Source organism: Nyctereutes procyonoides, unplaced genomic scaffold, assembly GCF_905146905.1.
Source record: "Nyctereutes procyonoides isolate TBG_1078 unplaced genomic scaffold, NYPRO_anot_genome, whole genome shotgun sequence".
Lineage (NCBI taxonomy): Eukaryota > Metazoa > Chordata > Mammalia > Carnivora > Canidae > Nyctereutes > Nyctereutes procyonoides.
Window position 1 is genome coordinate 64,981,917 of NW_026575051.1, and position 121,896 is coordinate 65,103,812.

General features: G+C 39.8%; 1 protein-coding gene across 1 annotated transcript; it reads right to left on the reverse strand.

Moving 5' to 3' along the window:
* Positions 1–45,991: 45,991 nt before the first annotated feature.
* SEC63 (SEC63 homolog, protein translocation regulator) lies at positions 45,992–119,731 on the reverse strand. The gene is made up of 21 exons (XM_055330323.1): positions 119,572–119,731; positions 103,343–103,442; positions 98,872–98,986; positions 97,152–97,264; positions 90,277–90,338; positions 89,190–89,248; positions 87,715–87,765; positions 86,349–86,457; positions 83,925–84,019; positions 83,699–83,831; positions 82,117–82,209; positions 80,552–80,706; positions 78,592–78,739; positions 75,629–75,711; positions 72,789–72,848; positions 72,424–72,597; positions 67,715–67,873; positions 63,598–63,699; positions 59,930–60,028; positions 48,507–48,611; positions 45,992–47,069 (listed from the first exon to the last, which is right to left on the reverse strand). Exons 1-21 carry the CDS (start codon positions 119,693–119,695, stop codon positions 46,926–46,928), a joined length of 2,283 nt encoding a protein of 760 aa, XP_055186298.1. The 5' UTR covers positions 119,696–119,731; the 3' UTR covers positions 45,992–46,925.
* Between the last annotated feature and the right edge of the window lie 2,165 nt (positions 119,732–121,896).

Here is a 121,896-nt window from a genome sequence, read left to right on the forward strand (position 1 = left end):
AAATGTTTGCTGAGCCCTCTAGTACTCCATCGGCTCCCTGAAGACTAGGACCATGTCTTACTCTTTTGTCTATTACAGGAAAGTGCCTAAATGCAGGGATATCAATAAATATTAAGAAAACATCAGCACCTTTTTCAACAGTCTGCTCTTCACTCATTGTGAGGAAGATTGGGATTGTGGCCTTTTTAAAGCAGTATGCTCTGCCATTTTGATACCCTCATTTAAAAAAAAAAGGATGAGGGATGAAGGCACTGCAGGAATATTTAGTATAGCACCTTGAAACTCTGACAGTGGACTGATTTTATGGGCCTTGATGTTTCTGTTAGATGCAAGCTGCCAAACTACACCTGAAAACCCCAATTATGCCCAGATCCAGCGAAAGCCACATTTTCAACTTGATTCTGTTCTTCTAAACTATAAATTTTCCAACTCAGCTCAGTGAAGAGTGACATAAAGTTGCACATATGTGGTGAGCTATTTTATAGGCCCTCAGATCTAAGAGCACATGGCAGCTATAATGTTGGGAATGAGACCCAATGAGAAATTGGCCTGGTTCTGAAATATCATATTCCTAATTAGAATAAGGACAATAGCATTGAACTGGACAGACACGATCTCCGGGGAGAACCAGGCCTGGTGGGGGGGAGGGGGATCAGAGAGCATGAGAGCCCAGGGATGCATATGGAGAAGGCCACGGTTATTTGATAGATAATCATGTGTATTCCCATCAGCCTCAAAGGAATGGCTAAGGATGGGCTCCTTTTCTGTCTTTTCCTCCTGGAATAAAATAGGGTTTATCACAGGACCAAGTGACACAACCGAGGGTCCTATGCCTACCACCTTCTCTACTTTTCCCAGACAGCTTTTAACTTGGAGGGCCCCTTCTCAACTCAAGAAGGAAAGACAGTCGAATAAGATCTGTTCCTATTAGACAATGAAGAGAGACTCAGTTGACCATCCACGTGCTAAATGACACAGTCATATTAGCTTCAATTGATTGTGTATTCCCTGTGAGCCAGGCAATATACAAAGTGTTGGAAACAGCTCATTTGCTCCTCATGGCAACCTGTGATCAGGTGCTAATGTCTGCATTTTCACAGTGGGAGGGTTGAAACTCAGGTGAAAAGAGGCAACGTAACCACTGAGGCAGTGACAGGGCTGGGAGGCAAGGACTAGGCTGCCTGAACACCAGTGGTATACCACAGAGTCTCATGTGCAAGGTAGTAGCTGTCCTCGGGGTTTGCCCTAATTGAGAAGAAAACACAACTACACACACACACACACACACACACACACACACACACACACACACCAGTGAAAATCCAACCTAAGGACGCTGGGGACTGAGGTACAGACCTGAATGGCCCTCCAATAGTAAATACAGGAACCAGAGGAAGGCTAGGAGGCTCTCTGGAAGAGCTGATCCTTGGAGGACCGCAGACCCACTCCTGGCTCTGGTGGACACTTGCTGCCTTTGCCTGCTTGGCCAGAGGGGCTCAATGATTATTTGTCAAGTTGACTAATAAATGGAAGTAATGCCACTAATCAGTGCCTACTTCTCCATGAACACAGTGAGACTCAGTACCTACCATCCAGGGCATAACTGGGTGGCTCTGTCCCCTCAGGCTGGCCTCTGGTGGGCCCACTGCTCTGCACCTTGCCTGCCTGGCCTTAGCACTGGCACTCACTTCCCTGAGCCGTCACAGAAGAGGCTGGCTTCACTGTTAAGTCCCCATCCCGGCCTGGCCGTGGGCCCTTTACCTACTCTTAGGCCCACTGTCTCCCACTGAAGCTCCCCTGCTCCAGCCGCAGGGCTAAAGGTGAAAGAAATGGGAAGGAAGGCAGCACAGAGAGACCCTGCCATTTCGAAGGCTGCACAACCGACCGGAGGGCATTGGCTATGGCTTTCTTGTGCTTCTTGGCTCTTTGCCCATGTGGCCTGGTGCCCGGGCTGCGCTTTGCACTCAACCTCGTAAAAATCAACCAGCCTGTCTGATGGCAAAGAGGGGGCTCCTTCCACCCTGGGGCTCAGATGCTCCTGTGCAGTAAATGTGCATCAGCAACAGGGGATGGAGACGAGGGAAATTTAAACGAGGCTTAGGGGATTGGAACATTATTTGGTGAAATGTTCCTAAGCTTTCTCTGCTTAATACCCATAAATTTCAGGGGTCATGTATGCTAACAGCTTTTGATTTATGATGTGCTTATTCTCGCCTCGTGTCTCAGCCAAATCATGAAAGAGGAGCAAGAGTAAAAGGAGCCTTTTAAAAATGCTTCGGGATCCATCATGGGGTCAAGCCATTTCTGCCCATCTTTGCCCACCACTTTGTTCAAACAAGGGTTGTGGGTGCTGACAGCCCAGGAGCTAATTGGTGTTGGACGCCAGCCCACCAGGAGCCCTCCTCCTCTTAGAAACTTCTCCTCGCCCCTCCCAGGCCCCTGCTACCGGTGAGGCCTTTGCCTGGCTGCTGAGGGCAAGGAAGCAAAGCAGGCCCTGGGTAGACTCTGTGCGGCCGCATTCCACACGGATATTCCCAAGGCCTCTAATTAAAACGCCTGCAAGCCCACCGGCGCACTCCTGTTTCAGGGCCCAGGGGCTGCAAAGCTCCCTGCTAATGCAGAACACAAATTAGCAAAGCGCCACATCAGCCTTTCTTGTCGCAGTAGGGCGTCATTGTCATATTTATCAGCACAGTTCCCTGTAGGATGCTGGCGGGGTATCTACAGAGCCAGGGGAGCAGGCCCGGGGCCACAGGGGGAGGGCACGCCCACTGCCCACCTGCCTCGGCACCTGCGCTCCGGGGACCCACCTGTGCCCCCACTCCGACTGCAAGCTAATGCCTCCCGCTCTGCTCCTGCACCATGACCAGGGCCTTCGTGCTAGTTTTCAAGGTCTTTTTTGCCTTCTTAATGGAAATTCAGGGTTTGTTTTTGGTTTTGTTTTGTTTTCTCATTAAAAAAGAAAAAAGGTATACCTTTTATTTTATTTTTTATAAAAATATATTTCGAAGAACGGTTATTCTTTTATTTCAAAGAACAGTTAGTTCCTTATTCGTTGACCAAAATGCAACAGCAGGGGACACAGCCACGAACTAATTACAGACGGAGGGGAACACAAGCACCCTTGGTCCCCAGTACCTTAGCCTCGTGCTTCCCGTGCAGAATTGAGGTTACTTTGGCACATCTCCCTCCACTCCTCTCCTTCTGCTCTGGGTCTGTCTGGCTTCTGCCCTCGGGGCCCTGGGAGGCTTATTTTACCCCCCACTCAGCCACTGAGCCACCCAGGTGCCCTCTATCTGAGATTTCTAAGCAATTGAGTGGCTAGAGCGTATGGGTGTCCTACAAAGATAACCTCATGTGATGCTTGGGGTGGGAGGTGGGGTGCTGCAGGCAGAGAGGTGGATCTGGTAGCCATGGCTCTGGTCCAGATGGAAGGTGCTAGTGAGAATCTGAGCAAGGGCAACGGAGGGGGGAAGTGGGGAAAGTACAGGCAACTCTTTTGGAAAAGCAGCATCAATTAGGATTTCCAACTGGAAGGCACGGGTAAGGCAAGTTTGGGATTCTGAAACTGTTATCTTGGAGAAGTTGTAGTGATAGCTTCTGTGGAGACAGAATAAAGGAGAAGATGTGGGGAAGGAGACAAATGAGACGTCCAGCTTTGGAAATGTTGAGTTTAGGGCGCCTGTGGAACATGTGGGTAGAGATGGCCATTAAAATAGTTGAGATTCCAACCTGGAAGCCGTGGAGCTAGCCGAGCAAGCCTTCAGGTACATAACCCCCTCACGTAGGGACCCATCTCCTTTTCTGTCCATATATCTTCAGTCCATCTAGAAAACACGCAAGGAGTGCTCTCTATGCGAGGCCCATGCTCAGGTGGTCAGCAGGCAAGGGCAGTTCACAAGCAGAGGCTATTTCTGGGCTGATAGGGCTGAGCCCTGCCACTAGCTACTTGGCCATTGGCCTCCACGCTGGAGGCTCTCACAGCAATCTTGATGCCATCACTACTATCAGGTGAGGAACCCAAAGCCAAGGGCAATCGGTTAATCATCCAACTCTTGGTTTCAGCTCAGGTTATGATCTTGGGGTCATGAGGTCGAGCCCTCATCGAGCCCTGTGTCGAGTTCTGTGTTCAGTGCAGAGTCTGCTTAGGTTTCTGTCTCCCTCTGCCTGTCCACCCCCGCCCCCTTGCCCACCTCCTTGCTCATGCTTGCGCTCTGTCTCTCTGTCTCAAATAAATAAATCTTAAAAAGGTAATGAAGTCATAAGGGTGGGGTCCCAATCCAACAGAACTGGTGTCCTTATAAGGAGAGACACCAGGGGTGCAAGCACACAAAGGAAAGACCATGTAAAGACACAGCAAGTAGGTAAGCATTTACAAGCCAAGGAGAGAGGCCTCAAGAAAAACCAAATGGCTAGCACCTTGAACTTGTACTTCTAGACTCCAGAATGATGAGAAAATAAATCTCTGTTGTTTAAGCCACCCAGCATCTGGTATTTTATTATGGCAGCCCTACCAAACTAATACAGACACTATGAATACCTTCTCCTCTTTAGCATGGGAAACAGATCACCTGTTTTCATCCTACAAATACATAATCCAAATAAATACAACTTGTTTTTATAAACTTTTTGTTTTTATTGTATTTTGTGCTGCTTCTTCTTCATATTACTTCTGAATCAGTCTACCCTACTCCTCTCTCTAGTCCTACCATGGCTCATCATTATGGCATGGAAGCTTCCACCCCTCTCTCAGACAGCTAAAGATAGCTGAGGGCAAGAACTGGTTGCACTGATTTGTAGCCCTTTGTGTAAGCTGAGGGCTGCCCAGAATGTTCTAATCAAAAGGCACCCACTTAAAGAAAAACATGTGTCGTCTTCCATTCCACTGAGGTGCCGACACTTGAAGCCAAAGAAGCCAGAGATAAAACTGTTGACCTCAAGATTTTTTATCCTGCTTCTTGAGGGCAGTTTGGACACAAATTCACTGAGAGTGGAGAGTGGGTAAGTGAAACTAATGGTGCCACATAGTATCATCTACACGAGCATGGCCCAGAGGGGGACATGAAAATGTCTAGCTGCCTTCGTGGCCGTGAGACATGGACCTATCATAGCTCCTATGATGTCATATCATATACATCACATCTGAGCTCCTTGTCACCACTGAGCCAGACTTAACATTAACTAGGGAGACAGGATCCCAGTGACCCTGACTTTCAGGGCAGACATTCTCTCACTAGAGGACTGGGCCTGCTGTGACATATGATCCTGCATGGGAGCCAGCAGGCAGCCTGAACTGCAGCTATAGAACTGACAATAAACATGGTGGCCAGCTGTGGGATGCTGGGAGATGGCCACTCCGGAGAGGGCAGCCAGAAGTCTAAAGGATAGCATAGCTTCCTCAGAATTAGCTTCACCAACAGGGCCATTCTCAAAGGCTGCTCTGCCAACCAAAGGATAACTTCAAGAGACACTATGGGAAGGACTCAGAGGATCATGTCTCTATGGATGAACGAGGAATGCCACCTGGGATTTTAGCTCCAAACCCTTGGATTAGAGACGTGGACAGCCTAGGGCTCAAAACAGCACTTACCAAACTTCAGATCCCTTAGGTACAACCTTTGCAAAATTCGTAATGTCTGAATACCTCCTATGATGACTGATTTTATGTGTCAACTTGACTAGACCATGAGGTGCTCAGATTTTTGGTCCAACATTATTCTGAGTGTATCTGTGAAGGTGTTTTTGGATGACACTAACACTTGTGGACTAAGTAAAGCAGTAAAGTACCCTAATGTGGGTGGGCCTCATCCAATGAATTGAAAACCTATGAGTAGGATTAAAAAAAAAAAAGCTGAGTAAGAGGGAACTCCTCCTGCCTGATGGCCTTTGAGCTAGACATCCACTTTTTTCCTGCCTTTGGAGTCAAACTGAAACATTAGCTTCTCTTGGGTCTCAAGCCTGTGACTGGAACTACACCACTGGTTCTCCTGGGTTTCCAGCTTGCTGACTACACATTAGGTCTTTTAAGCTTCCATAATCATATGAGCCAATTCCTTACAATAAATTTCTATCTATCTGTCTATCCATCCATCTAACCCATTGGTCCTGGTTCTCTGATACACCTAATAACCTTAAAACACCTCCTATACTGCATTTACTCAATACTTACTTTTTAAATGGCTTATTGAAATAAATACATTTTGAATCCAACTTCATGTCATATTCATAAATCCAAATCAAGTATTTGTTGTTAACAACATAAATATATAAACTAACTGTAAAATTAAATGTGCACTTATTAAAAAAAATAGTCGTCCTGAAAACACATACTTCTGACGGTAACTGTATATGGAACGAAACTGTCTCTCATTTCAATTCCTAGCAAATGGAGATCAACTGTATATCTTTTTAAAAATTTATTTATTCATTAGAGAGAGTGTGGGGGGGAGGGGCAGAGGGAGAGAGTGAATCTCAAGCAGACTCCCCTGCTGAGCATGGAGCCAGATGTGGAGCTGGATCCCAGGATCCTGAGATCATGACCTGAGCCGAAATCAAGAGTCAGGCGCTAAACCTCCCAAGCCACCCAGGTGCCCAGAGATCAACTATATTTTATAGTGAATCTCACCTCCTTTTAAAGTAGAAAATCCGGGATCCCTGGGTGGCGCAGCGGTTTGGCGCCTGCCTTTGGCCCAGGGCGCGATCCTGGAGACCCGGGATCAAATCCCGCATCGGGCTCCTGGTGCATGGAGCCTGCTTCTCCCTCTGCCTGTGTCTCTGCCTCTCTCTCTCTCTGTATGACTATCGTAAATAAATAAAAAAAAATAAAGTAGAAAATACTCTCTTAGGCATCAAAAATAATACACAATACACAATACAAGGGAAAGAGTGCCATTAATGTGTGTTTTGGTTATCAGTTGCTGCTACACTCAGGACTATTCCAAAATGTGTGGCTTGTTACGTCTCACCATTTTGTGTGTCAGGAATTCAGGGAAGGTTGGACTGAAGTTTTTCTCTGATCTGTGTAGCATCAGCTGGGGAGGCTGGGATGGGAGGATCCCCTTCCAAGGTGGATTCTGCACCCACAAATCTAGCAGCCCCATGTTTCCTGTTTCTTTGTCTCCCCACCCCATCCCTACTCTGTCTTTTTGTCCAGGGGCTTCCACAGAGCTTTGGCTCTCAGCAGCATGGGGCAGCCCTGGGGCAATCTATGTCTTACGTGGTGGCTCCAGGGCTCCAAGAGTGAGCATTCGGAGTCCCAAATGGAACTGGAAGACTCCTGATGTCAGTCCTGGAACATTCCTTTGGCCACATCCTAGAAGCCAAGCAAGTCACTTAGAACAGCCCAGAATCAAGGAGAAGGGAATCAGACCCCACAGCCTCGTAGAAGGGATGCCAAAGAATCTGTGGCCATGTTTATTCCTCTACTCCATTTTTATGTGCTCAACAAGAAAAAAAGTTCTTAGACGTGAGATTTCCGCATCACGGATAAAAGTGCATACCATATATCCAGAACTGTCACAGGGGACAGGCACACTGGAGTGAAGGCATGGGTTTGACTTCGAGATCAGTTGTAGAACTTACTGGATGACCTTGAGCCACTGAAACTCTCTGCTTAAATTGACCGAATCTTGAGGTTTTTGCCTGTGAAGTAGAATAATGATACAGTCCAGGACTACTGTGTGGATAACTAGTACAAAGCCTACATCATCATGGTCCCTTGGTAACCGGTAATGCTTTGAAGCAAACCCAGAGAACAGTGGGGATTTTACAAAAGTGTTTTTAAAATACTATAGTTAGGATAAAAACCTAAGCCTAATCCAAAGGAGAATGAAACACGATAGGAAAGGTCTTCTCAGGCTCAAAGCCACCGTTTTTAGAGGAAACCCACCACCGGCATCTTTAGAGAATGTGAAGGTTACCCCCAGGAATTGCTGCCACAATATATTTGAAATGCCTCTACTTAGCAATCATGGCAAAATAGCACCATTTTAAAAAAAACTCTAATTAATCAGGTGTTTGGGGAGGTAGGAGAAAGTGAAATTCGTGGCGGGTTGGCACGCTCTGATCCGCAGGTGCGCAGCGGCGGTGGCGGCCCTGCCTACAGAGGAGCATTCTGGAAACGGGCCCATATGGTCTCACCTGGCGCGATGCTGGGGGCAGGGTGAGCGTTCCCGTAATTCCCTCTACCGAGGGCAGAGACCAAGGATGCTGGGCCCACGGGCTACCCCGCATAATGAAGCGCTGTCTCACCAGATGGTCACAGGAGTGAAAACCTTGTTTTTGTGAAACCTAGACCTAACTCCATTTGAACTACATAGTGCTGCTCAGCTATAATATCTGCTTTATTTTCCAAGAATGCAAATAATACAGAAATCGAAGGCAGACTGTTTTGCTCGGAATACTCCGAGTGGTTTTACCATTTTGGGAAAATCATGTCACTGGCAACAGGACCTGCTTGTGTCATCCGAGCCACCAGACAGCACTGGGGGAGGCCGCACTTCGGGTAGCGGATGTCAAGCACCTGACCCCTCATTCTGGCATCCAGAGCAGGGGGCCTGCACCCGAAGTAATTATAAGTTACTTTGCCTTTATTCCTCTTTTCATTTCAACTGTGACATTACATTGGTTTTTCTTAGATTGTGGGTGCGGGTGGGATGTATTATCTGGGACTGTAAACAGGGCATCAGAAATGCTGGTTATAAAAATGAGGGTTGAGTCTGATGGGACTGAAAACCCACTGCTTTAAAAGAAGTTTGCTGTGGATTAAAAAAAAAATGCCTTTCCAAGTGGAAACACCGGGGGAATCATTTCCTTTCTGGAACCTGCTGGACCTGGGAGCAGCCGGGCCGGGGCTGAGCAGAAGCAGCTGGCTCAGAGGCATGAAAGAGCTCTTTCTCTTCGGCCCTCACAGGTGAAAAGACAGGGACGCCCCACTGGCTTCTCAAAAGTGAAGGCAAGACTGCACATGGCCATGTGACCCTCCACAAGTTATCTAACGTAAGCCTCAATTTCCCTACCTGTGTAATGGAGATAAAAATAGTCCTCATTTTGACTTCCTGTGTGGTTTAAGTCAGATAAATAAGATAAAGCACAATTAGTGCTTCTCTCAGCTTCCCTGAGCATATGACACTCAAAAAATGGGAACATGTATTTCTTGCCACTTGTACAGCACTTTACAGTTTACAAAGCCCTTTTCCATATACCGTTTCCTTTGACCTTTATATACATTAACCCAAATAACCTTTGGGGTGTTATACAACTTATACAGTATTATATGCCGTGATCTAATAAAGTTGGGGTGACACCAAAGATTGGGCATATTCTTTCCACAACACTGCGCTGCCTCCGCCCATCCTGACATTATCATTCAGGCAATCGCTCATTCAGCAAATATTTATTGAGCACTTGCCCCATTCCGAGCACTGGAGCTCGGCAGTGGGGACTGACAGGGAAGAGCATCCTTGGGGAGGAAGGGAGGCCCAGGGCTGCCACCATAGACACCCTGGGTCACACTGGTGACCATTCAACTGGCTTTCCCCGCTCAGAATCCATGCTGCTCCATTTATATTTATTCCATACATCGCTGAGGTCAAAAGTAGCCCCCAGGAAGAAGTGGAGGAAGCTGGGGCAAGTTCTGGAGGGAAAAGTGCCCCTGCTAACTATTGAAGTCCTCAGCAATGCAAGAGGGGGAGCCTCTTGAGAATGGGGGCTGGGCTGTCGGCATCCTTTGCAGACACCAGGGAAGAAGAGGCTGAGGCTTGCCCTGGGAGGAAGACCTTTAGGATCCATTCAATCTAAAGAATCTAGGAATCACTCCAAGACCACTTCTCGGAGAACAGGTTTTTGTCAGATGTTTTTCCCTCAAGTTCATTATTCTGGTTATATCGTAACCTTGCAGCTTACACAGGAGGGGTGAACTGGCTTGAAAATGGTCTGGAACTTAAGAGATGCCACGGTCCCAATGGAAACTCCTCTTATCCTGTCCTAAATCTGTATTCTCGGGGAAAAGAAAGAACACTTCCTGGAAACTGATAATCTATCAAGTGCACAAGCAGAACATGGGAAATCTTGGCCAAAGGGGGCCTTGGGTTTGCTTGACTTTGTCCGAGAAGCAGTATAACCCACGCTCTCCGCTGTCAGAAACCTACAAGGACCAGCCAGGTCTTTGGTCCCACAGAATTTTTTTTCTTCAGGTATGAAAATGTTAAATACAGTCCATAAAAACAGTGACCTAATCTGTGCCCAGGAATATATATTTTTAAGTGATTATAGTTCCGGTTTATTCCACATTACTCTGATCTCAAACCAATTAGTAGAAACTCAGTACTTGACCTTAGCAGAGATCGGGGCTGATTTGGAAACATAAGTTTGTAAGACAAACTTTTCTGAGTGTCTTTTTTCCTGATTCTGCTAACAGAGAATTTTGGTCCCTTTATTTGTTCCTGGGTTCATGACAAATGACTCCTAACGGAAAGGACGGGCAAGAGAAAGAAAAGACCAGTCCTCTATACCATTACAGATCCCTGGCTTCCACACATTGTCACACACATCACACCCAACCTGGCTTTATAACTTCAGTTCCCTGGAGAGAGTTTATATTCACTTGGTCTCATTAAGGCATCACGCAATTGTTACAGGTCTCACTGTGGGACCAATTAACCATTTCCATATCAGGCACCCGTATAACCGCACCATACAGTTTGCCCTCATTATTTATGTCAAGTATTTAATATTAATCATGTTACAAACACTCAAAAACAAGCGCTATATTTTCATACTGTGGGTAGTATCCCCTTGAAGCATTTTTACAAACGAGCTCTTATGAGGGATACAATCAAATATGCTGGAGCATCTCACGGCATCTGAAAGGGATTATATTATGTTATGTTCACAACATGCGGGGAAGTGCACAGACAGTCACGAACTGTATTGACCTCCAAACCTCATGGCAAATTCCCCCAGTACAGGCAACAACGGCAAGATACAACTCTCAAGACTGAAAAATGACAGAAATCGTTTCCCAGGGTGGCGTTCTTTACTCATCAATAAGCCCCATGCCTCACATGACATTTTCGAGTTATTCTCTTTGGGATGAACAGCATATTTTAATACCTAATTGTTAGATTAAGTCCTGATTTCACCATAATTTCCCAATACCAAGGGAATTGGGAATCCCAAAGGATGGTGAGGAAAGGTAGTCAGGCTCTTTTTCAAAAGGCCATAAAGAAGGAAAATGAACCCTATCAGCTTGTAATAGTTCAGAAACAGGGTCAAAGGAATTCTTTGCATTACATGACCTCCAAATCCTGTTCTCCAAAACAAAAAGCATCAATGCCCCAACGCTGGCTTTCACTGTGTGGTGTCCTCTTCGGTTCTTCCTGTCCTTGTTCACAGTTGCCTGTCACACAGGATTAGAGTCCTGACACCAGCCGCAGGCCAGCTCGAAGGCTGCGTCCAGGGCACACCCTACACCCTCAGGTATGGCCTCTGCGGTGTTAACACTGCGGTCAGGCAGTGGGGCTCAGGCCCAGCTCCGGACACCAGGGAAAAACAGACCTCTTGGTGTTGGACCCTGGTTTTCTCATCAGAATGATGATGTCCCAGGATGACTTGTGGACAAATGTGAAAGAGGAAAGAGAAAACCTTTCCTTCCATCCAAAAGAAAACAACCCAGCAGGTCTATAAGCTGACAGCCATATGCTCCTGTTGGCCCTACAGTCCCTTCTGAAGGGCACCAGCAGATGTGGGAGGGAGAGAGATGGCCAAGCACTCATGGGAAGGGGCATGGAACAGGCTCTCTCCTGTGGGTTTTATCCCAGCACCTCTTTGTTTCGTGCCATTTTCCGACGGCTGGACTGCAACCCGGTGAGGGTAATCCTTTGCTCGGCCAGCCCCGCGTTTGTTCCCAAGGTTAGCACCCGGCCTCCTGAAAAGCTGCATGTTCCTTTGGGATTAATCTCCAGCCGTATGTTTCTGTTTTGAAACGATGACGGCTTTCTGCTCTATAATGATCAGCACAGAGACAGAAAAAAGGGCAAAGGCTTTTGTTACCAAATATTTAGCTCCCAAAAGTTGAGTCACTATCACGGGGCTAACCAGACAACGTCACCACCTTGCACAGCACAGCACTGACACTATTTTTCCCTGGCACATCAATTTTCTCGTAACGGCCAACTCCACTCTGTTTCTGTATCGTGCGCCTCATGGAGAAAGTAAAGCTGACACTCCTCAGCCAAGCCCCTTCCTCAAAGGGCTGGCACCGTGTGTGCAGGAGTCCACGATCATTCCCGAACATTAGCGACACCGGGAAACAAGGTCCACTTACGTGATCGACCAATGCGGCTGCTGAAAAAGGAATGCACACCTGCTTCCCCACGAATAAAAAGTCAGGTGGACCATGCCTGAGTTGGTGGGAGAGCAAAGAGGAGAGGGCGCAGGGTTCTGTGCCACCAGATTCTCTCTGAAACACAACTGGCCACGAGTAACAACAGCCACCGCAGGGAAGCCTATGGTGTGGATCCCAGAATATGCTCCCATTACTCCGGGGTGTCACACAGACTCAGTGGAGTGATTTTCAGCTTAACACAAAGTGAGAACTGCCGGTGGGTAATAAATTCCTTTCTGTTCTAAAATAGTCCACAAGGTAATCATTGCAAGAAGCAAGAGGTGTTTTATCTCCTTGGTGGTGGCAAAGTGCCTCTTTTGATTGCAAAGCGCTGATTTATCCCCAAACGCACAAATCCTGCTTGCTCGTCTCCTGTCTCACCCCTCGTCCCACCCTCCTGAAGGATGTTCTTGACTGTGTCAACACTGCCAGTGGAACCCAGCAGCAAAGTTTGTCACCAGCGTGCCATCCTGGCCAGGCTCTTGGCTGAAAGAAGCAGGAGCCCCACTAATGCTAACATTTGAAGGATGGGGGGGGGGAACTGGCCTCTGGAGGGGTGATTTGCACTCGACGCCACTTGCCTTCTGGCCACTGTGGCCAAACAGCAGCATCCCTCATCAGGCTGCCCCTGAATGTCGCCCACCAGTGCCTAGCAGCAGCGTGGTGGTGGGGGGGGGAGGGGGGGTCACTGTGGAGCCAGCTGCTCTGAAATCCCCAACGTGCATAAGTGTAGGTCAGAACAAGCCAAATTTCAATCAGCCGCGAGCATAACCGAAATGGCCCTTGTGCCTGCAGCTCCTCTTCTCTGAGTTTCAATCTAAATCTCAACATCTGACAAACCGCGGGGGAGGGTTTGCAGAAATATTAGGGAACAACCGTTGCCAGAACTGAAACCGAGATGAATACAACAACGAAAAACACTTAGAACCCCGTGGGCTTGCGGCCAGGACATCGGGACCCAGTGTTGCGCGAACCAACAAATGCAGGCGTCGTCGCCACAGCGGTTCACACAGAGGTGCCAGCAGAGGTTTACAGCCGAGACTGGAGTGTGGCGCTCGTGCAAATGCGGGGGGGGGGGGGGGGGGGGGACCATGAAGAAAGAGAAAGTGACAGATCCTCCCCCACCCCAAACCTTTCGAGCCACTCCTTCCATCTCGGAAATTTTTCCCCGGTTTGGGTGATCCTGAGGGTCTCTGAACCACACTGGAAAAACGTCACAGTGGATGTTTGAATTAAAATCCGGTAGATCTGCCAAAAGACGGATTGTTTAAAATTGGCAGCATTCCAGAGAACTTCCTAGGCTGCCTGCTGCCCCCGGGGGCTGAGAGAATTGCTAATTCCAGAGAAAGTTAATTATCACCTTATTGATAAAGGGGTAATTTTTTAAAGCTTATGGTGTGGCTTTTGTGACTCATTAATTAAAATTTAGAGTAATTTACTAGACACAGTGGCGGCTTCTGTTACGTTATATACGGCACCAAACCATTTGATTTTTCTCCCAGGGGCTGTTATTAATTCCCCTCCTCTCTCCTCACCTGTCTGCCTCGGGAGGCAATAAATAAATAAATAAATAAATAAATAAATAAATAAATAAATAAATAAATAAAATTAAAAACGTGTAAACCTCCCAGCAGCCTTGTGGGAGCCGGCTGAACGAAGACGTCCAGGGAGGCTCTCCAACAAAGCTCCCTCCCAGCCCTGTCAAGGTGCCCACCCAGACGGGGGAGCACGGATGCTCACGCCCAAAAAAAAAGGGTGTGTGTGTGGGGGGGCTGCTGCTTGCACAAACTTCAGCTGCAAACCGGTCGATGTCGCGCCCCTTGGGCAGGGAGCTGGGCAGGGAGCTGGGCAGAGGCTGCCCTCGTCCTCCCTCCTCTTCTCTCAGTCGCCCCCCCCCCTCCGGGAAGCAGAGGGCTGGGTGGAGGGTGGAGGGTGGAGGAGGAGCTAGAGCTCCGACCGCCTGGTGCTGGGACTCTGATGCCCCCTCCCCGGGGGCGGCGGATGGGGGGGGCGGGGGGGGAGCCGAAGCCTCCCTTCTGCGGGGACCCAGCGCAGCCCGAGGGCCCGAGAGTGTGCGTGCGCAGGTGCGGGTGTGCACGTGTGCATGTGTGTGCACGTGTGCATGTGCGTGCGCAGGTGCGGGTGTGCACGTGTGTGCGCGCGCGTGTGTGTGTGATGCATCCTCCGGGGCCGCGCCGCCCGGTCCCCACTTCTGCAGAACCCCGTGCACGGGAACTCCCCCCGCAAACGCCCCGAGGGCCAGGGCTCTCCGAGCATCCCGTCCCCGGGAGCCTCAGTGCCGCCGCCTTAAGCCTGTTGCAGCCTGTTGCAGCCCTGTTGGAAGTACTTGGGACCCAACAGTGAAGATTTGAAAATGCATCGCCCCACCACCCCGGGGAGAGCTGGGAGGCCATCTGCTCGCCACTGTCCCCTCATCTAAAGTTCCCACCAAAAAAAAAGAGACAAAATTTAAATTGGATCTTTGTGCGTTGAGGGCACCGCTTGCGTTTTTAGAAGCAGCAAATACTGCCTAACACTGAAGAAGTCGTTCCTGGCTTTGAGTTTGCCACATAGAAGTTCTCGCTGCCCCCCCCCCCCCCCCCCGTGAGTGTGACTCGTTTTCCAGCCTTGGTGGGCTGGCGTCACCTGCTGCTGGGACCCCGCGACCCCAGCCCCCAGGGGCCGAGGACCAGAAAGTGAAACTGCCTCTGCGGGTTTCACTTGCCTTGAAAACACACCACCAAAAGCAAACCAATGACCCCAAGCGATGCACTCCCCTCTCTTGCTGCTTTCTTTTCTATTATCATTCATTTACTTTTTTTCTTCCTTTTTTTTTTTTTTTTGCAGCAACATAAAAGTGATTTTGGTGACACAGAAATGTAAACATGTTACACACGGAAGAACTGGGGTTTTTTGTGGGATTTGCCCTTGTAATTCCACGAAGCAAGCAGACTGACCGATTCTCCAAAACGTTACAGAGGCTGTCCACACACACAATACAGAGAGCTAAAGAAAACCTATTCACATCTGAAAAAACATATATCCAAAAGGTCAAGATCTGGAGCCACCGACCAACTTCCCTAAAACTGAAGCGTCTATGTCAACGTTTTATTTGAGTTCAGATGATCACCAGCGGCTTTCTAGGTAATCTCCACCCGGGGGCTCCTGCCAGGGCCCCCCACATTTCTTCAGGCAGGTCCTACCCAGCAACACGAAAAACGCTCCACACAAATACCGTGCCCCTTGCTAGTTTACTTTACCACACTGTAAATTCCTTTGTAGTTATTTTTATGCTTTTGCTCCAAATATTCTATTTTATTTTTTTTTAAGTCTTGAGAAAAAAAAAAAACAAAAACCAAACAACTCTGCCTCTCACTCTTCAAAAATGGTTCCTCTGGTTGAAAAGAAAGAAAACCACAAGAGTGTACAACATCTCAATTTCGAAGCGCCTGGGTGGCTTTCTCAAGTGGGGCTCTGAGCCCAACCAAGGGCCACCGTCTCAGAAGGCTACTGGTGTCTAACCCTCTTGAGGACCATCACAGACTCTGAAGAGAGCCCCATGAGGCCTCTGCCCATTACTATGACAGGGAGCAGAGGAACTTGGACTCAGCCCCTCAGCAGCTGTGGGTCAGAGGACTTGGACACAGCTGACACCACCCTCATCCACTGTCCTGTTCCACTCCGCAAGCTCCTGGAGACCAAGCTTCATGCCACCGGGGTCCCCGGTCACACAACGCCCTACCCGGGAGGGAGGTGACTCTGTATTCGAACTTGGGAAAAGCTGCTCCTGACACTCCCACAGCCACCTGGGTATTTTTTTCCTCCCAAACCGACCAGTGCCAGCTCCTAGCGGTAAATAGAATTCTCATCTATCTTGGTGAATCAAGAAAAAGCAGCACAAAGGCATATAAAACATTCCAGCTGGGTTATAAATAATGCAATCCAGTTCTGAAAAGTCCTCTTGCGTGTTCACAACACGTCAATTTTGATAATTAGGGTTTAGTAAATATGCATAGCCCGGGACCTAGAACACTGTCTAAATTCACAGAACAAAACAAAAGCAAAGCAAAGTCATCATGCGAAAAAGCAAAAACAGTTATTCGACATCCCAGGTGGGGGGGGAGAAAACCCAACTTTCCACGTACTCCACCGCGGAGTTGAAGGGCAGGGAATGTGTCTGGGCCCCAAACCGAGAGACCCTGTCCTTCCAGACTATGGCCTCGTCTCTGAGATCCCGTTAAGAGACCAGGCGTCATGTCTGGAGCAGGAGGAAGGGAAGTTTACCTGCTGGTCCGGGACACTCGCGGTGGCACCGGGCCCAGGCGGCCGCAGCCAACGCGTCACCTGTCGTGGCGACAGCAGAAGGAGCAGGATCCCGAGTCAGTGGCACCCCCTCCGCCTGTGCATCTCCCTCACCTCCGGCTCGGGCTCTCCGCGGGGCCGGGAGGGCTGGCTCAGGAGGCCCGGGTGCTCTCGGTACCTGCGGCCACCGGCCACCGGCCACCGGCCACCGTTACAAAAGCTGCTCCTGCAGCCGCGCTAGGAGCTCACGGTCGGTCCCCAGCAGCCCCGCTCTCCGGCTGCAAACATCTCATTAGACTAATGCATTCAGCACGGGCAGAGAACTCGATTTACCATAGCTACAGCAATGAATTTCCATTACGATGACAGCTTCGACCACATCATGTCCGGAAAGCCAGCCAACCACTGGCTTTTAAAGAACACACACAATTTACATGCAGAAAACGAGGCGCGCCCGTGTGTGTGTGTGTGTGTGTGTGTGTGTGTGTGTGTGTGTGTGTGTTTCGTGTTTCCTTCCTCTTAGCAGCCCAACTAAGAGAAATGTGCAGTGGAGCTTTTTGCCGACATGAGCTGCAAGGTAATGACACCTCTGCGTCTTTGGTAGTTACGTCCTTGTAATAACCTGAATTATGTCACAATTGTCAGAATGGGTGTTTCCAACATTTCGGTTTTCATTACCCCTCCTCTGTTGCCATAGAAACCAGACTGTAACATCATCTCTTTGTCCCAGTCCTGTAGCAGTGGGGGCCAGCACCAGTCTTGTCGGATACCGGTGATCTGAAGGAGCGACTGTTGGACTTTGCACAAATAAAACAACCACAACAAAAAAAATCCTAGTAACACCAACTGTGCAGGAGAGACTGTGTGTTTTGGCAGAAGAAGAGGGCTGCCTACACAGGTGAACACACCATGATCGCACGTGTTGACCGTACAGCTGTGTATGACACACATGGTCAGCAGATGGAGCCTGGACTTGGGCTCCAGGTCTGTGTGTCAGGACAGAAGCATTTCTCCACTTGTGACCGTGACCAGGGCCTGCATGGGGCAGGATGGTCCCCACCCAGGAAAAAGACTACTATTCATCCTCCATACCCCATTGTGTTCTCTGTGGCAAATCAATTAATACCTGTAAAGGGACTTTTTCTCCTTTTTTTTTTTTATTTTTTTTTAGTAAAATGGAGCAAGACTCCTCATCACTCTTTTCACTCAGCCCATCCTGGAGTATTATTCCCAAGTATTTCCTATGAGATGAAACATCTACTCAACAAATATGTGGCCACCCGCAGGCTTACCTCTGGGGATGAGCAACAAGCAAATTTAGCAAATGTTTAGGACTTACCACGAACTAGGGCCGACTAAGGCTCAGGGCACAGCTTGCACAGTTACTGAGAGTGACAAAAAAGAAATTACAATCTGAGGTTTTTCTGACTGTATATGCAGAGTCACATCAAAAAGAAATAAGAAAACTGTCTCCCCGAATTGTGAACATAGGAAAGAATTAAATTTCTTTGAAGTCCAAGCATTGTACTTACTGAGCAAGAAATGAATGTGCTACTTGAGTTCATTCAATCATCTAATTTTGTTATTTTGCTTTGGGTGGGAGAAGGCAAGTGTGGAGTTCTTCATTTTGGTCATTTAATACAAGCTGATTTTAGTAAAGGAGGGGGAAGACGAGGTAGAGGGAAGGAGAGGAGGAGGAAAGAAAATAGGACCCACTGGGTGATTTTAATTGGCAGCATCTCTGTCGCAGGGGCGGCGTGTATTGTTCCCACAGCCTCCAGCACAACCCCGAGGTGTGCAGATCTGCAAAGTGCCTCGGTGTCTGGGGCGCTAGACCAGTGTTCGCTTTACAATGCTTCTTTGGATAAATAAGATAAATCCTTCTTAAATCATCAAAATATTTCTCAGATCTTGTAAAAGGAAGGAGGAAAGGAGAGAGGGAGAGAGGGAGGGAGGGAGGAGAGGAAGGAAGGAAGGAAGGAAGGAAGGAAGGAAGGAAGGAAGGAACGAACTTTGGCAGAATCTGCCCCAGAGAAAGGCGTTTCCAGTTTTCCTATCCAGCTCTGTGAGAATCTGCGATTCTGATCCTTGAACTCCGCACTGCCTCACCTCCTCCCAGAAGTGCTGTTGTGGCCTGTCCTTAAATCGAGTGTTTCTGGGATACAGGCATTGGCATCACACGTCAACTGCACAGTGAGGCTTAAAATGGAAGTTAACTAAGATGTCTTGCTTAAAAAATGATAGAGATAATTGATAGATGATAGATGATGATGATAGATAGATGATAGATAGATAGATATCTACTAGAATTTCTTTTTTAATGCACCAGGACTTTGGCCTTAAGAAATTAAATCCAGGGGTGTCTGAGTGGGGCAGTGGGTCAAGTATCCGACTCTTGGTTTCAGCCCAGCTCATGATCTCAGAGTCCTGGGATCGAGCCCTGGGGCAGGCTCCGTGCTCAGCATGGAGTCTGCTTGAGACTCTCTCCCTCTCCCTCTGCCCCTCCCACTCGTTCAGTCTTTCTCTCTCAAATAAATAAATAAAATCTTATAAAAAAATTAAAATCCATGTTTTTAAAAATCCTAAATTCCAAGAAAAAAAATAAGTTAAAAAACACGTAAGGGAAAAGCAATTTGGTAGTATGGCTGCATCCAAGCTAAGGGGTATGTTAAGCAGCAAAGGGACCCTTCCCAGCTAACGTACCTCTCAGTCTTATACACCCCTGGGCTGCAATCAGGATGCTTAGCTGTGCCACGTTGTTAATTTTCTTTGGCGCTGTGGTTACATTTCTGTCTCAGACCACAGCAGCATGTTCCACTCTTGCCTCACAAATGCTACTGGGTTGGTGGTTAAGGAGAGGCGGCCAGCGGGAGCAGGTTAATTTGGGAGCATCCCAAATGCAAACCTACTCAGAGTGGTATCCATTTGGAGAGTAATCCCTGTCAGCTGCTGGTAAAGAGTTGTGGCTCCAACACAAGCATCAGGTGGAGAGGGTTGTGTCCTGGACTGGGGGTCGGTGCTACTGCAAAAACCGCCCATATTATCATAATAACAGTTAACATTTGCCAGGGAAATACTACGCAGGAGCCCTATTCACATGCAGCCTTTTTTGGTAACAATCCTTTGAAGTAAGTATTATGACACCATCCCCATTTTATAGATAAGGAAACTGAGACAGGGATGCTAATAAGTTGCCCAAGGTCACATGGCTCAGAAGCGCTGGATAGAGGATTGACCCTCAGTCTGTCCCCAAAGACACATAATTAATCATTGGGCCACATGGCCTCCTGGCATTGCACCTGTTCCAGCTCTGTCATTAACCCAAAGACATTGGTCAAATCACTCCTTAAACAGCACAGGGGGACGGGGTGGGGGGGGGGGGAGAGGATAGGGATTAGATCATCTTTGTAGTCCCTTATGGTGCTGACGTTCTACAGTCCAAGGCTTTGGGTTGGAGGAGAGCTCAGTTGTTGTTGTGGCCTTGGCCGTGGCACCTAAGGGACAAAACGCACCCTCTCTCTCCATAGAATAAGACCTGGCAACCCAGAGCTTTGGAATGCCAATTTGGGAAGGAGGCAGGGGAAGAGGGCATGCGGAAAGAACAGGCTGAGATTCCATTTCTGAAGTAGCAATGGGGGACCAGTCTCCCACATTCATGTGGCCACAAGGCTTTGCTTCCCATCATTCATCTCCAACTTTTCCTTAAGTATTCAAGAGCTTGAGAGTTTCAGGATTATGGAAGTAACGAGACTTATGTCACCATTTTGCCAAAGTGGAAATCGAGGCAGCCAATGATTAACCTGATGGGTCAGATGAGAGAGGCAAAACAGAAAGGGGATGCCAGACTCCTTGGCTCCTCCAATCTGAGTCTTTTTTGGCCCAAAGCCCTGCCTGCCACAGGGTCAGATTTTTGTATAAACAATGCAAGCAGGGATCTTTTGAAATTAAAAACAAAACTATTTTCAGTAGTGAAGGTAAATGGGAAATAGCCTCAAAGTCCAATAAAAAGAGATTACTTATTGGGGGCGCTTGGCTGGGGGGCCTGGCTGGCTTAGTCGTAGAGCATGTGACTCCATCTCAGGATTGTGAGTTCAAGCCCCACGTTGGGTACAGAGATTACTTAAAAATAAAATCTTTTTTAAAAAAGAGAGATTACATAAGTAAGTGGATCATGGGTCCACACCATAGATTATACAATGTTAAACTACCAAAAAGGATGTCACAGAAGATCATTTAACGACATGAAAAAATGTTCTCAATAGAGAAAAATTGAAGGTTACAAAGTATATGCAGAAGAGAATCTTACTTAGAAAAAAATAATAATTTGCAAAATGCTGGAGTTATATTAACAGTCATGTTCTCTTGGTGATAGGACTATGAGTACTTTGTACCTTCTTAATCTTTCTTTTTAATATTTTCTACAAAGAAAGACCCACTTTTTGGTGATAATAAAAAGTTATCTGAATCAATTGATTGGTATCCAAAGTTTTCCTATCACATCTGCAAACATATTTGCTTATAATTCTCATAAATTTTAAGTCTCAAATTTCTTTTTTAATCAATGGAATCAAAATAAAATCCTTGCCTAGTGGCTGTAGGCCTCATTCGGCCATGGCCTTAGCCAGTGTTTCAAGCATGAAGGCTGCCCCCAACTCACTCAAGCTTGTCTTTGTTGCCCTTCACTCTGGGCTTTACCACCTCCTAATACCTTTAAGCCATACTAGGTACTCAGCACAGCCAATACAAAACCAGGGACAGACTCCCTACCCTTTCCCACACAAGGGCTCCCACAGTCTGTGGGGTCCTCTTCAAGCTAGTAATACTCAGTCTTGTCCGAGTAAAGCCATGTGCTAAAGACACCAGAGGTTGGAGAGAGGGGGATGGTGATGGAATAAAGTGAAAAATCACTCCTGTCCAAGGAAAGAGTGACTCATTCAAGTTCTCTTGGGCCTAAAACATGGTTCCTTTCAGGTGGGGCCTCCTTTCTTTGTGGCTCTGGGCCTGTGGCCTTGGCTGATATTCAGAGATTGACTTAGTGGAAATATTTGTCTCAAGGTCTGGCAGTTTGGGTAGTAGCAAGCCCAGAGACCCTCATCCCAGGGGCAGCGTCTGCTAACACAAGGCATGTGTTAACAGCTGGGAGAGCTGAGGGGGACGACAGCAGGGGCTTTCTCTTTGGTCACTAGGCCATAAATTCCAAGATGGCGGGGCACCGTCTTGTACTCTGCTGTATCTGTAGCGTGTAACACGTGCCTGTTCTATACCAAGTAGTCAACAACTGCTGCTGATGAATAAAAGAAACTAGAGGTTAAAGACAGTAACCTAAACTCAATATTAGTATAAGCTTTTAGACACTATTCCTTTTCTCTGAAAAAAGTGATTGACTTTGGATGTCTGTCATCAAAAAAAAAAAATACTAATTTATTAAAATTGAAAGGATGATTTCTACTTCCTACCTTCTTCCTCCTTTATACTTTTAAAATATTATCTTCTTCAGATCACTTCTGCTTTGAGCCATGTTTGTTTGAAACTAATTAACTTTTTAAAAAAGATTTATTTATCTTAGAGAGAGAGCAAGAGCGCGTCAGAGAGTGACTGTGCAGGGGAGGTAGAAGGGAGAGGTGGGCAGAGCCTTCATTTCACGACCCTGAGATCATGACCTAATCACAACCTGAGCCAAAATCAAGAGTCAGGCACCCAACTGACTAAACCGCCCAGGCACCCTTGACCCCAATTTCTACGGAAAGACACGTGTGCGTGTGTATGTGTGTGTGCGCACACATATGTAAAGGAGAAAGGACATGGCAGGGGGCACAGCCAAGAATGATTACTTTTTAAATAAATTTTCATTTAGATATATTCTGTTAAGGTTGCCTGTACTCTGTTTCTAGAATAAAATCATTAATCACCCGAGGCTCTGTCTCCCCTTATTTGGGGGAAGATCTCCAAGATGGGCCTCTTGGTTACTAAAACTTGAATCTCAATGCAGATGATACAGTCTGAAATTTTTCACTCTCTTTAACTGAAAAAAAAAAAAACCTTTGTGGGTGAATAAAAAGCAATTGGTTGATGAATTCCCCTTAAGAAGAACTAACTTTAGTGTGGACCATGTCTTTGATAAGCCCACCTAGGGTAGAAGTTAAACTCAAAAAAACTGGGTCTGGGCCAAGAGGAAGGAAGTGGAAGTAAAACAGCAAGTAACAGTAAAAACCACTCAAACTGCCTTAAAAATAAAGATCATGCATTGGCAGGGTGTCTAGTGAGCTATAGGTGATGCTGATCCAATAGCTCAGTAATGTCACCAAAGAAATGGTCTGAATCATCCTATGCCTGGCTCCCCACATGGTCACAATATGGCTGCCAGTTGCTCTCAGACTGCCATACTTTCCCACTGACATCCAACACAAGGGAGAGCCTCTCCTAGGACTTTTCCATGGAAGAGCTAGGAAGTTTCCCTCCTAGAGAAATGGATGCTAAACAACCAAAATCAGCAAGAAGCTACTGATTAGTAGGAGGTGGTGGTGGGGGGAGATGTGGAGAAGAGATGGTAGGCTGCTGTGCTTGGTGCCTGTGACCTTCACTGCTACAGCTCTCAGACACAGATCTTCAGGAAAGACCACAGAATCGTGAAGTGCTTGATGTGGTTGGATTTCTTGTAGAAACTGTTGAAGAGGCTGAGTTGCGCATCCTGGGGCGACGCAGGTGAAACCAAAGAGCTCATGAGAAGCCAGGGCCAAGACCAAAGGGATTTAGAAACTATCGAGCCTGGGGGAATGGGTAGCCATAACCAGGAGGACTCTGGACCTTTCCTGGGTTGTGAAAATCAGGAATTTGTAGGGTGGAAAAGCAGCCAGCTGACCAAGGGGCTAGAGTTATGGAAGTTGGGTGTGTATTTAGCTGTACTGTATCCTTTAATAAAGATGAGGGGTCTTCTGGAGAGGAGGGCTTGACTGGAATTGGTATTCTCCAGATGGGTTATTTGAGAGAATACTGTGATTGCCTTAATGGGGCTCTGCGGTCTGCCCCTTGGCTCATGTGAGTGTGTGTGCCATGCGTGGTATGGTATGGGGTAGGAGTTAAGAGCCAGGCTCTGCCTGAAGGGAATTGTGGGAGGGGCAGTTGTGCCCTCTAGGACCAAGTTGGGCCTAAAGGCAAGCCTTGGGAAAATGGCCAAAGGGGACCTGAAGGAGCTGGTGAGCGAGCATCACACAGCTTGGGGCTCAAGGGACATGGAGGGGCCTCAGGGCACAAGAGGACATAGCAGCAGCATCTAAAGATGGGCCCTTTACTGACCTTCCAAGGACTGAGCCCAGGAATGACCTCTTTGGACTAAGAACCAAACTCAGAGAGTTTGGGGGGACTGTCTGGAGAGACAGAACCCATTTTCCCAGATCGTTGGAAGGGGTACAGCCCATAGATGAACACTCAAGAGATAGAAATGGCAAAAATGAAAAGAAAATTTAACAAGAAATGTCCAAGTTTTATGTGAAGCTTAGTGGCTCAGAGCAGGGATATTGGCTCAACCATGTCCATGACAGTGGTCAAGAACCTCAAATAAATACCAGGGGTGGTAAGAGAAACATGAGGTCAGGTCTGGCTCGTCCTTAATTCTTCCCCAGTGTCCTCTAAGGCTTGGATCAGGAGTATTTGAAGATGGACAAATCATCACAGGGCAGTTGGTAGTCGTGCTTCATTCCAGAATAGGTGGTGAAGAGAAATTCCAGAATGACAGTTATGAATGGATGTAGTGAATTGTCCATCCTTGAGGAATGTCTCTAAAGGAAAAAAATAAAATGAGGAGGTAAGGTTAATGTTTGAGCATAACGAAAGTGTTTCAGTGCTGGTGGATAATTTGGGGATAAATTTATTAAAGGTACTTGGAAAACCAAGTGACAAATAAAAAAGAGAATTATTAACTCAGAGAAAGAGAAACATAACTGTAGTATACCATATAGCTGAATTCTAACTAACATACACATTTTCAAAGTAATATTATTACTAAGTATTGATTTCACTAAAAATTACACCATAACTTTTTTGGGAGCATGGAGAGAGGAAAAGGGGAGATGAGATTTTCAACCAAGCCCACACGTTCCAAAGTAAGGAATCACTATCTAAAACAAAAAATAAGCAAGAAAAAGCAATATATACAGGTTAATTAGGAATTCAGAGGCAAATACCAGAAGCAACAGCCAAAACCATGGTTGTCACTAGAGAGAAGGGATGCAGGAACAGGAGACAACTATTTTTGATATAAATCTTATGGAACTATTTCCCTTTTTAATCTTTCTCAATAGATACATACACACACAGATATATGCATACATAATTTTGATCATAAAAGGTATTAAATAAAACATTTTAAGCACTCTCTTTACAATAAAAAGCAATTATTGATCCCCTACCCCTGAGAGTGGAAGAGTTCACAAAAAGCATGAACATGATATTTTTTTCACCTAAGGAGAGTTGTCATTTTTTAAAAACATTTAGTAAAATCCGGTCATAAATTAAAATAAAAATTGTAAACAAAGTTCTAAAAAAAATGTAAACCTAATTTTATGGCTTTTTTGCTCGTAATAAAATGCCGGGCAGCCCGGGTGGCTCAGCGGTTTAACACTGCCTTCAGCCCAGGACATGATCCTAGAGACCCAGGGTCAAGTCCCACGTCAGGCTCCCTGCATGGAGCCTGCTTCTCCCTCTGCCTGTGTCTCTGCCTCTCTTTCTCTCTGTGTCTCTCATGAAAAAATAAATAAAATCTTTATAAAAATAGCAATGTTATTATAAAGTCTTTTTTTTAAAGATTTTATTTATTTATTTATTCATAAGGGACACAGAGAGAGAGGCAGAGACACAGGCAGAGGGAGAAGCAGGCTCCCCATGGAGAGCCTGATGTGGGACTCGATCCCTGGATCCCGGGATCACGCCCCGAGCTGAAAGCAGACGCTGAACCACTGAGCCACCCAGGTGTCCCTGTTATTATAGATTCTTTATGAAGATACTTAAGCCATTACTCTCTAGTCAAATTTTGGACTTTTTTCTTGGAGACATCCTGAAATAGTGCCTGCCATATGGTCGCACTCAATAAATGTTTGTTAATGATCATGAATGGATGAGAAATGCTAATTTGTTACACACTTGTGAACATCTAATATCCTAGCTTGAACTCTGAATGAGTGGGAGAGAGTTCCTTGGAAGCAGAGGCTGTCAGATTGATCGCTGGGTCCTGATCGGAGACAAATAACATGAGCCACTATGTGCCGAGCACACACACCTAATCATAAGCAGGGATTTTATAATAAATATGGCATTTTTGAGCCATCTAGATAGCATATCAGATGCTCACAGAATCTTGATTTCTGAACGCCCTTCTCCTAACTCATAGGTGAAATGACAGGGAATCTTGACTCCTCCGTTCATTCCACAAATAGTACTGAATGCCTTCTGAGTGTCAGGCACTATTCTAGGCTCAGCTTAAGAAATAGACCACAGGGGCCCCCGGGGGGCTCAGGGGGTTAGGCATCTGCCTTCGGTTCAGGTCATGATCCCAGGGTCCTGGGATGGAGCCCAGCATTGGGTTCCCATGTTGGGTTCCCTGCTCAGCAGAGAGTCTGCTTCTCTCTCCCTCTCTCTCTGCTTCTCCTCCCACTTGTGCTCTCTCTCTCTCTCTCTCTCTCTCTCTCAAATAAATAAAACCTGAAAGAAGAATGAAAGGAAGAGGGACGCCTGGGTGGCTCAGTGGTTGGGCGTCTGCCTTCGGCCCAGGGCGTGATCCTGGAGACCCAGGATCGAGTCCCACATTGGGCTTCCTGTATGGGGCCTGCTTCTCCCTTTGCCTCTGCCTATGTCTCTGCCTCTCTTTTTGTGGGTCTCTCATAAATAAATAAATAAATAAATAAAATATTTAAAAAAAAGAAAGAAAGAGACCAAAATGTCTACACTCAGGGAGCTTACTTTCTCTTGTAGGAAGACAGACAATAAGCAAGATAAATAAGTGAAATATTTAAAATATTTATCACGTTTAATAGGGATGAGTGCTAAGGAGAAACATCTGAGCAGGAAAGAGGGCTAGAGAGGGTCAGGGTCATGGTGCTGGGAGGAGGAGTGTTGTGATTAAAATGAGAGCAGCCAGAGGAGTCCGCTGGAGGTGAAGGTGTGCTGAGGCCTAAAAGCAGCGAGGGGCGCAGGGCCCAGTGAGAGTCAGCTCCCGCACCCCAAGGCCCAGGGAAAGAGGGTGAGCAGGGTGCCGTCCTGGGAGAGCCTCCCTCACCCGCTGCATATCGGCAGGAGAAGCACTGCCTGGGCCCCTCCGACTGGGCGCAGTGGAAGTCAGCCTGAAGAAAGGATGTGAAGATCTTCAAGACGGATTTATTTGCTCTCTTCTGGACTTCTGTGATGTTATCAGAGAAACTTCCCGCTCCATCTATCTGCTCAATCCCCAAACACGCCGTCTCCTTCCTGCTCCCCTTACATAGCATCACACAATGGAGTCAAGGGGCATCTGCGTTGATCAGTGTCAATACTTTTTTTAAATACAAATTTATTTTTTATTGGTGTTCAATTTGCCAACATATAGAATAACACCCAGTGCTCATCCCGTCAAGTGCCCACCAATACTTAATAGTTTAAAATGTAGAGTGGGGACGCCTGGGTGGATCAGTGGTTGAGCTTCTGCCTTTGGCTCAGGGCGTGATCCCAGGATCTGGGATTGAGTCCCACACTGGGCTCCCTGCATGGAGCCTGCTTCTCCCTCTGCCTGTGTCTCTGCCTCTCTCTGTGTCTCTCATGAATAAATAAATAAAATCATAAATAAAATCATAAATAAAATCAAATAAATAAATAAAATGTAGAGTGGTAGTCATCACCTTTTTTTGTTTGGAGATGCAATTGACTTATAACATTGTGTATTTTTTTAAAAAATTTAAAGATTTTATTTATTCATGAGAGACCCAGGCAGAGGGAGAAGCAGGCTCCATGCAGGGAGCCTAACATAGGACTCGATCCCGGGTCTCCAGGATCACACCCTCGGCTGAAGGTGGCGCTAAACCGCTGAGCCACCCGGGCTCCCCTTAAATTTGTGTAAATTTAAGGCACACAACATGTTGATCTGATACATTTATATATTTCCAAAATGATTACCACCAGAGCTTTAGCTAAAACCTCTATCACTTCAGATAGTTGTTATTTCTCCTCCTTCTTCTTTCTTTTCTTTTAAGATTTTATTTATTTATTCATGAGGGAGAGAGAGGCAGAGACACAAGCAGAGGGAGAAGCAGGCTCTAAGCAGGGAGCCTGATGTGGACTCGATCCCGGGACTCCAAGATCATGCCCTGGGCCAAAGGCAGGTGCTAAACCGCTGAGCCACCCAGGGATTCCTTCTTTCTTCTTTTCCTTCTCCTTCTTCTCCTTCTTTTCTTCTTTCTCCTCCTCCTCCTCCTCCTTCTTCTTTTGAGGTGAGAACATTTAAGACCTAGTCTCTTAGCAACTTTGAAGTTCCCTTTCTAAAAAGCCACTATTGTTTCCGTTTTTATTCTGCAGGGGGCTCAAGCTGTAAATCAGCCAACTAACACCAATCCAGAGCTGCTGTGTGTCAGACGGGGCTAGGCCAAACAAATAGATAAACACACCTTTCGTATCATGGACCGCACAGTCGCAGACACCAGCAAAAACACTTCTTTACATCTGTGCTCTCAGGCCGGATTGCTTGGATTCAGACCTTGACTCTGTGACTCATTAGGTGAGGAACCTTTGTCAGATTACTTGACTTCTGCGGGCTTCAGCTCCCACATTTGTAAAAAGGGAATAAAATAGGTTACTTGTTGGGTTAACATAAATGAATATTTAAAGTGTCCACGAGAGTACCTGGGATGTCATAAGCTCCCCATAGATGTTAGCTTTTAAAATTACATAAAGAGCTTATAATAATTTTTAAGACATTTATAACATCTAGTTTTCACAGAGGTCCTGGGACAGAGCTAACACAATCTGATCTGAGTAATTCGATAAATCCTTCCTCCTCCACACGTCTCTGTTTGCGTCCACTGATGTACACAGGGACATAGGACTCAGCCGGGGAGGGGGGGTGAGTGGGTGGTAGGAAGTTTTCCATTTTCTTCAATTTCATTAATTTAGGCTCTTAATTGCTTCCTTCCTTTCTTCTGCTCGTTTTGGGTTTAACTGCTCTTCTTTTCCTAGTTCCTCAGAGTAGAAGCTTAGATTATTGATTGGAGACATTGCTTCTTTTCTAATGTAAACATTTTAAAAGTGCCATGCTTTTTCCTCCTGGCATTACTTTAGCTGCAACCCACAAATTAGATATAATAAATTTTCCTTCTTATTTTGTATTCAGAGTATTTTTAAATTTTCTTGAGGTTTCTTTTTTCAGTCGATGGATTATATAAAAGTGTATTGTTTAATTTCTGATTATTTGGGGGATTTTCTAGGTATCTTACAGTTATTGATTTCTAGTTTAATTCCATTATGCTCCAAGAACATACTTTGTGAGAGCTTGCTTGTTTCCTTCCTTCCTTCCTTCCTCCCTCCCTCCCTCCCTCCCTCCCTCCCTCCCTCCCTCCTCTCTCTCTCTCTCTCTCTCTTTCTTTCTTTCTTTCTTTCTTTCTTTCTTTCTTTCTTTCTTTCTTCTTTCTTTCTTTCTTTCAACCATTTTGCCTGCCCTCTGCCCTGAGCCCAGCAGGAGTGCCCTGTACACTCTCTGAGCAGCACCACCACTCTTGTCCACAGGCTGCACCTCCAGAAGCCAAGAGAAGACAAATCATAAGAGACTCTTAATCACAGGAAACAAACTGAGGGTTGTTGGAGGGGAGAGGGATGGTTGGATGGGGTAACTAGGGGATGAGCATTAAGGAGGGCACGTGATATAATGAGCACTGGGTGTTATGTACTACTGATGAATCACCGACCTCTACCTCTGAAATTAAAAATACACTATATCTTAATCAATTGAACTTAAATTAAATAAAATAAATTAATAAATGTTTGTTATGATTTCCTTTATGGGCCAGCAAATGATCTATCTTGATGACTATCCTGTGTGCAATTGAAAAGAATGTGGGGACGCCTAGGTGGCTCAGTGGTTGAGCATCTACCTTCAGCTCAGGTGTGATCCTGGAATCTCAGGATAGAGTCCCACATCGGGCTCCCCGCAGGGAGCCTGCTTCTCCCTCTGCCTATGTCTCTGCCTCTCTGTGTCTCTCATGAATAAATAAATAAAATCTAAAAAAAAAAGAATATGTATTCTATTGTTGAGTACAGTATTCAGTAAATGTCACTTAGATCAAGTTGGTTAATGATTTTATTCGTATCTTCTATGTCTACTGATTTTGCCTCCTTTTTCCATGAATCATTGATGTCTCCATCTCTAATGAGATTTGTCTCTTTCTCCTTTCAGTTCTGGCAGTTTTTGCTTTATGGGTTTTTTTAGTACTGTTGTTAGGGATGTGTGCATTTAGGATTGTTAGGTCTTTTTGGAGGATTAATCTCTTTATCATTATACAATATCACTATCCTTGAAAATATTCCCTATTGTGAAGTCTACTTTTTCAAATATTAATATAATACAACTCCAGCTTTCTTTGATGTTTGCCTAGTATTTATTTTTCATTCTTTTTAGCCATAATCTATGTTTTTATATTTTAAGTGAGTCAATATCAAATGGTCTAATATATGCAATTGGAATACCAGAAGGAGAAGAGAGAAAGAATGAGGCAGAAGAAATATTAGAAGAACCAATGGCTGAGAATTTCCCAAAGTTCATGACAGACACCAAACCACAAATCCAAGAAGCTCAGAAACATCAAGCAGAAAACAAAACATGACACCCAGGTATATCACTTTTAAACTGCTGAAAACAAAATATTAAAAGGAAACCTGGAAGGCAGCCAAAGAAAAAAGGCATATTACATTCGCCGAGGGAGGCAGGAGACTCTCAGAGAGTCATCAGAAGCATCATTCTCATTTCCTTTAGAAATCATCAATCCAAAAATTAAAAAGAAAAAAGAAATCTAGAATTGCCTTCACCAAACTCAGAGCAGCCTATTTTGTAGCAATCTTAAAACTTTCAAGAGCATGCCCTTTGACCACCAGATATTCCAAAGTCCAGAGAAGTGCGTAATTCAAATTAGGCCAGGAAAACAACTCCCTCTACACACAGGATTGTTTCTGCCACTAACTTCTTCTTCAACCTGCCTCCTCCACCCACAGACCCTGCTAGTGATGTCTGTGCTGTTGTCCCCAGCACTGGGGACATTGCAAAGGGAGATTGTAGAAAAGCAGTACACTCCTAGGCACACTCAACTCCGGGGAAGAAGGAGACTGAACATATTGCCAGGTGGGGATGACCATCCAAACTTTCAGAAATGGCCTGGAGGCAGGGGTGTGAGGGGAGGGGGGGAACACAGGACTTTGTCACACCCTGCTTTCACAAGCATTAGAGAGACCATTAATACAGAGATTGGCAGATACGACACTGGTCTGCTGGCAATGTCCTCTTGACTGGCTTTGACACCTGTACTTTGGTTTCTCTGTGTGTGTGTGTGTGAGAGAGAGAGAGAGAGAGAGAGAGAGAGAGAGAGAGAGAAGTGACAGGGAAAAAAAGGAAAAGAAACCAACAATAATAGCAAACCAAGTAGGGGACACTGTCAGGACACGGTATCAGAATGAAATGAGTATGGGTTTGCTAAAGGAAAGCTAGATGTATGATGGTAAAACAGAGGAAAACTGGAAAATAAACTGTAAACCATGACAGAATAATTAAACGATGGGAAACAGATGTGATTGTGTGTCAGGAGGAGAAGAAGGAATGAACAGCAGAAAGAAAATACAAGTTGGCTATGGGAGGGCAAGCAGGTCCTGTGGCATGGGGTTGACTCACACCTGCATGATACATAGGTGTCACAGCCAGAGGGTGCCATGGATGGAAGGCAGAGGAAGGGACACATTGGTGCCCATGGACACAGGCGATCAGGTTAAATAGGCTTCTACTAGCAATCTCTTTTTCCCTTACACACACTGAGAAAAAATCATTAATGTGCTCACAGCGTAGCAAAAAGCTGATGATTAAAATGATTTGCAGGTACTGATTGAGTGGCCACAAGCCTCAAATGTCCTTAGAGCTGTGCAGGAGGGTGTTAAGCCCCCGGCTGCTCCTGCGGCTCTCAGCTGGATCAAGGCTCCCCCACTTTGCTAAATAACTTGATTTTTAAGGACAGAATCTAATCCATTTTCCAAACGTCTACCTCCAAGGCCCCAAAATGCCCGGGCAGCCAGGGCAGGGGCGACTCCCTCCCTGCAGCCAATTCTCCATCCCCTATGTTCACATGCCAAATTCCGCGCCTCCAACACACTCTATGGAGAGACTACGAAACCAGATCCCCAACACAGCGACTCGGAGGATCTCACTTTGGCAAAAGGGATCATCTGAAATTAGGCTTGGGGGAGGGGGTCAAAAAAATCTGTCCGAACACAGCAGGACATGATGACCCCGACTACCAAGTTAGTGTTGTTGAAGGCTGAACACTGTCCCACGGGCCGGACACGGTGGGAGACCACAGGTGCTAGTAGCTCAGCAGCTCTTGGTAAGGGGATGGTTCCCTGGAAATGACAGAATGATTGAGTCTTTCTTCTCCATGGAATCGATGGAGGGACTGAGATTTTCTCACTCGCTTACATGATTTCCTATTACTAAGCAGAATATTAAAATCTTATGAGAGGGGCCCTGGGTGGCTCAGTGGGTTAAGCGTCCGACTCTTGATTTCGGCTCAGGTCATGGTCTCAGGGTCAGGAGATGAAGCCCTGTGATGGGCTGCACACTGGATGTGGAGCCTGCTTAAGAATTTCTCTCTCCCTCTCCCTTTGCCTCTCTCCTCCTCCACTTGTGCTTGCTCTCTCTCCTTTTTTTTAAAAGACAGATCTACTATGATTGTGTGGGGTTTTTTTTTAAAGATTTATTTTTTGGGGGATCCCTGGGTGGCGCAGCAGTTTGGCGCCTGCCTTTGGCCCAGGGCGCGATCCTGGAGACCCGGGATCGTGTCCCACATCGGGCTCCCGGTGCATGGAGCCTGCTTCTCCCTCTGCCTGTGTCTCTGCCTCTCTCTCTCTCTCTGTATGACTATTGTAAATAAAAAAAAATTAAAAAAAAGAAAGATTTATTTATTTGACAAAGAATGAGAGAGAGAAAGAGAGAGAGAGAGGAGAGAGCACATAGGAGGAGCTGCAGAGGGAGAAGGAGAAGCAGACTCCCCGCTGTGCAGGGAGCCCGACGTGGGACTCGATCCCAGGACTCTGAGATCACGATCCAAGCCAAAGGCAGATGCCCAACCTACTGAGCCACCCAGATGCCCCATCTCTCTTTCTTTCTCTCTTAAAAAAAAACAAACTTATGAGAATGATAAGTTTGAAACTCTTCAGTGACTGTGCTCCCTTAGAGAGAAATAGGCAAGGTATTATTTTGAATCCTCAGCTTTCAATTGTCTGTGACAGAACATTAGAGTTTTATTGTCGGAGTAAGGGGATACGGTGCGGGAAGGCAGGGTTTTATGAGACCCAAATTACTACGAACATTTACCACACATGTTATTACATTTTTACCTCAAACCCTCCAAATGCCTGCCCTTGTTTTCGTTTCCTGGACCAATTCCCAGCTCCCCAGTGAACTCGGGTGCCACATGGGTTGGACAAGTCTGTGGAGAATGCTCTGCTCACAGGCCTGTTCCCACTTGCAGGGAGAGAAGGCAAGTGGCCCCCTGCCCTGGTGAAGAGAAAGGACCCCTCCCTGAGGCTCACTGTGGAGAGGAAAGTGTCTCTCCCTACCAGGAGCTCAGCTGGCCTCTCAGACAGCTTTAGGTGTCCAACAGGAACAGCGAGCTCTCCCATGAAGTCAGCACTTCCTGGTTCTAGAAGCTTCCTGACCAAAGCTCCAGCCTGACAGCCAAGCTCTAGTCTATGGAGGTGTTGATGGGAATCCCTCAAAGAGTCATCTCTCAGACACCAATGGATTGTGCCTTCCCTCATCAGGGTCCCCTTGGTGTATGGGTTGAATTGTGTCCCCCTCCCCCAACCACCACCAAAAAAGATACGTTGAAATCCTCAGCGCCCGGTACCTCAGAACAGGACCTTATTTGAAATAGGGTCTTTACAGAGGTCGTTAGGGTGGACTCTAATCCGATTCGACTGGTGTCCTTATTAAAAAGAGAAATTTGGACACAGAGACACACATATATGTAGAGAGAAAACAAAACGTGAAGAGACACATCTACAAGCCAGGAAGAGATGCTGGATCTCCTTCACAGCCCTCGGAAGGAAACAACCTGCTGACACCTTGATTCTGGAATCTAGCCTCCAGAACTCTGAGACGATACGCTTCTGTTGCCTAAGCCCTCCAGGTTGTGGTACTTCGCCACAGCCCGTCCCAGGAAACTGATGTTCTTGGCTCTGTGTCCTCCAAGACCCAGGAGGTCAGGCCCAAGGGACAGCATATGTACATCTGAGGCCGTCTGATTCTGGATGTCATTCCACAGTGGATTAAGGGAAATGAGCTCGACAAGGGCCAAGCAGTGTTACCAGGAATATTGTTAAGGGCTTTGGTCCCTTACAGGGTATGGAGTCTCTTGATCCAAAATCTAAAAATAATGGACACATAGACTGTGTGTGTATGTGTGTGTGGCCCGTAGGAGAGTGGGTGTGAGATGGTGACCCAGAAGGAAGGTCCCAGGAGATCCCTCAGGGCCTCGTTCCAGGTGGCGTACAGATGTTGTCATGATTTCCATAATCTGCCCCAGCGAATAGTTCCTCTTCAGCTTGGACTCCAGTCCAAAAGCAAACCTCTCTGCCCAAAGAGCAAAAATACAGATTTGCCCATAAAAATAAGTTAACATAAAAACACGAAGTTCCTTGAAAAGAAAGGCTCCATAGACATAAAGGGCAGCGGCTTTAGCTGAATGAATGCCGTGATGAAAAGGATAAGTGGCTTCTTTTTCAAATCTGCTAAGAAAGCTGATGGCTTGGGGGGGAGCAGGGGGGAATGTACTTGTGTTCCACTGAAACAAAAGAGAGAAGTCAGAATTTTTAAAACTATATATATTCATAAATGAATATGAATATTCACATATATGTATAAGTATTGCCCCAAATACATAAGAATGTGTCAAATATCGCACAGGACATGCACATATGAAATAATTTGCTGTTTATCCAAAATGCAAATGTACCTGGGTGTCCTTTCCGTGGGTGCGGCGCACCTGGCACCCCTGCTCCCGGTGCCCCAGCAAGTCCCAAACAGCTGAGCTGGGTGTGCAGCGGGGCCTAAGGAGGCCGAGGTGCACCCTTAGGTGAGGGTAGCTCCCCACTGGGCTCTGGCGGGGGGGCCGGCGGAGCGAGGTTCCCGAGTTGTCCCCTGGAGGCCGCAGCTGGCTCGCCCAATGACCCGAGCACCTGCACCGGGGCCTTGGTGGGGGCAGAGTCTTGGGGGAGCTAGTGAGTGCCTCCGTGGGGCGGGGAAGAAGGAAAAGTGACCCTTCCCCCCCAGCCCCCGAAGGCACCTCTTTCAGTGTCTTCACGGACTCGGACATCACAGCCAAGCCTCCCCCGAAGCTCCCACCTCGCTGGTCACCCAGTTCTGGGGCTGAACTAAGGCCGCACTTGGGTGTCCCCCAGGGAAGAGCCTCATTGCTCCCGAGCGCATCTCTGCAGCTGGTCTGCAGGTGTTGGGCAGCTTCGTGCCCCGCCTGCTGGGTCATCTGGGGCATCTGTGACAGGGGAGTCCCATCTTTTCAAACATAGGACTTGCCAAGCTTGCCCGACCACCCTGGAGATTTGGGACTCTCCAGCCTCTACAGTCATGTGAGCCTTAGAATCAACTATAAACCCCTCAAAATAAATCTATAGACAGGGAGCTAGGTACAGACACAGGTTTATCAATATATAGATACAGGCTTACGAAGAGGGTATAGGTGTAGGTGCATTCTCTGGGGTGTATCTCCAGAGGACTGTGACCCAGGCCGTATCCCCAGCTCAGGCCAGACCCATCACTCACCTACCTCACATGGTGCCAGCAATACCCCTCTTCTGTCTTAGTGGGGTTTCCTCTCCAGCAGATGATTTCCTTCAGCACAGAACACACTGTTGTTAAAGAACACAGTCTTGGTTTGGAAATCTTAGAAGTTCTCTTCCAGCTCCCATTCCATTTCTCTGATCCTCTCGGCAACAACATTCTTCTGGAGAGTTGTCTGTGTTCTCTGTTCCCAATTTCTCTCATCCCATCCTCTGTCTGCCTTTTCATTGTGAGATTGACACATATACAAAAAAGTGGAGTGTATATGTGTGTGGGGGGTTAAAAAAAAGCATAAAGCTTATTGATTTATCCACAACGAACACCCTTGCTATCACCATCCAGGTCAAGAAGCGGCACATTATTCACAAGCGCACAGAAGCCTTCCTTGTGCTCCCTCCCACTTCCTACCCCGTTCTGCCCCCAAAGGTAACCATCATCCTGACTTTTTTTTTTTAGATTTTATTTATTTATTCATGAGAGAGAGAGAGAGAGAGAGAGAGAGAGAGAGAGAGAGGAAGAGACACAAGCAGAGGGAGAAGCAGGCTCCATGCAGGGAGCCTGATGCAGGACTGGATCCCGGGACTCCAGGATCACGCCCTGCCCCGAAGGCAGGTGCTAAACCCCTGAGCCACCCAGGGATCCCAATTTTACCCATTTCTTGAGCTTTAAATAATGGGATAATTTTAAAAATGTCTTCTGTGATTGGTTTCTTTCACTCAGTATTGTGTTGGTAAAATTCACCCACGTTGACATACGTAACTGCATTTCATTTGTTTTCATTACTTTATACCATTTCGTTGCATTAGTTATCTATTGCTGTGTAACAAATTACCCCAAACTTTAGCAGTCGAAAACCAACATTTATTGTATCACCTACGTTCTGGGAGTCAGGAATCATTTGCGGTTTTGCGGGGTGTCCTGGCTCACAGTCTCTCAAGTCTTTGCAGTCGAGGTGTTGCCTGAGGCTATAATCTTGGAAGCCTTCACTAGGGCTGGAGGATCCACTTCCAAATTCACTCACACGTCTGTTGACTAGAGAGTAGATCCTTCCCGTGTTGGCCTCTCCATGGGGGCGCTCGTGTCGTAGATTGCCCAGAGCAAATAGTCCAAGAGAAAACATGGGAGTGAGAGCTCTCACAGTGGAAGCTGCAATGTTTTTTATAACCTGATCTCAGAAGTGATACACCATCACTGTTGCCGTTCGCTATTGATCACAGACCAAGCTGGTCCTGCGTGGGAGGGGACCAGGCCAGGACGGGAGCACCAGGAGGCAGGGATCATTGGGGACCATGTTGGAGGCTGCCCATCACAACCTTTGTATAAACACAGAAAAACGTATTTATCCATTCTTTTTTTTTTTTAAGATTTTTATTTATTTATTCATGATAGACACACACAGAGAGGCAGAGACACAGGCAGAGGGAGGAGCAGGCTCCACACAGGGAGTCCGACATGGGACTCAATCCTGGGACTCCAGGATCACGCCCTGGGCAGAAGGCAGGCGCTTAAACCGCTGAGCCACCCAGGCTGCCCTGTATTTATCCATTCTATGATCAGTCCACATCTGGGTTGTTTCTAGTTTGGGACTCTTAGGAATAGAGCTTCTATGGACATTCTTAATACGTGTCTATTGGTGCTGATCTGCATACGTTTCTGTCGGGTAAATACCTGAAAGTATAATGACTACATCCCTGCCCAGGCATAACTTCCACTTTAGTAACTAACGGCACACCGTTTCACAAAGTAGTCTACAAATTTACAGCTTTACCAGGAACAGATGAGATTTCAAGGTGCCATGTGTCCACCAGTGGGTGTTGCCAATCTCTTCAACTTCTGCGTTCTGGTGAACGTGTAGTGATACCTCACTGTGGTTTCAGTTTGCGATTCCTGGATGGATGAAGAACCTGAACCGCTGGCTTTTCATGTATTTGCTTCACCCTGATGATATGGTATCTTGCAAAGTATAGGAGACACGGAGACACGGCACTCAGGTCCTCCTTCAAGGAAGGTCGTGCTGCCCAGCGGCAGAGAGCGTGCGTGGTCTGCAGAGAGCCTCCAGCCAACATTTTCTTCAGGGTTGGCCTTGATACGGAGACGCCCGCCCCTTGTCAAGGTCATGCCCCTCCTGAGGAGCCCATGCTCCTCACTGAGCAGGCAGGACTCTGAAGACACAGCTTTTCAGCCTGACATGGGACGTACTAAGGAGCAATATTCCCTCTGGAGCACCCCCTAGCATGGCCCAGGCTTTGCTAGGCCTCCATCACGGCTCAGCTCCTTTCTCTGCCCCATCCTGCTCCCTCCCTCTTTGGTTCGCAATAAACATCTTGGTTCTTAATAAATATCTGGCACCACAAACCCCTTCTCAGTGTCTGTTTCGTAAAGACTCGATCCTCACAAAGTGTCACAATCGGTGACACAAAGTGTCTTTTTAAGCCTATTGCCAATTTTCCCATCGTCTCTTTTTTTCCCTACCAGTTTGTAGGAGTCTTTTGTTTAGATTGGATTGGATTGGAGTGCTTTGTCAGTTATGTGTGTGGTGAGTGTCTCGTCCCACTCGAGGGCTTCCGTTTTTCTTTCCTTATTGTGTCTTTGAAGAACAAAAGTCCTTCATTTGGATGTAATTTAATTTCTCCATTTTTTTTTCCTTTTTCGACATGCTCTTTGTATCCTACCCTAAGGTCATAAATATCTCCCATATTCTAAAAGCTTTTATTGTGTTGCTTTGCAAATTTAGACTTCCAAGCCACCTGGAATTAATTGCTGCATAAGGGATGAGACAGGGGCCACGCATCGGGTATTCCCTCCCCCACCCCACCCCATGGGTATCCTATGATCCCAGCGCTGTATTTTGAAAATGTCCTTCCTTTCTTCGCTGTCCTGCAACGCCACTTGTCACGCACACCAGGTGTGTGAGTCTGTCCACATGTGCGGGTCTGTCTCTGGATTTCCATTCTGTATCGCTGGCCTTCTGCTTTTGTCCTAATACCACACTGTCCTAATTCCCGTTCTCTCTCAAGCCCACCTGGAACAGGGCTTTGTCTCCGATTGTTCCACCAGGATTGCTCTAAGGGGATCAGCAACACCCTGCCCAGCCAACGCCAGTATTCACCTTACTTGCCCTCTCTGCAGCAGGTGACACCGTGGTCCTTCTCCTGGCACAGTGTCTTCCAGGTCACCACACTCTTGGTTTTCCTGCTGCCACACCTCATGCTCCTTCACCGCTTCCCTTGTCTTACCATTGCCTCTCCCTCCCCAGCCTGGTAATGCCAACCCCCCTCAGGGCCCAGACCTCTGCTTTTACTTCTTTGGGGATCTCATTCAGCATGCTAATGCCATTTAAACCCCAAATTTATATTCCTAACTAGACTTTGTTCAAACTCCAGACCCCTATACCCAGCTGCCTCCCCTAACTTCTCTCCATTTGAAGAATTTTAAACTAACATATCCAAGCAGGATGACTCATCTTTCCCCCCAGATCTGTTCCACATCTTGCCTTTACCTTCTCAGCTGACGGCACCTCCATCCTTCCACTTGCTCAGGCACATTCTTAGCAGCTTCCTTCCCCCTCTCTTTCTCTCATAACAGCACGTCCAGTTCATTAGGAAATCTTGCTGGGTTTACCTTCAAATGCGTACAGCCCAAATCCAAACTCTGCACCCTACCTCCACAGCTGTCCCCCCGTCAGACCCTCCGTAGGGACAAAGGCACAGCACCAATCGCCTTGAAACAAGGTAAAAATTCCAGGGAGATTTCTGCAATCACCTTTGCACTGGGTCTTCCCTTTCCAACCCCTCTCTCTGTAGTCTGGTTTTCGTTTTGGTTTTAAACAACAGCCAGAGGGATCCTTTGGAGACACAGGCAGATCTCATCACCCTCCTGCTCCAGAGCTGCGATGGCTCCCACTTCACCCGGAGTAGAGGCCGACGTGCTTACCGGGACCTGCAAGGCCCAGCCTGCTGTGACTCGCTGCGTCTCCCCTGGTGGACTCGGATGGGGCCGCGGGCCTCGCGGGTGCTCTGCACGCACTGCCAGGCCGGGGACACTGCCCCCGAGTACCTGCAAGGAGAACTTGTCACCCCTTCAAGGCCGGGCGTCGGCTTTGAGATGAAGCTCGTCTTGACCATGAAACCTGAACCTGCCTCCCTCTACCTTCTTTACTTTACTCCTTTTGTCCACTACACTGACCGCGCGCACACGTACTATTTACACCGCTTATCTGTTTACTGGTCACTCTTTTCCCCCCTAGAGTGTCTGGCAGGGATCTTTTCCCAATTTTTCTGTTCTCTCTGTGTCCCAAGCACAGGGCCGGTGACGTGTACTGCTGGCCCTGACCCCTGGCCCTCCTGCAGCCCCAGGGCCCTGGAGCCGGGGCCTGCAAGGAACTGGGTGGTGGAGCTTCTGCTGGTAGCTCCGCCCTAGGAGGCCTGCGGTGCAGGTGGACGCTGGGCTGGGGGACGTGCGGCACCCTGTGCGGAAGGGGGCCTGCATGCCTGCTCTCGTCTGTCACCCCTGTGACAGGTGACAAGTTAACTTCTCTTCTTTCCCTCCCTCCCTTTATTTATTTGTTTGTTTGTTTATTTATTTATTTATTTATTTATTTTAAGATTCCAGCCATTTATTTGAGAGAAAGAGAGAGAGCACAAGCAGGCAGAGAGGCAGGCAGAGGAAGAAGGAGCAGCAGACCCCCTCCCTCGGGGCAGAGAACCCCACATGGGGCTCGATCCCAGGACCCCAGGAGCATGACCCCAGCAGAAGGCAGATGCTTAACCGACTGAGCCCCCCAGACCCCGGCCCCTGGGTCTTCCTTTCTCTGTCTCCCTCTCACACCAACCCTCTGTGCGTGAAACTGCGAGTGCCATTTACTTCAGACTCCAGAGAGGGCATCTCATAAGTTTCCAGCACTTTCCGCACTTACCAGATTAAGCCTGATATCCCAGACTACAGCCCAGGGATTTCATTTCCAGTCCTCTATTCTAGCTCGCTTATGTGGGGCGTTGGCAGGCAGGTACTCTGTTCAATCAGGTTACGAGCACCCTAGGATCAAATGCAAAAAAAACTTTACAAATCATACGGAGTGGAATGAAGGAAGGCTTTTTTTTTTTAAGATTTTTTTTTCTCCAAAAATTTCCTTTTTAACACACATTCAAAATGCTACTCAAAACTCAATTTTTAATATTACCAAACCCAAGCTCCTATCTGAAATGTGCTGCTCCTGACATGTCACTCCTGACATTTAGTGAGATACCCTGTCATTAAGTCAGCAGACTTGAAAGATGTGGGGGCTTTCAGTGTATAAAGAAATAATGCTGTGAATCATAACACTACAGTTTCATCTCCAACTCTCAAAAGCATTTTGCTGAAAATCACATTAATCCTTATAATTTCCATGATAATAGGCCTAGAACAGTGTTTTGTGCATAGAGGGTAGGGTAAGTGGGGCAAGGGCTCCTTGAGACGGTGGGAAAAGGAGTAACTGCAGAGTTCTGAACCAGGAGGGGCTTGTGGGGCATTCCTACACTTGGGCAACCCCCAAGACACTTGGAAGGGGGCTGCCTCGCCTCCCTTCAGCTGGGGCGCCCCTCCTGGGGCTCCCCCTTCTATGTGTATGTTGTCACAGTAGGAGGAGAAATTTGGAAAGCGATGTACAGCACAGCCAGTGACTGAAAGTCCTAAGAATGTGGCAGAGAATCAAGAAATTAAAAAGCTGGAGAGAAATTAAGACAACACTATTAATTATACTGGAATATTATTTTAAAAGCTGGAGAAACTTTGGATGTGATGATAAAGTAAGTAGACTAATTTTGCAAAGATATAGATGCAGACTCATACATAGAAATGAAGGAGGCTATAGTTATCCCAGTAAGATTATTGGATGTCTCGAACGCAATTTGATCACAATTTTTAAAGTCTCTCATTGAATTTTAGTCACATGCCTAATTCTTGATCAAAATGTCTACCAGCAAATTTGATTACCCTCCCCATTCATCTGCATAATCTCTTGGGCAACTTTTCGTAGTCAAAACCAAAAATTAATCTTCCCTCCAGGGATGATCATAGGTGGCAGCACGATTGTTCAGAGTATCTCAGAGTTTCCCCAGTTTTAACCAGAGGTCCAAAGACTTTCTCTAAATACAGGTGTTATGTATTTTGAATTCCAACTTTGGAGAGACAATTTTCCACGGAGGGCTCATGTTTCTGCATACCTTGTGAGCAGAGGCACAGACCTTTTGTTCCAGGCTTTTTATGTTGATGTAGGAAACTCGCTTGGAAGACAGAGTATCTCCCTCTTGGACAGCTTTACTTGTACACCCTTTAGAGACTGGATCCAGAGCTAGAAATTCCTCAGCTGTGATGCAAGCCTATTCCATGTACAGCATCTGGGCTGTTCTGCGTAGCTCCCACAGAACTTGGGAGACAAGAGGAGCAGATGGGGAACATGAAGCTCACGCAGCCTGTGGTGCCTCTGACCCGGGACTCCCCTGTCTTTGGCTAACACCCACGACACGGTGGCAGGTTAACTTGTCAGCCTGCACACAGCCTAAGTCTCGGACCCTCCCTAGTTCTTGATACCAATCGCTCCGCAAATTTAAATTTTACAGAATAAAAGGATTTTTTTTGTCCTAACTTCCTACCTCAAGCAAACGATCTAATACAATTCCAGCACAACGAATAAATATGGACTGTCTTCTGGAGTTTGTTGCAAAGGGATCTAGTATTTCCAGCCAGAAAACTGAGAAGTAAATATAGTGTATTAAAGGATACGTGTAAGAAAGACAAAGGTTAGATAGGGCTAAAAAAAAAAAAAAAGGAGTAAAGGGGAAGAAAGTAATTCTAGAGGGTGGAAATAGAAATAAATTACAAAGCGTGTCTTGTTTCATCCCACAGGCTAAATCATTCGTTACTAATGAAAATTATAGCCCTGTCGCCCTCTACTGGAACCAGGCTGGAAACTGCAGGGAAATAGCTTTGAAGTTGATCTTTATGAAAACTGCTCACGTCTGTTATTTATTGTTACCGTTTTCCAGATTTTTATTTTTTATTTTTTTCGCTTTCCAGATTTTTAAAGCATAAACCTCAGGTGTTCAGAAAGATAAAACAACACAGCTTCCTTTGCATATGCAGCCTGACAGGTTAATGCTGAACAACCTAGTGCCGAAGAGTGGACAATCCTCCCCAAACTCACCTTTAATTTGTGGCAGCCAGATCACAGGGACCACTAACAGCGTAGCCTTCGCTGGACATCCCAGCAGGTAGTCCCCAGCACCTCTGCCTCTACCTACCCCACTTCCACTCCGTGGACGAGATCCGCTCAGAACTCGTCCCTCATCTATTAACCCCATTATGAAACAGACTCAGTTCCATCTTAGCAAGTATCACTGCTCCTGGGGCCTACAGTAGGGCTCTTCCAACAGAGTAACATCACACTATGAATTCAAATGGTGAGTGCCAAAGGTCAAAACCTTCATTTTTAAAGGTCACCCTATCTATACCTAAAAGCAACATATCCAAATGTTTCGATCATGCACTGAAATCAGAAAAAAAAGTTATAATGCACCAATAAATGTATTTATTTACGAATTATAGAAGTGTACAATTGTACAATATATTATGTACATTATAAAACACACAAAAATAGAAATTTAAAAGGATGAGAGTAAATACAAATAACCATTTTAACATTTTCCCAACGGACTGATTATCTGGATACCCCAGGGATTTAACACACCCCCTACCTGAAACCACAGTCCTAAAGCATGCCAATGATTGCTGTATTTGGATTTTTAGCTCAGGTTACAGAAAAATGTACCATATCACAGCTTTTTAAAGTTTTGCAAAATAGCCCTAGTATCTAGTTTAACTGTGTGAAGATGCTAGATGCTAACTTATGACATATTTGGCCTAATCACGACACAGCTAGTGTGAAATGTTACTTTATGGCTCACTAATAGCTGTTTCATTTTAAGGCAAACTAAGTAGGGAATTTCACAGTTAAGAATCTGGAGAGGAAAAAATGCTTTATAGAAATACTTAAGCGAAAGGATGAGGATTTGCCTATGAAAAAAATAAAGAGCCAATAGCTAGCATCTGAAAAAAAATAATTCCTCTGCCTACAGTAGAAAACTTAAAAAAAAAAAAAAGCATTGCAAACAATGGCCATTAGCTAACACAAATGGATTAGAATGGATTGCTGCACATCCGCCTGTCCTAATACCGGTGAGTCCTTAAGAACATGAATTCTTTTATTTCTATAGCCCCAGTATCCAATCATAAGCCCAGGCACACAGAAACTCAGTGAATATATGATGAATGATGAACAACTGCTCAAAAAGTATGTAGAGTACTGAATTACATTTGAAATAATTGTTGCTAAAGAACACTCCAGCATCTGGTTTTGATTTATTGAAGCAAGTAACTAGATGAACGTCATGGTCAATGACACACTCAGAGAGCTTCATTACATTCTTCAACATCCTCCCACTCCCTTTCCCATCATTCCTGTGGCATCCCCCAACTCCTACTGCTTGCACCCAAGGTCTGAGCTTCCCACCATGGAGTGGAGTGCAGTGGAGTCGTACAGCCGGACAGTCTTGTCCTTCTCCACCCCTTAGTGCAAGCGGGGAGAAATAAGAGTACTGTTCTATACAGAGAATTTTTCAAAGTGCTCCTTAATTAAAAAAAAAAATATTCATGAAAGCTTAAACATTTTTAGAAAGGACATGAAAATCTGACTTTTGAAATCGAGATACACACATGACAAAACACTGTGGGGCCTCCATCAAGTTTTATAACACTAAAATTTACAACTGCGAGACTTTCAGTTGTGGTCTCCTCATGACTTCTTTTAATAGGTACCTCACCAATTTAAAGAGATTAAAATATTACACAATTTAAGTAACTTAATTTCATAAATAACCAGTCTCATTTTGTGTACACATGCTGAATGTTTTCATCTATACGTTCATTTATTCTGCTGACAAAATGTCAAGATTCTTGATGAAAACAGAACTGAAATTACACTAAGAGTTTCCATTACATTAAATGCAAACCAGGGTTAGTTATCAAATCTTGATCAAGAGAAGGGATATGGAGGACAGAGATTTGCTGGAGATGGGAACCATATGAAAGCTTAGTTCTTTCACTATCGCAATATGGAAGGAGTTTTTTTTTTTACCTAAAGTACTTATTAAAGGATAATGTACTTAACGTGGTTGGGAAGTACATATGTATCACACAAAGGACAAAGGAAAACAGACTGGTGGGATTTTCTAAGGTCAAAGTGATGTTTTTTAAGCACTGTGGTGAGTTACTGAGTTGTAAAATCATCCTCTCTGGAGGCTTAAAACGCAGAAAGCCAGTTGTTTGGATGAATCAAGTCTCAGACAAAATAGCTACTAGAATAGAAATACTTTTCTTGAAAATTATCTATTAAGAAAACCAGGACATGTGCACATTAAACCTTGTTTGGTTTGCTCACATGTTTTCTCAAATCCCTCTTTTTGCTTGTGGCTACAGGCTGGGCTCACTCCCTTTTATCGCACTTCGGTGACCAGCAGCTGTCTCACCGGACGCTGGAGCTTCCCAGAAAAACCTGACTCAAAGTTGAACCCACCCACCTTCTACTTGTAAAATGAAAACAAATCTTCAGTGGCACTACTGCCTGCCAAGGAAGGGTCTCATTAACATCTTTAAAAAGAAAAACAGGTGATGGAATTTCCAATGAAATTGCTTTGAGTATACTGTTGAAATTAGATCCTAAATTTAGAACCAGAAAAACCATTCGAGTTTTTGGTAATTTTCAAATTTTATTTCCAACTACCACAGTAACAAAATACCAGTGATAATTCTGCATGGAAAGTGGCAACCTTTTAAATCAATAAGGTCACAAATTAGTATTCCAACAGTACTTTGGCCTATGGAGATTTTGATAGGAGAGGATTATTACAATCAGTCCTATTATATTATAGACATATGCTTCCTCAGTATATAGTAATAAAAATATTCATCTTACCTCAATGATTCATCATGTATACATTCCTACTCTTTATAAGCACTATCTTTCTGGGTTGCAATGTGTGAGGGGGAAATTCCTCCCACGCATGGGTTTTTCTATACCATACAGAAACAGCAGTCACTTCAGCAGTAATGTACATTATTAATTTTTTAGTTGAAAAATAAGAGTGAATTATCCTATTATATCCTTTCTCTGGAAGTAAAAAGACACACACCATTACAAACGTAAAATGAGTCAAACTTCTATTTTATTGACAGGAGTCCAAAATGAATACAAAAGAATGCCTCCTTTGCATGTTATGTATTTTTTTCCTTAAAAGGCTTCTGAGTCAGGTAGATTTTAAAAGCTAAGAATGTACTTCAGCTTTTATAGTGAACCTTTTAAAAAAGGTTTAATAACATGAGTCACCAACATCAGAGAACACATGGTCCCACAATCATTTTTAGACCTATAGCTTATAAAAAGAATTAGATCCTGCACTGATCTGCTAAATAGAGGCTTAAAAATGTTTTAAGCCATTAAAAGCCATTTTTATAATCTGTCTGATAACTCTGGGCAATTAAGAAAAGGAACATCCTCAAATGTAGCCCTCTATATTATGTGGAATGTGATAGAATGTCAACTTATGATCAAGACAGGTAAAAATAAAAATTTCAAAGCTATGAATGGAACTGTTATAAATAGTCTTGTATCACTGCAAAATGTCAATAAATGAATGGCAGAGCTTATCAAAAGATTAAAACTTGAGCAGATGTTACTTAAAACATGTGTGGTGTTTATCATACTTCAATGTTTGCTGAAAACTAAAGCTAAACAAAGAAAAATTGCTCATTTATAGATTGGTTTTTATGTACCTTTACTTTTACTGGGACCATAAACTGATCAGATAATACATAGCCCACACTTCTGGACAGTTATAACAAAGGGTTTATTATCATTTGCCCATGAAATAAATGCACCATCCCATACTTGAAAGGCTTTAACAAGCCTTAAGTGTTTTTCAGACTGTACCAAGGCATCAACACTGCCTAGTTATATTATGCACCCATTTCTAGTAAAGCACTAACACCTCCCTCAACATCAGTTCCGCACTGTTTCCGGTTTATTATACACTTCCAAAACAGCAAACATTTGCAAATACTGTGGTCCGTTCATAGTACTGCTTAGTCATCATCTTCCTCCTCTTCTTCCTCCTCCTCAAAGCTATCTTCAAAGCCTTCGCTGTCCTCCTGGTCTTCATCCCCCTCTATTGCTGTATCCCACTGTGGGTGATTTTCTGGTACAGGCTTAGCCTCATGAACTTCCAACTATAAAGAATTGAACGCAGACATCAGAAATTTTGGGAGGAAAAATGGAAGAAATATCTGATAAAGAAAAGGTTTTCTTTGACCAGAGCAATTATAAAGAAATAGATTTTATGGTTAACTTTAAATTTAACAAATTTATTATAATAGATATTTGTAATCTGTTAACAGACAAATATGGTTAAATTTCTAATACAGTTTGACATTTTAATTCTATAGAGGCTATACTATTTATCCTATACAATGAAAGATTAATCACTGTGATTCTTGAGCAAGAACACTGAATTATGTCTTCATAAGTCTTTTTTTTTTTTTTTTTTAAGATTTTATTTATTTATTCATGAGAGACAGAGAGAGGCAGAGATACAGGCAGAGGGAGAAACAGGCTTCATGCAGGGAGCCCGATGCGGGACCCAATCCCATGACTCGATCCTGGGACTCCAGGATTATGCCCCTGGGCAGGAGGCAGGCGCTAAACCACTGAGCCACCCAGGGATCCCCGTCTTCCTAAATCTTAATAAGAATTAAGAATTATGTCTTAACAAGTCTGCTGAGGGAAGAAAAACTCAACTATGACTTTCAAAACAGTATTTTGCAGGCTCCATACTCATCACGTAATATTCTATAGACGATGAAAAAAAAAATATGGCACTCTCATGGGAAAAAACAGGTATGCCTTTACCAGTTCCCTTTACTTTGGGACTCCAGGGCAGCCCCGGTGGCACAGCGGTTTAGCGCCGCCTGCAGCCCAGGGCGTGATCCTGGAGACCCTGGATTGAGTCCCACATCAAGCTCTCTGTATGGTGCCTGCTTCTCCCTCTGCCTGTGTCTCTGCCTCTCTCTCTCTGTCTCTATGAATTAATAAATAAAATCTTAAAAAAAAAAAAAAAACTTTGGGACTCCAGCACACAGTGGAACAATACTTCAGCACAACATTTACACAACAATGCCTTTTATAAAAACCACAAATGAAGCTGGTAAACACTGACAGGAATGTGCTTTAAGTGATACTTATACAAAGTGTGTATCTTGATAAAAACAAATTAATTTCAGAAATTAATCAACATTCCAACAGAATCTGTGGGAAAATACATCTGCTTTTCTATTAAAAAAACCCAAAATACAGAACTCAGCTGATGAGGTCTTAGAAAGTTAACAGTATATAACACATTAAGACTATCACTTAAGTAATTTATACTTAACAATCTAAATCATTTTAGTAATTTATATTCTAGTTTCTAAAGCATTATACTACTTTAACTCAACAAATTAAGTTTATTATTGAAAGAGCAGGCCATCAAGTATATCACATACAAAGTATGAGAAAACATCTTTTTCCCTCTCTTACTCTACATGTCAGAACTAGAAATGCTTTCATAGTATGTTAAATAAACACTTATTCAAATAGGCAACCATATTTATTGAAGTCACTAGTCTTACCTTCAAGGGTTTAATTTGATCCAAACCCATATAGGAGTCTGATCTCAGAAACACTGTATATTGATAATTCCCAGGCTTGCCTGGTGCAGGAAACTTCAGTTCTACCTAGAAGAAAAAAATAGCACTTAAAAATCCATATTTTTGAGAAATGGAAAAAACATCATCTATATCTTTTATTATATTCTTTAATAATAAACTAGTTAATATGTTTCCCTGAGTTCTATGAGCCATTTTATTAGCAAATTATCAGACCCAAGGAAGGGGTCATGGGAACCCCAATTCATACCCAGTTGGTGAGAAATACAGGTGACAACTTCAGACTTGCAACTGACATGTGAAGTACTTGGTGAGGAGGCAGTTTTGTGGAACTGAGCCCTTAACCTGGGGGATGTGATGCTAATTCCAGGTAAAGAGTGCCAGCATTAAGCTGGAGGACATTGCTGGTGTGACAAAGAATTGCTTGGTGTGGGGGAAAAACCCATACACCTCATCAGTCTCAAAAGTGTTTTGAGTATGATACTAGTGTAAATGAAAAACACACAGCAGAAGTGAGTTTTTCCTTTACAAATGCCCAATGTGGAAAATATTGAATGATTTCACTCATATGTGGAACCCAAAAAAGAAATAAATGAATAAACAAAAAACAGAATTTGACCTATAAGTACAGAGTAGAAACTGAGGGTTGCCAGAGAGAATGGTGAGGTGACGAGCAAAATGGGTGAAGAGGAATGGGAGATAGAGAGAATGGTGAGGTGACGAGCAAAATGGGTGAAGAGGAATGGGAGATACAGGCTTCCAGTTATGGAATTAATAAGTCATAAACAAGAAGCACAACATAGAAAATATAGTCGATAATATTATAATAGCATTGTATGGTGACAGACAGTAGCTATACTCATTGTGAACATAATTTAACATATAGAGAAGCTGAATCACTGTCATATACCTGAAACTAATGTAACATTGTATGTCAACTATACTCAAATAAAATAATTTTTTTAAAACATGCCCAGTGCTGGGGTCCCTATGTGGCTCAGTCGGTTAAGCATGTGCCTTTGGCTCAGGTCATGATCCCAGGATCCTATAATCGAGCCAGTCGGGACTCCCTGCTCAGTGAGGAGTCTGCTTCTCCTTCTCCCTCTGCCACTCCTCCTGGCTTGTGCTCTCCTGCTCTTGCTCCTGCTCTCTCTTAAATAAAGCCTTAAAAAAAAAGAAAAAAAAACCCATGCCCAGCGCCTTAAAAGGTCAAGAATATATTTATTACCTATTAAATCATAAACTTCATATACAGTTACAAACTCTTAAAAATTTCAATTTCAGGGAAAGGATGGCAGGGGAGTAGGAGGACTCTAGGCTCACATCATCCCATGAATACAACTAGGTAACTATCAAATCATCCTAAATACCCCAGAACTTGACCTGAAGACTGGTAGAAAAAAAAACTCCACAGCTAAGGGGAGGGAAGAGGCCATGCTGAAGAAGGTAGGAAGTATGGAGACACAGTTTGGGAGAAATGGATCATGGCACTGTGGTAGGGAGGGAGCCACAGCTGTGGAGAATGGCAAGAGACAAACTAATACACAGGGGAGTGCACATGGAAAAGGAAATCTCATAGTAAAGGCCTTAGAAAACAAGAGTGCCCAAATTTCATGAGTTCTTGCAACTAGCAGGGCTTAAAGCCTGGAGTTTTAAAGGTCAGCATGCTTGGCTCTGGGAGAGCTCAGAGGGTATTGGGGCTGCTCTTAGAGAAAAGGCAGGGCAAACAGTCCATGGACATACAGCACGGAAACAGTGACCTGAAAAATAATGGGGCACACAGTGGGGAGGGCATGCACTCACTTCAGAGGGCATCACAGAGAGATGGTGTTGACGGAGAGTCCTCTGGCTGGGGCCATTACCCTCCCCTACCCCTCACCTCAGACAGGAAGCAGCGAAGTACCAATACTCACTACCTAACTTGCTCACATGAAGCCCCCCCAACACCTATGTTCCAGCGGAACCACGCCTTCCAGTCATACTTGCCTCAGTCCCAGCACAATGGGCCCTAAGTCTGGCCAGGGCCTCAGTTCCCATGGACGTGGCAACAAGACTCGTTTTACAAGCAGAGCAAAACAGAACCTAGTTAAAACACGCCACATTCAGGGAACCAAACACTGCCTACCAACAAGCAAAGGGACCCTCTGTAGACTAATGGCCTGAAGGATAAAGCAGCCAAAACACAAAACCAAAGCCCACAAAGCACACACTGGAGACATTCTCTGAAGCACCAGGCCCTTGGAAACAGGGGACACTACACTACAGAATACTACAGGACCTCCTCTAAATAAAGCCATTACTCTCAAGAACAGAAGGCATAGCTGACTTTCCTACACAGAGAAAGAGGCACAGAGACTTAGACAAAATGAGAAATCTCTCCCAAATTAAAAGAACAAAGGCCACAGCAAGAGATCTAAGCAAAACAAATATAAGTAACATGCCTGATAGAGAACCTAAAGCAATAATCATAAGGATACTCACTGGGCTTGAGTAAAGAGTAGAGGACATCAATGAGACCATTAACACAGCGGAAAAGGAATAACAATAGTAGAGATAAAGAGCTCAATAAACAAAATAAGATACACCTGATGGAGTAAATGGCAGGCTGGAATGAATTAATGATCCGTAAGACAGAGTAACGGAAAGTAATCAAGCTGAACAAAGGAAAGAAAAAATTATGCAAAAAACAAGAATAAAAGTAAGGAACTCAGAGACTGCATGAAGCATAGTAACATTCATATGATAGGATCTCAGAAGAAGAGAGAGACAAGGGAACAGAGGCTTTATTTGAAGAAATAATAGGGGAAAACTTCCCTAATCTAGGAAAGGAAACAGATATCCAATACAGATCCAGGAAGTATAGAGAACCCTCAACAAAATCAACAAAAGCAGATCCACACCAAGATGGATTATTATTAAAATGGCAATATAAGGTGATAAAGAAAAAAATATTAAAAGCAACATGAAAAAGACAATTACATACAAAGGAAATCCCATAAGGTTATCAGCAAATGTTCCAGCAGAAACTTTCCAAGTCAACAGGAGTGGCATGATATCATGCTTGGAAAGTTATTTAAAATGCTTAATAAGGAAAAACCTGCAGCCAAGAATACTCTATCCAGCAAAGCTATCTATCATTCAGAATAGAAGGAGAGAGAGTTTCCTAGACAAAAATAAGGGGGTTCACGACCACTAAACCAGCCCTGCAAGAAATATTTACAGGGGACTCTCTAAGTGGAAAGGAAAGACCAAACATGACACTATGAAGGTAGAATATATAAAAGCAGCAAAACTAAATAGTTCTGTAAAAAAAAAAAAAAAAAAATCAGTCCAGAAACTCACAAAATTAAAAGGATATAAAATATATCCCTAAAACATGGGGAGGAGAGGAGTAAAGAATGGGTTCAAACTTAACCATCAACTTAATATAGGCTGCTATATACAGAGATTTATATACAAACCTAATGGTAACCACTAATCAAAAATCACTACTAAATATGCAAAGAATAAAGACAGACAAATCCAAACATACACTAAAGAAAACCAGCAAACCACAAAAAGACAAGGATCGGAGAAAATCTTCAGAAACCACCACAATACAAGTAATAAAATGGCAATAAATACGTATCTATCAATAATTACTCTGAATGTAAATTAACTAAATGACCCAATCAAAAGACACAGATGGATATGGATAAAAAAATAAGACTCATCTACATGCTGACTATAAGAGACTCATTTCAGATTGAAAGACACCTGCGGATTGAAAGTGAGGGGATGGAGAAGCATTTATCATGCAAATAGATGTCAAAAGAGAGCTACAGTAGAAATATTTATATAGGACAAAAAAGAGTTTAAAACAAAGACTATAACAGGAGACAAAAAGGACACTACATAATAGTAAAAGGGACAATCCAACAAGATGATGTAACAATTGTAAATATTTATGCTCCCACCATGGAAGTAACCAAATATATAAACCAGTTAATAACAAACATCAATGAATTAATAAAAAATTACACAATACCTATAGGGGACTTCAATACCCCACTATATATCAATAGATAGATAATCTAAACAGAAAATCAACAAGGAAATCAAGGCTTTAAATGACACACTGGACCAGATGGATTTAACAGATATATTCAGAACATTCCACCCTAAAAAGCAGAATGCATATTCTTTTCAAGTGCATGTGGAACATTCCCCAGAAAAGATTACATGTTAGGTCACAAAACAAGTCTCAACAAATTCATATCCTGCATCTTTTTTGACCATAACACTATGAAACTAGAAATAACCCACAAGAAAAAATCTGGAAAGACCACAACCACATGGAGGTTAAATAATCTGCTACTAAACAATCAATGTATCAACCAGGAAATAAAAGAAACAAATGAAAATGAAAACACAACAACTCAAAACCTTTGAGAGGCAGCAAAAGCAGTTCTAAGAGAGAAGTTTATAGCAATACAGGCCTACCTCAAGAAGCAAGAAAAATCTCAAACAAACGACCAGACTTTGCACCTAAAGGAGGCAGAAAAAGAGTGGCAAACAAAACCTAAAACCGGCAGAAGGAAGGAAACAATAAAGATTGGAGCAGAAATTAATGATCTAGAAACTAAAGAAAACAATACAACAGACCAATGAAGGCAAAAGTTGGTTCTTAAAAAAAAAAAAAAAAAAAAGGAAAGGAAAAAAAAAATCAATAAAACTGATAAATCTCTACCCAGAGTTATCAAGAAAAAGAAAAGACCCAAATAAAATCACAAATGAGAGAGGAAAAATCACCACCACCACAAAAATACAATTTTAAGAGATTATTATGGAAAACTATATGCCAACAAAACTGGACAACCTAGAAGAAATGGATACATTTCTAGAAACATATAACCTACCAAAACTAAAACAGGATAGAAAACTTGAAAAGACTGATAACCAGCAAAGAAATTTAATCAGTAATCAAAAAACTCCCGAAAAACAAAACTCTGGGACCAGATGGCTTCACAGGTGAATTCTACACCATCTAAAGAAGAGTTAATACCTTCTCCAACTATTCCAAAAAATAGAAAAAGGAAGGAAAACTTCCACATTCATTCTATGAGGCCAGCATTACCCTCATACCAAAACCAGATACATTACCAAAAAAAAAAAAAAAGAAAGAAAGAAAGAACGAAAAAGAAAACTACTGGCCATTATCTCTGATGAGAATAGATGCAAAAATCTTCAAGAAAATACTAGCAAAACAAATCCAACAATACATTAAAAGAATCATTCGCCATGATCAACTGGGATTTATTCTTGGGTTGCAAGATTGGTTCAATATATACAAATCAATGTGATACAGCACATCAATAAGAGAAAGGATAAGAACCTTATGATCATTCCAATAGACACAGAAAAAGCATCTGACAAAGTACAACACTCATTCGTGATTAAAAACCCTCAATAAGAGGCACTTGGGTGGCTCAGTTGGTTAAGCATCCAACTTTTGATCTCAGTTCAAGGTCATGAGTTCAAGCCCTACGTTGACCTCTGTGCTGGGTGTGAAGCCTACTTTAAAAAAAAAAATTAAAGAGCCCTCAATAAAGTAGGTGTAGAGGGAGCATACTTCAGTGTAATAAAGGCCATCCTCGTATGCAAAACCCCAGTGCTAGCATCATCCTTAATGGTGTAAAACTGAGAGCCCTTCCCCCAAGGTCAGGAACAAGACAAGGACGTCCACTCTCAATACTTTTATTCAACATAATACTGGAAGTCCTAGCTACAGCAACCAGACAACAGAAAGGTATCCAAGTCGGTAAGAAAGAAAGAAATCTTTCAGTATGTGCAGATGACATGATACTAGATATAGAAAACTTGAAAGGCTCCACCAAAAAACTGCTAGAACTGATAAAGTCACAGGCTACAAAATCAGTGTACAGAAATTTGTTGCATTTCTATACACCGAAAATGAAGCAGCAGAAAGAGAAATAAGAAATCAATCCCATTCACAGCTATACCAAAAATAGTAAGGTACCTAGGAATAAATCTAACCAAAGAGGTTTACTCCTCTACTCTGAAAACTATATACAATACTAATGAAAGAAACTGAAGAAGTCATAAAGAAATGGAAAGACATTCCAGGCTCAAGGGTTGGAAGAACATATATTGTTAAAATATCTCTACTACCCAAAGCAATCTATATTCAATGGAATCCCTACCAAAATACCAACAGTATTTTTCCAGAACCAGAACAAATAATTCTAAAATTTATATGGAACCACAAAAGACCCCGACTAGCCAAAATAATATTGAAAAAGGAAAGCAAAGCTGGAGGCATTACAATCCCAGAGTTCAAGTTATATTACAAAGTTGATCAAAACAACTTTATATTACAAAGTGATCAAAACAGTATGGTACTGGCACAAAAACAGACACACAGATTAATGGAACAGAATAGAAAATTTGGAAATAACCCCAAAATGATATGGTCAATTAATCTTCAACAAAGCAGGAAAGAATATCTAGTGGGAAAAAGTCTCTTCAACAAACGGTGCTGAGAAAAAAGGACAGCAACATGCAAAAGAAAGAATCTAGACCACCTTCTTATTCTTACATGATACATAAAAATAAATTCAAAATGGATTAAAGGCCTAAATGTGAGACTTGAAACCATAAATATCATAGAAGACAGGGAGTATCTTCTTTGACATTGCCCAGAGAAACTTTTTTTCTTGTCTCCTGAGGCAAGGGAAACAAAAACAAAAATAAACTACTGGGACTTCATCAAAATAAAAAACCTGTGCAATAAAGGAAACAATCAACAAAACTAAAAGGCAACCTATGGAATAGGAGAAGATATTGGCAAATAATATATCTGATAAAGGGTTAGCATCCAATGGGGCACATGGGTGGTTAGTCAGTTAAGTCCAAGTCTCGATTCTGGTTCAGGTCATGATCTCAGGGTCATGGGACTGAGCCCTGTGACAGGTTCCTCACTCAGCTGGGAGTTTGCTTCTCTCCCTCTTCCTCTGCCCCTCTCCTGCTTACACATGTGCACGCTCTCTCTCTCTCTCTCAAATAAATCTTAAAAAAAAAATGTGTTAGTATCCAGTATATGAAGAACTTAAAATTCTCAACACCCAAAACCCAAAAAAATCCAATTAAAAATGGGCGGAAGACAGGAACAGACATTTCTTCAAAGAAGACATATGGATGGCCAACAGACACATGAAAAGATGCTCAGCATGACTTATCAGGGACACAGAGATCAAAACTAAAATGAGATATCACCTCACACCTGTCAGAATGGCTAAAGCCAAAAACATAAACAACTGCTGTTGACAAGGATGTGAAGAAAACAGAACCCTCCTGCACTTTGGTAGGAATACAAACTGGTGCAGCCACTGTGAAAAACAGCACTGAGGTTCTTCAAAAAGTTAAAAATAGAAGTACCCTACGATTTAGCAATCGCAGTGCTAGGTATTTACCCCAAAACACAAAAACACTAATTCAGGGGCACCTGGGTGGTTCAGTTGGTTAAGCGTCTGACTCCTGGTTTCAGCTCAAATCGTGGTCGTAGGGTCATGAGATCAAGCCCCACGTTGGGCTCTGTGCTCAGCAGGAAGTCTGCTTGAGATTCTCTCTCCCACTCCTGTGCCCCTCCCCCTACTCTCTAAAATAAATAAATCTTAAGAAAAAAAAAAACACAAAACACTAACTCAAGGAGATACATGCATCCCTATATTTATAGCAGCCTTATTTACAATAGGCAAATTATGGAAGCAGATCAAACATCCACCAACTGATGGATGACCTTAGATGTGGTATATACAAACAATGGACTATTAGCCATAAAAAAAGAATGAAATCTTGCCATTTGCAATGAAAAGCTAGAGAGTATAATGCTAAGTGAACTAAGTCAAACACTGTAAGATTTCACTCATGTGAAATTTAAGGAACAAAACAAATGAGCAAAGGAGGTTTAAAAAAAAAAAAAGGAGAGAGAGAGAGAAACAAAGAAACAGACTCTCAACTATAGAGAACCAAGAGTTACCAGAGGGGAGGTGGGCAGGGAATGGGTGAAAATGGTGATGGGGATTAAGAAGTGCAATTGTGATGAGCACCAGATGATTAAAGAATAAGTTTCAATTCCACTTAAAGGAAGGATAAATTACTAAAATAGCATTTTGATATTCTGGTGATCTGCATCCAATCTCCAAAATCTAGATTTTTGTAGGGAAGATTACTAAAACAAACTAGAAAAAACAAACTAGAAAATTCATGGAAATATCATTTTTTAAAAATTAATCTCACAGTTTGACCTTTCTAAGTACACCACAAAACCCAGAAATTATAAAAGAAGAAATCAAATCACATTATCAAAAATACGCCAAGTAAATGAATAAATATTTGTATTTTTGCTTGGTAAAAACAACCATAATAGTAAAACAAATTGGGGAGAATATTTGCAAAAAATATCACAATGGGATATAATATGTAAAACAAGAATTCCTCCAAACAACTGAAACATCAATAACCCAACAAAAATGAAAAATAGTCACAGACACACAAAAAAGTACAATTCAAATACACTGAAAGATGTTCAGTTTCACTCTTAAGAGAGATACAAAATTGACATTACGAGAATAATTAGCATAGTAAAAAGTGATTCAGGCAAGAATCATCAATGTATAATAAAATGAATGGGTAAAAGACTATTAAAGAACAAGATATTAACATAGTGCCCAAGTATTACCCCAAAGATTAGAGGAAAAAAATATGTTCTAGAGTAGAGAGAAGCCTTAATTAAATGTTCAACCATGGCATGTGGGGCAAACTGATATAATGTGCCCCAATGCAACCAACTAAGATTATATCACTTATGTAGTATTTTTGCCAAAAATATTTAAGATGAATATAATCACGAGTAATCAATGAGACAAATTAAAACTGAGGGATATTCTACAAAATATTTTGCCTGGACTTTTCAAAAATGATGGCATGAAAAATTTAAAAACAAAAATGCCAAAAAGAGTTCTAGAATAAAGAGGAATGAGAACCAAATGCAATGTATGATCCTTGAGTTTAAAAGCAAAACAAGAAGCACCTGGGTGCTCAGTGGTTGAGTGTCTACCTTTGGCTCAGGTCATGATCCCAGGGTTCTGGGATTGAGTCCTACATCAGGCTCTCCATAGGGAGCCTGCTTCTCCCTCTGCATATGTCTCTGCCTCTCTCTCTCTCTGTGTGTCTTTCATGAATAAATAAAATATTTAAAAATAAATAAAAATTGTAACATACGTTAGTGAAATATTTAAGGAAATCTGAATATGGATTGCATTATTATATGAACACCATATCAATGCTAACTCTCCTAAATATAGTAATTTTATTGTGCTTATGCAGGAGATGGCCCTTGTTCTTATGAGATACATGTCAAATATTTAGGGTTATAATGTTATGATGTTATAGACATCATGTAAAGAAAAATATTAAACTATCTTAAATATAAGAGAAAATGTTAATTCATCAGTGTAGATGAAGGATGTTATGATGGAGCTCATGATCGTGTGCTTGCAACATTTCTATAGGCTTGAAACTTTTTAAAATAAAAGATCAGAAGGAAAAAATAACACTAAGATGCCATTTTCACCTTTCTGATCAGCAGTGACACTCAAAATGTCTGACACATTGAGAAATAAAGGGCATTCTTAAACATTCATTCTCCTTATGGAGAATAAATATCTAGCATACATCTAACAAAACTACAGTGTATACACAGCCTCTGATTCACTAATTCTACCTCAATGCATTAATCCTGTATGTTTATACAAGTGCAAAATGACATATGAACTTATTTACTGAAGCAAAAGAAGTAATTTTTAAGCCCATTAAATGGTAGAGTGCTACATAAAAAATAAACAACCACTCAAAAGAGTATTATGCAGCTGCAAAAACAAATGAGGAAGGTTTTTCAAAAATTTTTTTTAATTTTTATTTATTTATGATAGTCACAGAGAGAGAAAGAGAGAGAGGCAGAGACACAGGCAGAGGGAGAAGCAGGCTCCATGCACCGGGAGCCCGACGTGGGACTCGATCCCGGGTCTCCAGGATCGCACCCTGGACCAAAGGCAGGCGCCAAACCGCTGCGCCACCCAGGGATCCCCGAGGAAGGTTTTTCTATAGTTAACTTGGAACAAATTCCAAGTTATATCACTGAGAGAAAAAGGGAAGGTGTATGCTATTTATATGCAATACTGGAGAAAATATGCATATGTATTTGCTCATAATTTACATACAGTATCACATGAAGAATACATAAAAATTTGATAATATTGATGGCCTCTAGGAAAGGAAATGGGTGACTGAGAGACAGGGATGTTTCAGTGGGTGCGCTTTTGTATATCTTCTGAAATATTAACTAGAGGAATATATTATCTATTCAAAAATAAGTAAAACTTAAATTAAAAAAAAATAGAACTGCTCTATCCAAGAAATACCCTTAATTTAGCTCTAGGTGTCAAATAAACAAAAACAAACTACTTCATGTATTTACTACTCGCTTATAAAGTTGGAAAAATACTTTTTGGATTAAAAATCAACATCATAGAACTATCTTGATATTCAAAAAAAAACCTTGCTCTTGTCTACCAAGTCCAGGCAGAAAGAATCTTCTTTCTAGAAAAGTAGCATGAAGAAAACAAGAAAACAGAAAGGAGTTCCCAAGGACAAAATATGTTCATCGCAATGATGTATTAGTGATGTCATCAACAATGAATAATGCCACATATTTAAAAATTCCACTCTAAAAACCTAATTACCATTTTTTAAAAAAGATTTTTAAATTTATTTATTCATGAGAGACACAGAGAGGGAGGCAGAGACATAGGCAGAGGAAGAAGCAAACTCCCTGCTAGGAGCCCGATATGTGGGACTTGATCCCAGGACCCTGGGGTCACAACCTGAGCCAAAGGCAGACGCTCAACCACTGAGCCACCCAGGTGTCCCTAATTACCAGTTATTAACTTTGTTTTTAAGACCAAAGACATTTATCTTAGCACTAATCCAATGAAGGTAAAAATCATAAATTTCTGTAAAATATAATTAAATTCTGGACAAGAAAACAAAAAGCATATATTCTTAGACATTAACAGTGAAAACTCCCAAAAATAAGTTGAAAACAAGTTTTTAGGACTGATCAAGTGCCTGCCTTTAACAATACTGTATAAATTTCCAATCAGCTACCAGCCCAAAAAAAGACGCAAAGTTATAAAATGTGTCTTAACAAATAAAAACAATAAGCGAAATACAATAAACTGATTTCTAAAAAAGACTTTATGAGAAGCAGCATGATGGTGAGACACCATACATTTGTAAAAACGGAAATAATGATGTTGGATAATTACCTCTTCTGTATCTTTTAGTGTACACACATGATATGGCATAGATATTAATGTCTGTTCCTTCCTATCTGCAATATAAAGCCACCACCATTCTTGTTTTTCCTGCAAAGAAAAAAAAAAGAGTGTGTGTTATCAGAAGGAATTAGATAACTGTTTTGCCTTGTCTTCTTTTAGAGGTATTGTTCTGGTTTTATCATTAAAGTATTTCTAGTACAGGGATCCCTGGGTGGCGCAGCGGTTTGGCGCCTGCCTTTGGCCCAGGGCGTGATCCTGGAGACCCGGGATCGAATCCCACGTCGGGCTCCCGGTGCATGGAGCCTGCTTCTCCCTCTGCCTATGTCTCTGCCTCTCTCTCTCTCTCTCTCTCTCTCTCTGTGTGTGTGTGACTATCATAAATAAATAAAAATTAAAAAAAATAAAATCTTAAAAAAAAAGTATTTCTAGTACAGATACAGTGCCTGGTACAAAATATTCAATATTTACTGAATGAATAAATTGTTCTTAACCATTTGTAGATCAATTATCCAAAAGAATTCTGCATGTAATTTTGGGGTCTTAAATGGCCCCTTAAAGAAATCCTAATGATGGGCCTCTGTATTAAAAACCCCTGTACTAACCTTAAATAAAAGATAGTCTAAAAAATAAAACATTATAAGCTACTACAATAACATCTAACAAATAATCTTAGTAATCTTACCTAGTAATAAGCAAAAGTCATAAAGTAGGAGTGGAAGGGACTCAGGCAACCAAATCAGAAATCATTGAAACTTACTACTCATAAGAGAGCATCTCAGATTCCACTCCACATGATTTTAGTAAGTGTAGTATTTCTAGTTGTACCTCATAAAAGATTAGGAATAGAAAAAGAGCTCAGTAAAGAAATTGCCAAAATGCAGGAAGAACTGCAATGACAGCTGGAAGAACTGAAAGGAGATAGAAGAGCTTTTTTTATAAAGCCCCCAAAACAGAAGCCCAAGTAATCTGGAAGCACCAAATTTGAGTGTGATCAGTGAGCACGGCTGTACAGGACACATCGGTAACTATTAAGTCATCTCTTGGTATCCACTGCTTAAGAAATGATCAGGGAAGATAGCTTTCTAAAACGGCTTTTTTTGGGGCTAAAAAATAAATAAGCTGTAGGATATTCTAAATACTCAACCAAAACAACACTAGACTAAATTCTCAATTATCCAAAAGAAAGATTAAAAAAAAAAAAAAGACTTTTTACTGAAAACAGAATCGTAGGGAAAAGGTCTTTTTAAGCCAAATCACTTGCACTTTCTATTTTATTTTAACCACAAGACATTAAAATTTGATCATCTTTCTAAGAATGCTACACTAAGGTCAACTAAAAAAATAAAAACTCTTGTAAACTACAAAGAACTACAACAACATTAATAAGCAGAATAAATAAATCACAAGTACAAATAAATCACAATTTAAGTTAAGCAACTTCTGCTTAACCCAAGGTGGATTACCACATTAGGTGTATGTATGCATGTTTGTCTATATGTGTCTTGTACACACAAAGCAGGTAAAGACATAATGGACTCAAAGTGGGCCAGAGTCTGAGTCACAACTACTCAACTCTGCCAATGGTAACATGAAAAGAATGAGTGTGACTGTGCCCCAATAAAACTTCATTCAAAAAACAGGTAAGGAGGCAGACTTGTCTGCAGGCTGCGGTTTGCTGATGCCTGTTTTAAAGCCACACAGACTGTTTCATTTCTCTAAACCTCGCTTTTCTTCTCTGTTAAATGACTGAGTGTCTACCTCAGGCTGTGTTATAAAGATGAATGGAGATAATACAAGCAAAAGATATGTTGGAATGTCTAACATATTGAGTGTGATAAATGAAAATCATGATTATTAATGAAATAACGTAGACACATCGATCATTTAAGTGGTTCTGGCAGTTCACTGTCAAAAATCTCATTACCAGAACATATACATAATGTAAGCAGCACAGGGATATGCTCAAGAATGTGCAATTCTTCTTTATCTCTCCACCAAAAGAATGCCTTTCCCTCTTCTCTCCCAGATTATTTGATTAAAATGAGATTCATTCAAGAATATTTATTAAGAAACTGGTGAATATCAATCCATAGCATTGTACCTGTGCCTAGACTCTTTGATGCACATGGTGGAAGTGGAAAAGATGTTCTAGCATGAGCTATTTGCACCTTCAACACAACAGTTTTTCTGTTGTGTGAGAATCCTTCCATTCTTAACACATTAAGTATAATGAATGAGTTTCAGTAACATATAGGTCAATTACAATCATAAAACTTCAAGCAATTTAAGCGGGTAGTCTGGTTGTTAGGGTAGTTCGGTAGGTACACGGGAAGGTAGATAAATGTTAGGAAAATCCTAACTAAATTTATCTAATAAATGGTACATTGAGATGTTTACAGTGTAGTTGTAGTTTAAGTTAGAAAAACGCGTTTTCAAGGTTAACATGTTCTAAGGCAGTGAATGGATGTTTTGCTTATTAACTAAGCATAGACTAAAATGAACTATTATAAGGGTACAAATTATACAGCTTATAATATCCCATGGCACTTTTAAAACCAATCAATGAGTGGAATCTACTTGCTTGATTTCGGGAGCCCTGGGGCTGGCAAGCTACCACCGCAATGGGCAAAGTGCCTTTACCAGATGGGCTAAAGCTCAGGACATGCCAGGAGATCAGCGAGTGTATTAACATGGAATCCTAGGGCTGACTTCTTTCCAAGTCAAAACAACAGTCTGTGCAGAGCCATTCATTTATTATTAGGAAAGCCAAATTACTTGGGAATTTGCCTTCAGCAGCCCCCAGCAACTCTGGATTGACATTCTAAAGCAGAAAGCAGATTTATACATGAAATCACCTGCCAAACATGAGTGCTGAGCAGAAGGTTCAATGGTAAAGCTCAGAGGCAGTCTGTGGAGCAGCATCACTGAACTAAGAGGCAACCAGTTCTTGACCCCTGGCCATAGACAGAGTCATGGCAAAAGCAAAACGTCATGCAAATCCCAAATTCATTTGAAAGACAAAAAACTCAAGGAGATCGAAAGCTGAGCAGGCCACAGCCACAAACTAAACAAGGACAAGAGAACAAACATCACTGATCAATCTGTCCTGAACTTGGGGTTCAGTCACTCTCAACTCCTACTTGAACTTAGCTGGTCCCACAGCCATGGACTGGGGAAATTACTAAGGCCAGAGCAAGTGTAGTGGCTCCAGGTGGCCAGTATACGACCATCAGAGAAAACCCATGGGAAAAATTTAAGCACTTTTAAAATCCTTTTTAAAATTTGATAGAAGTGACAGATTCACAAAACCCATGTAGTCCTAGGATGAGGACAAAATACACATTTGTCTGAAAGACTGCCTGAACTGCTAAAGAGAAATTATTATTCAGCACAACCTTCAGTAATTCAGGCATGAAAAAGACAAAAACCCAGGAAACTATAGAAATACTTAAAAAGTTAACAATCCTCTCAATAAATACCACGTTCACTAAATCTAATTCATACTGAAATGTATCCTTCAAAATGTTGCCTATCAAGAACAGACCATCTTTAGCACATTTAAGCCAGTGTACACCAAAGAGGGATAAAGGGCATATGAAAAATCCCCAAAGACAAAGTAAATGGATAAGGAAAACATTGAGGCATGAATAACTCACCTCAGGAAAGTAAAGACTATAAACAGGATGTGTTATCTTTGATTTGGTTTCCAGTAGAGCTCTCTCCTTCCGCTGTATACTTTGTTGTAATTCTTGCCACTCCTAGTAAAGCAAAAATCAAACATTTGAAATCAAGTATGTTTTTAATGAAGTTTTCATCTTCCAACTATTATTCCTAACAATGCTAACTACCACAGAGTTCAGTTCCACAAACCTGATCATTTCCCTGCTCAAAACCTACAATGCAACATTTCATAAATCAAATCTAAGCCCTTTAGCATGAACTACACAGTCATGATCTACCTGGGCCAATCTTTCCAATCTCCTGCCACTGCCTATCTTTTTGCACTTTCTATTCTTGTCACTTCAAACTACCTTGACTTCTCTGAACTCACAAAGCTATCTCACTCCATGTCTGGATTTTTGTTTTCTCTTTCTTTCTCTAATCTGGCAAATTTCTATTACTATTCCTTCGGGAGCCACTAAAGCCTAAACCACGAACTCTTGAATACCAGAAATTTCCCTCAAGTGAGCTGACCACTCACTCCTTTGTGCTATCACTGTACCTTGCACAAAATGTGCATAATCCCTTTTGTACATTAATGTTTTATTTACAAGTCTGCCTTCCCCACTAGCCTACTGTATATCATGCAAGGGCAGAAACTGTTTTACATTTGGCTTGCATTCCTCTCATCTAACATAGTGCTTGCAATGTGACAGATAATGAATAACTGTTTGTATAATTATTTGACAACTGAATGAATGTATTTTTGGTATCTAAAGAAACTAGTCTGTCACCTCTATAATCCTAATACTATACTCAGAAAGTAATATGTCAACTCCTTCTCAAAGTGCGGCTGGGGAAATAATTTCCTTTAATAGGCTTTAATTTCTTGGCAATCAATTTAATTCCCAAAGTACAAAAACAGTCGAGGGCCAGCAACCGCTAAAAAGTCATCCTCATTTTTCCCCACCATTCTCAAGGGCAGGTACATTACAGGCATACCTCATTTAATTGCACTTTGCACATTCATGCTTTCCAAATATTGTGGCTTTCACAAATTGAAGGTTTGTGGCAACCCTGTGTCAAGCAAGTCTATTATTGCCATTTCTCCAACAGCATTTATTTGCTCACATCATGTCTCCGTGTTACATTTTGGTAATTCCTGCTATATTTTAAACTTCATTATATTTGTTATGGTAATCTGTGATCATTTATCTTTGACGTACTTTAATAGTTGTTTTGGGGCACCCCAAACCATGTCCACATAAGATGGCAAATTTAATCAATAAACGAGCATTCTGACCCATCAATGGGTTGTTCCTCTATCTCTTCCCCTCTCCTGGGGCTTCCCTGAGACACAATATTGAAATTAGGCCAATTAATAATCCTACAATGACCTCTAAAATGGTCTAGTGAAAGGAAGAGCTGCATGTCTCACTTTAAATCAAAAGCTAGAAATGTTTAAGCTTAATGAAGGAGATAAGTTGAAAGGCCAAATAGGCTGAAAGGTAGGCCTCTTGTGCCAAATAGCCGAGTTGTGAATGCACAGGAAAAATTCTTGAAGGAAATTGAAAGTGCTACTCCAGTGAACACACGAATTGTAAAAATGCAAAACAACCTTATTGCTCATATGGAGAAAGTTTTAGTGGTCTGGAGAGAAGATCAAACCAGCCACAATAATTCTTTAAGCCAAGTCTTAATCCAGAGCAAGGACCTGCCTCTTCAATTCTATCAAGGCTAAAAGAGGCAAGGAAGCTGCAGAAGAATAATTTGAAGCTAGCAATGGTTGGTTCATGAGGTTTAAGGAAAGAAGCTGTATCCATAACATAAAAGTGGAAGGTGAAGCAGCAAGTGCTGGTGAAGAAGCTGCAGCAAACTATCCACAAGACCCAGCTAGGATAATTAATGAAGATGGCTACACTAAATAACAGATTTTCAATGCTGACAAAACAGCCTTATACTGGAAGAAAATGCCATCTAAGTTTTTCACAGCTAGAGAGAAGTCAACGCCTGGCTTTGAAAGACGGGCGGACTCTCCTCTTAGGAGCTAATGCAGCTGGTAATATTCAGTTGAAGCCAATACTCACCATTCTGAAAATCCTAAGGCCCTTAAGAATTATGCTAAATCTACTCTGCATGTGCTCTCTAAATGGAACAACAAAGCCTGAATGACAACACATCTGTTTACAACATGGTTAACTGAATATTTTAAGCCCAGTGTTGAGACAGACTACTCAAAAAAAAAAAAAAATTCTTTCAAAATATTACTGCTCACTGACAATGCACCTGGTCACCCAAGAGCTCTGATGGAGATGCAGAATAAAATTAATGTTTTCATGCCTGCTACACAACATCCATTCTGCAGCAAATGGATCAAAGAGTAATTATCACTTTCAAGTCTTACTAGTTTAGAAATATAGTTTTTAAAGTGATAGCTGCCACAGATAGTGAGTGACTTCTCTGGTGGATCTGGGCAAAGTGTATTGAAAATCTTCTGATTCACCCTTTTATGTGCCATTAAGAATATATATATATTTAAACATTTATGAATCATGGGAAGAGGTCAAAATATCAGGATTCACAGAAGTTTGGAAGAAGCTGATTCCAACCCTCACAGATTACTTGGAGGGGTTCAAGACTCCACTGGGGGAAGTAACTGCAGATGTGGTAGAAACAGCAAGAGATCTAAAATTAGAAAGGTGCCTGAAGATACGACTGAATTGCTGCAACCTCATGAGAAAACTTGGGCATATAAGGAGCTGTTTCTGATGGATGAGCAAAGAAAGTCACTTCCTGAAATGGAATTCACTCCTGGTGAACATGCTGTCCAGATTGTTGAAATGACAACATAGGATTTAAAATATTGTAAAAACTTAACTGACAAACCAGTGGCAGGGTTTGAGAGGTCTGACTCCAATTATGAAAGAAGTTCTACTCTGGGTGAAATACTATCAAACAGCATCTAATGCTACAGAGAAATCATTTGTGAAAGGAACAATCAATGCAGTAAACTTTTTTGTCATCTCATTTTAAAAACCCTAAAGAATTAGCAGCCAACAACACTTAGGCAAGAGCTTCCACCAGCAAAAAGGTTATAACTCACTGAAAGCTCAGATGATGGTTAGCATTTTTTTAGCAATAAAGAACGTTCTAATTAAGGCATGTATATTATTTGAGACAATGCTATTGCACACTCTATAGACTACACTACAATATAGTGTAAACATAATTTACATTCACTAAGAAACAAAAAAATTTGTTTTATTTGCTTTATTGCAATGCTAGTTTCATTGTGTGTGTCTAAGCCTGTAATATCTCCAAGGTATGGCTGCCATTCCTTATACTTTTATCCTTTGCCCTTTACTTTTTTATTCTCTTTCTGGCCTCAACCTGTGTCTAACAGGTTATTCAGGGGGGTAACTTTTAAGGTCAATGGCCCAATCAGAAAGAACAGAACACCACAAACATAAAGGAATTGCTGATCAGCTTACAGTTCATTTGCAGTAAGCCTCTCAGGATCCATTATTTGTCCACCAAGTCCTCTTTTCTAGAACCCATCCATAAACCAGGTATAACTTAATGCCATACTATGAGATTTTTTTCAACTCTCTCTACCCTCACCATCTAGTAAGTTCCTTAGAGACTCCTCCTTTCCTTAATGTTTCACATACCTCTTGAAACAAGGTGGCATTCTGTAAATGTTATCTTCCCCTTAACCAACCTCTTGTCATTCAAGTCCACAGTAAGGTTTCTTTAAGTATTACCTGGAACTTCTGAAAGATTCTTCTAAGTAACTGGTTAGGCCATAATCCACCTTTCCTAATTCATTTGCATACTCAACTCTAATGCTAAAAACTACTGTAAGATACCAAACTGACTTTACCTCAAATCTACATCCTATACTAATAGCAATTTAATATTTAAGAAAATTAAGAGGTCTAATCCTTGTTGGAAACTATTTTTCTTTATAATTTTGGCCACCATCCCACATACTCTTACAAAATAAGATTATAAAATATATTGGTATTGTTTAAGACAAACAAGTAAATAAAAAAAAAACAAAAATCAAAACAGAGGTATATAATTACTATTATTTAAACCTATAATTCTTACTGCTTCATCATCTTTGTTCTGTTTTTCATCTTGCTCTCTATCAGAGTCTCTGTCACTACCATCATCTTTTTCACTTTGGGATTCTCTATTGGTTTCTTCTTCTTCAGAATCACTGCCTTTGTCAGAAACTTCTTCTTCATCTTCCTTTACCGCAGCTTCCTAAAAGAAAAAGCAAACACAAAAGTTCTGAATATCTCAGTGAATTCTAAGTCCCTGAAGCTAACTTATTGCCATTATAATTAAATTAGCTCAAGATTATAATTTTACTATTCACAGAGTATTTGAGAATTAAAAACGCACTTATTTGTACACATGTGGTACTCAGACTAAAGACTTTATTTAATGTTTAGCTTATTTGTCCATTGTTAATCATTTTTCACGTTTGCAAAACATTTTGATTTGCAAAGTATACTACACAATGGCAACATGGCACAACTTTCAAAACACCAATTATATTATATATGCACACACATATTATATACATACATTTATCTATTAAAGACAATTATTTATTTGAGTGTTGCATGGGGGTGGGAAGTGTAGAGGGAGAGAGAATCTCAAGCAGACTTCTTGCTATGCTCGGAGCCCAAGAACACAGGGCTCCATCTCACGACCCTGAAAGCTCTCCCTGAGTTAAAACCAAGAGTCAGACACTTAACTGACTGAGCCACTCAAGCATCCCAATTATATAAAATATTTAATTTAAGATAAAGAAATGGGAAGCTCATAGAAAAGTACTGCTTTGAGAAATTAATATGGTCTTCTATAGCTGACATAGTATAATGCAGTAAGGAAAGGCAACATCCCAAACAAAAATTATTTACTAATCCATTTCAAGAAGAAAAAAGAACAGCAAATTAAGTATTAAAAAAGTCAAAGTATGTAATACAGACCCAAAATCAAAGAGAAGGCAGATACACAAAGGGAAACTTAAAGCCATTAAGTTGGTTTGTTGAAAAGATTAATAAAGCTGAAAGACTTTTATTAGGCACAACTGATCAAAGGGAAAAGAGAATTTGTATTTTTTTTTGAGAATTTGTATTTGGTAATACAAATTACCAATATTAGGGAGAAAAGAGACATTACTATAGATTCAAAACATATTACAAATAAAAGATATTATGAATAACTTTGTCAATAACTTTGATAACTTAGAAGAAATGGACAAATTCCTTGAAAAATATAATTTACTAAAATTGATAGAAGGAAAAAAGGAGAATTTGTTAAAGAAATGGACTCTATAACTAAACCTTTTAAAAAATCCTACACCCAGATGGTTTCTCTAAATAGTTCTTCCAAATAAGAAACCCAATCTTATACAAACTCCTCCAGGAAAAAGAAAAAGAAAAGAATACTCCCCAACTTAATAAGGCCAGCATAAACCTGATATAAAACGTGGCAAAGGGGGCAGCCCAGGTGGCTCAACGGTTTAGCGCCGCCTTCAGCCCAGGGTGTGATCCTGGAGACCCGGGATCAAGTCCCACACCGGGCTCCCTGCATGGAGCCTGCTTCTCCCTCTGCCTATGTCTCTGCCTCTCTCTCTCTCTCTCTTTCTCTGTGTGTCTTTCATGAATAAATAAATAGAAATCTTAAAAAAAAAAAAAAAGTGGCAAAGGTACCACAAGAAAGGACAATGGCAAACCAATATTCTCTCATAAAAACAGATGTAGGAATCCTAAACAAAGTATTAGCAAATCCAGATAAACATGAAAAAGGATAATATGACAAAATGGATTTGTCCCAGGAATGCAAGGATAGTTTAAAATGTTTAAATACATCAACATAATTCACTACATTACAGAAAGGAGAAAATTTCATCATCACCTCAACAAATGGAGCAATGGCATTTAATAAAATTCTCAGCCACTGGGAACAGAAGAGAACACTTCCTTAACCTAGTAAGGAAGATCTACAAAAAAAATCCTAGAGCTAACATCACACTTAATAGTTTGTTCCCTTTCTCCTGGGGATAACAAGAAGACAAGGGTGACCACCATCCTCATTCCTAACCAACATTACACTTAAAGTTTCAGCCAATACAGAAAGACAGAAAGGAAGAAAAAGCAAAAAAGATTAAAAAGAAAAAAGTAAAACTGTCTTTATTCTCAGATGGCATGATCGCATACCCAGAAAATCTTTTAAAAACTACCTACAAATGGTTAGAATTATAGGCATACCCTGGAGATATTGCAGGTTCAGTTCCAGACCAATGCAGTAAAGCGATTATCACAATAAAGTCAAATGACTTTGTTTCCCATTACATAGAAGTTATATTTACACTATACTGTAGTATGTTAAGTGTGCAAACAGTATTCCGTCTAAAGTACATGCCTTAATTAAAAAATACTTTATTGCTAAAAGATGCTAATGACTGTATGAGCTTTCAGGGAGTTGTAATCTCTGATCACAGATCACCATAATGAATATAATAACACAAAGTTTACAATAATTGAGGGAATTACTAAAATGTGACAGAAACACAAACTGAGCAAATGCTGCTGGAAAAATGGTGCTAATAGATTTGCTCAACATAGGGTTGCCACGAACCTTCAATTTGTAAAAAAAAATGCAGTATCTGCCAAGCGCAAGAAACTAAAGTACAATAAAACAAGGTATGCCCATATTGTCAATTCAAGACTCCAGGTCAATATTTAGAAGGCAATTTTATGTCTATGCACCAGCAATAAACACTGAAGGATGTCTTTTTTTTAATGTTACATGCAACAGCTCCAGAAAGTATCAAATACATAACGGTATTTTCTAACTAAAAGTGTGCCATACTTCTGCCTCTGGGAAATTACAAAACACAGTTGAGAAAAAATTAAGGAAGATCCAAATTAATAAAGATAAACTATGATTATGAATAAAAATACTTAATATTGCGGGGCACCTGGGTGGCTCAGTTATTAAGTGTCTGCCTTAGGCTCAGGTCATGATCTCAGGGTCCTGGGATGGAGCCCTATGTCTGGCTCCCTGTTCAATGGGGAACCTGCTTCTCTCTTTCCCACACCCCCCCCCACTCGTGCTCTCTCTCTCAAATAAATAAAACTTTAAAAAAAAGACTCAATATTGTTAACATGTGAATTCTCCCCACACTGGACCACAGAATCAAGGCAATCCTCATCTAACCTCCAGCAGTTTTTGGTGGAAACGGTCAACCTTATTTTTAAAATGTCAAGGGAGGGGTGTCCAGGTGGCTCAGTTAGTTAAGCATCCATCTCTTGATTTCGGCTTCAGTAATGATCTCAGGGTCACAGGATCAAGCCCCGAGTCAGGCTCCACCCTCAGCTTGGGATTCTCTCTCCCTCTGCCCCTCCCCCATGCACTAAAATTAAAACACACACACACAATTAATAAATAAGTTGAGGGAAAGCAAAAAACCTAATACAGGCAAGATAATTTTAAAGAAGTAAAATAAGAGTTTGAGGACTTATACTAACATATTTCAAGACTTAATATAAACTCACGATAATTAAGACAATGTGTTTTGACCCAAGAATAAACAAATAATCAATAGAATGGACAAGCGAATCCATAAATCTAATCTGCACATATATAATTATGGTCACTTTTTTTTGTAACAAATCACTACTGCAATTCTGAGAAAACGATGATGTTGTCAATAAATGGTGCTAGAATAGGTGGTCCAAATCCCTATCTCACGCTATTTGCAATAATTAATTCAAGATGTTATCTAGAGCTAAATAGAACATGTAAAGTAGTAATAGCTTCTAGGAGAAAACAGAAAAACATTTCCATGTTCTTTGTACAGGCATAAGTGTCAACAAGACACAAAAGCACTAACCATAAAATGGATGAAAGACTTCCTTAAAATTAAGTACCATCAAAAGCTACCAGTAAGAGAGTAAAAAAAGACTCCTATCCAGAATATATAATGGAATCCTACAAATCCATAAGACAACTCAAAGAAAAAGGATATCCAAATGGCTAGTAAGTATATTAAAAGATGCTCAATATCATTAGTTATCAGGTAAATACAAATAAAAATCACACAAGAAGAGATACCACTACAGATCCACCACAGTGGTTAAAATAAAAAAGATGGTAAAACCAAGCATTAGTGAGGATATGGAACAACTGAACTCATGTTTTGCTTGTAGAAATATAGAATAGCACAACTTTGGAAAAACAGGCTCTTTCATGGAGTTAAATGTACACTTCTTTTATGACCCAACATTCCACTGCTAGGTACATACCAAGAAAAATGAATGTCCACAAAATCACATGTATATGAATAAGCACAGCATTTTAACTGAGTAACAGGCAAAACTAGAAAGAACCCAAATGTCCACCAACCACAGAACAGATAAATTGTAGTCTATTCATAAAATGGAGTATCACATACACAGAAAGAATGGGCAGCTGCTACACACAACACAGATAAATCTCAGAGACATAATGCTAAATGAAAGTAGACAAACATATTTCTACTAATGTGAAATTTAAGAACAGACAAAACTAATCTGTGGTAGTAACAGCCAGAAATGTAGGGTATGGAGGTAGATGGAAGGGTCACTGACTGAGAAGGGACACAAATGAGCTTTCTAGGATGCTAAGGTTTTCAATCTTAACCTGGATATCATGGGTGCATACATATGGAAAATTTTAGGAACCATAGGATTCACATAGGATTTGAAGATTTTAGTGTAAGTATACCTCAATAAGGATAATAACAGTAATAAACTTACACTCCCAACAATTCCATTTGCCTGCTTTTGTTTCTGCTGCTTTGACTGTGGTAAGGGCACAGGTGTAGGTTTTTTTTTTAAAGGCTTCTTTTTTTTTGATTTAGCAGTTTTCTTGGGTCCTTTGCTCTTCTGTTGCCATCCTCCTTTTGTTCTGTTCTTATTAGTATCACCCTGCTGTAAATCACAAACACACATATAAATTCTGAAGTTAGCAATAGTTTCATTTGGAAGTCAGAGTAATTTTGAGATGAAAATGGCTACACTAAATGTTTTCATAAACTGAATCACTCCCCTACAACACTATGAATCAGAAAACTAAATATTTCCTTCACCAGGAAAGATAGGTAAGAAAAATCAAGTTTTACCCCATCTTCTGCTGGCTGTTCCTCTGCAGCACAGATTGACTGTTCCTTTTCAAATACTTCCTAGAGGCAGAGAGAAGAAAAACATAAAGTATATCAACCTATATTTATCTTTCAAATAAAGCAATCTTCAAAATAAATGACTAATAAATTTTTTAACTGATGACAACTTGAAGGGGGGTGGCGGAGAACAAGAGACTTGTAGCAATTACTAAATGATGTGTGCAAAGTTAGCAATTACTAAATGACACTTTAGAAGATAACTTCTGAAATATCTCACGTCTGTCTTGAATACATTTTAAAAAGTACAGTCTACTTAAATTTACAAATGTCATGACTTAAGATTATATAAACTCATTATAAAGTCAAAAATATTTCTTAGTTTATTTTTTTTATTTTTTTATTTTTTTTTATTTCTTAGTTTAAAATAACTATGGAAGGGCACATGGCTGGCTCGGTAGAGTGCGCAACCCTTGATCTTGGGGCTGTGACTTCAAGCCCCATATTGAGGGTAGAGTTTACTTAATAAAAATTTTTTTTTAATTTTTAAAAATTAATTACATAAATAAATAAATAAAATAACTAATGGGTGGAACACCAAGAAAATCCATATAATCTAAAGATATAAAAAATAAAAATAAAGATATGTATCTACCATATAATCCACTTAGGATCAATATAGAAGGCATAAATTTAGGATTTAAATTCTAGTAAGATTTCAGTGAGAATCTATACTAAAAGATAATAAGTGATGTTGGCTGTGTTTAATAAACTCCCTGGAATTTAATTACTAAAGTTAACAAGTAAAAACAATAATTTAGGCTCTAAACTGTTAGCCTAATTCAGGAGTCCACAAACTATAGCCCATTGCCTGTTTTTTAAATAAAGTTTTATTGGAACTCAACATTGCCCATTTGTGAATTCAACAGTTGTTACAGAAACTATGTGGCCTATAAAACCTAAAACATTTACTAACTGGACCTTTATGGAAGTTTGCCAATCCCTAATCTAATTCTACCATCTGTTTCTTCTTTCTTTCTTCTTTCTTTCTTTCTTTCTTTCTTTCTTTCTTTCTTTTTCTTTTTTTTAAGATTTTATTTATTTATTCATGAGAGACAGAGAGAAAGAGGCAGAGACACAGGCAGAGGGAGAAGCAGGCTCCATGCAGGGAGCCTGACATGACTTGACCCCCGGTTTCCAGGATCACGCCCTGGGCTGAAGGCGGCACTAAACCTCTTGAGCCACCAGGGCTGCCCCATTTGTTTCATTTTTACATTTATTAGCTGGGTTCTAATACTGAGTTAATCTGAAGTTCAGTTCATACAAGAACTTGAAGATAAATGCTTGATTCTTTTCCTTGCTCCAGGGCAATTTTGTTTTTTTTCCTACCAATTATCCCATAAGTGTCAACAGCCCATTTTTGCTCATTTTTTCAGGCTGGAATTCCAAAACATGTAGGTAGTACAAATTTGGATTCTACACCCAATACTAGCCACTGGCTTTGAGTTTCCTCTTCTTCTAGGGAGGCGCTCCGAATCCAGAGTCCATGACACAAATGCTTTCTTACCACATGCTACTAATAAAACCAACATCTTTGATTTGATATATCCTACTACAAAGTATGCTTTTCTGACCAGAAGTTTTAGAGATGGACATTCAGAGTATGTTTCCTGCAGATGTTCACAGACCTCAGAGTAGAATAGACTAAAACCTACCACTAGTTGAATATGTGGACTTGAAAATAGAACAATTAAAAACAAGTTATAATGATAGTTCTAAATTAGGAGGTAATAGTTGACTTGGAGGTAACACATGTTATAGAAACTAAGAAAAACAAAATACAGGAAACATACACAATGTGACTGAATTTAATGAAAGAGAATGAGAAAAGTATCAGTGTATATATATATACATACACTATAAAGGCCCAGGCAGTAAATATGAGCATGGGGAGAAAGATATGCAAGGATACACACAAGACTAAATTCTGGTCAACTGGGACTGAGACAAGGGGTTTCCCTGAGGGAGATGAGTGAGAGAAGGAATCCATGATAGTAAAAACATCATTTAACCCCATGGGTATTCATCCATTAGGATAGCTAAAGTGATGAGCTTCAAAATCAATAATCTCAGAGTGGCAGGACTTTAGGTGATTTTAATTTCTTCCTATAGTTTTCTGCATTGCCTGAATTTTTTTCCCAGGTAGTATAAATTTTTCATATAATTAGAAAAAAAATATTTTCACTGCAATTTAAAAAAATTAAGAATAAATTCAGAATTAACCAAGAAGAAATAGGTAATGAAATTCTCAAAAATAATCAGTAATTAATCTTTGTATAGCACTTTGGAGTTTAAATACTATGCTCACATTACCTTGTTATTATAATGTTTTACAGGGAATTAACAAATCATCACATGAAGAATTAATCTATTTTCCAAGGGTTTTTGTATGTAAAAACTAATGTAAAAAATTATAAAAATCAATTTAAAGTATCAAAACAGCTAATAGGACTTGCAAAATTAGATTTTACCACTATAATAGTTTTGACTTAGAGAATATGTGACTTAAAGTGAGAAAATAAATATAAGAACTTCAGCACATAACTTTTTTTCTCTTTTTCTCCTTGAAGTATAGTTGACACACATTATGTTAGTCTTAGGTGTACAACACAGTGATTCGACAACTATACTCTATCACCTTTTAACACTACTCTAATATATATTCCCTATGCTATACCTTGAGTCTCATGACTTATTCCATAATTGAAAGTCTTCACCTCCTTTTCCCCTTCATCTCTTAACACATAACTCTTAAAGCATAAAAATAAAAAGAGATTACTTACTGCCATTGTTTGCCTTGTCAATTTAACCAACACTGTAACTAGGGATCCTACTGTGATGTTGTTGCTATCTTCATCATCCAATACTGTAAGATAAGAGTAAAAAAATCAGTAAAAAATAAAATTCAATTTGGTACTTCACTATTTCAAATATATTCTAACCTTAATAAAAAAAAAAAAAAACTTGACGATATAAAACGCTCCACTAGCTGCCTTCAATAACATACTCATTTAATCTTTAAAATACCTCTATGAAGCATTATTATTTCTACTTTAAAGAAGAAAGTGAGGTTCAAAACTAAAGTAAAATGCCTGAGGTCACATAATGGCTATATTGGCACTGCCAAGTTTCAAATTCAGGTCTTTTAAAACAAAGTACAACATGATGACTATTGTACCCCAACTTTTTTACATAGTGATATAAAAATCTATCACTCTATTAAATTGTGTAAACCTTGTATTCACAAGATTTTACCTTAATTATCAATGCCACCCTGCTTGTCAGAAATAAAATAATTAGAACTAGTATTCCAAGCCATATTAAACTTATTTTTTAAGGCAAGAACTTCAAAGTTTTGTTTATATTAAAAAGCACCTTAAAAAGTTTTCATAATGTTTTTGCAATTGTTTAACTAAGACTACATTTGCTACACATATTGCCAAAAACTAATAAACTTATCATTAAAATAAACATTAATGTTGGGCAGCCCGGGCGGCTCAGCGGTTTAGCGCCACCTTCAGCCCAGGACGTGATCCTGGAGACCCGGGATCGAGTCCCACACTGGGGTCCCTGCAGGGAGCCTGCTTCTCCCTCTGCCTGTATCTCTGCCTCTCTTTGTCTCTCATGAATAAATAACTTAAAAAAAAAAACCACACACACATTATGTTAAAATTAATAAATAAAATTACTGTAACTAATCAAACATATCTTTCCTACAAATTTTATCTTTAAGAGTTCTTTCACTGTGTATTTCTGCTTATTTTCTAAGTTTGTTATGTTTCTTTTATACAGATTTAGATTAGCAAACTCTGTTCTGGCCTACATTAATACACCACCAGATGGAAAAGAACAGCCTCCAATAAACTAGAACTGCTTTCACCTCCTTTACTGGCTGTGAGGTGCAACAGCTGGGCCTTGAGAAGGATACAATATTCTGGGGTTGCCTGGGTGGCTCAGTCAGTTAAGTATCCGACTCTTGATCTTAGCTCAAGTCATGATCTCAGTAAGGTCTGAAGATCGCATTGGACATGGAGTCTGCTTAAGATTCTCTCTCCCTCTCCCTTTGCCCCTCCACGCCTCTCTACCCCTCCCTAGACCACTGCTCACTCTCTAAAAAAAGAAAAAAATAATAATATTAATAAAAGAAGGATATAATATCCTTTCTTCAATCTGAAAGTGTCCATCATTTCCTATTAAATCTGGGCTACACATTCATCAACACTGCACAATTCTGTGTGTGTGAGTACTGCATGTGAATTAACAGCTATAACCATATCTACCTGTCATGTGATGCTTTCAAGTGGAGAAAAAGCCTAAAGGAGATTCTATACAGCCTGTAAGCAGTATGGGAAAGAGATCCATCATCTCTAGCACTGGATCATGCAGATGTCCCTTTCCTGCTTGTCAAATTCTTCTCTTCTCCCTCCATTAACTGTATTACTCATATTACACATTTGGATAGCACTGTGAGAATACAATAAATTGTCTACACAAGATGCTATGGAATGGGGGTGCCTGGGTGGCTCAATCAATTAAGCATCTGCCTCCTGGCTCAAGTCATGATCCCAGGGTCCTAGGATAGAGCTCCACATAGAGCTCCCTGCTCAGCGGGGAGCCTTCTTCTCTCTCTCCTCCCTGCTCATGTTCTCTCACCATCTCGCTCTCAAATAAATAAATAAAATCTTAAAAAAAAACCCTGCGATGGGATGAAAACGTCATGAAGTTTCCCAATGAGATCACAAGGAAATCCAAACTCCCCACCAAAGCAGTCCCGGTTTCATTCCATGCATCCTACACTCCAGCCAAACTGAAACCAGTTGCAGTTTACCTTACTTCCCAAATATCCTAGTCTTTGAGAGCCATTTCTCTCTTTTCAATTCCATTAGAATACAAACTCGATAAGGCAGAAGCTTTGTCTGCTTCCCCAACACCCCTCCTAAAAAAAATTGAGTGGCACTCAATAGCTGTTGAATGAACAAATGGCACAATGTCTGTTATTCACTTAACCTCTGCCTTGTTCCCTTATTTTTGATCCTATGTTTACATCCTATTTCCTCAACTAGACCATAAGCTCTTTATAGACAAATACCATTCCTAATGCATCCTTGTATTCTTGGTCTCACAAGAATGTTCTAACAGGAACTTACTAAATATCAAAACTGAGAATAAAGTTCCAGTGAAGAAATGGAGCAGATAATCTCTAATTCTGCCCCCACTATAAGATATTATACAGCTATTAAAATGGGCACTCACAGGGCAATTCTGTAGGTAGAAAAATCGATTTTTTCACCCCAGCAGAGACAGGTCAAGAAAAACACATGAAATCTGGCATAGAACATGGTCATTTCCAAGGCTTTTTAAAGTAAATTGGGTTTTTTAAAAATTAATTTTAGAGCTAAGCAGCTATTTCTTTAACACTAACAGTATATATTGCAATATCTTTCAGCACATCTAAATATTTCTTTCATTCTTTGAAAAGTTAAGATATTCCCAAAATCTGAACTACAGAACAGAGGGTTCTCAAGCGTAAGCCCATTCTGAGGATAATCAAAGTAAGATTCTGTGGGACTCTATCAGTGTTCTCCAAACTATTAAGCATACATTATAATAGTCCATTCACAGCCAATCTGACAGGTAAATTGTAGTTCTGCAAAGTCTAATTACACATTATGATATTAAATGTTCGAGAACCTTAAGCCACATAAACAAAAGGAAAAAATGTTCAATAGGGAAATCTCCCACTTACCCTGTGATTTTATATCCATAGTCACATATGGGAAACTCCCAAGGACAGCCATAACCTCTTCATATTTTTCATCTTCAAGGAAGTGCAGTAGACTGCGACGATCTGATTCTTTTAAACTCACCAAATCCTGAATAGTCTTAATTTTGTACTGAATTTTAAAGAGAGAGAGAAAGAAAATAAATCCCAAAGTCATAGAATTTTTCACAAAAACAAACTACCATGTTTCACTAAAACAAAATCCAACAACTTTTAGAAAAATGTTAAGATTACACTTGGTCCCAAACTTACAATGGTTCTACTTACAATTTTTCAACTTTACAATGCTGCAAAAGCAACACCTTCAATAGAAACCATACTCTGAACTTTGATCTTTTTCAGAACTAGTGATATTTCATACAATACTAGTATCATTATGCTGGGCAGCAGGTCAGAACCATAGCTCTCAGTCAGCTATGCAATCACAAGAGAAACAATCCATACACTTACAACCATTCTGTACCCATACAACCATTCTGTTTTTCACTTTCAGTATAGTATTCAATAAATTACATGAGACAGATATTCAACATTTTATTACAAAACAGGCTTTGTGTTAGATGACTTTGCCCAACTGTAGGTTAATGTAAGTGTTCTGAGCATGTTTAAGGTAGGCTAGGCTAAGCTATGATGTTTGGTAGGCTAGGGGTATTAAATACATTTTTGACTTAGGATTTTTTCAACTTACGATCGATGGCTTTATGAGGATGTACCCCACTGTAAGCTGAGGAAGATCTGCATACACATTTCAAAGCAAAAGATACAACTTTATAGCATTTCATGGCCTTTTATCCAAAGAAATTCAAATTTAGGATTTTTTTTTAATTACAAAGTTAATACAGGGTAATTTTTTTAATTTAGAAAAAAAGTCAGGAGAAAAAAAAACTTAGTAATATTCATAGAATCTTGACCCAACCAAAAACAACTGTCATTTGATATGCTCAGTTTGCTGATCCATATTTTCAATTTTAATGATAAAAACCTTTAGAGTATGGAATTTATTTCCATGTACAACTGCATCCTTAAGATTTATAACGATGCAATATTCTCATTTTTATTACTTTCTAAATATAGCAAGTGGTCTGTTATTGCAGTAATATCCATCTAGGCTAAAAGGATACTTAGGAGAGTGTTAATTTCCAGGCATCTGGTATTAGTTATTAATTTTTACTTTCACAGACAGGGATGAGATCATGAGACAGGTGAAATGCCCACTTTTTGATTGCACAGTTTTCAATTAAAAATGTGAACAAATTTATAAGGGCAATATAATTACCTGAAAGGACAGAGAACTCATATGCGAATTTCTAATACACACTACATCTACCTTAATATATTATCAAATCCAAAGTCTATTTTCTGCCCACTTTGTCTAATGTATACAAAGTAATGTTTAAAATCTAAAAATTATAATTTGCTTTTTCTTATATTTCCTCCAGTTTTTTCATTACACATATTTTTGCCACATCTTAAGATTCATCATCAGATCTTTACTATAGATTGCATTATCTAAATTAGAAGCATCTGTATTTGACCTACTATTTTCTGAAAGCTTAATTTTTTTGTTCCTATTCAACCAATACGCCACTGCCCAACCTTTAAGCCAGGCCTGAAATGACTGGAAAGCATACACTGCATTTTTACTTTGTACATTTATTTTTGGTAACATACTATAAAGAACAGTTCTAACTGCTAAAATGCACTGACCCTCAAAGTAGTAAAATCACTTATAGTAGATAAAATACAAAACATCTCCCTAACCAAGAAAATGCTAACTGAACCACATCAGGGATAGTTTCAGTGTTTAAGACATTCTAAACCTAAGAAATTCATAGTAAACACTTTTAGAATCCTTTTTATTCATGTTACCTTTAAGTAACATGACAAACTGCTTAAAGCTGATTTTAAAGTAGCAAAGAATTACCTTTTTATGATTAGAAACCCTCCTAAGATTGTCCTCTTCAATGTGAGGGAGCTGCAGAAGGGGAGACTTAAACTGCTGAAGGCCCTGCACAGCCATCTGGGAAAGCTTCATGCAGTTTTCTAGGGATGCCAAAGTTGGAGCACGAAACTCCCTTTCTTAGAAAGAACAGGAGCAAAAGAAAAAACAAGGCTGGACTTTTTATATGTTCAGGACTATACACTTCATCACAAAAACATGATTCACTGAATATCCTTAAGACCTCAAGTTTTAAGATCATAATGCTGATTTTCCTCCAAAAGTTGTAAGATTCAGTATGGAGATACCTCAACAAGTTAAAAATAGAACTACCCTATCACCCAGCAATCACACTACCAGGTATTTACCCCAAAGATACAAATGTAGTGATCTGAAGGGGCATCTGCACCCCAATGTTTATAGCAGTATTATCAACAATAGCCAAACCACAGAGAGAGCCCAAATGTCCACTGATTGATGAATGGAAAAAGATATGGCATATATACACAATGGACTATTACTCAACCATCAAAAAGAATGAACTCTTGCCATTTGCAATGACGTGGATAGAGATAGAATGTATTATACTAAGTGAAGTAAGTCAGAGAAATACAAATACCATATGATCTCACTCACATGTGGAATTTAAGAAACAAAACAGCTGAACATAGGGAAAGGGAAGAAAAAATAAAATAAGATAAAAACAGAGAGGGAGGAAAACCATAAAAGACTCTTAACAACAGAGAACAAACTGAGGGTAATTGCAGAGGAGGTGGGTAGAGGATGGACTAGAAAGGTGATGGGAGGAAAGCACTTGTTATGCTGATTGCTGGGTGTTAAATGTAAATGATGAATGGCTGAATTCTACTCCAGAAACCAGTACTGCATTGTATGTTAACGACGTAAAATTTAAATTAAAAAAAGTTGTAAGATACCAAAAATATACAAACATGTTCAAATGCAACAATCATTATCAAGCAACAAGCACCGATTTAACAGAAAATCTTTCCATCACCTCCCAAAACTTTATCAGTATCAATAACATACTGACATCATGCCAAGAACTGACATCAACAAGAAACCACAACCATTATCTCCTTTAAGGGTCTCCCTTTCCATTATTGACCACAAACTCCCTCATTCTTTTTTTCTTTCTCCTCATTCTTTTTTCCCTTCATGTGAAATACATGTCAGATGAATTATTATTACATCACTTAAGGAATTATTTCAAACTCATTGTTAAAATACAGAATAACCTAACTCTAAAAATATTCAAATGAAGGAAAAGGTATCTTAAATCTTTACAAACAGTAAGTGATGACAAACAATAAAACAATAAATTCAAAAACATGAGTTGTGATAAAGACTTTACATAATGGAAAACATAGGAAAGAAGTAAGAAAAACCATGAACAAAAGTGGGAAAGCTGATTCAACGTATATACAAGGCAGAATTACTGTAGATACTCATAAATCTTAAAAACTATGAAGTATAATCTGCATATGCCTGCAAGAAAAACTACAACATAATTAATTACATTTCCACCTCACCTTCACGGCTCCGAGCCATTATTATTAGTTGGCAGATTACATTAACCATTTCTTGAAGTAGGGCAGGGCACTTTTTCAACATAAATTGCTGATCTGCAAAACAAAGGAAAATCTCCAACAAATCATTCTACTCTTATAGTTAAAATACCTTGATCATCTGTGGTGTAAGACCAATACTAAATTTATATGACCTCAGAATTTTACAGGTTGAACGCAACAGTTTCTTCTAAGTAGCACTGTCAAAATCAGTCAGAAAACCTTCGGTTCAGATTAGATGTTTCAAAGGCAAATTTTTAATATAACGGTGGTGTGCTTCATAAATTAACTGTTTCAGAAGGAACAGTCTCAAAACTTAATCCTAATCTTATTATACTTAAAAACCTTAAGAATATTCTTTTGCACATAAATTTCTGTAACTATGAATAAAGGTTAACTCAATGTAAAAAGAGAAGGGGGGAGGAAGAAGAAAAGGGGGAGGAAGAGGGAGACAGATTCATTTTTACTGCATATAATGGCTATTAAGATCATCGACTGGAGCTGGTACCCAACCTAAAAAAAATTTGTTCCCTGTTTTTCTTAGATAATTGGTAAAAAATAGAGATGGCTTTATATCTGTACAGAGCTTTAGGAAAATCAGAATTACTAGTTAATTTGCAACTCCGATAACAATGCCTAAATAGTGATCCTTCATTCCATCACAAGTATCTTATCTTATCACCAATTACTGAGCATCAACTGGCCTTGTTTTCAACGGCATTTAGTTATATTATTGGCTTTAAAAACGGAGAGAAGAGGAGGAGCTTCATTCAGAAAGAACATTTATTCCCTAGGGATAATAATTTTCTTTTAAAACTTCAAATGAAATAATACAAGAAGAAATGATGACACTCAAATTCATGACATTCCTGGGAACACCACTGTCCCAAAACACTGCTTTTCTTTTACATATAGAGGGGGCTTCAAGCACTTAGGAAGCTTGCAATAAAGATTAAAGCCTTCATCAGCAACCCCTGCTGGAGGTAGTGGAGTTCACGGAGATAACTGTTGTGAAATCCATTTTTTCTTCCCCTGAAAAGTTTACAAAATCTTTTTAAAAGTCACTAGAAAGTATTGTATATCTGCAACTAGCTAAACATTTCTCAGAGTATTCTCTTACCTTGAAATACTAAATTTTAACATTTGTCAAAATATGATTACTTTTAGATCTTCAAAATATTTGTGAATTATGCAGCATAAAATTTCTTTTTAAAAGGTCCTTGAGCAATTATTTGAGCCAAAAAGAACAGTAAGAAAAAACACTATACCATGAGGTCTAATTAAACCCATTGCTTTTGTACCATTAAAACCCTGCAGAGGGGTGCCTGGGTGGTTCAGTTAGTCAAGCATATGACTCCTGGTTTCAGCTCAGGTCATGATCTCAGAGTCATGAGACACAGCCTCACCTCAGGCTTATGATCAGCTGAGTCTGCCTGAAATTCTTTCCCTCTCCTTCCCCTCAGCTCGCATGTGCTCTCTAAAATAAATAAATAAAATCTTAAAAAAAAACAAAAAACAAAAAACCCTGCAGATATTACAACCATACCTTCTTCAAGGGTCTCAGGAATCTTCATTCTAGCAAGATGAGACAGTAAAAGAACTCTGGCTTTCAGGCTATACGGACAGGTAAGTGGAGGCTCATTCTTCTTTAGATTAATGCTGCCAATTTCTCTGATTAGCTAGAGGAAATAAAATAATAAAAAATATGTACTTAAAGCATTAACTTTAGTACCTATATGCTTGTATCAAGGAATCTGGGAGATAGGTCTAACCTGAGGTATCAGAATATTATCTGTTGGTCTGCTTGTGGCATCTTTGTTATACTGAGGATCAAATTCAGAGGCTCCAGCCAAAACCATGATAAGACCTAAGAAAACAAAAAAATAATATGAAGGTAAATAAATTGTTAACCTATTAATTTCCTCTCCTATAATACTTCATTAATCCTAAACTGAGGCAATTTTCCACTTGCACACAAAGCTAAAAATCATCTGAACTCCACTAACAAGTATTCATTTCTCTCATAAAAAAAGAAACATTTTGCTTTTCTAAATATGTACAAAATTACCTATAAATAGACATATTCATCAAATTAAGGGTCCCAAAGCACTGGATGCATTAAAATCACTTCAAATAGCATCTGTTTCTGTACTTAAGCATGTGTTCCACAGAAACTTTCTATAGGTAATTATTAAGTATCCCATGTGATCTATATAGCTATTATGTGGAAAAAGCGGGATTCCATAGTTAAACAGGGCTGAAAAACAATGAGTTAAAAAGAGTTTTAGGGTTCCTCACTTCATGACATCTCAGCACCTTAAGTAAACTGAAATACTCTGTAGTTTAGACAAATTTTATTATGGAACCCCGGAGGGTTTGTGGGAAGTGCTCTTTGACAAACACATGATTCGCAGCCACATATATTTAGCATTACCCTCATTAGTCTATACAAACTCTTTAACAACTGCTACTATAGTTCATCAATCACACCTTCCAGAAGATACATGCAATGTACTCGCAAAAAGCAGGACAGTACAGAGATTAAAAGAGCTTAGACCCTAGAGTTTTCACTCCCTAATTAAATGACCTAGGACAATATCCTTCACCTCTCTGTGGACCTCAACTTTTTCACAGATGCGCATGACACACAGTAAGCACAGTTATTAATATGTGCAACTTACTACCATCATTATCCTCAAATATTTCATGAAACACCTATTCCTAAGACAACTATATAATAAATGATGCCAACACTAAAGTAACCAAGGATACATAAAACCAAGCCTACTAGAAGCTGAACAATGCTTTTCTAATAGAACTGTGTAAGGCTGTCACTCTCAGAAATAAATCAGAAATCAAGATCACTGATGCAAAAAACACATTAAAACACATCATAAACTTGAGACATTTTCATAAGAGGGTTTCTGTATTCATATTTCAGTTCAACATAAGAGTGATATGTGTGCATGAGGGAGAGTTAACAACCACTTGTTCCTCAGAAATAAAATATCTGCTCATTCCTCAAAAATAAAAGATTTGTTCACACAGTCGCATGATTCGGAGTCTCTTTCTCATTAACAACAAAAATTAATAAAACTGGCAAATCCAAATTATAGAAAAGTCCATTTTGGTTTTGGAACAAAAGTGTATTCGACAATGAGGCACAATTTAAAACTTTTTAAAACTTGTATCTTCTTTTTTTTTCCCCCAAGGAGGAGAAGCAGGGTTTGTCTAGGATATGTCTATAATTTCTGCAGAGCAGTGATTCTGAAAGGCATAAATGTTAGCTTTACGGAATCAAAGAAAGTACTTTAAATGGAGCTTCTTTTTCCATAAAGTAATTCTGAATTATGACTCTGGGAATGAAATATTCTGGCAGTTTTCTTTCAACACACAAAATCTCTACTTATTTTTACTAAGATTAATACAGTATAATGTACCGTTTTAGGGCTTGGGAGCCAGACTGCTTGAGTTCGATCCTAACTCTACCACTTACTGTATCCTTAAGCTCAGTTTCCCTATCTATAAAATGTGCTTAAAAACAATAACTTACTTATGAGAGCAAAATAAAGCTTAAATGAGTTAACACATACATAATACCTAGCAAGTCCTGGCACACTACACTCAAGAAATGTTAGCTAGTATTAGTACAAAATTAACTTATATGAAGCTTTGCCTTAAAATTTCTAGAGGGAGAAAAAAAAAATATATATATATATATATTTCTGTTATTCCCAATTACTCTATCTATAGATACTATACTCTATAGATAGAGTAATTGGGAATAACAGAAATACATGTGATAAAGGGTGTTAGCATTTTCCTCAGCTTTAGTTATATGAATGGAGTGTAACACTGAAATGAAATGTCTCCAGTTGAATATATATCGACCCCACATGAATGACTCAAAAAGGGTAGCCTAGGTGTCTCAGCAGTTTAGCGCCGCCTTTAGTCCAGGGCCTGATCCTGGAGACCCAGGATCCAGTCCCACGTTGGGCTCCCTGCATGGAGCCTGCTTCTCCCTCTGCCTGTGTCTCTGCCTCTCTGCCTCTCTCTCTCTCTCTCTCTCTCTGTGTTTGTGTCTCACGAATAAATAAAATTAAAAAAAAAAAAACACTAAGGGAGAAAAAATATATATTAAAAAAAAGAATGACTCAGAAAATAATCTAATATCATGCCTACTTAAATTTACTTACGTTTCATATCCATATTTCGGGTTTTATAAACAAAATATGTATAAATCTGTGTTGTGCGTATTAGAATCTGGTCTCCACTATAGCGTATTGAGCGATACCACCAAGAGCCCTAAAATGCAAATAAAATTAAACAATAAATAAAGTATCAAAACCACCATAAATATTAGGTTTGATGCAGAATATGTTTCTGGCCAAATTTTCTAAATGTTCATGAAACAAGTAACAATACCTGAACTTTAGAACAAATGTTTTGTTACATATTTCAAATTACTTAGCAAGTATTTATACTGCCCAAGACCTAAACAGCAACCTACACCTCACTATATATGTGTATATATATATATATATATATATATATTTAAAATATATATATATATATATTTTAAAACATTTATGTTTCAGCTAGAAACTGAAAACAAAACAGAAACCAAAACAACCCATTGCTTTAAAAGCAACAAGCTGGTTCCTGACACACACAGGTTGTATTCAATAAATATTTGTTATGTAAGGTCAGGAGCAATTGTACTGTTAATATACTACTTTCATTCATTTGATTCCATACAGCTGGATCCTCACACAACAAGCCTATGATGAAGGCAAGACAACTTAATTATTAGTTTACTAGGAGACTCAGGAACTATAAGACCTGAGAGAAAACCACCAGTCACAAATGAAAAGAAAGTCACAAAATCATAAACTTTGTTATGTCCATATTGAGGTATTATTGCATTTATTTTTAAAAATGAGGTTGCTCTAATATAGGAAGCAAAAGAAGTCACAGAACAATACATAAAGATGATTTTTTTTTAAGTGTGTATGTATATAAAATTCAAAGAAAAATATCTGAAAGGGGCACCTGGGTGGCTCAGTTGGTTAAGTGTCCAACTCTTGATTTCAGATCAGGTCGTGATCTCAGGGTCCAAGGGATTCAGCCCTGCACTGGACTCCGTGCTCAGCAGGGAGTCTGCTTGAGATTCTCTTACTCCCTCTCCCTCTGCACCCCCACTCAAAATAAACAAATAAATCTTTAAAAAAAAAATCTGAAAGGGAGAACACCAAATTTAGCTGTGATTATCTCTAACAAAGAAATGAAGTTGAGAGAGGTGATAAAGGAAGACATTCTTAATTCTAAATACATCTGTATATTTCAGTTGTGTTTAACTTTTATTGGGAGGAGCTATATATACTTTAACATACTCAGATATATCACCTTTAGAAGACCTTTAAAGTACAGCTGAATACAAGATTCTTAAAATTCAAGGATCAATGGATTATACTCTAATACAAATTACAATCTTATAGAGACTCCAAAGCATGCCACCAATTCCCTTTCCAAACATTGTTAATAAAAAGAATTAGAACTTACTACAACAACTGGAAGGATAACCATGAATGCCAATCCATATACAAGTAAAACCTAGAATTGAAAAGGAAATAATTATGGTTTTCACAGGTAAATTATAACATCTAAGAACACTTATTTTTAGGCTTACATGGGGGAGGCACTATCAAAAGCATTCCTCATGTATTATTTGATTTAATCCTTATTTTCAAACTTTAGGAGAAAGACATCATTATTATTTTCCTTTTGCAAATAGAGAACCTGCAGCACACACATAGGTAACATGACTTGTCCTAGGTCACAAAGCTAGTAAGTGGTAGAGCGAGGATTGGAATCCAGGCACTTCAAATCTAAAAACTTATACTCTTATCCACTATAATAAATTATCTTTTAATCTCCTCTGTAGATAACACCAGCAAAACAGCTTTATAAATTATATTTTCCTTCCAGTCAGGTACTTATAGATGCACACTTTAGCAAGTAGTTAGTGTCTTGGAAATAAATACTAGAACCTTGGTTCTTTATCAAGGAGCAATTTCCTAATGTTCTGTTTACAAGTAATTTCTGTCTATTGGTCTTAGATTTTTCTGCTACTACTTAATCCCAAATCTGATAGCTAACTATCTTTCTCTTCTCCAGTATTCCCAAAGTAATCTTAAGCATGACAAACATTCTTATATACAAAAACCATATATCCCTGAAAATAACAAATGGTCATCCACTAGAACATTAAAACCTCATTTTCAAAAATTTCAGATTATATGAATTTTGTTTTTTATTGCTTCAAAGACAGCTCCTATTCATTTTTAAGAAATGTGAAATAGGGAAACATCTATTCCTAAACAATAGGTTAAGATAATTTCTGATGTTTTAGAGTTGCAGCATCTATCACTGATTAAAAGTCTGATATCTTGGGGAGCCTCAATGGCTCAGTTGGTTGAGCCTCTGAGTCTTGGTTCTGACTCAGGTTGTGATCTCACAGTCATGGGATCAAGCCCCACACTAGGCTCCACACTCAGTGAGGAGTCTGTTTCAGATTCTTTCTCGCTCCCCCTGTGCCCCTCCCCATTCACTCACTTACTCTGTCAGGTAAACAAAATCTTAAAAAAAAAAAAAAAAAAAAGTCTAATAACCTACTGACTTCCTAAGTACCATATGGAATATATATATATCATTAAGCATATATTAACATTAATTGAGCTTGGATAAACGTGAAATGAAGATAATTTAAATTCTGAGTACTACTTAGGATACCATATAAAAACCGTAGTTCTCCAAACCAAGGATAAGACCCAACCTGAAACTGCCTCCAAAGAAATCACAACTTCAAAGTTTTAAAACTACATTTACTGCCCAAACAGCAATCTAATCACAAGAACCAATTATTTTCTCTATTATGTAAAAATAGTTTTGACAATACACAGTTACATTAAAAACAACATAGCAGTATTTTGTTACAGCTCTCTTTATTATAATGTGTCTTATTTACATGCACTCACCAAAATTGAGTTTTTCTGGTCAACTATCCAAGCTGGCAAGGCAATTCCAAAGCTTGTGGCTAAAATAGAAAGAGTATTTCTGAAGAATCTCCTCCACTTCCAGTTTTATTATTTAGTTATAGCCCCAAATTCTGCCTCCCAAACTATCCCCCTTCCCCAAAAAAAGCTTTGAGAAAGACTGTAATTTTTTTTTAAGATTTATTTGTTTATTTATGATAGAGAGAGAGAGAGAGAGAGGGAGAGAGAGGCAGAGACACAGGCAGAGGGAGAAGCAGGCTCCATGCCTGGAGCCTGATGTGGGACTCGATCCCGGGACTCCAGGATCGCGCCCTGGGCCAAAGGCAGGCGCCAAACCACTGAGCCACCCAGGGATCCCAAGAAAGACTATATTATGTGTGCTCCCAACACATAAAAGTTCATGGATTTTTCAGGAAGGGGGGGGAGCTCAACCAAAGTACATAAATTCCTTCTTATTTAAATCTAAATTCTTTTGGGGCGCCTGGGTAGTTCAATTGGTTGAGTGTCTGACTCTTGACTTCAGCTCAGGTCATGATTTTGGAGTCAAAGTCGAGCCCCACCGTCAGCTCCACACTCAGTAGGGAGTCTGCTGGATATTCTCTCTCTCCCTTTCCCTCTGCCTCTTCCCCCTGCTCACATTCTTTCAAATAATAAATCTTTAAAACATTAATAATTAAATCTAAATTCTTTTATATATCCTGAGTAAACTCTATGAATACATAAGAAAACGTTTAAAGTCAGTAAAGAACAACAGATTTTTTTTTTCAACAGATTGTTTTTATCCAACTTTTATCAACTGCTAGCTGGAAATGATGAATAATTACAGTGATTACTCTTCTCATCAAACCAATCTAAGTTCTATCTTTCAAACTTGTTGCTAGAAAGAAAAATAAAGTAAAAATTAGCTAAAGAGAACTCAATTTACGTATCTAATTTTTTGAGGTTATAATTTTCCAATTCACAAACTAAGAAAATCAAAAATTCTTTTCAATCTATTAATATCTTCATTACATATATAAGTGTGTGTATATAACACCAGTAATTTTTAATTATTTAATATTTATCACACCTTGAGGGCCGTCTGGATTTCCAAACTCTTCCCAATTTTTCCGGGACTCTTCATCAGTTAAACTAGCATCAAAAGAAACAAAATTGTGAAATTAGAAAGCCACATCTGAAAAGTAAATACTCATATATACAAACTCTATTAACTAACCAATTCATTTATTAAAGATATTAATTTCAGAAAAATCACGAAAAGCCTCTCTGAAATCAGAAAACAAGAGAGAGAGGAAACCAAGGAGTTCTACATTAAAGCAAATGAGAACTACTGAGCCTTTACAAAAATTCCTGGGTGGCCCATGGGTTCTCAAGTTTTGCCAGTTCAAGCTGGAATGTAAAACATTAAAGGTTACTACATTTTTATGAGAAGACAGTAAGGATTATAGGTAACTTTTATATTCTTATATATTTTCCAAAATTTCTTCAATGAGCATTGTTTATACTTTAATAATATATACCTATTTATAAATTTAATACAAATAATAATAATCCCTCCAAAACTGGTACCACATTCTCAAATAAAAAAAAAAAAAAAAAAAAACACCTGTAAAATTCCATTGCTATAGTAAAAGTTATTTGCATTGTGCTGAGGTCACAATTTTCTCCTAAAACAACTGCCAGAAAGACTAGGTAAATACCTTTTAAACCAACAGCTTCCTAATCCAGCAATATAAAAATAACAGAGTGATCTTTTTTAAAAAACTTAAAAAGAAATATAACCTTTGACCTGGGCAATGGCTCAAAGCACAGAATGAGAGTGGTTTTTTATTCCAGGTCCCAAAATAGATGTCAAAAAAAAAAAAAAAAAAAACCACTTAAAGAAAATTTCAAATCCTTCAAAAATTTTACAATGTTCTTAAGGAGACAATGCAGACACACACAAAATGACCAGTAATATCATTAAAAAGGCATTTTTGAAGACCAAGTGCGTAAAGATTATGTTTATGTCCAAATTTAGTTTTAATATTTCTATTTCCCAGAACATACACACAGAGGATACAATGTGGTTTTCATTCAACAAAGCTCCACACTGAGGGAAAATGCAGAAGTACCTTAAAAAATCGTAAAATTTTTCAATGATTTTAATTTTTTTCATCCAAACCATAATTTCATTATTTTTAAGCAAGCTCTACACCCAATGTGGGGCTTGCACTCACAACCCTGAGATAAAGAGTCACATACTCTACTGACTGAGCTAGCCCAATTTTTTTTAATTGAAGTATAGTTAACACAGTATTAGTTTCAGGTGTACAAATAGTGATTGACAAGTTTATAATTATGCTGTGCTTACCACAAGTGTAGCTATCATCTGTCACTCTACAATGCTATCATAATACCATTCACTATATTCCCTGCTGTTTATCTCTTATTCCCTGCCTTATTTCACTTAGCATAATACCCTTATTTGCTCTACCTTATTTCACTTAGCATAATACTTCTAGTTCCACTCATGTTATCATATAGTAAGATCATATCAAATAGTAAGATCACATCCTTTTTTATGGCTAGGTAAGAGTCCTGTGCGTGTTCGTGGGTGTGTATACCACCATCTTCCTTATCCATTCATCTATCAGTGGATGCTTGGGTTGCTTCCATTACTCGCCTATTGTAAATAATACTACAATAAATATAGGGATGCATGTGGCTTTTTGAACGAATGTCTCTGCTTTCTTTGGGTAAAAATCCAGTAGCAGAATTACTAAATCATAGTGTATTTACTTATTTAATTTTCTGAGAAACCTCTATACTGTTTTCCACAGTGGCTGTACAAATTTACATTTCTACCAACAGTGCACAGACTACCTCCTTGCCAACGCTTATTTTTCTTTTTGATTGTAGCCATTTTGACAGGTGCAGGGTGATAACTCACTGTGGTTTTGATTTGTATTTTTCTGATGATTAGTGCTGAGCATCTTTTCATGTGTCTGTTGATCATCTACCTATATGTCTTCTTTGGAAAAATGTCTATTAAGGTTCTCTGCCCATTTTTTAATTGTATTGTTGGTTTTTTGATGTTGCATTGCTTAAGTTCTTTATATATTTAGGAAATTAACCTCTTGCTGAATGTATCATTTGCAAATATTTTCTCCCATTCAGTAGGTAGTTTTTGTTTTATTGGTTTCCTCCACTGTGCAAAAGCTTTTTTTTTTTTTTTAATATTTTATTTATTCATTCAAGAGAGACACAGAGAGACAGAGAGGCAGAGGCAGAGGCAGAGGGAGAAGCAGGCTCCCTATGGGGAGCCTGATGTGGAACTCAATCCCAGGACCCTGGGATCACAATCTCAGCCAAAGGCAGATGCTCAATCACCTAGCCACCCAGGGGCCCCTCCAAAAGCTTTTTATTTTGGTGTAGTCCCAATAGTTCATTTTTGCTTTTGTTTCCCTTGCCTTACAATCTTTTTTTAAATCTTTTTAAGTAGGCTCCATGCCCAATGTGGGGCTTCAACTTATGACCCTGAGATCAAGAGTCACATGCTCTTCTGACTGAGCCAGCCAAGGCACCCCTCTCTTATGATTTTTATCTAGAAAAATGCTATGGCAGATCTCAAAGAAATTACTGCCTAAGTTCTTCTGAGCGTTTTATGGTTTCTGGTCTTAAGTCTTTAATCTATTTTGAGTTTATTTTTATATATAAAAGTGGTCCAATTCCATTCTTTTGCATATAAGAATTCTTTTCCAGTTTTCCCAGCACCATTTTTGAAGACACTGACTTTCTCCATTGCATATTCTTGCCTCCTATGTCATGGATTAATTGACCATATAAATCCAGGTTTATTTCCAGACTCTCTATTCTGTTCCATTGATCTGTGTGTCTATTTTAGTGCCAATACTATATAGTTTAGTTACTATAACCTTGTAGTATATCTTGAAATATGGAATTGTTATACTTCCAGCTTTGTTCTTCTCCCTCAAGACTGTTTTGGTTATTCAGAATCTCTTGATTGGGGAACCACAAGTGATTCCATATAAATTTTAAAATTATTCTAGTTCTGTGAAAAATGCTGTTGGTATTTGGATAGGGATTATATGGAACCTGTAGATTGCTCTGGGTAATACAGACATTTAAAAAATTTAACTCTTCAATCCATGAGCATAGAATATTTTTCCATGTTTGTGTCATATTTTTAATTTCTTTCACCATTGTTTTAGTTTTCAGAGTATGGGTCTTTCATCTTAAGATTATTTCTAGGTATTTTATTCTTTTTTTATTTTTTAAAATTTTTTTATTTTTTATTTTTTATTATTTTTATTAATTTTTTTTTCTTTTTGATGCAATTGTAAACGAAATTGTTTTCTTAAATTCTCTAGTTCATTATTAGTGTGTAAAAATGCAACCAATTTCTAGGTATTAACTTTGTACCCTACAACTTTAATGAATTTTTAAAAGTTTTTTTTTGGCAGTCTTTAGGGTTTTCTATGTATAGTATCATGCCATCTGCAAATGATTATAGTTTAACTTGTTCCTTACCAATACTGATGTCTCTTTTTTTTTTTTTTCTCTTGTCTGACTGCTACGGCTAGTACTTCCAATGCTAGGTTGGATAAAAGTGGTGAGAGTAGACATCCTTGTCTTAATTTGCTCAGTTTTTCACCACTGAGTATGATGTTAGCTGTGGGTTTTTGATATATGGCCTTTATTACGTTGAGGCATGTTCCCTTCTAAATCCACTTTGTTGAGAGTTTTATCATAAACAGATGCTGAATTCTGTGAAATGCTTTTCCTTAATCTATTGAGATGATTATGTGATTTTTATTTTTTTTGCTCTGTTAATGCAGTGTAGCACACTGGTTGATTTTTGCAAATACTGAGCCACCCTTGCATCCCCAGAATAAATCCTACTTGATTGTGGTGAATGATCCTTTCAGTGTATTGTTGAATGCAACTTGGTAGTATTTTGTTGAGGATTTCTGTACCTATGTTCATCAAGGATAGAAAATATTTTTAGATTTATCAATTTGGTCATTTAAAAAAAACAAGTACATTGACATCTTCAGTCCCTTTGTAACTCCACTTACACTACTTGACCTAAGTCCACAGTAAAATACAGAAGCCAACAAAAAGCACTGTCGGAGAGACTGCAAGCTCATAAAGAGGGGTATTTATGGTGGCTCTTTTTTAACTAAGGGAGGGACAGTTCTCAAAATATTTTTCTCTGGTTTCCCAGTACAACTGTCCACCCACCCAGGGCTTTAGCTACTATTTTTCTCAATATTCTGTCTTCTAATCAGATTCTTTTCCCAAAAGTAATTATCTGTCTGCTCTACCTTCCTGATGATGGCAGCATAATAAACTGTTCTGTTCTCTATACAATGCCCTCAGATTTTGCGAAATAAAGCATAGCTCACATCACAGAAGCACTCAATTTTTTCAAACTGCAAACACAGCTGATTACCATACCATTAATTCATTAAGCTGACTTGTACAAATGGTGTGTGACAGGCACCATGCTCCATACTCAAATTAAAGGAATTTTATCAACTTTTTAAAAGTGTAAGAAAACAAATAATTTTGGCTACTTATTAGTGCTTCAGTATAATACCATTACTAAGACTTAAAGGACTTAAAAGTTGTGTAATTTTGGTATAATTCATAAATAATAAGCTTATATATGTATATATATATATAAGCTTAAAAAGACCAATGATACTAACATAATTTTTAAAAATTCAATGAGTATAAAGTTTCCTAAACATGATTATATCCCTTAACTTTGCAAGTGGGAGGTTGTGTCATAGATCCTATTACAAATCCAATAAAATCTGTAACCCTTCTGCCCTGGAAAAATGCACAGCTACAAATACACATAAATTCTGTGTATAGTTTCAGGGGCCCCAGATTTTATATCCTAACCTAGATAATAATTCATTAAATTATAGGTGACTGACCCTGAGTTGACTATATAAAGCTAAGTTACATATTTATGCAGAGGAACACATGAAAACACAGGCTTTTTATTAAAAAAAAAAGTAGCTTTAAAGTAACATCTACGGTGTTCACTTGTTATAAAGTAGGTTAAACATAGGTTTTACACATGAAAGCCAAATCCCAACTACATCCAAAAGAGAAGCCAGAAACTATGAACCAGAAAATTCAATAGCTGGTCTAACTCCTCTAAAATAACCAGACTTCTTTCCTTTAAGCTAGAAACTGGTATGAAGAAATAGGAATGACCCAGCTTATTATTATAATGGACAAATAAGGGAAGAGAAAACTATCCTAAACAGCCAAAGCAAATTCTAAAAAATTTTAGAATTCAGGGATCCCTGGGTGGCTCAGTGGTTTAGTGCCTGCCTTTGGCCCTGGAGTCCCGGGATCGAGTCCCACATCAGGCTCCCTGCATGGAGCCTGCTTTTCCCTCTGCCTGTGTCTCTGCCTCTCTTTCTGTGTCTCTCATGAATAAATAAATAAAACCTTTAAAAAATAATAAAAAATTTTAGAATTCAGTTCAAAGCCTATAAATGCATTTCAAAAGCTGCTTGAGTTATACTTAGGCTGTTAGAGCTATGCATAAAATGGGGACTTCAATCACTCAGAACTTATATTTAGTAAAATGTACCTTTATCTAACTCATTTATACTTCCACAAGTTATAAGATCTTGAAGTTCTGGGTCCCACAGTCATTTTATTTCTTCATTTGCCTAATGGACCATCAACTATTTAAGACATTTTACTTATAAAATATTCTACAGCTTGATCATGTAACTGAGTTAAAACCAAAGGCCAGATATTATTCTTCTGTACTTTTTAGAATAGTGACCATACATCATAAAGAGTCAGATTTCCAGTAACCTGAGAACAAAATCATCAACTTAAAAATGTTACAATACTTGAAAACTGAGGAAAAAAATAACTGTACCAAAAGCACTAAAATTAAAATTACTAATTAAATAGTCTTAGCTATCTGATTTTCCTGAGTATCTTCAGTTCTTTTTAAATTACCCGAAGACAGCAATAAAGGCACTGAAACACTTGGACAATGAGAATAAATGCTTGGAGGAGACACAATGAAAAAGAGAGGAGACATCAACTGAAAGACAGCAATCTGGAGGATATCTGCTATACAGAAAAGAAAACGTAGTACACACTTCAGGAAGCTCCTGAAGGCACTGCTTTATCGCAGAATCCTATTCACATACATAACAAGCAACTCAAAAAAAGAAGGGAGAGGAGGCACAGTCAATATATACTTTTATTAAGCACAAAATGAGTATTTCCCAAACTTCTGTAATTCATACACCACTTTCACAGTTTGCTATTATATCTGAGTATCCTATCATTTACTTCCATTTTTAAAACTAGCTTACAAAATTATACATCACGGAGTCCTAAAAACAGACATCTTGTCTGTATTTTACTCTTTAATTTAACATAAGAGCTATATGGGGATATGCCTATCAGTCCTGAAGAATCCAGCTAACTTTTATCTCTTGTAATATTAACACTCAAGAAGGAAAAACTACTTCCAATTTTATATACTCTATCCTGTTTCTCCCAAATTAAATTAGTCTTTAGTTAGCTTAATGAGACAAGCTACATTTCCAAAACAAGAGAAGTAGATCTAGCCTAATAAAAGCCTAGAAATGAAAACAAGGTGTTAAGTGTATCCTCTTCTAATCAGCATGCTTGGAAAATAACTCCATTAATGTATTACCTACTACTTAATTTAACAAACTTCATGGGCAAAAGTACTACTCTACTCTAAGTTACTTAAAATTCAAGTTTAGTTAAATTAGCACTTTAAGGTTGTCAAGGTAGTTTCATAAGTAATAGACTCAACGCATGAGGTCAGCATTTAAAAGTGTATAACAACTGTTTCATTCAAATAAAAAGCTACCTTTACCACTCCTAAAAATGTGTAATGGGTTCAATGATACTTACGCTGCATAAGCTTTTGCTATCCTCATGAACATAACTTCATCACCTCCTTTATCTGGATGATATTTAAGTGACAGCAAACGATATTGTTTCTTAATTTCTGCTACTGTTGCCCCCTAAAAGGAAAGCTTTGTTTTAATAAAAATATGCACAATGCTGTAAAACCATAATTCATCCCATTTTGAACTTTAAATATAAACTATTCATGAGATGCCTGGGTGGCTCAGTGCTTGAGCATCTGCCTTTGGCTCAGGGCATGATCTTGGAGTCTTGGGATCCAGTCCCACATTGGGCTCTGCATGGAGCCTGCTTCTCCCTCTGCCTGTGTCTGCCTCTCTCTCTGTGTCTCTCATAAATAAATAAACAAAATCTTTAAAAACAACAACAAAAAAAAAACTACTCAATATTTTCAAAAAGAGAAAATGCTTTCATCCTGTATGTTTGTCCCATAAATTTCAGCCCATGTATCTTTTAAATAAAAATATACTTATTTTGTACAATATATTTATTTTATTGAGCACCTACTAGGAGTCATGTGATTTAGTAGGCACCAATAATTTAAGAATGAAAACCACACAATGCCATACTGAAATAAAATAAAATAAAAGGATAGTAACATTTAAATATCAAAGAATTATCACAATAAATTAAGTCTGAAGAAACTCTCAAATCAAAGGTTAACTTCCTTTCTTTTTTTTTTTTTTTGGGAGGGGGGTTAACTTCCTTTCTAAGAAATAATCTGAAGAACATCTGGTTTCATTTGTTTATCAGTATTTTAATTTTAAATGCGTAAGTTTATCTTAGCTTTTCCTAATTAGACTCAATTTCTATCAATAAATTTTTCATATTTTTATGGCATTAAATTGTCCCTAAATATTTTAATCTTAAAAAAACTCTTTGATGATTATCACCATCACAATAAGAAAAATCAGATATGCAAATTTTGCTTCTATAAAACATAAAACTAGAAAACATGGTTTGTATTTGTATTATATTAATATCTGGATAAAGCCACCTACTGAGCAAATAAGTAAACAAAGTGGTTCGGGAAAAAAAATGGAAAGAGCACTAGATTCAGCTTGGCTAATAAGAAGTTATGGGACTCTAGACAAGACAAAAATTTTCCAGGCCTTGTTTTCTCCATTGGCAAAAAAAGCTAGATGATCTCTAGCATTCATTTCAATTCTAACTTTCCACTGATATATCTAAAAGACAAATTTTCTACTGGGATGCATCAATCAAGTTCAATTAAGAGATCACCTAAGGAGTCTATCCAAAGTTAATCTGAATTTCCATTAACAATGAAACAATGAAGTTCTTTATAAGACATAAAGACTTAACACACTGCTTTAGTGTTAATTAACACATGATCATGAGATTTTTACCACCCAACATACATGATCCTCCTGGTTTTAACTTTGCATTAAACCAATCTTATAAAAATCTTTAAAAAATATACTTCCTAAAAATAAATAAAATAAAAAATATATTAATTTCTTATCTCATCTTCAAATATTCTTATATTTCGCAATTTCAAAGTAAACCTTACAAGGATGGAAATTAACATCTGCAGCTTAAAAAACATGTATATATTAGAATAATGGATAAGATACATACCCAAAGTCTGATTTCTTTAGGCACAACCCAATTTTTTAGGATATGGACTTATAGTGTCTTCATACAGTCAATAAACTACTGCACATTATGTAAAAATACTACTTACAGGATCCAAATTTAATACTTCATAAGGATTGTATTCTTGGTATTCTCGGTCTGTTTTGGAAACTTTGTATGCAAGAAATAAGAACAATGCCCATCCTGCAAGCAGAACTATTTTCCTGTTTAGGAAAAACATAAGTGAAATATAAATAAATACATCTATGTAGTATTCCTTTAAGAGTCTATGCAGACATTATGGCAGATCAAGACAATAAAACAATCTAAAGTGTTTTACATCATTGACTCCATTCTACAATCTCTTGAACAGTGCCCTTTTTACCTTTGAATTCCCTAGAATCTATAGTGTGCATCTAGATCTTGCATGTAATATTCCCTCAATAACTATTTACAGAACTTTATGTATAGAACTTAATGTAACTTATTAACTAATGGTTTTAATTTGATCAAAACATATTAATACTAAGTATTTAATAAACCATTTAATGTAAAAAAAAAAAAGCTGCTCTTAACCTAGCAATTAGACTTTTAGTAAGATAAACTGCAAAAAATAATGGGTCAATTGTGCAATGATGAATGAATAGTCTTGTTTATAACAATTAAACTTTGGAAACAAATTAAATGTCCATTTATATGGAACTAATTAAACAAACCATTTATAGGAAACTAAATAAACCAAGACACAGCCAAATAACTAGCCAATACAGATATAAGAAGATGTACATAATAGGATAAAAATGGGATATAAAGGAATATATAGTTTGAAAAAAAACTTAACAATTTCTCTCCAATATGTTGTTCAGTAAAAATATTTAAAAGACTGATATTACCAGTGTTGGAGAGGCTAAAGAAAAAAGAAACTACACTCTGAAGGATGATCTGGCAATAAAGTATCAAAAACCCTGCAGAAGTACACACCCTTTTAACTATCCATTTCAAGAAACTTAGAAATAAACTAGAATTAAGCATATAAAATATAAGGAGGGCTCTTGAGATGAGCACTGGGTGTCATACTATATGTTGGCAAACTGTATTTAAATATTTTTAAAAATAATAAAAAGTAAAATTTAAAAAGCATATAAAATATAAAAAGCTGATTACAGATACAAATAACAGAAAACACACACAGAGATGTCCACCAACAGAGTAGACAAATAAATTAATGGTATATTAGAGATATCCATCAACAGAGTAGTAGACAAATAAATTAATGGTATATTAATGAAGTAAAATGCCATCTAGCCAATAAAAACAGTATTTGCTGTGGAAGACTATCTACCTTGTATTGTTAAAACAAGAAAAACAGCTTTCAAAGGTATATGTATAATATAATGCTATTTTTAAAAAATAAAAGTTTATTAAAAATATAGAAGATAAATCATCTTAATAGTGGTTATCTTTAAATGATGGAATTGAGTAATTTTTATTTTTTATACTCTTTATATCACAATTTGTTATGCTAAACAGGAACTGCTAAACGCATAAAATGAATCACACAATGCCTAACCAAACAAAATGAGAGTGACCTATTTTCAAAGATAGAAAATGTTCCACGTTTAATTAAGCTAATTTGGTAGAAACCTACCTTATATATGTTTATTTGGAATGAGCTTCTCGGATCAAGTTCCAACTCAACTACTGACCTTTATCAACCATTTAAAAAAAAAATCCCCATCTCCCAAGTTCCCACCATCATGCTTTTGCTCTTGAATCTTTCTACCTAGAATTCCCATTCCCCAGATCTGCCTATCTAAGCTCTATTCATCCTTCAAGACTCACTTCAAAGCAATCCTTACCCTTGTCAAGGTGATCAATGGGTAAACCAGGGTTACAATCACAAAGAAGCAAAAACCATGATCTTTTTCCTCTAATTCACTGCAAGCTCCTTGAGCACTTGGACAGGATCTTAGAAGCTTTGACTAACCCCAGAGTAGCTTATACACAAGTGGCATTCAGATGTAAATTTCTTTCCATCTGACCAAAATAATGTTCTAATCCTAATTAAGTACCTAATACTGCAAACTGCTTTCCACACTACCTATATCCCCAAAGAGGAAAAGGATGCCCTACCTGGAAAACTCCCACTTTTACCTAGCTATCTAGGGAAAGGTAATTAAAGAACACAGGCTCTGGAACAAAACTACTTGAGGTCAAATCCCAGCTTCACAACACTTATCTTGGAATGTTGCTTTGTCCTTTAATACTCAGTTTCCAATTTTTAGAGTGGGTTTGAGAATTAAATGAGATAAAGGTATGGAAAGCACCTAGAAGGCACCTCACAGATAGTAAATAATTCCTCTTAGCTGTTCTTAGTATTTCTTACCCAAATTTCAACCCTGAGTGGGAAGCCCTGAATCTCAGGCCAGAGTTTAGCACCCTTCCTCTGTTCTGTCATGGCACCCCCCTCACAGCCCTTATTAAACTCTATTATCACTACTTGTTTACTCCACCCCTTTCTCCCACAACTGTCAAGTTGCTGAACCACATCTATTTGTTAATTACAATATATCAGTTCCTGATATAATACCTGACACATAAATAACAGGCACACAATAACTACTTATGGAATAATGAAAATAATTTACATAGTAATTTTTAATTCAAACCCAAAGCTTGCTATACCCTTGATATGCTACAGAACACTTGAAAATCTACAAGTTAACAATTCTACATTTTGTTTTGCCAATGCCCCAAAAGGCTAAAAAACCTCAGAAAACAAAGATAAAAGTAAAACTGAAAATCACTAAAACAAGATTTAAAAGCAATCATGAGTAGAAGAGGAATCAAAACACCTAGGATATGTTATACCCCATGACAGAGACTTTACATGTTGCACCTGGCTCCCTGAGCCCAAGAATGAAGAAAGAAGTTCTTAAGAGAACCCTGGAGACTGATGACAACTGTAACAACCAATACAACCATGCTTTAATTTCCTGAAAGCCAAAGCAAAGGTGAAAACATAATGGATTTCATCATCATGATTTATACCCAATTTTTTAAAAACATATTTAGGTCCTGTGAAAAGATAAGCATTTTTCCCTACATACATCATCAGTGATCAACTTGTGAAGTCTTGTGTTTTTACTCTAGGCATATATTAAAGGTCATTTTGGAAGCAACTTCCAGAAATTAAAGCATTACATAATGACTGCTTAATTACAAAACAATGCTTTAAGGTTAATTAAGTAGCACAAAGGTTTTGATGTTTCTTATCTAAATTATTCCTAGTTATCCACTTAATTCTTCCTTATTTATAAACATCCCTTACTCTGTGCTTCCATTTAAGTAAATGAGTTTACTAATCACTGAAGAGACCTTCAGAGAGTTGGGTTTTTTCCTTGAAAACTGAGGTTCGGATACCCACAAATTACTGACCAAAACTCAAAAAGGAAGAGATTGGGAGGCCAAAAATATTTGTCTTGCTACCTCATAAAATTTATAATTTAAAATGAAAAGCAAAAAAATAAAAAAAACAAAAAAATAGAATAAAATGAAAAGCAAAGAATCAACTGTGAACATAAAACTACTCCTGTAAACACTAATTCTGCCTTTTAGTTTCACATCAATGAAGAACTCTTAACATGAAAGCTAATAGTTCCCTCCCTTTGCAAAGAAACTAAACCAGGCAAAGTAAAACCTTACAAAGAAAAACTATTTAAACTCCTTGAAGTTACACAGATATGCTGAAAACTATCATCATCATTTAAACCAAAATTAAAAAATAAATGGTTCTACTTTTGCTAATTTCCTTTGCTAGTTCCTCCTCTTATCTACTGGATAGACAGATATAAGTAATTCACAAGATACAATCCTCCAATGGCAACTTTTTTACCTATCAGATTAATCTATTATCTCAAAATTGATGACTTGGGGTGAAGGCCCAAAGCCTAGGCTCTAAAGCTTACCCCAGAACCTCACAAAATCAAACAGGCCTCTAATTTAACAGGCTAATGGTTTGTTTAATCAGATTGGCCTGCCAAAATAAGGGTGACTAGTCCCCACTCGAACACTTCCAACTTCAGGACCACAGTCAAGTTACTTCATCTTACTCTTAATTTTTTTATTTGAAAAAAAAATAGCAAAAATATCTACTTTGAGATAATAATAAAGTTATGAGATAACAACATATAAGCCCCTAAGCACAGCATCTGGCACATAGTATGTACTCAATAAACTTTAATTATCACTATGAAATGCAAACTTGATTATGTCACCTCCCTACTTTTCATAATCTTTTAAACATTTCCCCATAGTCTAAGGCAGAATTCTAATCCTGACAAGATGCACAAGTTCTTCCTTCAAGATTTGACTTCCCCTTCTCCTTTCCTCCCACGTCAGTACATTCTCTCTCCTCTGAACTTCTAAATCACTGTTTATAAAACTCCCAAATTCACATTTTAGCCCTACTAAGACTACAATTTCTTTAAACATATGTTTTGTTCATCATTATATCCATATTTTTGTTACCTAGCAAAGAATAAGCACTAAGTACTTTTTTACTGAAACCAATTACTTACTTTACTGTAGGAATTATATTTGGCTGGGGTTTTAATAACCGTAAACGATACCACATACATCTTCCATATACTTTTCTGATATTCTTTAATCGAATTTGCTCTGTCAAAAAAAATAAATAAATAGGGTGTTAAGTTAAAGCATTTTTCACAGTGAAGGCAAAACCAGTTAATACTATACTAACCATTATTATTATGCTAAAATTTTACTGGAACATAAAAGACTACCTAATCAAATAACCTTTAAGAAAAATTCACATTATAGGTTAATTTTTCTGTCACTCAGAACAAATGATCTACCTGGAAAATTTTGTTCAACTACCAGGCAATCATTTTTCATGTGAGACTTAAATAACTTCTAACTGAAAAACACAAAAAACTGACTTGAACCCAAAATATTTAGTCACATAATCAGTAATTTCTCAGAAATTCTCTCTTCCCTTCTACTATAGAAGGTACAAAAGTATAAAACAAATGAAACATGCAGCTTAGTAGAGGAAGCTAAGCAGAAATAGTATTATTAAAAAAAAAAGAAATAGTGTTATTCAATTATGTAAATAATTATGTTAAGTTAGAAAAACCACCCAAACCCGTGAGAAGTTAAAATAGGTTCATATAGGAATGAGAAAAGGCATTATTTTACTCACCAGGAAAAATGTGTAACTCAATTAAAAAGGAATTAAACCAAGCCAAAATATCATGTATCGTTTTACTAAACTCATTACTATCACTTGAGTAACACTCCCAAGTTAAAAAAAAATGTTTTAAAATAAAAATGTACCTTTTTACAAAGATGGCATGCAAAAGCAAAGAAAAAGCCCCTCCCCCTAAAGCTGAAGCCTAAACAAAGGCCTGAACACCAAGAAGGCAGTGCTAAAAAGTAACCTCAGCTACAAAAAAAAAAGGAAGATCTGCATGTCACCCACCTTCTGGTGGCCCAAGACACTCCAAAGGCAGCCCAAATATTTTCCTTGGAAGAGCAACAAGCTTGATCACTATGTCATCATCAAGCTCCCCCTGAGCAATGAGTCAGCCATGAAGAAGATAGAAGACAACAATAATTGTTGTGTTCACTAAGGATGTCAAGGCCAAGAAGCACCAGATCAAACTGATTATGAAGAAGCTCTATGACACTGACAAGAGCCAAAGGTCAACACCTCGATCAGGCCTGATGGAGAAGGCATATATATGGTCCACTGGCTCCTGACTATAATGCTTTTGTTGTTGCCAAAAAACTGAAATCACCTAAACTGACTCCAGCTGGCTAATACTAAGTAGAAATTTTTTCACAATACTAGAAAACTACAAAACCACACTACTTAAATGAGATTTTAGATAAGAGAACATACATTGCATACAACAGAATGTTCCAAAGCTACCATGTAAGATGTCCAACTACCCTGTTAACCTCCATGCTTTGATGAAAGCATCCACACCGGAGAGGTATGTGGCAGGAGATATCAGAACCAGGTGTGATGAAGACAGATCAATATACAGGAAGGAGTGGTGACAGAAAAGAAGATTGGCAATATGCAGGGGAACTGATCAAATAAGTTAACATACATAACAGATAACTGGAATCAGTTTTTCACTGTCAGAGAAGGGAGATACACACATGAAAAAAATAAAAAGAATGAATCCTATGGTACTGAATTGGAATTAAAGATATCTATAGGGACTAATAGATTTTCATAGAGAAATACAGATGTATTCTATACATATGTATTCACTAACACTATTAAGTGAGCCTAGGAGCAGTGAATGAGATCAAAGCAGTGAGAACATTGGCACTTTACTGCTAGTTTCTAGGTTCTAAATACCATTCTCCACTAACAAGAACAAGGGATCCAAGTGTCGCTCCACAGACTATTACAAAAGGGAAAAGAATGATTTTACAGTGGGAAAGTATGGTAGGCTGAACAACTGCCATCCAAGATGTCCACATCCTAATACCCAGAAATGGTGAATGCATTATTTTACAGAAATAGTCTTTTAACAGAAAAGACTTCACAGATTCAACAAAATTAAGATGAGATGGGGAGATGTATCCTGTTATCTGGATGAGCATAATATAATCACAGGGGTCCTTATAAAGAGGAGGCAGGAGGACCAAAGACAAAGAAGATGATATGACAATGGGAGATGCTGGAGTGACGTCCTCTGAAGATGGAGGGAGGAGTCATAAGCCAAGGAACACATGCTGTCTCCAGAAGGTGGGAAAAGGCAAGAAAGCAGACTCAACTCCATAGCCTCCAGGCAGAACCAGCTCTACCAAACACCATGATTAGCCAGTGAAACGGATTTTGGACTTCCACCCCCCTGAACTGTAAGAGAATAAATTTGTGTTGTAATAAGCCATTAAGGTTATGATAATTTGTTACATCAACAATAGGAAACTAATGCAGAAAGCCTGGCAGATATTATCTTAATCAGGTGATCAGTGAACATCAGTAGCAATGAGACAAAATGCAATCACATACCATCTGACAGAATGCAATAAGAGAGACACACAACATCAGTTTCATAAAATTTCTGCCTAAGATATATAACCTCAATCTAATCATGAGAAAACACCAAACAACCCAAATTCAGGTTCATTCCCCAAACAATTGGCCTGTAATCTTCCAAGTCAAAAAGCTGAAGATGTGTTCCAGACTAAAGAAGATTAAAGAAACGTCAACTAAATGTCATGTGTGATTCTAAACTGAATTTCTGCTATAAAGAACTTCACTGAGACAAGTGACAAAATGTAAAGAGTCTGAGAATGAAATGACAGTAATGTTAACTTTTTTATTTTCCTGGATAAATTATGGACACTTTTGAAAATATCACTGGTGATTTTTTAATCTATATTTCATTAAATTAAGCCTCCACAGTCTCCCATTTTCAACTATAAAACCAAGGGGAAATTTTAATAAGGTTTTAAGAATAATACTGAGGTTTCTATTAACCAGATGGCTTGACCTATTCAAAGGAATGATATTCTCCCAATGTTTCTGAACAAAAAAATGTACACATGGTTTTCAGCACCGTAATTTTGCACAATGTGTATGTGTACATTCTATGCCTCACTCTTCCGATCCAAAACTCAAATCTTAACTTTTTAGGATAATACTGAAGTCAATCAATTAGTACTACAAGCTATGGTTTACACAGTAACACACTGGCATTTAGATTTCCTGCACAACTAAATATTCAGAGCACACATTCCAAATCTCTACATCAATGACCTCAAAGTCAAAGTAAATATCACAAGTAAAATCCTTCCAGGCAGGGTTTTAGAAGAATCTTGGAATTAAAACAAAAGTTCATTTTTAAACTTCTAGTTTAGAGAATGACTAGTGTCATGCCTAGTAAAACTTATGTTAAGTAATACCATTAACTTATGATACAGTTTTTAAAGAAATTATCCACATTTGTAGAAAAGGGGAAATTACAAAGTCATAAAACAATTCTGTGATTTTAAAAAACAATATAACATATTATGATCACTCTCAACAGCCGAACATAAAAGTTTTTATGTCTGTGGAAATAGTACAGGTTTGGGGGAAGGTTATTATGGTTGTGCTTCATAAGCTATATAATGTCTTTGCTAAAATAGTCACAGCCATCTGTCTGTGCCAGAATGATCTGTCAGGGTTTAGTATAACTGAGTGAACTCTTAGCACCATATTCCTAGAACCCAAAAGAGCCGAAAGAATGTTAACCGGAACTGAAGTCTTCAAACCTGTCTGCCTAATCACTGCAAAAGAATTTTTAAAAATCATGTATCTACTTGTAGATTTCTAATACAGCATCTCAAATTTTTTATCACAAAGATGTCATTTTTGACATGAAATTGACATGTTAAAACACCAACGAAACACACCACGAAAACACACCAACGAAACACACCAACGAAATCTTTAAAGCCACAGCAATTTCATACCTACCACCATCCATTCACAAAACCTCATGAACAAGCCAACCCTTCATTTTACATCCCACACATAGTTTTATCCTAATGTGATATATTTTTATCCTGACAAACCATTTCTTATAATACTGACACATATTTCTTAAAATTAATTTTTTATTCCCTGTGACTATGAAGTTTTTCCTAACTTTTTATTTTGAAAATCTTCAAACCAAAAAAAAAAAGAAAAGAAAATCTTCAAACCTTCAAAAAGTTTAAAGAATATTACAATGGACAATATATCTCACCTATATTCACCAAATGTTAACATTTTGCAACTCCTGGATTTTCCTCTAATTTCCTTTTCCCCTCTCACTTTTTTTTTAACTTCCTATAAATTGCAAGCATCAAGATGCTTCACCTCCAAATGCTTTAACACATTGTAAAAGAACATCAGGAAGTTTATCATACTCAGGTTTGACATCTATAAGCTTTTATATGTTAAAATTTGTTGTACTTTTTTTGGTGTTACTAAGATAAATATTATAAGTTGATAAATTACTAAAATTAGAGAAAAGTATCTGCTATGCTGTCACTTATAAGCTTGTAAAAACCCCATAAATCCCAAAACTTATTTTTAAAAATGAAAAGTACACTTTTGCCAAGCTGACACAATTTTAGACAAAGTAGCTCTACCTTCTAATTTAAGTATATTTTGTTAAAACTCCAAGGTGAAGACTACCTTGCATCATTCAATTTATAGAAAATATACCCTATATAACCAAATTGGCAAAGGCAGCCCTCATTGTTAAATTATTTAGATAAATCAAAATCAAAGAAAGTATGGGGCAGCCCGGGTGGCTCAGCGGTTTAGCGCCGCCTTTGGCTCAGGGCGTGATCCTGGAGACCTGGGATCGAGGCCCACATCGGGTTCCCTGCATGGAGCCTGCTTCTCCCCCTGCCTGTGTCTCTGCCTCTCTCTCTGTCTCTTGTGAATAAATAAATAAATAAATAATCTAAAAAAAAAAAAGAAGTATGACTTCAGTTTTCAGTGCAAATATACCACTATATATTTTGAAAATAATACCTGAGAAATTTATGAACATGCCTCAAATATAGATTACTTAAATTAATAGAGCTAAATGATATAAAGAGGACATAATTTACTTAAAAAGAAAAAGTACCACACTTCTCTTCCCAAAATTCAGTGACTGCTAAAACTACTCCTAAATCCCTCAGGGGTCCAAGAGTCAGGTTATATTCAATAATCCAAAAAGTCTAAAAAGAGAGATGCCTGAGTGGCTCAGCGGTTGGGCATCTGCCTTTGGCTCAGGGTGTGATCCTGGAGACCTGGGATTGAGTCCCGCATGGGGCTCCCTGCAAGGAGCTTGCTTCTCCCTCTGCCTGTGTCTCTGCCTCGATCTGTGTCTCTCATGAATAAATAAAATCTTTAAAAAAAAAAAAGTCTAAAAAAGATATTATACATCAGTTTTCTAGACACCCAAAGTCTTTCTACAGCTAGTCGAGAATGTATTACCTCACCATGATGATAATGGCTCACTCACTGTTGGGACAATTTTGTTTTATTAATTTGAAAAAATAGTAAAACATGTTTTACTATAATAGTGCAGTCTGGGTCCCAGAATGCTTCAAAATGAGAGGCACGAGAGTGATAATTTGATAGTGAAAAATTAGGAATTGCTGCTCTAGGCCTATAGCTCAGAGGTAAACAATGTAGACAGGATCTCTTTTCTCTTGAAGCTTTCATCCTAGTGTGGGGGAGATGATTGACATAGTTCATATTAACAATAAAATATTAGATAGTGCTATATACTTATAGCTCAGGCCTAAAGCATCCTAATCTCAAAATACACTAAGAGAAACTAAAGCTTCTGTTATGATCTTAACTGGAATCTGAATGCCAAAATGTGTCATTCTCAAGGCCAAGTCAGAACCATTTGGATTTGGGACAGATAGAGGACCGACTAAACACTACTTGCCACCACTACTACACCAGTGCACATGATCACAGATTACCTAAATTGGAAAATTCAAGAAACCTGAGTTTATCTGTCACCTACACTCGAGAAGGAAACCCACGTAATTTGTTAAATACCGTACTGAAAGTAAAAAACAGAATGGGAGTATATGTATATGGAATGGTTTTAAGTGTATCCGTTGTTAACCGTCGTGATCACATAGCTGACTGGGAGCCAAGGTTCACTATTGCTGCCCAGCATCATGAGAGTACTGTACCACATATCACCCACCCAGAAAAAGACCAAAATTTAAAATTTGAAGCAGTTTCCACTGAATGTATATCAATTTCACACTTTATAGTACAAAAATCGTAAGTTGAACTATTACAACCCAGGACCATCTGTATGATATTTTATAGTATGTAATTTTTTAAATATACAACTAAAATTTTTTCATTAAACATTTTAAGTAAGAAAGCCATTATCCGTAAAAGGATATATAGGCAAGGTAGCCAAAGAACTATTTTCATCTCATTAATAGGAGAATAGTAAGTCAAGATCTTGTCATTTCTCTGCTTAAAAACCTTCAATAGCTTCCCACTGAACTTAAAATAAAATCCGAACTTCTTACCTGCTCTGCACCCCAGCTCCCTCTCTAACTTTATCCCAGATTTCTCCTCACTCTAGCAAACTCCTTCCATTCTGGTCTTCTCTGTTCATGGAATATGCCCAACTCCTTTTTTGCCTTAAAGGCTCTTGTACACACACAACTGTTCATCCAGCCAATAGGCTTCAGGTCTCTGAGACTGACTTCCTTTTGTCACTCAGCTTGAAGGAACATTTTCAGAAGACTGTCTCTGAATATTTCTCTACACAGTATATATCACTATCTAATATTTTATTGTTAATATGAACTTAATATGAACTATGTCAATCATCTCCCCCACACTAGGATGTAAGCTTCAAGAGAAAAGAGATCCCATCTACTTTGTTTACCAAACACTCGACTGCCTAAACATAATGCCTAGCACGTAGTAGGTGCCTAATAAATATTTGCTGAATGCATCAACTTTCTTACCTAGACCTTCCAATAACCTGGGGGATATGTATATATGTATCATACTTGGGAAAAAAAAAAAACAGAGGCTCCGAGAGGTTAAGTAACTTGCCTAAAGTTATAAATGGTACAATGGAATAGTGAATCATCACTAAAGAACAGATAAAGGACAAGGAAAACAAAAGTGAAAATAAACTATTGGGGCTACACCAAAATAAAAAGCTTTTGCACAGCAAAGAAACCAACAAAAAGGAAAGGTAACCTACTGACTAGGAGAAGACATCTGCAAATGATATGTCCAACAAGGGGTTAATATCCAAACTATAAAGGACTTGCACAACTCAACACCAAAACCGTAGTCATTCTCTTATAAAAAAATATAGGGATAACTTTTCATGACCTTGGATTTCCAATGGATTCTTAAATATGACAACAAAAACACAAGCAATAAAAGATAAACTGGACTTCATCAAATTAAAAACTTTTGGGGATCCCTGGGTGGCTCAGCGGTTAAGCGTCTGCCTTTGGCTCAGGGGCATGATCCTGAAGTTCCGGGATTGAGTCCCACCTCGGGCTCCCTGGATGGAGCCTGTTTCTCCCTCTGCCTGTGTCTCTGCCTCTCTCGGTGTCTCTCATGAATAAATAAATAAAATCTTTAAAAAAATAAAAAATAAATAAGAACTTTTGTGCATCAAAGGACACAATCAAGAAAGTGAAAAGATAATCTACAGAACGGAAGAAAATATTTTCAAACCATGTATCTAATAAGGGTTTCATATCCAGAATATATGAAGAACACCTACAAGTCAACAAAAAAAGATAAACAACTCAATTTAAAAATGGGCAAATTTTAAAAAATATTTTATTTAAATTCAATTTGCCAACATATAACACCCAGTGCTCATCTCCTCAAGTGTCCTCCTTAGTGCTCATCACCCAATTACTGGGCAAATGATTTGAATGGACATTTCTCCAAAAAAGATATACAAATGGTCAAAAGACAAATGAAATGATATTCAACACCATTTGCCACTATGGACACACAAATCAAAACCATCATGAAATACTACTTCACCACATCTATTACAATGGTTATAATTTTTTAAAAATCAAAAATAAGTGTTGAAGAGGATATGCAGAAATTGGGAGCCCATGTATGCTGCTGGTAGAAATGTAAATGGTGCAGCTACTACGGCAAACAGTTTGGCAGCTCCTCAAAAAGCTAAACACAGAATTATCATTACTAGCAATTCCACTCCTAGGAATATACCCAAAAGAACTGAAAATAAGGACTTAAACAGATACCTGTATGGCACTACTATGTTCACTACAGCATTATTCACAATAGACAAAAAGGAGAAACAAGCCAAGTGTTCATCAAGAGATGAATAAAAATGTAGTATATCCATACAATGGAATATTATTCAGCCATAAAAAGAATGAAGTTCTAATACATACTACAACACAGATGAATCCTGAAAAATTATGCCAAATGAAATAAGCTAGACACAAAAGAACAAATGTTGTATAATCCCACTTACATGAAATATTTAGAATAGACATATGTATAGAGACAAAGACTTGAGAGTTTTTCAGGGGCTGGAGGAAAGAATGAGGAGTTACTGTTCAATAGAGTTCATTTGGGATGATAAAAATGTAAAGAGCACATAAATGTAATGTGCACAACACCATAAATGTAATTAATTTTATTGAACTGTTCATTCGGAATAGCTAAAACTACACATTTTATGTTATATATACTTTTCCACATAAAATTAGAAAAAAAAAAGATTCCTCCTCAGTACCATCTCAAGTATGTCCCTTATCTTCCTATTGCCACCACCATTGTTCAGGCCCTCATTATTTCTTTTCTGCTTCTTAGTCTCTGTTCTTTCTCATTCTAAGAGAAGTTATTACATTAATTAGCATACAACAAACTGAAAAAAGACATTCTAAAATGCCCAAAAATGACATACTGTCAACCATAACCCATATGAACTCTTCAGCTAGGAATATAAGATTCTCCATCATATGACTTAAATCAACTTTCTGGCCTTTTCTCACTTATTCACTGAATTCTTTTTTTTTTTTTTTTTATTTACGATAGTCACACACGGGGGGGGGGGGGGGGGGCAGAGACACAGGCAGAGGGAGAAGCAGGCTCCATGCACCGGGAACCCGACGTGGGATTCGATCCCGGGTCTCCAGGATCGCGCCCTGAGCCCAAGGCAGGCGCTAAACCGCTGCACCACCTAGGAATCCCCACTGAATTAATTCTGCAAACTGATCAGTACTTTGAATACGTTCCATGCTTTCCAGCCTCTGTACTTTTCCTCATATGATTTTGTTTTTATTAAAGATTTTATTTTTAAGTAATCTCTACACCCAACGTGGGGCTCAAACTCACGACCCCGAGATCAAGAGTCACCTGTTCCACCAACTGGGCCAGCCAGGTGCCACGCTCATGGGATTTCTTTTTTTGCACTACCACCCCCACCATTCTACCCATTAAATCTTTCTCATCCTTTAGTCAAAATACCTCTAGATCCCCACTATCATTCCCAAGTAGATGCAAATACTTTTCAAAGAAACAATGTGATGGTGAGATGGTGTAACATTTCTTATCGATAACGTCTGGTAATAGGAAACATTCTTTAAAAGGAAGCCCAAGTATAATGTAGATTATTTGCTGTAACCTCCTTTAGTCTGAATAAAAAGTATGACTAAAGGAACAAACATCTGAGAAAACGAAAATAAGCCTATTTTTGTTTTTCAGATTCTTCCAAGATCAAGCAAGTATGCAATATGACCTTTAAGTGAAAGCAACTGTACGCAATGCATTTACTAATCCAATGCTTGTCACCACACCTACAAAGCCTAGTATGTTGTACTATAATTCATACTGCCAAGGTCACAGCTGGTTTCCTCTACTGTGTAAGCCTTAAGGGTATACATACTACATGTTTGATACCCCTTTCTGTCAGGATAGAACACAGAGGGGAATGACTTTATTTTCAAATGACTCAAACTTCTCAGATCTCTAATATCCCTTCAAGAGCTAAAGTCTTAGGAAGATTATATGCTCTAAATTAAATATGAACACTCATCAAATATATTCCTGTGAATACACCAAGCTGATTATTAGCCAGTTTTTTTTCCTGTTAAAATCCACAACAAGAGACTGAAATAATCAACCCTACTGTAATTAGAAACCTAGATAAATCAACAGATAAGGCCAATACTTCATGTTAAATAAAAATGATCATCCCCATCCTTTTCCCTGCACTCAATCCCAAAACTGATAAAAGTAGGTTATTACTGGGCCAATCACCAAACAGTTTTTGAGAGAGGGAGAAATAAGCAAACACAGAAATAAGTGAAAATTCAAAATCTGCACTCTACTCGCTCATTCCCTCCAAGGTACTTTTATATTCCATAAATAGTCCAAGCTGTCTTAGAATTCTCTAATCTGTCCATTCCGCTACATTTCAGTGGACTAATAAACCTCTGAAATGGACTCCATCTCCATCTAGTTTTTCCCCACACCCCGTAACCATCACCTCCCACTCTCCTCTGCCAAATCATTCTCTACACAAAAGCAAAACTGATCAAGTCATTACCCTACTTTAAAAACTACCAATAACTTACAAGATCAAATAAAAGCTTCCTAAAATGGCAAAACTGACCATGTCACTACTACTTAGAAACTTCCATTGTTTATCCAAGAACTTACAAAATAAAGTAAGTTAATCAGCCTAAAATGGTTGATTTACATTTAACTGCATGTTAAATCTTTACCATTTATTGAACATCTCCATGCCTTTGCATATACTTTCTCCTACCTAAGGAATACACTTCCCCCATTTACCTTTTATGACCTATCTCAAATTTCCTCCTCTGCATGAAACACCCAAAACCCCAAACAGAATTATTCATTCCCTCCCATGTGTTCCCACAGCAAGTTCCACTTACCATTTTAATACTTACTATAATGTTATATTAATTATAGGAGACAATATAAGAGTAATGGCTAACAAGAGAAATTCTAGCATTAAGACAGGATTGAGGGACGCCTAGATGGCTCAGTGGTTGAGCATCTGCCTTGGCTCAGGGCATGATCCTGAGGTCCTGGGATCAAGTCCCAAATCAGGCTCCCTGCAGGGAGTCTGCCCTCTCTCTCTGTGCCTCTCCTGAAAAAATAAAAACTTAAAAAGAAAAGAAAATACAGATTTGAATCCAACACCCAATCTTCCAGCTAGAAGCTATATGGCTTTAGGTAAGTTGGTTACCCCCTCTAGGACTTAGTCTTCTCATTAATAAGATTGGAATAATATGTGAGTCTAGCTCAAAGCACTACTACAAGTGCTTTCAGCACTACCCACCTTGGGGCAGCAAACATTCAAATGAACAGCAGCAGAGCTAAGATGAGGAGAATCACAATTACCTGTCTCAAGCTGGGGTTGGGCAGGGTAGGGCCTTCCCCACCAAGAGGTGGGACCAGGTCTAAATTCATCCCCACAGCTGGAGGGGTGGGGGAGGAAGGTAGTGAATACAAGGGAATGTTTCACTACCTTTGGATGATGTGATTACAAGCAATTTTTGTTCTGGTTTTGCTTTTCTGCACTGGGTATATAGAACATGCACTGAAAAATCTGATGCCTAGAAACGGCATCTAGCACAAAGTTAATGCTCTATAAATACCTACTAAATGAAGGAACTTCTAACTTCTACAGTGTGTTTGGTTTTGCAAGTATGTTTATATGCATTTATTGCTTTGCTTCTCATAATAACTTCTTATAGGACATATAAGATTAGCCTAGAAAATAAGGCTAATCTCAGAAATTTCTAACAAAATACGGACTAAACTAGAACTTAAAATCAAAACACACTAAAGCACTAAAAGTGGATTCCTACTCACATTCCCAAGTCAGAGAGCTGAATCACTTGTGCAGTGTTTGAAAGGGGGCAAGCAAAGAATAAAGAAATGTAACTTTTTTTTTAAAGTTTCAATAACCTGGGCAGACCCAGTGGCTCAGCGGTTTAGCACCACCTTCAGCCCAGGGTGTGATCCTGGAGCCCTGGGATCGAGTCCCACATCAGGCTCCCTGCATGGAGCCTGCTTCTCCCTCTGCCTGTGTCTCTGCCTCTCTTTCTCTCTCTCTCTAATAAATAAATAAAATCTTTTAAAAAATAAAAATAAAAAAATAAAGTTTCAATAATCTTTTCAAACCATGGGGGGGGGGAAACCTGAGTACAGTATATCTATTTATTTAATCCTCATTTTAATTCTGTAAAACAAATAACTGTGTCTATTTTACAGATGAGTAAATAAAAACAAGGAAGTTAAGTAACTTGCCTAAGATCATACTGTTAGTAAAGCAGCAGATCCAGGCAGGTTTCAAAACCAGGCAGTTTTGAAAAAGTAAGATCAAGGGTAAGGTCAAACAAGTTAAAAAAAAAAAAAATGTCAAGAAGTTAAAACAAAATCTTGGAAAAGGTAATGATAACATTTTATTTCAATTCAAAGGATCAATAAGCCTTCACCTATGGGAACAGATAAAAGCATGCTCTTGATTATTTGAAATTCTAATAATTACAAGCAGTTTTCTCTTGTTAAATACCATTGTAAACCTCTCTTATTAACATTGTTATAACAAATATACTCGGCTTTCAACTCTAAGAATTTTACAGCACTGCTCCACAGTAAGTGCTTCTTATTCTTAACTTTGTAAAACAAAAAGGCTAATGCACATATTAAAAGAAATAGACCATCTCCCAAAATGACAACTCCAGCAGAAAACCACTCTAAGGAAGTTCTCCTCTTTGCTAGCTACAATTTACAGTCACCTAGGGACCTTTGAAAAAACCCGTAACACAGCACCCACTCTGGACCAATTAAATCAGAATATCAGGGGGTGGCTAAAAGTGTTTTTAAAAGCTCCCCCAAGAGACTCTAATGTGAAGTCAGGGTTGAGAACCACTGTTTTAAGGAAATCTAAACCCTCTGTTATTACTTCATCCAGAGCTTTTGTCCATAATGGTCTGAAAAAGAATTCAGTCAACTTATGCAGTCAATTTGCAAACAGCCAGGAGGAGAGTAAGATAAATAGGACCCCTCAACTACTAAAAGGGGTATTAATTCTAAGTGCACTTAGCCCAGTATATTAGACAAAAATCAAGGCAAAAGGATTCCATTAGTGTTCTGGATAACAGTAACCTCAATTAATATATGAAATATGCCAACAACCAAGCTACTTCTATTTCTCAAACCCTAGATTTTACCATCTGTGAAATGGTGCCATGCTTTCTAATGGACTCTAGTCCAATAATTCCAGAAGAGCGACACTGAAAGAACTAAATCTTGAAACTAAAAGACCCACATGTATCAACTTTTTTAAAAAATTAAACAAAGATTACTTAAACTGAACTTTAAAACTATAGAATTACTGGCAAAGAAAATCTTTTCATGCTTGCCTACAGAGAGTGTCAAGACCACCATAAGAACTCTGAACTCACATGCCTACGTTTTTGTATTTGCCTACTTACGGTTTCATGGGAATATGAAATAAAATAAGCTTCAAAACCAAATATGAAAATATCCTGTTGTGTTAATCAAAAATATTACTACAGGTCCACATGCTTTATTCAAAACAAACATGCTCCATTCAAAAATTTCAGAATTTTTAAGATTCCAAAAAGACAGTAGTGTCTCTACCTTTACAAGCCCCTGAGGTCTAAAACAGCACCAATAATCAAAGAACTTAATATTCCAAATTAATACGCTATATTAATGATAGTTTTCTAAATGAGAAGAATACTGTAAGTAGCCTCTTAGTGATACAAATGACCCAATTATTTTTTCTGCAAACATCTGAAAAAAAAACTTTCTTTCTCAGAGCTTCAGGTGAACCTACTAATTCTAAGATTTCTCTTTGAAATTCCAAGACAGTGCAAATTGAATTTCATAAAAAAGTCCTTATGATAAAAACATCCTTTTAATAGCACTGTAATTCTAAAGAAACAACTCAATTATGTTAGATACACAAAAAGAGTCCAAGCGGTGTCCGCCAGTGTTCATGAAAATGATTAGAAGAGCATTTAAGCGTCCACCTTCGTTTTCACAGTGCAATTGTGAGCAAGGCCAAACACGCACATCAACACCTGCACATTTACTGACTGAGGCAAGCCTGAAGCAGAGAGCCAGATGTCAAGACAGAGCAAATCAACACCTTTCTATCTAGCAACGCAGAGACCACAGAGGACTTTGCAGCTAGGCTGACCAGGCTCCACCACAAAGGACAAAGTTACTTAAGCTGTCTAAACTCCAGCTTCTTCTCAGAAGGGCAGAGATAAGAGTAATAGTACCTACTTCATTGTGTTTTAAGAGAATTAAATAAAGTGACATCTGAATGCCAAACTTAGAGTCATTATTAATTCCCTACCACTTTTCCAAAGACCACTTCTATGCCGTGAAGGAGCTCATGTATCACTTGCCTGCAAGTTATCAGGCAAATTTTATAATACAAAACCCACCAAGAAAACAGGGCTTTCAAACTTCAAAAATCCAGTGTAGATTAAAATGACTAATTTCTGAAATCAGCAGCTTCTCAAAACACATTCTAACCAACCCTACCTACTCTCCTGGTACCCTTTTGTCTGCCACACGGCCAGCTGCACACACAAAGGGATAAGTGAAAATAAACCACTGTACTGAAAAGTGCACTTTTAACTCAAAATACAATGACCAGAATTTTTGATAATAGGTTAGAGGCTTTGCAGACAAGGGAAAAACCATCACAGTATTAAGATTTCTTCATTTATATACGACCCCTGTCCAAAGAACCCAGACAATTCACACACTTAGGAAAAGGAGGCACAACAGTCCAGAAATCCGATTTTCGTCAACTGTCCACTGAATAAGAAAACCGGTAACTCTGGGCAGATTTTTGCACCTATTGGATATTTTTAAACTTACTATCAAACGTTCTACAAAATGGAATGCTTTGTTATTTACCTTAAATGCAAGCTAATTCCATTATGTAACTCAAGAATTTTACATCTGAGCACTTGAGTCAGTCTTAAAACGTAACAAGCTCTCAGCTGAGTCAATGCTCCCCCAAAGGGTATATAACCTGGACAGCCTAGACTTCCACCCCACCCGGCTTCAAAGAAGATCTCTAATCAAGTTAGCATAACAGCGTAGCTCCTGTGATATGGAAAGCTCTCCCCAGATGCCAATACCCCCCAAAAAACCTACCAGTTACTGTTAAAATAACCCATTAGGCCCCGGCAGGCAGTTCCATCAGCTTTAGAGAGATCACTTACCGTATATCCTAGGACAGCGCACCATAAAATAACCCCGGGAAGGAATCTATGTTAGTTAGTTGGTGCTCAAATCCCAGGTGTTTAACGTGGGGGAAAAAAAAAAAAAAAAAGATTCAGGACTGAAAGCAGATGGACCAGCTGGCTACCTCGCAACTACCTGCAGAGGATGAACTACCTCCAAGACTCAATCCTCCATGCTCGCACTTTTTTTTTTTTTCCGCCATCAACAGGAAACTCCAAAGAGAAGGAAATAGAGAACGGCCTCTTTTTTTTTTTTTTTTTTTTTTTTGCAAAGGGTTAGGAAAACGGCATTGCCTCCCAACCCCAACCCCACAGTGTTAGTGAGCAAAGGATAAAGCAACAGGGGGGAAAGGGCCGCCGCGGGCGGGGGTGGGGTGGGGTGAGCGGGGGCAGGGGAGCCCCGCGGGGAGCCCCAAGCGCGACGGTGCCCTAAGCGGGGAGGCGAGGGCAGAGGGAGCATCGGGGGCTCCGAGTGGCCGCGGGCACGTCCGGCCTCCTCCCCTCGCCAACTCTGGTCTCACCTCCCCGACCCCCATCCTCCCCATCCCCATCTCGCTCCCTCCAGACGGAAAAATGTCCTATACGATCCGAGGCAGGGAAGACAAAGAGGCAGGAGGAGGCTGCAAGGGGCGCCCGGAACAATGGGTGCGAGCGGGCGAAGCGAAACTCCTGAAAAAAGACAATGAGACGAGGAGCGGGGCGCAGCGGAGCCCGGAGCCCGGAGCGCGGAGCCCGGAGCGGAGCCGGGAGCCGGGAGCCGGGAGCGCGGAGCCGGGAGCCCGGAGCCCGGAGCCCGGAGCGGGGAGCGGAGCCCGGAGCCCGGGGCCGCCGACGCCTCTGCACCGGGCGGGCGGCTGCACCCCGACGCTGGGGGCTGGGCCGGGCGGGGGCGGCGCGGCCCACCGGCACCCGCGGGGCCTGCGCGGGGCCGCGGGCAGCGGCCGGCAGGACTCACCGGCGTTCTGGTCCCGGGGCCAGAGGTAGTAGGTGGCCGGGATCACGATGAGCCCCACGAAGGAGGTGAGGAAGTAGAAGAAGGTGTTCCCGCTGTCATCGTACTGGAACTGCTGTCCCGCCATGGCACCCCCCCCTCCGCCTCGCTCCGCTCACCGCCGCCGCCGCCGCCACGACCCCGCCGCTCTGCGCCCCGGCCCCCAGCGCCCCGGCCCTGTGTGGCGTAGCTCGGGCGCCGCCACCGCCGCCGCCGCCGCCGCCGCCGCCGCCTCTCCTCCCCGCCCCCACGCTACTCTCACGGACACGCCGCCGCCGCCGCCGCCGCCGCTGCCGTCGCCACCTCTCGCGAGAAGACAGACTTCCCGCCCCGCTCGGCTTTTCCCTCCCTCTGCCTCTCCCCAGCACCCTCGCTAAGGGAGACGTGGCGCGCGCAGCCGTGGAACTCCGCGAGGCCCCGCCCCTGACTCCGCCCCCAGGGCGCGGCCCCGCCCCCTTGCTCTTCTGTGGCTCCTCCCCCTCCGGAGCCCCGCCCCTAGCCTTGGAGCTCACCGGCTCCCCCCGCCCTTTCTCTTCCGCCTGCTTTCTCAGCGATCCAGCCGTGTCGGGGGGCAGGGGGGCGTTTTAGGGGGTTCCGGCAAAGACCCGCGGAGCAGTGGGTGCACGCGGCTCACCTGGCTGCGCCCGGATCCGCAGCTCTTCCGAGCAGAGCTGAGGCTTCCTTGCCTCTCCCTTCTCCCATCCTTACCTCACCTTGTCCTGCCCTCTCGCTTATTTAATTTCCCTGGTCGACGATAACATTTCTTTAGGTTCCAGGTCCGTTCCTCCAGTCCCCACATTTTGAAAACGAGGGTCATTCAGTGTTGGGCGGCGCAGGGGGGTTTTGTTGGCAAAGTAATGTTTGCTACTTAAAAGACTGAGGTCTGCACTGAGCCCATTTTGCAGATGGAGCTTCCCCAGGCGGACAGAGACGGTGACCTACCTACCCATCCCAGAGGCGACACGTTGTAGACACCAGGTCACCAGTGTCCTCTTTGACCTCTATTGCTTTATATAATTTAATCGTCAGTAAAGGGATGTCTGGGTGGCTCAGTGGTTGAGCGTCTGCCTTCGGCTCAGGGAGTGATCCGGGTCCGGACAGGGTTGCCGGCTTCTCTATCTCTCTACCTCTCTCTGTGTGTCTGTCCTGAATAAATAAATAAATAAATAAATAAATAAATAAATAAATAAATAAATAAATAAATAGATAAATAAATAAATGAAATCTTTTAAAGAAGAATAATGATAATAGTCAGTAAACCCCTTGGAGTAAATCAATGCATGCTCCCTCTCCAGATGAGGAAATTGAGGCTTAGAGAGATCGCCTAAAGTCATGCACAGTAAAAAAAAAAAAAAAAGAGAAAGAAAGAGAAAACAGAAAAAAGGTCTGGGGATTCAAACCCAGATTACTCTGATGCCACAAAGCCAGTGCCCTTGGCCACCACCTCGTCGTGGGCCTCACATTGCCCTCAGAGTGGCTGTCACTCCTTGGGATGTGTGGGCATGGTCTGTGCTTGGAGAGGGACAGCTAGGGAAGCAGTCGCTGTCAGGAGGCTCTCTCTTGGCTGCCTGTTGAAGTCCCAGAGGCCCGAATCAGCTGAGCTAGGAAAGAGAGGGCTGGTGCCCTGATCTGAGAATGACCCCCCCACGGTCCCACTGTAGCCCTGGCCAGAGGCCTATCCCAGTGTCTCCATCTCCCCTCTAGGGATCAAAAGGAAAGACCCACCCAACCTACCTCACAGACTGGTTGTGAAGATTAAAGGGAATGGTAGTGAAAATGCTTTGAAAAATGTAATAAGCAGGGGCGCCTGGGTGGCTCAGTCGGTTAAGCATCTATCTGCCTTCAGCTCAGATCCTGATCCCCAGGCCAGTGGGGAGCCTGCTTCTCCCTCTTCCCCCTGCTCATGTGTTCTCTTGCTCTCTTGCTCTCTCTCAAATAAATAAAATATTTTTTAAAAAAGAGAGAGAGAAAGAAGGAAAAATGTAATAAGCAAATACCACACATTGCACTATTTTTTAAAATGTGTTTTAAGACTACAATCTATTTACTAACTTCCTTTCAATATGCTTTCACATGTCTTTTATTTTGTGTCCTCAAAACTAGCTTTTATCATAACTGGTAAAGCTTTTCTTCATAATGGATTATTTTCACGTGGAATGTCTCTTCCTTTTCAAGTGTCCTACCTACCCATTTTGAAAAGGAAATTTTAAAAAATCGTCTTCTCTGCATTTCCTTCCTCATTTTTTTCGGTATAAAGTTTTCAAGGCTGTTTTAGAGGAGAAAAAAATA

Bases quoted from the DNA above. Each gene is read 5' to 3' on its own strand.
- SEC63 (XM_055330323.1), bottom strand. From the start codon at position 119,695: ATGGCGGGACAGCAGTTCCAGTACGATGACAGCGGGAACACCTTCTTC. The intron at 98,987-103,342 runs GTAAGTAATTGG...TTTCCTAAACAG, and splicing joins AATATAATTCCTACAGTAAA to GAAAATAGTTCTGCTTGCAG. The intron at 63,700-67,714 runs GTAAGAATTATA...TTGCTTTACTAG, and splicing joins AGAACAAAGATGATGAAGCA to GAGTGGCAAGAATTACAACA.